Raw genomic sequence first — 144,179 nt, 5'->3', positions numbered from 1 at the left:
TATGTAGAATAAGGAGGATAATGTAAGCAAATTCCGCCTTCTTCATCTGGTAGTGGAGAAAGCATAAAGATCAGCTTACACCTATTGTCATTGCTTCCAACGAGTGTCTGAGCGCCTCATTCACTTCGAAACTAGAGACAATTTGTGTTGCTTTGTTGGCATCTTCCAAGAAAAAACTGAACTGTCTATGAGCTGCGTCCATATGTTTCATAAGATAATGCACCCATCGAAATCACCAGTAACTTAGTACAAAGTTTATATCGAGAAGCGAAAACAAATTCGCAAATTGATAAATTGATTTTTGAGGAAAGAAAATGGTGCAGTAACGCTCTCACATCTCAGTGGACACGTGAACCGCGCCTTATCGGAAGGAAATGAAGGAGGGAGTGAAAGACGAAAGACAAAGATGTGCCGTAGTGGAGGGCTCCCGATTAATTTCGACGACTTGGGGATCTTTAACGTGCATTGACATCGCACAGCACACGGGCGCCTTTGCGCTTCACCGCCATCAAAATGCGGCCGCCGCGTTCGAACCCGGGGAGCCCGGCTCAGTAGCCGAGCGCCCTAACCACAGATCCAGCGGCGGGTTGTAGCAAAAGAGCAGCATAGCTTCTTGACCGTATGTTGCCGCCGGCTGAAAACCTTGAGGGTAGCCCTATTTTGCGTCCTTTTTAGTCGATTCCAATTTTCATAGAAAGACAAATCATTCATAGAGTCTGCGATAACAAAGGTATTTTTCTAGTGGAATTGAACAACTACTCTAGACGGACACCCGCCTTTGGAGAATGCCATTCTAACTTAACTTCGCCTGTATTTCTGCCGCTGTCGACTGCATCCCTATTCCTGCTGAACGCTCGGGGCAACCGTGTAGTATAGAATGCGGCTTTAACTGTTCGTTAACTATTCTTCCACTGCTTAGACTGATGCTCTGTTGCGGAATTCAGCAACTTACAGGCACAATGGCATGCATCCCCGCGAAAGACCGCTGGGTGCAAATGCAGAATAACTATCATCTTAATGACTGCTTCTAGCATGTTGCATCGCTAATACGTAGCATGGTAAAAACTGCAACATTAATGCTGTGGCATTATAATTTTGGAATCTCTAAAGACTTATTGAAATATCTAAATAACGCTAGAGAAAAAAAAATATGAATCATGTAAGCGTGATATTGGGTGCGTACGGCGGCCGGTAGAGCTGAGCTTTCAAATAACAATGAAAAAAAAAAACAATTTTTGAACCAGCGTTACAGCAAGTTGAAGAATACAAAAGAAACAAATTATCATAAGGAGTGGCAGTGCTCAGAAATCGTCACTGGTTGCCGTAATTATTTTTAAAGTAGTGTCGTCACAAGTAACGTCACGCATAAAAAATTGGATTCACCTTTCTCTACGGCTCACCAGCGCACCACGAACCAAGCCATCGAAAAAGAATTTGTTTGATCTATTTTACGTAGCAGTTTATTTCTGTCTAAGATTCTGAATTTAAATTGCGTGAATTATGACCCGGAGTGTTAAATTGAATAAAGATTTCTCCCTTTTTACCGTTTAACTGTGATTTTAATTTAGATTAAGCTTTTTGGGTAGGTAGATTGTGCAGGAAACTTGTGCATGTCCTTAAATGCTTGGCATGTGCATTTTTTCGACAGGAATTTGTTTACGACCGCAATTTTTTACATATCATAAGTGTGCATGGCAACGGCCAATATATACCCAAACCCCCACGGGGTCGGTAGTTCTTTTAAATCATTCATTGTTAAAAACACAGCCCAAAGGTGTTCTGCGGAAGTCTTAACTGCTAGGTGTGAGCCCAGGACAAATTCTAAATGCAGGAGTTTGCTACGCCTTGGAAGATAAGACCTTTCCCATCAATATATACATGACAATGTCTTAAAATACTCCACACTGGGGTGACAATTTTTCACAAAACGCACCCCTTTAGTTATCTAAGGGCCATGGCGAAGGAGCTTCACGCCACCCACCGCGCAACCTCTGCTCTGAACCGCAAAGACGAAGCAGCCACGTACTCGTGAGGAGTGTATCGTCCTTGAGTGGGACAAGAATGAACAGCCAGGTTGCCAAAAAACAGTGAACCCCCTCATTTATTGTTCGGTGTTATTTATACCCGAAGGTGGAAGGCGGTTAGTGCACGCAGAGGGCGAGGAAAACACGTGGCACTGGACAGTACTGTAATGATCGGAGGCCTAGCCAGCGGAGAATGGCGAGCCAGTCAGGCGCCGTCAGGTAAACGGCCGAAAGCGCTGCTGTTCGGAGGAGACGAAAGAGACACTGCCTGGGGGCGGCTTCTGGCGACGGTGTTGGCGTGGACAAAGGCTCTAATCCCCTTCGCCGGCGATGCTGAATGCGGCTCTGTTGCCGGACTGCGCTCCTGGGGACTGGCAGCGGAAACAGGCGAGCCAATCGGGCGCCATCAGGCCACTTTGGCCGAAGTGCTGCTGCTCGGGGAAGACAAAAGAGACACTGCGTGGGGCAGCTACTGGCAACGGCGTCGGCGTACACAAAGGCGTCTATAATCCCCTTCGCCGGGGAGGCTGAGTGCGGCGCTTCTCCCGGACTGCCGTGGACCGACGGACGAGACCCAGTGGAGACGACGGCGGGGCGACGGCGCCGCCAACTCAGTGCCCGCGTGCGCCCTGAGGAGCCGACAAAGCGGAGAGGCGACACGGCTGATTTGTCCCTCCCACCGAACTGAAGAGGTCACCGGTGAGCGGTCAGCGCTCGCGTCCCCATCAATCAAGGTCATCACACAGCAGCAACGACCTTTGGGCCTGGTCGGCCCGCGGAAAACCAACAGTTCGCGACTGAGAGACGCCAAGTTCCTCCTTGCCTGTGTGTCTGTGCGGTGTGCGTGGCCACGTGAGGAGGGCGGAGCCTAGGAAGACGCTGGCGGCCCATTGGACGCTCAACCAGACATCAGATTCCCTAGCCGGGTGCCTGGGGAATGTGAACTGCATTTAAGTAGCAATCTGTGGGGTGCCAGGGATCCTCCCCCATTTTCTGACTTTGGTCTCCTTGCTACTGTACATGATGTAAAATAAACCTTCAAGCTTGCTATTCCTCCCGAAGGCTTCTCTCCGTAGTCTGCTTGCTTCGCCCTAATGCGGTGAAGACCCTGGTCCCGATCCCCGAGCACATCAGTACCCAGATAACTTGCAGACCACGATCTGGTATGATACATCCTCCGGCTCAACTGTTCAGCACCAAACTCGACATCGTTGGCTTGTCTGCCGGAATCGCTGGTAGTAACGCAGACGCTCCGGTGGCCGCATTTGTTGTGTCGTCCTTCGCGGTGGTTGGACCGATGGCCGCTGAGTTATTTAAGCCGGATTGCCCGTTGCCAATGCCTCTTTATGCTGCAACGAGAGCGTCGGTGTTGTCGGTGTAGGCACAGTGACTGTTGTCTCCAGCCCTTGTGACGAACTGATATTACACCGTTCCTTTGCCAAAAGGTGCCGCCGGTTGCGCCGAAGAGCAGCACCGTTTTCTGTGCGCACATAAAAGGCTCGTGGCCGGACCGGTCCAATCACGTTTTCTTTCCGTGCCCAGGACTTTCCATTCAAACGCACCAAGTCGTTGCTGAGGCGAGGTACAGCGCACTCCTTGCGACTTATCCGGCTGCGTGTCTTCACCTGTATCACCGGCATGGGATTGAAGTCCGGCACTGGTGTGCGCAGCCGCCTCCCTTGCAGCAGCTCGCCTGGAGACCGGCCATCTTCGGTGGGACTGGCCCTGTAATTCAACATGTCCATCCAGAAACACTCATTTGCCGCTTTCGAGAGAGAGAGAGAGACTCTTTAATGAAATGCAGAGAATTTAGCCGGCGTTTAAAAATCGCTGGCATGCTACTCTGCGTAGGAAGGGGAATTTGGGAGAAAAAGAGCAGCGTGGAAGAGGTAAAAGAAAAAAAAACGAAGATAAAATGCGGCCATGAAATGGGTACTAAGGATGCAATGGCGAGTTTTGATATAACCTATGGAATGATGGAGCGCATAGTCCGACAAATGGGCTGACGAAGTTCACTGCATGAAGAATGCATGAAGGTAACGTGCAAGTGAATTTAGAGCTTATCTAGATGTCCAATGGCTTGTAAATATGAAAAAAGAAAGTTCATTGCAAGTCTCTGTTGCCTGAAGCAGGCTAAGGGACCTAAAACTTTGTCCATTGTTAGGGGCACTGGGCAGAGCTTCTGCATGCAATGTTCATAGTACGCACGCTCGTTAGCATACGCAGGGCACACAAGTAGGATATGTTCCACAGTTTCTATCGCGGCACAATTGTCACAATGCGGACTGTTCGTTTGTCCAAAACGGTATCGCAAGCGGTTTGTATATGCAGAATTCAGACGAAGTCGGTGATAAAGTGTTTCCAGTTGTCGAGGACTTCTGGGTGAGAGTCTTGATCTAAGATGTGGGTCGATTGAGTGAAGAAATTGGTACTGATGTGTCGGCAAACTCCAAAGCCGATACGTTTCTTCGTAGGCAAAACTTTTAGCCATTTGGGACGCATCCAATTTCGTGAAAAAAGTTCGAATGTATCTCCGATGTTGATGGCCCTTTCGAGCCGCTTCATCTGCTTTTTCATTAGCCAGAATGCCACAGTGAGCAGGTACCCACTGAAATGTTATGCAGTGGCCTGCGGCAATAGCTAAATGATGTATATACCCGATGTCGAGGGAAACTGGCTGGTGATTCGTTTTCTTCAGCAGGTTGGCCAGGATCTGCAGCGATGCTTTTGAATCGGTGAAGATAACCCAACGGCCGGCGGTTCGGCGCAGGATGTAAGAAACAGCTTCCTTAATGCCGTGAAGCTCAGCTGTCGTAGAGGATGCCCTCCGCTGCAGCCGGTAAGAAAGGGCATGGTCTGTTGAGGGCACATAAAGGCCACAAGAAGAGGTTTCTTTAGTAGTTGAACCATCGGTGAAGATATGGATGTGCTGCATATATTCCTCCGATAAGTAGGCGAGAGTAGTTTGCAGAAGCGCTGCCTGTGGCATGAGGCTCTTTGCATTCACACCTGGAACAGACTTCTTCACCTTTAGAGGAGAGAGTGTCCATGGAGGAAAGGCCAGAGGTAGTAGCTTCTCTGGCTGATTAATAGTAGGAAGGGGCAGGAGCTGTACTGCCTGGCCAAAGCTAGAGTTGCTGTGAGTTAGATGGACGCGGTGTAGGAAGTGCTTCTTCCCTTGCAGGACATGGCGGAGATGGGTACGCATAGTTTCCTGGGCGGCAATCACCTCTAGTGGGAGACATCCTGCCTCCGCTACTGTTCCTGACGCAGAGGAACCTTTTGGGAGGCCAAGACATATTCGCAGGCAGTTGTTCCGTGCGGCATTGAGGGTCTTATTGCTTGATGTAGATAATCTTTGAAGCACTGGTAGACAGTAGCGCAAGGTTCCTTCCACGTAGGCTTTTTCAAGCAGAAGCATTGATCGGCAGTTGCTACCCCACCTTGTTCCCGCCATGAACCTGAACACTTGCGATGCTGCAGTAATCCTCTGGCGGAGTTTTTTGATCTGAGGTGACCATGACAGATTGTAGTCGATTACAACACCCAGGAATCGCTGAGATCGTACATATGGCAGCGATCGTCCACCTAGGAGCAGCGGATATCGGGTCATCGTTTTTCTTGTAAACGCCATTGCAACACTCTTTTCTGGCGATAGACGAAGACCTCTGGAAGCCAGGTACATCGAAACGTGCAATAGCGCTCTCTGTAGACGTTGCTGGGTGATATAGCGCGAGCATGATGCGGTCCAGATGCAGATATCATCAGCATAAATTGTTATGCGGACCCCTCGCGGAAGGTTTCTTGTTATGTGAATAAGGACAATATTGAACAAGAGAGGGCTGAGCACCGCTCCCTGCGGTACGCCCCTCTCCACTGCGTGAAAGCGAGTTGGACCGTCTGGAGTGGTCATAAAAATTTGCCGTTCTTTTAAATAATGCCCAATCCACTTGTATAGCCTTCCTCCAAGGCCAAGACTGCCAAAGGCTGCGAGAATTGCATGGTGAAAGACAGAGTCAAAGGCGGCCTTGATGTCTAGGAAAACGGCTGTCGGGATGTACCCAGCATGAAGGTACTCCTCAAGTGATGAGACGAGGGCGATGATATTGTCAGTCGCCGACCTGTTTTGACGGAACCCGTTCATTTCTTGGGGGAACTCATTTCGGCTTTCTAGGAACCAAATTATGCGCTTGGAGATCATGCGCTCCATGAGCTTACCTACGCAGCTCAGTAGGGCAATGGGCCGGAATGATGCGTAGCTTGTTGGCTGCTTACAGGGCTTCAAAACGGGCACAATTTTTGCCAGCTTCCATTCCGTGGGGACCTCACCAGCCATCCAGGAAGAATTGTAATACTCCAGGAGTCGAAGACGGGAGGTGTGGGGTAGCTTAGCAATGGCGTCATAGGTCACCTCATCATGACCCGGAGACGTGTGTCTGTTTGTCTCCGCGATAGCTGTGGATAGTTCTTCCATTGTGAAAGGCAGGTCTAACGCTGGCACTGCCGCCTTTGGGATGCCTGTTTGACCATCTGCAGAGAGTGTCGAATGCCCTGACCCTGTCGACAGTAGCCTGCAGTATTCTTCTGAGACTTCTTTTATAGATTTTTGTTCGTGAAGGGAGAGTGCAGCGAAGGGGTGGAGTTGTTGAAGTGGCGTGCGCATACCTCTAACTATCCGCCAAATGTTGGTTACTGGTTGGCGCACATCCAGCGTAGAACAAAAGTCACGCCACTTTTACCGACTCAGTTTATCCATGTAGCGTCGAATGTGACGTTGTGCCCGTCGGCATGCACGTAGGTCATCGAGGCTTTTTGTGCGCAGAGCTTTCCTTTCAGCTCGCCTGCGTATAGCGCAAAGCCTTTGGAATGTGTCATCATTTGAAGGTAGGTTATCATTTTTAGCTGTAATTTGTGTACTCGCTCTCAGGCAATACGCCATTGTCGATGCTAATTCCTCATTTCGAGTTGCCGCAGTAACTCCTTTGCTTACAGCGTCCTTGTATGCGTCCCAGTCTGTAGATTTTATAAGCAATTTGTTTGGGTTCCTCAGCGCATGGAAAGCCGATATGAGGATTGGGTAATGGTCGCTTCCGCGTGTCTCCAAATCAGTGCACCAGCCAAAGTTGTGGGCGAATGAACTTGTGACAAATGTCACGTCGATGCTGCTGGTAGTCGTCGCGCCTCGGAGGTAGGTGATGCTGCCGTCATTTAATGGCTGAACTGAATGCTTGGAGAGAAGTTTTGCAAGCTTGGCACCTCGGGCACATGTATGTGAGCTGCCCCAAATTTCATTATGAGCATTGAAGTCTCCGCAAATAATATGCGGAGAGGGCGTCTTTGATATCAAATTTTCAAGTCTCAAAGCATCAAATGGCGTGCCTGGCTCAAGATATACTCCAATCAGAGTGTACTGTTGTCCGGCAATAACTGTGACAGCGCACACGTATTCATTGTCGCTGTGAGGCGGGACATCAACCGGCGAGGCCGGGATATCCTTGCGAAAGCCTATCAGCAATCTGCTGACGTTATCTGGTCGTTGTGAATGATGGAAATAGTATCCTTGGAGTCGGAAAGTTTCCTCGACGCGTGATTCACAGATGACTATGAAGGGGAAGCGGTACGCTCGCACGAGCTGTCGGAAATCTGAGAGTTTAGAGCGTAGCCCGCGAGCGTTCCACTGGAAAATGGTGCATGTACGAAAGATGTTGTTGATTGTCAGCTGCGGTGAAGTTCTCGCTGTGGAAGCCATGATTACTGAAGTGTGGTATTACGCCCCTGTGGAGCGTAGGAGACCGACACCAACGGCTCCATTGCAAGGACAGCTTCTACTTCTGGGAGTCCTCCTGACGAGGGGTTTGCACGGATAAGAGCTTTGATGGCTGCAAACAGCATCGGAATCAATAGGCATGTGACATCTTGTTCAGAGCTTCCGGTTTGCTGTCTGCCGCTGATCTTCCTGCCATGTTGTGGCGCCTTAGGCTCAGAGCGAGCGCCGCTGTTTGTCGAGTCTTGTGCAGTGCGTTGCAGCAGCTTTGATGAAGGAGAAGAACCAACAGACTTCGCACGCTTCTTTTTTACCGCATCTGCGTAGGTCTTGTCAGCTGCTCTGCCACGCTGTGTTGACTGCTTCTCGGAAAGAGCTGCCGTAGGCGTGAAAACCACGTCGGGGTTAGGTGGTGGTTCATGGCGCTTAGGGGGTTTCCCTTGTGTTTGCTCTGCCGTGCGAGCAACTGTGGCTGCTTTCTTTTTATAACACCCTCCATAGGAAGCAGGGTGTGGGCCACCGCAGTTAGCGCATTTAGGTTGCGCTCTCGAAGTGCATTCTTTGTGCGAGTGGGGGCCAGCACAGACTTTCCAGCGCACGGGGCCGTTACAGTGTCTTGATATGTGGCCATGCCTCTGACATTTATAGCATTGAGTTGCTGCTCCGACGTATTCAGTTACAGGGTAACTACAGAACCCAAGCGTTACTCGTTTTGGTAGCGGCGCATCTTTTGCGAATTCCAATATAACTGCGCGACGGCGTACCTCTTTGATCTTTCCACCATCCTCAGGAGTGTAGGCTGTTAGCCTCCTCGCTGACAGGACACCTTGGTCGCGTAGATATTCGTGCAGGTCTTCGTCTGTGTAGGTGACAGGTACATCTTGTATTTTGCCATAGCTTGCCATGTAAGAGTATGGGACTCGGGCCTCTACAGCCACTCCAGCCAGCTTAGTTACCGTGAGCAGACGGTTGGCGGCGGGCAGCGTCGATACTGTAACCATCAGGCTCCCATCCTTGTGAATGCGATGGCTGAGGACTTTTTCTTGAGCCGATGCTACAACCGCCGAAGCCACAATGTTGGGGTTGGCTTTCCATAGGCTTCCTCCTTCCTCGGTGGGCCTAAAGACGACAGGAACACCGGTAGCTCTCTTTTTCTTGTACGATACAACTGTGAATGATGCTTGATCCATGTCCTCTGGATGGTCGGTCAGAGGCTCGTTGCTGGCTTGGTCGTCGCGCAGTCTCTTGTTTGCCGGGCCCTGGTCTGTAGCCGCAACTACAGGGGCCGCTGGACCCGCCGCTGCCGTTGCTGCCATCAGTGCAGCATGGAGTTCAGCTGGTGGTGATGTTCCGTGTCGGCGTTGATACGGCGCACAGCGCCGAGGAGGTCGCTTGACGTGCTTTTGCTGGCGGCCAGGTACCCCCAGGTCGTCGCACGTCGAGGACACACTCCAAAAAAACTGGTAAACCTTTGAAGCGAGAAAATAAAGCCGAAAATTACGGACCGGTGTCAGACAGCCGGCCCACTAATCCCGAATTTGCAGTTGTTATGTTCGAGCCATACGATGACCGCCGCTTTCGATTTCATCAGAATCCGCTTCACGATTTGCACACCCTTTTCTGCAAGCCCGTTAGGTTGGGAATATTCCTGGCTAAATTTAACATGCTTGCAATCATAAAGCCGTGCAAAAAGAAAAAACTCGTCAATGCTGAACTGTGGGAAAAATTAACATGCAGAAAACGAAAGTAATGTTCAACAGTCTAGCAAGAGAGCAGCAGTTCGCAATGGGTGGCGTGGTGCTAGAAGTAGTAAGGGATTATGCCTATGTAAGGCAGGTAGTGACAGCTGCTCTGGATCATGAGAGGGAAATAATTAGAAAAATAAGAATGGGGCGGAGAGCATATGGCAGGTTCTCTCAGATCATGGATGGCAGTTTACCCATATCCCCAAGAGAAAAGTTTACAACCGCTGTATCTTACCGGTATTCACCTATGGAGCAGAAACGGGGACGCTAACAAAGAGGGTTCAGCTTAAGCTAAGGACAACGCAGCGAGCTAATAAAGGAAAATTATTGGTGTAACGTTAAGAGATCGGAAGCGGGCGGAGTGGATGAGGGAACAAACGCGGGTTAATGACATCCTATATGAAATCAAGAGGAAGAAGTGGGCTTGGGCAAGGCATGTAATGCGAAGGGAAGATAACCGCTGGTAGCTAATATATCTGTGGCATTCGGTTTGCAGCCTTCGGGCTGCGGCCGTGTATCTGTATTTTTCAGCCAGCGTCCGTTCCGGCGGACGCGGTTGTTGCGACGCGCGTCTTTGCTCTGTCCTCTTATCTTTCAACTCTCTTCTATCTGCACGTGGCAGCGGTGGTGGCTCGGCTTGAGCCAGTTGGCAGGCCCGTGCACTTTCCTTTTCATCCTTCTCTCAGTCGCAACCAACCAACCAACCCTAAGGGTAACTGAGTGGATACCAAGAGAAGGCAAGCATAGCAGGGGGCGGCAGAAAGTTAGGTGGGCGGATAAGATCAAGAGGGTGCCGGGGATACGGTGGCCGCAACTGGCGAAGGGCAGGGTTAATTGGAGAGGCCTTTGCCCTGCAGTGGGCGTAGTCAGGCTGATGATGAATCTCGATCACCGAACTGGCTGTCATGTCGGGCAGCAACTTAACACTTCTAACTTTGAAATCACGGTAGCGCAGTCTTCCTCGCTTTCTTCTCGTGTGAACACGAAGTTGTTGAAAACGTCCAAGCCTTCCTCACCCGCAACGCTGAGCAGCAGGGCCGTCTTTGACGCCTCTGATTTTGGTTTGTCATCGCATGCCATGGCTCGAAGAAAAAATTCGTACTTCCGACGAAATAGCTTCCAATTCCGTCCTCCGTCCGTTGTCAAACGCACGGGTTCCGACTGCCTTACTTGCTCCATTGCATCCCACTTCTGGCGCCATGTATCGTCCTTGAGTGGAACGACAAAAGTGAACAGCCAGGTTGTCAAGAAACAGTGAACGCCCTGATCTATTGATCGGAGTTATTTATACCCGAAGGTGGAAAGGGGTCAGTGCACGCAGATGGCATGGGAAAAGCACGTGGCAATGCATAGCACCCAGATGATTTGCAGGCCACGATTTACGATCTGATATGATACAAGGAGTGCTCCAGCTGGTGCTGTGACGGTAAGGTAAATTAAGTCCATAGCGGGTAATCTCAATGTAACGGCTTTTCGTGTAATGTGATCTTTCTGACGGTGTCAGTCCGACTATATTGATACATGCATTCGAAGAAGAGACAGAAGTAGCGCATGCGCTAGAAGAGGAAGAAGTTAGTTGGCTCTCTCGCGCGCGCTCGAACCACTAGGAGACCGCCGCAGGTTTTTCGTCTCTGCGCGGGTGTTCTTTTTGGCGTTGCACGCTACAGTTTGGTGGAGGTGCTGGGTACGCTTCCCGACCTGCAAACTCCGTACAGCGTCACTACGGACCTCACACCGGTTCACCAGCGACCCAGCCGCCGTCTCCGCGGAGAGTCGCCTGAATTTGGGCCCCTTCCCCCGCCAACAAGGACGACGCAGCCTCGACCGCCGAGTCCAACTGACATGGCCACTGACACCAGGACCCAGCCGCCGATCCAGCCTCTACCGTCGAGTCCAACTGCCATGGCCGCTGACACCAGGCCCCTGGCGCCGATCCTTTGCCACCCACCGCGAACACCGCCATCTTTTCACGGTGACGTGTTCGAAGACGCTGAGGACTGGCTGGAGACGTTCGAGCGGGTCGCACGCTACAATGGCTGGTGCGACGAGCGCAAGCTGAATAACGTCTACTTTGCCCTGGAAGAGTCTGCTCGGACGTGGTTTGAAAACCACGAGGCTACACTTCCCACCTGGGAGACGTTTTGCCGGAGTCTCCTGGCTACGTTCCCCAACGCTGACCGCCGGGAGAAGGCCGAAGCTGCGCTGCACTCCCGAAATCAGCGCACGAACGAAAGCGTGCGCATGTACACCGAAGACATGACCCGTCTTTTCAAGCGCGCCGACCCCAACATGACAGAGGAGAAGAAGCTGCGCCATCTCATGCGTGGGGTTAAGCAGGAGCTGTTCGCGGGCCTCGTGCGCAGCCCACCCCGCACGGTGGCGGAATTTCTAACCGAGGCGACCACGATGGAGACGACGCTGCAACAACGGGCCCGCCAGTACAACCGGGACATCAACTGCATGGTGCCCGAAGGCTTTTCGTCGTGTCTCGGCGGCAGTGCAGACACCTTGCGTGAACTAATTCGCTCCGTTGTCCGGGAGGAACTGCAACGGATCCATCTGCCTCAGGTTGCACCTGCGCCGCTGGCAGCGCTGTCCGAAGTTGTCAGGGACGAGGTGCGACAGGCTGCGCAGGCACCTCCTGTCCCCGAAGCGCCATCCCGGTTCGATGACGGACCCACGTACGCATCTGTTGTACGTCGCACGACAGGCTACGGTCCCATTACCCCAACGCCTGGCGTGAGCAACATCGGCACATGTCACGCAAGCGTGCCTGGCTACGGTGTGACCCCGTCGACCTCCGTGAGTAACATCGCCACGTATACTGCAACCGCATCTGCTACAGCTGGGCCACGCCCTCGCAAGTCGGATTTGTGGCGTACACCGGACCGCAGGCCTCTTTGCTACCACTGTGGGGAGCCTGGTCACCTCTACCGCGCCTGTCCGTACCGCCAAGTGGGCCTTCGCGGTTTCCATCCCGACGCACCCTGCCCTCAGAACGGCGAACGACCGCATGAGATTGCACAGCATCTCTGGGCACGCCAGAACCCTGCCTACTCTGGAAGGCGCGAGTCCCGTTCCCCTTCGCCTCTCCGTTATCGCTCTTCCAGCCCTGGCCGCCAGAGTAGCTCTGCTGGCCGTCGCTCGCCGAGTCCGCGTCGGGAAATCTAACACCAGCGACCTCTGGAGGCAAGGTCGCTGACGTCGGGACGTGTCAAGATCCTCCATCGCGGAACCCTCGAGCCGACGATACCCGGACAGAGAGAGGCAGCGACAGTATCAGATACGCTGCATCCAATTTGCGTGTGACAATTGATGGCACTGACATTACCGCGCTGCTCGATACCGGTGCTGATTACTCTGTTATGAGCCGTGCCTTCGCTGGAGAACTTAAGAAGGTTCTGACACCGTGGACGGGGATCCCCATTCGCACTGCTGGTGGCCACCTAATTTCCCCTGTGGGCAAGTGCGCGGCTAGAGTTGGGATTAGTGGTTTTACGTACGTTGGTGAATTTGTCGTACTCCCCGAGTGTTCCAGAGACTTGATTCTGGGGATCGACTTCCTGCAGTCGAACGGCGCTGTGATTGACTTTCAGGAGGCACGTGTCACGTTCTCGACCAAACAGGCCGTGGCGCGCTTTGACTCCCGCGATCCCTGCAGCAACGCTCTGCGCATTGTCGAGAACGACGTCACGGTGCCGCCGCGGTGCAGGGTTCTGGTGCTCGTGCGGAACGACCTCTTTCATGACTACGAGGGCCTAGCGGACAGCCATAGTCCACTGCTGCTTAAGCGGGGACTTGCCGTTGCAAGAGGTCTCGTCCAACTACGTGACGGCCGCACCCACGTCCTCCTGACTAACTTTGCCAACGAATATCAGCACCTGGCCAAAGGCATGGCTATTGCCTTCCTCCACGACGTTGCTGAGGTTCCAGGTTTGTGCACCGTGGGAGGACCCTCTCCGGAGTATGCTGGCCCACATCACGTTCTTCAGTCAGTCAGAATAAATCCTGCCTTGCCGTCGGTTCAGAGGGATCTTCTGTCGGCCCTCTTGGCAGAATTTGCGGACTGTTTCGCTACGTGCTCGAAGGTCGGCCGAACTCCACTCGCCAAGCATCGTATCATCACTGACGAGACTACGCGACCCGTCTGCCAGCGCCCATATCGTGTTTCCCCGGTGGAGAGAGAAGCCATTCAGAATCAGGTTGCCGAGATGCTTGCAGACGATGTCATCCAGCCGTCCACTAGTCCGTGGGCATCGCCTGTGGTTCTTGTCAAAAAAGAAGGACAATACTCTGCGTTTCTGCGTGGACTACAGGAAACTTAACAGCGTGACCAAAAAGGACGTTTACCCGCTGCCCAGGATAGATGACGCGCTCGACCGATTGCGGAACGCCAGATACTTCTCGTCATTGGATCTTAAAAGCGGGTACTGGCAAATCGAAGTGGACGAGAGAGACCGGGAGAAGACGGCTTTCGTGACGCCTGACGGCCTCTATGAGTTTAAAGTGCTCCCATTTGGTCTGTGCTCAGCACCGGTACTTTCCAACGCATGATGGACACTGTCCTCTCCGGCTTGAAATGGCAGTCCTGCCTGGTGTACCTGGACGATGTCGTTATATTTTCGCCCACCTTTGACCAACACTTGGAGCGGTTGCGCATTGTGCTACAAGCGCTCAAATCCGCGCAACTCACCATCAAAGCCGAGAAATGCCATTTTGGCTTTGAGGAACTTCGCTTTCTTGGTCACGTTGTCAGCGCACAAGGTGTTCGCCCGGACCCTGACAAGACTGCTGCCGTCTCAGGTTTTCCACGCCCAACTGACAAGAAGGCCGTTCGCCGGTTTTTAGGCCTGTGCTCCTATTATAGGCGCTTTATTCAAGATTTCTCGAAAATCGCGGAACCGCTGAACGCGCTGACCCGTGACGACACGCCCTTCCTGTGGGGGACCGACGAAGAGGCTGCATTTGTCGAGCTTCGCAGCCGTCTGCAAGGCACTCCGATACTCGGCCATTTCGACGAGCATGCTGCCACGGACATCCACACTGACGCCAGCAATGTTGGCCTTGGTGCAGTACTGATCCAGTGGCAAGACCGTGCAGAACGGGTCATCAGTTATGCTAGTCGGACACTTACGCGCTCCGAGACCAATTATTCTACGACGGAGAAAGAATGTCTTGCAGTGATATGGGCCATCTGCAAGTTCCGACCGTACCTCTACGGACGACCCTTCCGTGTGGTAAGCGACCACCACTCCTTATGCTGGCTGGCGAGCCTCAAAGACCCCTCAGGACGCTTGGATAGATGGAGCTTACGCTTGCAAGAATACGACTTAACAGTAGTTTACAAGTCTGGCCGCAAGCATCAGGATGCGGATTGTCTGTCGCGTGCGCCTATCCCAATCAATACCGAAGAAACCACCGATGATTTTCCTTTCCTGGGCTCTGTTAGTACCACCCAAATGGCGCAGCTTCAGAGGGCGGACACGGAGTTGGCGCCGCTCATCGATTACCTCGAAGGCAGTGAAGCTCCCATTCCGCGTGTTTTTCTTCGAGGGCTTCACACCTTCACTTTACGGTCTGGTGTTCTCTACAAGCGCAACTTTGCCAACAGCGAAGAAGTGTTCCTACTTGTCGTACCATCACAGCTGCGGTCTGAGATCTTGAGTGCCTGTCATGATGCACCATCCGCCGGCCACCTTGGAGTCAGCCGTACACTCGCGCGGATTAGACAAAAGTATTATTGGCCCAGGTTACTCCCATCGGTGCGGGCCTACGTCAAAACATGCCGTGAATGCCAACGTCGGAAGACTCCTCCATTGAAACCGGCAGGATTTCTTCACCCCGTCGATCCACCGAAGACCCCTTTCCATCAAGTGGGCATGGACCTCCTTGGCCCATTTCCGAAGTCTTCGTCTGGAAAGCGTTGGATAGTCGTTGCGACTGACTACCTCACACGGTACGCTGAGACCACGTCTCTTGCCAAAGGCACTGCTGCTGAAGTGGCGCAGTTCTTCGTCCACAACATTGTCTTGCGTCATGGAGCACCCGCCGTTGTTGTTACTGACCGGGGAACTGCTTTCACGGCCCGCTTAACCCAGTCCGTGATGACTCTGACGCACACGAGCCACCGACGTGCTACGGCGTATCACCCGCAGACAAACGGGTTGGTAGAGCGACTCAACCGCACACTAGCCGACATGCTATCAATGTACGTTGACGTCGAGCATCGAACTTGGGACGCCATTCTGCCGTACGTAACGTTTGCGTACAACACCGCCCTGCAGGAAACAACCCGACTGACCCCCTTTCAGCTTGTCTTCGGTCGCCAGGTGACCACTCCGTTGGATGCTATGTTGCCCGTCGACCCTTACTGCGACTCTGACGCTGACATCGACGTAGATACCTTCGTTCAGCGTGCTGAGGAAGCGCGTCAACTGGCCCGCCTGCGCATCCACCGTCAACAGGAGGCTGACGCCACTAAGTACAACTGTGGACGCCGTTTCGTCAGTTATGCTCCCGGCGACCTTGTGTGGATTTGGATACCTGTTCGTCGCCGCGGGCTCTCTGAAAAGCTGCTGCGCCGATACTTCGGCCCTTACGAAGTAGTGCGCCGTATCAGTGATGTGACTTATGCAGTAGCTCCCGCCCCGACAGCTTGTTCATCGCGCCGGTCGCACCGAACTGAAGTCGTACACGTTGTTCGCATGAAGCCTTACCACGACCGGCTACCTGACTGAACTGCGGTCCACTGCAGCTGTGTTCTACCCTTTTGCTGACTTTTCACTCCCAGCCGCATCGTGTCGATGCTGCAGAAGAGGGGGCAGTGATACATGCATTCGAAGAAGAGACAGAAGTAGCGCATGCGCTAGAAGAGGAAGAAGTTAGTTGGCTCTCTCGCGCGCGCTCGAACCACTAGGAGACCGCCGCAGGTTTTTCGTCTCTGCGCGGGTGTTCTTTTTGGCGTTGCACGCTACAATATCAAGTCGACGAGGGCTGCGTCACCGCCGGAAGCGGTCTTGCTGGAGCCAGGGTGAAAAAAAAAAAAATGCCCGTGGACCTATTTACGTATTACATTTACCTATTATTATTAACCAATTTACATGGTTAGCAATGCGATAGCATTAAAAGCTGGTGGCGTGTTTACTGAAAGTGACGTAACTTCTGGCTGGGGACGTCACTTCTGTCCAGTGGAAATGTTCCCGTCTTGTGAAGTCAGTTTCCTCCAGCGAATAGGAATGCTGCTGTAGAAGCAGCACTGGTCTCGCGCAGCACCGGTGGCAGCGGCCGTCCATGAAGACAACACCTAGCAGCATCCTGCCTGGGCTCCCTCCTCGCGCTGGACCCTCGCGTATGTTCCTGCTGGCTCAAGGCAGCGCATTGAACCGCGACACTACTGCCACTAAATCAGTCCATGTTTTCCTCATCACGGCCTCATACTTGTTGACGCGACTCTCCCCTATGGTGACGTCAGTTCCTTCCAGCCAATTGGAATGCTGCCGTCTGGTGAAGTCGGTTCCCTCCAGCCAATGGGAATGCTCCCGTCTGGTGACGCCACTTCCCTCCAGCCAATGGAAACGCTATGGTCTTGTGAAGTCACTTCTCTGCAGCCAGTGAGAATCTTCATCATCATCAACCTTAATACGCCTACTGCAGGGCAAAGGCCTCTCCAATGTCAGTGGAAATGCTCCCGTCTTGTCACGTCGGTTCCCTGTAGCCAATGGAAATGCTCCCTTCTGACGACTTCACTTACCTCCAGCCAATGGGCATGATCCCGTCTTGTGACGTCACCTCCTTCCAGCCAATAGCAATGTTCCGGTCAGGTGATTTCAGTTCGACCTCAAAATAGGATAATTTTTTTACCAGCGAAGCATTTTAAAACTCGCGGGCGATCGTATACGATGTGACGCTGAAAATGGGCGTTCGCAGTATTGTTTGTACATTTCATTTTTACATTGCCGCCTTCACATTGCGTCTTTGAACTTGACTTCGCCTCCGTTTTCGTTCCGCTTCTGCGTGAGCTTCTGGTGGGTGAAGGTTTTTCTGACCGCTCACCCACCGGCGGATATGTTGGTGAGCTCCATTTACTTTTAACGCTAACGCTCCTGTTTTGTAGAAAATCCGGCTTCGTCGTTGGTGTCCTCGTCGGCACCACTTTTTCGCCCAGGCCCACGCCGTTGGGTGGGTGGGTGGCGCTTCTGGAAGGTGGCGATTTCTCACCCCGAGGCTTCAGCCCACCACCGTTTCGCAGGGAATGTCGCAAAGCAGTGGCGTCCCTTCCGGCCGTAAAGTTCTTCATAAACGTCTTCATGGACAACATACATACAGTATTTCTCAAAAATATGCAGCCCATCACCGCGAAGCGGCTGCTTGAGCCGATGGTGGCGCCCGTCTCCCACGCGCACTTGGCACCTGGGTATGGAGCGTGAGGGTGAAAGACTTCCGCGCTCTTGGGCGGGCGAGGAAGTCTGAGTCGCGCTGGCTGGACGACAGTAAGTGCGGCGTTCGCGTTATTTCTTCGTTCGCAGCGCCTGTGCGGGGGCGCTTGCATTGGTGCACAGTGGAGACTGACCTTCGGGCCGCGCTTCCAAGCGGGCGCGCGCGGTGCGAGTGGCGAATCTGTTCCGGGCGCTCAAAGATAAGCCGTGGCTTCGACCTCGTGCTAGTGCCGACTATGCCTGAAGAAACTACGAAGATCGAGAATATTCCACGCGTGCTTCGCCAGCGAAAAAAACGAACCAGGGTTCAAGCCCACTTAGCAAATGTCAGCCGTCCATGCGCTGCACTCGATTTCTTTCAGGCTCCTTTTCTGTGGTTTGCGTCAGTTGTCGTGAACTTTTCATATCTTAGCTTCCCGCAGTAATCCTTTCCAACTTACTCTGGTGCTTTAGAAGAACTTCTTGTTGGGCAAGTTGGTGCATTGCTTGAAGGAACCTAGTTGCGCTATAAAAAAGACAAACACAGGAAAAAGCCAAGAGACAGACAGAGCGCATTGCACTCTGGTGCATGCCCATGTGCACTGCACGCAATACAATCAGTTACTGCCGGCAGCCCGCTGAAACCAATGAGTGCGAAACTCCTTATTTTCACATATCCAATAAACAGTGGCCACACTCCGTTAACGTAGTTGGGAACTCTCGTGCCATTTTTGCCGCGAAGATGAATGAGAACCTTGGAAGGAAAAGCGTGGGCGTAAGGCACAAGCGGAGACTGGTTGCCACGGGAACCGCCTGGAAGGCAGTTACTCCGGAAGAAGGGGGAGAAGGATGGTTACCGTAGAAGGAGAGAGGGTAGTGGGGCGAGAGGGGATGAATGTAGCACGGTCCTGCTGCTAAACCAACACCCTCTTGTCAAAATTCTTCAGAGGGTGTTGGCTAAACGCGCCGCCTGAGGAGAAGGTCACTGGTGACGCCGAGCGCCTATATAGCGGCGGACTGGACAGGACCGCTAGTCGAACAGGGAGTATGCGTAATAAACATAAAAGAGCGCTCTGGAGCAATACAGATATATGAAGTCACTCTCGTATTCTCTACCTCAACATATCGTAAAATATACCATCGTGCGAGTTTTCTTCTCCGTCTCTCTCCTAATGTAGTTTTTGCATTTGGAGGCTGCTTACTTAGAATCTCGGGGCGCGTAATTCACGCTAATGAGATATTTGCGAATACAGGACCTATCTGCCCAACGAACGTTGTGGAAAGCGGGCGCTCAGAGTGCACACGCAGTATTGTCGCCTCTGCATGCAGAACAGCGCCGATAACAAGAGGCGATGATTATAAGTTTACAGCTTCGTGACTATTGCGCAGAATACGGTATACAGCCGCGTTTGGGCCGTGCGTGTAAATGCTGTTCCCCCCAAAATGGCACCCGGGCAACTGAAAGAAAGCAGGCATACAGCGCTGACATTGTGTATGATTTTCCTCGTCAAGCACATTCCGCATGGAGCAACAAACAACGCACTCTTCATAATATGATGAAGATGCCATATTTCCTGAGTTCCTTCATCAGCGAGCGGAAAACAGGGCCAGATGAGAGCCTCCTCTCACCTACGGCCGTGGGTCCCACGAGCGAAGCACCGATTCGAACCGTCAGCCAAACCGTGATTATGGTCCAACGACAAATCCCACCACTATACGCATATGCCTTCGCTTTAATTCTAAGTGAGAACAACTTGAGGTGACGCGACCTTCGGCAATAAAGGGATCTACCAGTCTGGTAAATTTATTGGAAGCAGTTCTGGCTGGACGTCGCACATAATCCATAATTTCAATGGGCTCTCTCCGTAAAGGGTCCCCCAGACCAACGCGGAATCGTTTTAAAACAAGGGTGGCCGCACAAACAGTATACACATGCATAATGTCGCCTACACTGTATATCGCTAAAAATGAGTAGAAAAATTACGCTTTCTTGCAAGAACAGCACCCCGTTAAAATCCCGAAAAAAAAAGTGCGGCCTCCACGCACGTGTCTACACACGCTTTACTCAAGGTTTGGTGCTGCTGGCAGTAATGTTCTTTCTCTTTTTTTGGGGGCGGGGGTTAACATATTCCAATGCTCTGCCGCAATTCATTTCCGCAAGAAGAGCGGAAAAATATATGCGCATAGCTGGCTCCTAACCTTCGTTGCACTGTTTAAGGAAAGTGATCTTCACTCTAGAAAATAGTAGTTCGACCGCTAGAGGTCTGCCAAAGGTCGAAATGGATATTTTTCAACCTTCCTGCCACTGTTCTCGTGATAGTATGGTAACGCTACGGAATCCCCAGTCAAGCGGACTAGCAGTTTCGGCGACAGCCAAGCATGCTCTGTTGCCGTCTTTCCAATCGCGACGGAAAGGTTACGTGGCACTGGTATGCTCCCGTCTGCTAAAAAGCAAAGCAGTCGAGCGCGACTGAACGTGAGCTTCAAACCGAGATAAAACAGTGCAGTCTTAAAACTAAAAAACACGAAAACAAAAGAGTCGCTGCGGCCTCAGCTGCAGCACGCGCTATCAACTCTGCTATCAGGCCTCCCGCCTGTTCCCGCCCGGCGGACGAGAATTAGCGAGACTAGGCCTAAGCCTACCTGGCCGAGACAAGGCGGCGGTTCGCCGTTACAGCGGTGTTCGGATGTCATTTCGTTAATTACTTGTGACGTAGTTCGAAACTGGCATTAATTATTGGACTAATGCGCCCTTTATGCATCTCGTCGTAATGTGACCCCAGCCCCTGTTTGTCATTTCTGTCAAGTTATGGCTTGAAAAATTCTGAAGCTCCAGCTACCACCGGCGCCTGACAACGTCGTGTTCGTGTGAGCTGTTCGCCTGACCGTCGCCATTCACGGTGGATATTCTGTTCTGCGGCGGAAGAAAGAACTCTTGCCAACGTGCCAGTGCCGGCTTGTCTTCGAAGTGCGGTGTTGTTGGCGTGATATCTTCAATGTGTGAACACGATCGGTTTGCGTGAACTAAGCCTTCCCCAAAGCTTCAACCTCAGCAGCAAGAGTGGTAAGTGCGATGGCATCTGGTCAGTTCTGTAATTGGCATTGCTGAATACGCGAGTCTTGCAACAATCGAGAATTTTATTAGCGTAGAAAGTGCTTTTAGTGCTCACGCGAAGAACCCGTAACGACCTATATTTACTCCGTGAGATTTGTTGCCCAAATCGCAGAAGCACTGGTGAAAGAAAGTGACAGATACAGTCATATGCCGCTGAGGGTGGTCGCGTGGCTGTGGCCGATGTAGAAGTGAAACTCAGGCCTTGATGCGATCACCGCTCGCCTCTTCTAGAAAGCACGGATGGAAGTAAGCGCCGTAGTTCTTCACTCAGCGAGTACTGCAGGTTTTCAATTTAGAAGCACTGTTCTTGCCGGTGTTAACACCGGGAAGGTTAAGGATGTTTCAAGCGAATGAGTGGCGCGACGCCGCGAAAACTTTCGTACTTCTCGGAACATCGTCACATTGGCCCCTGTAGCTGTCGCGGCCGCTCGAAACACGTTTTTCTGCTTCGGGGACAGAAATCGCAAGCGTTTTCGCTTGCATGCATGTGAAACAGGCTTTAACTGTGTGAAGAAGTCATTTTGTTATCCGGTACTGAGGGAGAAAAGGTTGTGTTTTCGAAAGCCATTTTCATCCACATCGAAGAAGCCTTCAATTTTAAGTTCAACCACCGGCGCTCGCTTGAGTCGCATCTGCATGCGTTCTGTTACTCACTCTTGCATATCGCTCGCAATAGCGCGCATATGTTGAGAAGCAGGGTCTTTGTTTCGCCGAGACTTGAGCGTACTGATGTTACTGCTGACTACCTGCCTAAATCTGATGTTTCATTCTAAGTGCACGCCACTGAGCACGCATCGCAATTATCATCCAATAATTAGTATGCGCACGCAGAGAGCCTTCGCGACGTTGTCCCAGTTAAGTCCTTGTCGTGAAATTTCCAAGAGTTTGGCGATTGCACACATGACCGTATCCTATGTCGCGCAAGGTGGCATTGAATCGTCGCGTTAGAAAAGATTTTTGGACTCGTAATTTTTTTTTATTCCTTTTGAGTTCGGTCGCCTCAAGAAGCAGAACTGCATTCATGCATGTTATCGTAGATGCGATGGACTGCCAACGCTGTTGGGAATCATAAGATTACAGAGAAGCTTAGTGGCGTTTATCTTCACCCTCGGCATTCCTATTCATCGCTGCCAACGTGCGGCCTTTGCGTTGTCATTCTGCCACGCCTTTCATGCACCCGCCAGAAGAAACCAGGAGGCTGGCAAGGTATCGCAGTTCTTCGCAGGTGATTACGCTTTTTTCGGGACTGTTCGCGAAGGTGTAGAGCCTTTGTCAAAAATGCACACCCCAACGGGTTTGCTTCCTTGCCACGCAGTATGGATCGCTCGTGCAATCCAAATCTTTCTTGGGCAAGGAGGAATCTCGCCTTCGTCTACCCGAATTTCTGGTTTTCCTGGAATGCCAGGGGGTCCACTACTCGGCTTAGAAGCGCACCTTTCCTGCTGGATATTCATCGGCGTCGGCTGTACAGTATAACGAAACATGAGGGTTCGCTGTCGTTTAGGCCAAACTGCACCAAATTTTTTCTGCTTTCATGTTCACTTAAGCTCTTCAGTAAAAATGGCGCTGCAGGATAGTGCGGACCGTGGGGTGATGGTCCAGCGTCTAGCTAAGCTCCCGCGTATTGGTCAGTCTTCCTGCGATATTGAACCGCGTTTGAGTACTTTAGATTAGGCCTCGAGCAATCATCTTCGGACTGTGTACAACATTGTGTTCGGCGCGTGCATTCGGCGTCGCGACCATGCAGTGGCATGCGCTTGGTTGGTTCGCTTTTCGGGAAAGGAAATGGCGCAGTGCTTTTCTCACATCTCGGTGGACACCCGAACCGTGCCGTAAGGTATGCGGGTCGTATGCAGTCCAAGTGAACGGACTTAAAGGGCCCGTGCCCACCCCAGCGCAGCAGACACTCTCTACCTCTCTTTGAGCGAGCCTCCTCTCCTTTCATTCCCTCCTCGAAATTCTTCTCTCCCGCTCCTCGTCGAGTAGGCTCGGCAAGGCAAAATCACCCCTTCCTTCTCCGGTGTAAGCCGGAGGCGTGGTGTCTGTGGAGTGCGTCACAGGGCGACGTCATGGCCCCGCCTTCAATAGAATTCTTTTCTTGGTTTTTGCATTTTCTCCGCACACTGAACGATCGAGAGGCGCGATCGGCTCGACCACCTAGACTTGTTAGCGAGCGCATCCTTTCATACATCTGTTTGTCATTCCCAGTTAACGAGCCAACTTTTCATTTTCTTTTAGGCATCCCCACCGTTTCACGAGCGGAGGGGCGAAAGTCGGTTGTGTTCGAAACACACGGCGAAGCGCGGACCCGGCAACCGCCCGTTTGCTTTTCTCCATGCGTGTTTGTGTTCTGTGTGTTTGTGTCTTTTCTCCGCTCCAAAGTATATGTCATTCATTGGAGTCAAGACGTACGCAAGACGCACGAAAGATAAGCGGTGTGTGTGCGGAGCGGTGAAGTGGGCGAGCGAGGGAAAGGCTCTGCTGCACTACTAATTAAAACCTTGTTTTGGGGGGCTCGCATAGAAGAAAAGAAACTGAGAAGGGAGCGCGCACGCAGAGCGTCTCGTGACGTGATCACGGCGGGGGGGAGGGGGGGGGGCGAACGAACTCCCTCAGTTTTACTATTTTTTTACTTTTTATGGCTAGGGTTCAAGGCTGTCGCCGCACGCTCCCTCCGCAGTTTTTTTTTTTTTTTTGTTCCTTCATGCGGGTTTGTAGGCATGAGCCAGAACAGAAGGCGCTGCGGAAAGCCTTGTGCAGACGACGCGACGCCAAGGCTACGCCCAACCTTCTCCCGTCAGTCAGAACGATGCACCAATGGAGTGCCTTTAGCGAAAGTAGCCCCCCTTGACGTCAGCGGGGTGCAGAGTAGTGGGCCGGGCCCGTTTTTGAAGGAAGGAAAGAACGAACGGGCTTTGATTTGAATTTTCGCAGCTTTTCGGGGCGCGCATGGTTCTAGTATTTTTGCAGAGGTTATCTTCGATGCCTCATCTATGCAGTTGGCTTGTTTTTCAAAAATGTCCGGACCCTGGGCAGTGGCCCTTTAAGGATGTTTCAGGCCGCTCTGAATGGGCCACAAGCAGTCCGGCGGATACTGCCGCTCGCTTGCGCCGAGGATAGAGGGCGAGAAATCGATGCCGCTCGCCCTCGGGTGGTCAGCGGTAACCAGTGAACACCAGTGTTGTCGGTAACGCGTTACAAGTAACGGCGTTACCGGTAACGCGTTACTTTTTTCGGTAACTTAGTAACGTACTCGTTGCCATTTCGGACCTGTAACGGGCAACGTACTTCCGTTAACATTTTTCAGTAACGTGACGTGTCACGTTACTAGTTACTTTTTATTTCAATTGTTCCCCTCCGCCTCTTTTTCAAAAAAAAAACGCCGAAAATGATGGTGCAAATAAACAAAATCTACCGGTGCTCTCGACGACCCTTGTTGCGGCTCGCATGCATGCCAGAAAACACCTGCCCTTGACGACGCACTCAACTAAAAAAGAAAGCACGAACACGCAGTCACCCACTTGTATTCACCCCCAAACCACCCACACACACAACTCTCTAAAGAGTGGACGCATGCCAAGCCACCAATGAACCATTTGGAGAAATCTTTAAGTGAGTTTCTGCGTAAGCTTATTTTTCAACCAAAATGTATCGTTCCCAGGCGACACTCTCGCATTCTTGGTGGAAGCAGTTCCCTCTTGTGAGCAAACTCATGAATGTCGCCAGTTCACTTCAAGTTGGCCCCAAGAGAGCCATAGAAAGAGTACAATGATACAGCACAGAAAAGGGGATTGCAGTCAACCATTTGTTTCTATCTGCAACTGCGGCTAAGTTTTGCGAGCGAAGCTGACCTTGAACACCTTGACGCAAACACTCAGCATTTTTGCAATAATTATGCAGGTTCAAGTAAAAAAAATTGTTTATGTGCGCAAATATATTTTTCTGAACTATGACATTTAAGCATTTCGTTATTGCTACACAATTTCCGCGTAATTACGTAAGCAGAAGCACACCAGAATTACTGTAAATTTGTTCAGTTCAGCTATGTTTTCTTTGTGAAGTTGGAATTATATGAAGTATGAGCTTTATAAAATTGTTATCTTGAGTTCTTACAGCGAGGAACCACTGATTAAAATTTATGGCCATGGAGTAACGGCAAAGTAACGTGCGATCCTTTTTTCGGTAACGGTAACGGAAATGCGTTACCTTTTTTTGTAGGTAACGTAGGGCGGTAACGCGTTCTTTTTTTGTTAGTGTAACGAGTAACGCATTTAGTTACTTTTTTTCGGTAACGCCTACAACACTGGTGAACACCTATAGTGCGGCGTTCGCTTTGCCCGCTGCGTCCATGTCTTGCGCCCACCGCGCTACGGCGCTTTGCGCGAGTGAACACAGTGGCCAGGGCGATGCTGCCCGGCGCTGTAATGATTTCTAGCGGCCGTGAACATCCACGTAGCCGCTGCAGCACAGATCATCGGAGCGCTATTTCATTACCTTCTCATTTTTGCATTCCGGGCTCATTCACATGGCTCGTCTACTTTTATACACTTTTTTGTTTTTCAAAAGAACGGAAAGGAAAAATTTAACGTCCATTGCCTCGCTAACAGGGACGCGTTCATCACCTCGCATCTCGTGGCCGTGGCCTTTACGCGATTCCGACTTAGCGGTTAATGTTAAGGGTGATAACTTTCACGTTACCGTGCACCCTAATGAGGACAGTATCCACTTGTGCCTCGACAGTGTGTACATTGAAGTTGGCACTAAAGGCATGAGACAGCATTGTCGACGTCATCAAAAGAGGCCGATGCTGTGGCGCCATATGCTCTGTGTCGCTCCGCTCCCGCGTAACATGGACATGACTTCACATAAAGGCAGACTACAAGCCCGTGTTCGCACGCTTGAGAGGCAATATGGATCTAAACAGGGCGTCTACTACGCAGACATCACAGGGCCGTCGGCCGCGGGATTCTGCACGGCTGTCGTAGTCCCCCGGGGAGTGAATGTCGATGGCCTATCGTTTAGGGCCCCGAATTCAACGCGAGCGGAGGAAATAGCAATAGCTCTCGCTGCCACCGATCCAAAATCGAGAACGGTTAGCACAGACATTCGCCGGGCCTGTGAACGCTACCTTGCAGTGGAAATATCACCTCTTGCCTCCCAAATTGTAAGACGGGCTCTCGCCGATCCAACTCGTTCAAATGTAATCTGGGCTCCTGGCCACCAGGGTCTACGAGGCATTGAGGCCGCTGATGCGGCCGCCCGAGCGATCACACACCGGGCTCCTCATTCTAGCTCTCCTGGCTGAGTAGCTCATAAACCGCTTCTGCGGTCCCGCGAGATCTTAATTCATTACTGCGACAGCCACCGTCTCTACCCAACACCTGCCAAGGGGCTGAGCAAAGCGGAGGAGCGAACTCCACGGCACCTGCAGTGCAGACAGGAACTCTTCTCTGTTCTGCCATCGCCAAACACTTTGATCCGTACATAGATGGGCGCTGCCCGCACTGTGGGGAGATATACGATAGCTTTGGCATGGTGTGGCCATGTGCTCAGAATCCTCACCTTCCCCCACACCCACCTGAGAGGCATGGGAGACTGCCCTGCGTTTAGACGTGTCAAACTGCTCAGAGTGGAAAGCCTAACACACTACGCTATGGCGTCGTACACTTTTTTGCTAAGGATCCGTCGGATAAGGTGTGTGAGATCTCGGCAGTCTTTTATAACAAAAGCTTAACGGCGCCGGAGCCTCGAGAGGAGTAGCAGGCGGTTAGCAACGGCGTGCCTAGACAACGGATATGCGTCTGGAAACAGGTGGTCGCAGCGCCGAGCTCCGCGCTTGGCCGCGGAGTAGCGCCGCAGGATCGCTAGTCTTATTGCATCTAAGCGTGTACTAGTTACTCTGGTTGACCATGATGACGTCATAGTATAGTAATGACAATACATTGGAGTAAACAATGTCCACATGTAATGCATCATTGTAAAGATGAAGTTTTGCCTAATTAACATTAATTATACAATTTAATTGCAACAATTAATGAGTTGATATGTTTCTATAGCAGTGGATAACTACAAGTGCTAAACACGATGTGACCTTCTGCTTGACTTTGAAAATTTTAGCAAAATGTAAGAATAACAATGGGTGAATGGATGACGTCATATACCCTATAACAGAGTGCAAGTCACGTGACCTAGCATAACGTCACTCTGCGCGTTGAAAAGGTGCCTACCGGGACTGATCTCGCCGCAGACGGCGCTGACGTGGAAGGGAACGAAGACGCAGCCTCTTCGACGAGCTCCCGTGCTGGTAGTTGTCCGGAACGTTCTCAGCGTTACTGACGCCAAGCCGCTTCTAGTTACTCGATACACTAGAGCTTTCACTCTCTAACTAGGTTGAGCAGTAGTTAAACCACAGCTAATTTACTTTTTTCACTCCCACCTTCCCCTACGGTGTGGTTGAGGTGTCCATCGAGGCGTGAGACAATGACCGCGGCTTTCACTTCCTGATAACCAGTCATTAGCCTGGAGCTGCATAGGCATGATGCCACTCGCGGTCACTGAATTTCTGTTCGCAGCGCAGTAGCCCTGGCTTCAACTGTCTTGCGTTCTCATCCTGTGAAGTTCATTGCTCGAGTATCGTTTCATAAGAAGTAGTTCGAAGAAGTGCGTTTGGGCGCTGCATCAACCGCACCGTATGGTTTGTTTTCCGTGACCCCAGGTGGTCGAAATTTCCGGAGCCCTCCACTACGGCGTCTCTCATAGCCTTAGTCGCTTTGGGACCTCAAACCCCATAAACCGTTGTTGTTAATGTTTCGTGCTCCTTCAGTCATGTGGCTCACGCACTGTGCGGTACGAATAGGAAAACTTTTTTGAAATTGTACATGGTTGCAGTTTGTATTGTCGTAATCGTGTATTAGGAGTCCGAGTATTCTACACGCTGTCACCTTTGGTACCTGTCTGCCGAATAGGGTGAGTTGTAACAGGGCGGTGGTTTTGTTTTGGTATTGCATTCGATTCATCAGGAGGAATTCCGACTATTCTGCTGACGGTTTGAATCCGGTTACGTGGAAGTGATCCACTGTGGTGTGTATGCTTTCCTGGAGGGTCGTTTCAACGTCCCCTGGACATCCGGATTCGTTCCACAAGGTAACGGCGTAGAATGTGGGATGACGGTTTCAGATCGTGGATAGAGCTCTCAGGCATATATTAATGAGGGTTGGAGATATAATGGATCCTTGAGGTGGTCCACGGGTAATGTTGACTGGGGAGGAGAGAGAGACGGCGCTGCCTTGAAAAGGGCTACCCTACCTTGTGGGAATCTGGCTTTCCGCCGTCGCCTTTGCGCGGCTGTGCCGGCCTACCGCGTCGTTTCTCCTCTTTCCCTTGCTCCCGCCTCAGGCGGTGGAGAGGCGGCTGGGTGACTAATCACTGTCATTTAGCCACAGCTCCGCCCCGGCTCCCCAAGGGCCTTTGCCATTGGCGCCTTTTGGCGGGAATCCGGGACCCGTTTTGGGCGGCCGCGCGCCGCGGGACCGTCCGAGCGGGGCCCAGAGAGAGAGATCCCTCCGAGACAGCGTAAGGTGCGTACGTTACTGTTTGTCCGTGCCGGCTTTGCCGCTCGGACCAGTGCTTACTCGAGCTCGCCCGCACGTGTCCTCTGACCTGCAGCGGCTCGAGCCTGTCCAGCGGGGTCCAGCGACCTCTGACAGGCGTACCTTGCGTTGTTTGCCCACTCTCTCTCGCAACCGGCCCAACGGCCGACACGAGAGAGAGATCACAGCACTGCCGCGGGGACATTCTCCTGCAGCGGCGTGTTAGCGGCGCGCATTACTCTGGTCGCTTCGTGCGCGCAGCGGAGCCTTGCTCCTCGCGCGCCCCCGGGACGGGGTGACGATTGAGTGTGTGTGTACTGCTGAAGGACGACGTGAATAAACGTCTCCTTTGTGAACTTGGAGGCTTATTTCTTTGCGGCGAATCGCTCTCCTCCCAGCGGAGGTTGAGTGCGCCGTAGCGGTGCCCCAGGGTGTGTGTGGTGACGGCTGATCGGGGCCCTTGGCTCGCGCGAAGCTCGAACCCGCGGTGGGTGGTGGCCTGTGTCCACTTAGAAACCCACAACCTTTGAGAAAACTGCGTATGTAATTGTACATGTTGGGGCCGCATCGTGTGTCTTGAACGGACTTGAGTATGAGATCATGTGTAACATTATCGAGGGTCTTTTTTATGCCTGTTGCGAAAAGTGCCTGTGTCTGTGCTGTCTTTGGCTGCAGAAGCGTGCTTTGTAGTATGAGAAATACGTCCTGCGTGCCAGCATTATAGCGGTATGAGCTTGTGCGGAAAATGTTTCGTGTTTCCTAGGTGTTCTCCTTGCCTCTTTTGCGACTGAGAAATGTACGCCATGTTTTCGCAGCTAAAGTTTTCATTTGGGAGAAGGCGTTCAAGCATGCTCTGGCGTGTTAAATTTCGTTGCGTTCGTTGGCTGAGTCAAGTTTCTTTGCAGTGTCAGTCAGGCGGTGAAGTCTGTTCAGTCTTTTCAAAGCACGTTAACGGGATCTCTGTTTTGTTCATATCAGATTCTAGCATTGACGGTATGTGTTGGATATGTTGTTGATATTGTGGAGCTGCGTAAATGGTAGTAGTAGTGTGTGGTTGTAACATCGAAGAAGGAGTGCTTGGCTTACCAGTCGGCGTAGCTGTGTCAGTTTTTCTAGATGCTAGGCTGCGCACAGGGCCTTTACTCGAGGCACATCTTTGCAGGATGTCAGCAGCATTTGCCGATGCCATTGGCTACGACAGTGGTGCGTTAGGCTGCTTGTCCTGTGCTTCTGAGACTGCGGCGTTTTCGCTGTTTGCGATGGCTATTCTAGATGGTAATCGGGTGGCGTTGCGTTGCTGGATGTGCTGCAATAAAGTGGAGTCTGGTGCTGGTTGCGCATTTTGATGCGTTGTATATAGATTCATTCAGTCTGCTTATGGTTTTTATGGATCGTTGGCTCTATGATCTCCGGGGCAGTGCAGGCAGAGGAGAAAGTACTGGGTCTTCAGAGTGGCCGAGTTAGATAAGTGAGACGTCACGAGAAAGAATATCGTTCAGGCGTGCTACCGGCATCATCATCATCATCAGCCTGACTACGCCCACTTCAGGACAAATGCCTCTGCTATGTCTCTACAGTTAACCCTGTCCTTTGCCAGCTGCGGCCACCGTATCCCCGCTAACTTATTTATCTGATCCGCCCACCTAACTTACTGCGTCCACTGCTACGCTTGCCGTCTCTTAGAATCCGCTCCGTTACCTTTAAGGACCAGCGATTATCTTCCATTTGCGTAACATGCCCTGCCCAAGCCCATTTCTTCCTCTCGATTTCGACTAGGATGTTATTAACCCGCATTTATCCCCTCACCCTCTTTGCCCACTTCCGGCCTCTTAACGTTACACTATAATTATTCTTTCCGTAGCTCACTGCGTTGTCATTAACTTGAACTGAACCCTTTTCGCTAGCCTCCGCGTTTCTGCCCCGTAGGTGAGTGCCGGTAAGATACAAGTGTTGTATACTTTTCTTTTGAGGGATATTTGTAAACTGCCATTCATGACCACAGAGAACCTGCCATATGCGCTCTGTCCCATTCTTATTCTTCTAGTTATTTCGCTCTCACGATCCCGATCTGCGGTTACTACCTGCCCTAAGTAGACGTATTCCCTTACTACTTCCAGCACCTCGCCACCAATTTCAAACCGCTGTTCCCTTACTAGAGTGTTGAAGATTCCTTTGGCTTTCTCGTTGTAATTTTTAGACCCAATTCGGGATACCGGCATGGATGTGGAAAAAAACAGAGGTGCCCAAATCTATATCTTCCCAATCGGAAGTTGAGGATAGCTTTGAATAGTTCGTACAAAGCAGGTTTTGAGACAGAAATGAGCTAGGCGAGCCTGAAGGCAGTCAGGAAGATGCGCCAACGGCAGAGGACAATCATCCAGCTTATATAATCGACATAATCTAACATAATCAAGTTAATAAGGGAGTAATTACTCATTGACGTCCACCCGAGCGCAGCCGTACGGCTACAAAGGAAAGCTATACAGCTTTCTCAGAAACTTCGTAGTTAAAGAAAAATTCGTCCTGGTCCGGGGTACGAACCCAGGACCACCGCTACACCGGAGCAGTCGCTCTACCAATTGAGCTAACCAGGACGGCAAGCTTGGACCTCTATGAGTAATTACTCCCTTATTACAAATCTACTCCACCTTGGGGGATTCTCCGAAACATTTGGTCATAATCAAGTTAAATTTGAGTAACTTCGTTCTGTTTCATTACCCTTACAAATTACTTCCTCGGTATTTTATGCTGCCGCTTCCAATCGCTTTTACGAGTGAAAGTTCCCATCTAGTTGTTCATCTTGCCTCATTCATACATTATTTTGTTTGTTTGTTGTTCTTTAACGTGCACGGGGCTTTAGCATCTCGCTCCCATCACCGCAACGCCACCTTGAGTCTCAAGGTGATGGTGCTTGGTGCCACCACGGACCCTTAGCCCCCTTATACGGAAGCTGTCATCCGCACCGTGGCGATAGTTTTTAAGGTGAATGTTAGAAACCATGAACGGCGGCGGTTGGAGCCATAGTCAAGTTCCGGCCGACGGGCTCCCCGTCTGTTTACGAGTCAGGGGCTCCGGGACCTTTCTGTAAATAAGAATGGGCAACACAGGCGACATTTCAGGAACCGTCAGCATACCTATATCGCATGAGTTCCTCTTCCTCCAAAAAGCCTGATGAATTCCTGAAAAGCAACTGCACCGTAGAAGGCTCCACTAGAAATCGACCGCACTGTGACTACTTTCCTCGTTTCCTGATATTTTTTAATTATTTATTGCAAGTACCTACAGCGCCCATGAGGCATTATGGGGGGATATTACTACATACAATAACACATGCACAGAAGATATTGGGAAAGATGTCAGCAAGGAGAACACAGCATACTAAGAGAAGACTAAAGGAGTTCACAAGTAGTATGAATGGTAACACATCGGCAAAGCGCTGGTAAACGCATGAGACCTGGAAGAAATACATCAGGTTATCATTTCAACAGCACTTTGGAAACCAGGTGAACAAACCACATCAATCGGAAGCTTATTCCAGTCCAGAATTGGGGTAGGAAAAACGAATACTTAAATACATTAATGCGGCATTGATAACTCTTCATCTTTTTCGTGTTGTCTAGTCTCTCTGAAATGTAATACGGCTGCTTTAGTGTTTTTATCAATACCGGTGCAATCATTGTAAATGCGGTTATTCTCACTCCCTAGTAGATAACGACAAAGTTCCTGCAGTGTCTGTTTTTGTTATTGCTAGAACCCTTGAGAGAATGATAGGAAAAAATTACAAAGCAAAAACACTTTCATCCGATGACCTTCTGGTTGAAGTTTCGCAGGAAGATCACTCTGACATCCTCTCAAGCAAAAGCAGTCACCCCTCAAACGGAATCTAAACACTGTACAAGGTGGTATATCAGAATGCGGTCTGATCTCCTGAAATGCTTCAAGGTGCGATTGCCCTTCGCCGCATCACTATGAGGCGAAACGAGGAAGAGGCGTCCGATATCGCCTTAACGGTGCCGTCTACCAGATACTGTGAAATCGGAATCATCCACTGTAAAATCTGTCCCTATATCCCAAACCCGAGAAGATTTTTCAACTACGAAGAGTACGGACACGGATCCAAAACATGCCGTGGAAATCTCATCAATGCGAAGAGCGGTGCCCATGAGCGCCTGACTGATAACTGCAGTGCCGGTCAAGCAGAATGTCCCAACTGTCACAGGACACACGCTGCGCATTCACGAAAACGTCAGGCGTTCCAGAAAGAGAAAAAAAAAGTAATCCAGATAAAGGTTACAGAAAAGAACGTTTTCTGAAGCCCGGACGAAGCTCTAGCTTCTCTCCGGAAGATCCTACGCTGACGCAGCGTGCAGAGGCGGGCGCCGTCTGGGCACGCAATACACCATCGCCAACATTCCCTGTCCCAGAGGTCAACTTTTCACAGAGCTCTGAGAAAATACAGGCACGCGAGAGAGAGTCTCTCCCTCTTGACGAATCCACATCTGCTTCCGCGTCTCCAGTGGAGGTAATACCAGGCTTCTCAGCGTCGGAGACGCTGAAGGAGTCCCCCAAATAGAGGCGGATTTTCCAAGACCGTCTCAAACCGAAGACATCTGTCAATTTAGCAGGATAATAAATGCGGCTATATGTGAATAACTCCGGCTAGTTTTCGCGTCCTCGCTTACAACTATGGCTGTCGAAAGCATTATGCACTGGAACTGCCGAGGGCTACAAAGAAGCTGGTTGGCATCGAAATACTCGCGCAGTATCAACCAAACATAGTTTGCCTTCGCGCAGTATCAACCAAACATAGTTTGCCTACGGTAAACTCAACGAAACTTTCTGGAGAAATATGTAGTGTACCGGAAGGACTGGCAAGGAAGTACCTCCTCATCAGGTGTCGTTGCTGTTGTTTTTCAGAATTCAATTGCCTCTCAGATTTAGAGGCAGTGGCAATACGAGCACTAACATGTAGTAGAGTAATAACCGTATGTTGCCTATACATACCACCACATCATCAACTTTCCATTGACTAACTTGAAAAACTCATTTACCAGCTTCCGGAGCCGTTCCTGTTGGTCGGCGATATTCACGCACACCACCCATTGTGGGGAGGTATTAGAACCGATTCTCGAGTTGCGCTAGTCGAAAAATTCATATTGTTATCTGGGTCATGCATATCCTATAGAAGAGAACCAACATGCTTTAATGCAGCACACAGCTAACGCGCTGCGATAGACCTTGCTATTGGCAGCTACTGTGAGGGCTGTTGTAGATAATCTCTATAGAAGTGACTTCTTTCCCATATCTCTAAAATGCACATAAAATATAAACCCGAAGGTAAATAATCCTAGTAAGTTTAAAGAACGGATTGCTGATCGAAAGATGCCCCATTGTCATCTTCATCAATTTCATAACTAGGTATAGATGAATTTCAATTCTTGGTCGCACTGCGTATTATAGGCGCTGCACAGAAATCCATCTCAAAGACACCAGTTGAAATACAAAGCAAACGTAGAGCAGGGCAGAATGCACACTGCAGAAGAGCTCGTGAGAACGAAAATAATTCGTTGTAAAAGTTTCGCTATAATTCTACGGTTGGCAACTTGAACTTTAAGCGAGCTAAAGCAAATGCAAGCGTACTCGATGTATCCAAGCGGGAAAGTTAGCAGTCGCTTCTCTCCTGTGTAAATTCTTACGCAGATACGCATAAAGTGTACTGTACACTAAAAGCACTTCGAGGGCATAGTGCACGTACATTACCTCTTGTTATCACTGCTGGCGGTACATTTCGGCACCAAGCAGATGCACTAGGCAAACACTTCTAGCTCAGTGCATTATGCAGAAAAAATCAGGGGGCACTTTGGCTCACTAAAGTGCTGCAAGGCGAAAGCGTTTCCTGGCCACTGTTTGTTTTAGAGCGCAGCTCTTTGGCGTCCGTTCCTGGGTTTCGCGTCGTCGTCGGCGTCGGCGTCGGCCTCGTAAGCAGCTCCGCCCCCAATGTCACGCTTTTCAATTGGTCGAAATGCTCGTGACGTCACAGTGCGCGAATTTCAAATGGGGCCAATTGTAACCATGCAACCAATCAAAGGGATCGTATAGTGATGCTGCAACTAAGTTGGACTGAGTTTAGTTAATTGCTTAATTAATCAATTAGCCTAATTAATATAGAGGAGAATGAAGAGGTCAGAAGAAAAGAAAAGAAAGACGCGCGCCGCAGCGACAACAGCGTCCGCGGAAGGAGACGCTGCTGAAAAAAAAACAGATAAGTACGAAGCCGCGCTCTCTCCACCACCACGCACTTTCCCACTCAGTAAGACGTTGCTCGTTTCATATACGTTGTGTCGAACATCCTAGACAGTTCCAACAATTGACAGGTTAATGACAGAACACGATGGATAGAAATACAATAATATAAATATGAAATAGCCTAATTAACCTTTCTAGTTAGACCGCATAAATCAATAAAACCGAGAACGAAATTGGTCGAGTTGGGGAATCGAACCAGGGTCTCCGGAGTGCGATACGAGCACGCTAGCCACTCCGTAATGCCAGCTGAATGGTTTGGAATGAACAAAGGCGCGTCTAGCTAATACGGCGTCTTCGTTCACTCCCATCTTCCCCCTTTCCCTTACGGCGAGGTGCAGGTGTCCACCCAGATATGCGAGAGAGATACATTTCCTTTCCTCAAAAAATAAATTTACCGTCCAGCAAGGCGTACAGCCGAATTGGCGATGGCGTTCTGTGGACTCCCTGGCAGCGTTGCAAGACGCTGTCGCGTTCCACTCTTACAGGCGAAGCTTAACATGTTAACCACACATCAGTAACACACGCAGACAGCCAATGGACGCGTCATTCGCTGGCAGCACTTGATTCATCATTCACAACCACATTCTTAACGTACGCTCCCTTGCCGCACATGCCAAGGACGTACACCACGATCACATTCTGCGCCATTCCTCTGTACTTTGCTTTGCTGAAACCTGGATGGATCCCGAAGAGCCTCTCGAAATCATAGATTTCCTATACTGCTGTGGTGCTCGCAGAGACCACAACAGAGCGGTGGGAGTCGCTATCTACTTGCGCACAGGTCTCTCTGCAATACCAGTCGAAATGTTTGGCACGTCACATGAAGTTGCCGAACTGTGCGCCGCAAAGTTGCCCAACGGCTTGCTGGTAGTAGCTGCCTACTTCGCCCCTACCGCACTCACGAAAGACGTCGTGCACTTCCTGCAACTCGCATTAACCGTCCATCGATCCACACCGATGTTAGTAGTGGGGGACTTTAATGTTGACATAAAGACAAACAGCAATTTCCTAACACTTATGCGGGAGAACATCCCGTTCCTCTCGCTCGTAACGCGTCCCACGGCTGTGACAACCTCGCGAGGCACTTCTATAGATCTCGTCTTTGAGAATCAAGCATTGGTGTACCAATTCGAACATATATCACTCTATTTCTCCGACCACAAAGCTTCCTTCATGACTGTCAAGAACTGTTAGTGGAATCTTTGTTAAAGGAATACGTGTGAAAAATAAAAAAAAAACTCTGTGATAGCGCATACATGTGTTGCTCGATTTCTTTGCCTCAATCTATCGAAAAGGTGAAACAGCTTATTTGCTGCGCTCAAATTTCGCATTAGGAAGTAACGTAATCGTCGGTAATTTTTTTATTTACTTTTTTATTTTTCATATCTTGTTTTTTATTTATTTTTTGCTCCTATTCTTAATTTTATTGTTTTTTATTTTTATTTTCACATCTTATTTTTAGTTTTTATTTTCCTTTCCTTGACTTTACTCCTTTTATTTTATTTATAAAGCCCATGCATTCACTAGATGCGCCTTTATTAATGCTGGAACCTTGAGCCTATTAAGCAGTGACGCCGAAAGGCGGACGAATCTGCCGACGCGTCTGTCGACATTCCTGCCGACGCGTCTGTCGACACGGCTGCCGACGCGTCTGCTAACAACAGTATGGGGCATTAAAGGCTTTCGCCTTAATAGCCGAGCGTTCGTTATATCTGTCGCAGTTATACGTGTAAATCAAACGTGTGTTGAATCGGTAAAAATGAAAAGGCTCGTAGGTTGGACAAGTCCAGATCTTGCAGAGATCGTCCTTCGATTAATATTTTCGCTTCCTACGCTGAAAAGCAGATTTTAAGGATTGCTAATTAACAAAAAGAAAGCAAAGTTAGCATTTAAGAGGATTTTTGGGAAGGGGTACGCAAGGGAAAATAAAGTGTAGGGAGTTTCGCGAAAATCAGTGTCGAAGAAGTCAATCTCACGCACGATGCTTCATAAACGGCAAGAAATACGTGTACCACGGTAATAAAAGCCAGGTCGCACCGGTCATGTGAAAGTCAGCATAATGAAGCGGTGATTTCTTTTCTCAAAATTAATTTCCGATGCATTAAAAAAAAAGGTTTACGAAATTGGTGTATTCGTTGATATGGTTAGGCCGTCCGTTAATCTGGTCACGGGATAATGGTTAGGTAGTGAAGTTGCTGATTAAGTATAGTCAGATCGCTTTCAATGTTACAGAAAGCATAGAAACTTGTATGGCAGAGGTGCGTTCAAGATGTGTTGTGGGTTACATGAAATAATGCTTTCTTGTCACTCTTTTGAAGCTGCACTCTTTTTTTTTGTTTCCTGTAGCCCCACTGTAATGCCTTTGGCGCTATGGGTTTCTGGAAAAAAAAACCCTAGATGCCCTACAGGTGCGTCAACGTAGACGTGCTGGACCAAAACTGCTGAAGCGAGCATAACGCATTAAAAGGACTTACCGAGCGCTAAAACTTGTATTGGGAAATTGAAAGCAAGTTCCGGCATTGGCGTCGTGGCATTCGTTGGTCGCTCCGTTCGCACAGAGAACAACCGTGGATGTTTAAATCGCGACGAAAAGGAATATAAATAGGCACCCTACGTCACGTAGAAAGCACAAACAACGTATACTAGTGCACGGAGTCAGAAACTAGCCAGCTGATGTCCACGGACGTAATGCAAAATATGCTACGTTTTATGCGCAACAGGAGCTCTGTTATTGGTAAGCGCAACATGCGTTGATGAGGAATTCTATGAATGGCATCTTCTATTAATTTCCTGAACATGGTCGTCTTAGTAAATTACAAACGCTACTGAAGTTTCTTTCTCAGTCTCCAGCCAGCAGTAGGAAGTTCTTTTCTCAATTTTTCAATTTCTGTTGTTTGCAGTCTATTAACCAATGAGTTTTATTTCATCATCAGGTGTCAGTGTGGTGCTAGGTTCGGAGACATTCTCGCAGAAAAAGACGTTGCCTGCTACAAAGAGTAACTGAAAGTACAAAGCGTCACTACGAGCTATGCGTGCTTAACAAAGCACCCTCCGTTACAGCTGTACTGTCTGAATCGGGAAATAGTAGAACTTGAAGACTTACAGTTGACGTATTACTGCCCTGCAGCCTTGGGCAGCGGGAAATGCTTTGGTATACTAATCAAGACAACGACAATATGCAGCGCATACTTCTATTTATTTGTGCACATGCCAAGAGGGAAACACTATTACACGAATGCAGGCACTGTTGCTTCTTCCGTTGCTGGGTTCATAGGGTCTTCCAGCAGCTGCTCGAGGGCTTGCATACCAAAAAGAATGGACCGCCAGATTGCGCGCAAAGAGGGAAACTATAAACATTTGAAAAAGTCCTAATTTGTAAAGAAAAAACTTTATTCCGTTATTCCAAACCCCAAACCTAACTTTGACACTGAAATGAAAGTATAGGTTGCAGCAAGACAAAGCACGTTTCATTTATTGCCCCTTCAGTCCTTCGAACACTTTGCCTCAGACAGGATCCCCGTCAGAAAATCGACAAAAGAGAAGAAAAGCAGCTCGGAATGTTGCAACGGTAGCTGTGTGCACCGCGCTGGAAACTGCGGTTTCACCCTGCTGAAAAAAATCTATGATGCAATAACCTCATAGAGGCTTCCTCATAAAATATTACACAATTCGTATAATATTCTGTGACATCTTTTTGATGATTGCACGACTTTACAGAAATGTATGACATTTGTATGATAATTTTCTATGATTTGTATGATAATTCTATGATATTTGTGTGACGAACTCTATGAGCTTATTGCATCGTACAACTTTTTTCAGCAGGGCAAATCATCAGTGGCCAACGCTTCCATAACTGGCGAAATGCTGGACACCAATCAAAGTTTGTGTTTAGATGTGGTGACAGGCCAACCATTGGCCATTCTAAGGAAGGCCAAGCATGGGCAACAATTGGAAATGCCTTGACCATCATAAGGCCTTCACTCTAACACCACGTTAAATCCAAGCAGTTTCTTTGATTGCAGGCCAATCATCTTGGTCAATTAGTATTTTAGCTTTTTCCTAGAACCATTTTTTTCACTAACTGCAGCTGCTTCTAGATCCCTGGACCCTTCTGTGAGATTTATTAACTGTACACATTAATTTTGGGGCCACCACTTGCCAAACACCTCAAATATATACAATCCCTTCTAGAAGATCTCAGTCTCAAAAAACACCAATATCACCACATGACCGGATGGTGTGAAATGCAGCAGTAAGCAGCTGACAGCATTGCTGCAAAAAGACTTCTGTAAAGAATGGTGCAAAGTACTATTTGAGCCAAGCACCTAAAGAATTACACATATTTGTAAATTTGCCAAAGGCTACACGCATGTCTTTTTTTTTTTTTTGCTTCGCATTTACAGCACATTTGAATTATGGTGAGGCACCGTAAATTCAAGGACTGTTAGATCACTTAGTTAAATCACTTAATTTCACAAAAGCCACGATGACGGTAACGCTACCAAGGCATTCAAAAATCTTACCCGAGTATAAACACTGCTAATGAGTTATCTCGGAAATGTCGTTCAAATGCAATATAAATATTATTTTACGGAAAATACCGCTTCTCTTGCTTGACAAACCGAAAAAGTAGCCGTAAACTCGCGTGTCAGCATACAAGCCGAGAGTATCTGTCAGAAGTGCTGGTAAAAATTTTTTTACTTATTTTACAGGCCTAAGATACAGGACTTAGGCAGGAGTGGACAATACAAATCAACAAATTCAGAAACAGCAAACAATTAGATACAGGACGTTGAATGATAAATCAGAACAAAGACACAAGATACTGTTTACAACATGAATGCATTTTGATGGGGGGAGGCACAAGGGCGCAGAGGAATCACGAAACCGTTGTACAGTTGACCGTATCGGCGGATAACAATTACAATCGCAAATAGTGCGCAAGGAAAGGAATTTTTAAATGCGTTAGTCCTGCACGAAAAATCTAGGACTCTTTTGGTGTGATAGAGCGCGTAGGCGGCGGCGCAGGCTGCCGAGATTTCGGCTTCTACCCGACGCGCTGCCACAGCTAGCTCGTTCAAGTCGCCTCAGTGACTTCTTCCGCAAATAGAGAGCAAACGTGGGGTGGCTCTGTCGGACAATCCTTTCCACTCGATCCGCATTCGAAGCTCCGGGATCGGCGTAGACGTATTGCTCCTGCATCGCCCTGACGTTCTGGACCAGTTCCAACTCCCTCTGCATCCGCAGCATCCGCACACGAGCGGACCGGATCGCGGATGGTCCGGGCGCGTCAGCGCTGTCCGCGTGCCACGTAACGTGAACGTCCCTGCTCTGAGCGACCTTGAGCCGGCGGCGTGCACTTTTCTGGGCCCGGACCGCGGACCGAATTAAAAAGGCCAGAGCCTTTTTCAGTCCGAGGGCTTGTCGGCGGACCGGGATTGTTTTTGCTTCTAGGTGCGCTCGTCTGGCTAGCTATCCTGAATGAAGTCGGCTTTGCTCCTTGCTGGCGCCTTTCGTTTTGGCGCGCTTTTCGCCGCATTTGCAGCTCGAGTGCAGCATTGTGTGTCCTCCTTTTCGTATTTCTCTCACTGCGTCGTACTGTGTATTTGAGCGTGTGCGTAAATACCCGCTTAGCTTTGTTGTTTCTGCTTATTTGAGTGAATATGGAGAGAAGGAGCTCTGTGAGCCAGTATCTGGTAAAACTGCTCTGGACTAAGCCGCAGCAAGCGTTTGTACTCTCCGGGTCGCATTCAAGTAGGTCCTCGTACAGCAGGTCCTGCATGGCCAAACACTGTTTTTCCAACCTTGACTTTGTCCAACATAACCGTTTCAGACGCGAAAGCTTCCTTCTCGCCCTCAGACGCTTTAATGGCGACAACCAGTGCGGCGAGACGACGTTCTCGTTCGGCGTTCATGTTTAAACTCTCGGCAGCTGAGTTTTCGAAGCCACGCTAACAGCGCAAGCCCGCTGTGGGCGAGAGTATGCGCGGATTGTCCGCTGCGTTCGTGTGAATGCCCGACGTTCAGACCGACTCCCGGATGCACGTGTCACGATAACCGCGCTGACGCGCGCGTACCATCCGCGATTCGGTCCGCACGTCTGGACCCACCTTCATGGAGATACGATCACGTGGTGGGTACACCAGTAATGGCAAGGCTTTGGGTTCGGTTCAGCTACGGTTTCGGGTGAAAATTCGGGTTCTGTTCCTGTTTCGGGTTCAGGTTCGGTTCCGGTTCGACGCTATGCTTTAGACAGTCAAAGTGCCCCTGAATTATTTGCTGTCCTTTTCGCCAAAGGTAGCTTCATATTCGCTACTGAGAGCATAATTAGCATTCGACTCGAAGAATTTTTTCTACTGCTAATTGCAACGAAAAATTTAGCGGCAACAACGCGGCACATAAGAGAGCGCGAAGAGTGAAAGAACATCTGGCGAGCGCGGCGCCTTGGCTTTCATGCTCATTGATGGCAAAATCACCGAGGTCCTTATCTGTGGGAATGAATGAACACCGTCCTGACGTACTTCCATCTCTTGGGGACACAGCTGGAACACCTTGGTTACTCTACTGTTGACTCCGTAAATGCATCTCTCAGTCAGACCGCTATCTCATATGCGGATCTGTCCCGCAAATAATGTCACAACTTCGGCTTCAGTGCCCATGGGGATTCTAGAGCACGTCAGAATTAAGCGCTCACCGTCAAAAACGTGACCGCTTTCCACAAACCAGCGCGAATTTCATCGCAAGCCAGGAACAGCAATACATTTTCAAAGCGACCAGTTATATGCATGGACACATCCACAGACCACGTACGGACCTTTGCAAATACATCATCTTGCCCAGTGTAGCAATATATTTATGATGACGATGATCACGTCCACGTTCACACCCCTTTTCAACGGGCTGTCACGTTGTTGTGAGCCGCCAGACATCACAGTGCCCCCTTACGCTGAGTTTGCTCGCGAATAGAGGGCAGCGCGAGATGAGCGAAGAGGACAGCAGTTCCTAGAATTTTCCTTCCCTCGGTGTGTTGTCGCACTCGGCACATCACTCACGTGACCTTTTCTCCCGTGCTCCGGTCCGTCGTGTGGACACTGACGTTCTAGAAGACCGTGGTTACCGCTCCAAACAGTGCACATCTCGGAGATACGGTCACGTGGTGGGTACACCAATAATGGAAAGGCTTCATCGCTCTTAGGCGTTTTTCAATGCCAAATTAAAATTATATATTTTTGTTTCCTCCGATATGGCACTGCTCCACTCTTACATCATGGTACTTTTTTTTCGAATATAATCTCATGACACGTGTTTCAGTCAGTAATTAATATACTGTCTCTTTAATGAGCACAGACCTCGATGTTTCATAAATGCTGCACTTACCTCCCAGTATCCAGCGACCTAGTACCAAGCACCCATTGCCAGTAACCCTGCGTTATTCCCAACACTGCTTCGTTATCAGATATGGCAGCTGGTGACTGAGTTCCAGTTCCTCTGGGAATGGGTATTCTAGCCAATATCGACGAGCAGTGCCAGAAAGGAGACAAATGCAAAACAAACCTGTTCATTTTGGCGAAAATGGTGGAGCGAGAGCTGACACGCTGCATGAGACACATTCACTCAAGGCGCAACGCTGACACAGTGCACATAGTGAGAATTTTGTAGTCCTCCAATCTCCGAGATTAGACATGAAGGCATGCTGATGTCCTGCTGCATCCCAGTCTCCATGGGTCACACATGAAGTATTGCTGATGTCCTGCTCCATAAGGTCGGTGGTCATGTCTTCTTGCAGATGATGTTAAACTAGTCGCGAAACCTATGCCGGGTTTTCTATCAGTGACCTCACCACATTGCATACCTTGAGAGCCATCCCTAAGCTCATACCCATGACATTTGTTAGGTAGTCCTCAGTAAACATAAACAAACCTTCCCTGTCAGTTAGCTGTGCAGTGAATTCTTCGACGCATCCTGTGCAGCTTGGAATTTCCGCGATGTAGGGAATAGCCTCCGGAACCGTCCAGCCACGAGGGCTTTCAGACCAGCAACGCCAGATGCTCCAGCAGGTTTTCCACTTTCTCTTCGTCAACCATGTTCCACTGAGGATCATAGTCAGCAGTCGTGTTGTCCGGGATCCAGGCAGCAGGCGGGGTAGGGGTCCTGAAGCCAGTGTACTCCTGCGTAGAGTAAATATGCCGACTCTAGATCGAGAGCTCCACATTCTTGGAACAGCTGTCGCAGCCTTTATGGCAACACATCTTAGCCAAATTGTAGTGGCAATGTATTCTAGACACAATGAACAAATATTAATATGCAGACCAAATACAGCGCGTACTCAGTAGTGTTCTCCAAATTATAGTACCAGTATAATGTAAGCACTTTGAACAAATTTTACTGCACACAAAATGCTGAGCGTACTCAGCAGCGTTCTGCCCCACCGAGGTGGCTCAGTGGTTACGGCGCTCAGCTGCTGGCCCGAATGACACGGGTTCGATCCCGGCCGCGGCGGCTGAATTTCGATGGAGGCGAAATTCTAGAGGCCTGTGTGCTGTGCGATGTCAGTGCACGCTAAAGAACCCCAGGTGGTCGCAATTTCCGGAGCCCTTCACTACGGCATCCCCCATAGCCTGAGTCGCTTTGGGACGTTGAACCCCATAAAACCAAATCATAAACCAATCAGCAGCGTCCTGCTCCGTTGATGTGATCACGTTATCTAACTATTTCCGTGATAGCAGGACTGCGACGCTTTTAGGTCCTCAAATAGGTAAAAAATATTCTCCTTAATAATACTTAACTGGGAACGCGGGCAGAAAATTTTTTACTGGGGAGGAGCGGAGAATTAATTTTTACGTAGGCATGGTGCCTGCGTGACTGTTTTTGCCGCTGCCCGTCGCGTACCCTTGACGCCGTCACTGATTTTCAACGCTTGTTGAGCCTCGTTTTGAGCAAGCATCGCAGGAGTTAACTAACACGACTTCCCCTCAGCGCTTTGCCACCCTTCTTCCTGGAGCACAGCCAGTAATTTTTTCTAGGGCTATCTGTTGTTTTTTTTTTTTTTTCAATACATAATGACATGACCATCGACCCGCAAGCGCTAGATTGATTTGTGATTTTGTGACTTGTGATTTTTTTTTCCTTTCAAGAACGCTTGCAACATCGAATGGCGATTCATTCCCGCCACCTGCATAGAGGCGATTACAAACCCCGCCAGCCCAGGAGAAATAAGCCGGGTGCCGCTTCCAAACCTGTCTTCCAGCTTAAAATAAATAGAATTTGCACATGGCATGCTTACACGGAGAAAAATTTGGGATTTACCTTTCTCAGCTCGAGCAGAATACGCCAACGCTTTTTCGAGGTGGTGATCCTGCTAAAACAATAGCCGCGAGAGGCGTCAATCGTCGAAAGCACGTTGTGGGCATTTAAAGCACTGCATCCAGCGCAAAACTGTCGCAAAAGTAGGCCCTCGCAGCATACATGTATATTTAGCCGGGGTATGTTGCGTATTTAGCGAATGGAACATATGTGATCGTGCACGGTGGCCAAAGAGTTGCGAAGTCATCTGACCAATGGTCGTCCTATTTAGTTTCATTAGCATGGTATGCAAACCATTTCCTATCAAGGAAGTAGGCTGCTAGCCAAGTGTGATGGACATTGAGAGGATTCCGAGACGTGTCCAATGATAAATGATCGGCCACTGCAGTGTCCCCTGCGGAAGAGGAATCAACGCTGGTTCACGGGGCTTTCGCTTGTGCCCCACTAATGGATGAAATAGCATGCACTTCTTTCCATCTGTTCTTCCGAAGCGTACAACTAGTCGAATATTCTTGAGAAATTGGAAGGCCCAGCATCAGGTTTGAAGTGCTCTCGTTTCAATGATGTTTTCCGAGGGTCCTCAACAGTGTGAGACTTGTCCTGCAGCCGACGTTGACGAAATGGTCCGAGCAAAGGAAGTCGTGTTCGGAAAGTGTCTTATGTCGATCGAGATAGCTGTGCCGCACTCACCCATGCCCTCTAGAGATTGCTATCCTTTCGAAAGGGTATCACAGCTCGTCAGCGCCACACACGATGTGTTACACGGTGGAGGCACACTCTAATTAACTTTTGCAACAATTTTTATCCGAGCAAATACCCCCTGCGTCCTGTTTCGCCGGTCACAAAACTACATATTGCAATGCAGCAGATTGAAGTGGCCAGCTACCATATAGTACACCAGGTGACTGTGCTATCCGTGCTTCCGCTACTTGAAGGACGCATCGATGCAGCTGCAGCAGGGGCGCGCCGTAGGTGGCACCGGGCTAACCGCGTGCTGTGAAAAAGTGTGACGTCATGGCTGCTGTGTCAAGCCCCCCTAATGAACTTGCGCAGGTCACGACTGTACGCAAAAGCTGCGTTGGATGACTGAAGGTGCTGGACGCGTTCTCCAAGTGCGGCTTCGGACGGCACAGAGCTCACCGTCGCCGAGGACAGGCACACGGTGAGCAGCTCACTCATTTCAGCCCGCGCGAGAATGCCGCACCCACAGCTATACGGTCTGTAGACGAAGCACGAGCACGTACAGTCGGACGAGTAAAAGCAGGACAGCGTAGAGTGAAATTTTAGTGCGAAACACCGACTAAAAAATTTGGCTGTGGCTTAGCTAAGGTTAAGCCTGGATATCTCAAAGCGAAAAGCTCTCGCTGCTTTTCAGCCAACTCCCAAGCTACCACTTCTGGATCGGTGTTGATGATGATGACGATGTCCTCAGGCTTAATGGCACATACCCATGGCGGGGGATTGGCCAGGGTGTTTCTGCGCCGTCTGACTGTTGCTTTTTCTTCTCCTTCTATGGCGAGTGTCTGCGCCTGTTCTATGGGGAAGCGCGCCTTATGTACCCCTCCTTACAAATGCGCACTGCGCACGGATGTGGCGAAGGGTCAAACGCTAAACAGAGCGTATTTCTCTTTGACCAAAAATGCCCTACATGAGGCACACACCCTGCCCACGGTTTCACTCAACTTTGTACCAAAATCTATGTCCAACCATAATTGACCAAGCCAAACACGATGGCGACCTCCAAATTTGAATTGAGGCATTTCCAAAGTATGACCCGGGCCACACCCGAAATTTGACCTTAGCCTATTGGGACCAAAGAATACTTGGTATAGGCAAAAACTAGAGCTTTCGCACTAGTAGGTTTAACCAAGTTAAAACCCTGACATCTTTTCTTGGATGCGTTTAGTATGCGCTCCCCGTACTGTCACACTTGTGTTGTAACCATATGTTTATGAACTTTCACAAGGCAACCATTTTTTGTGTATTAATGATGGACCAATCAAGCTCTTCAGTGTGATTTTTGCAATGGAATGACTAATTTTCACAAAACTACCTGGGGCAGAGAGACGACGACAGAACGAGCGTTTTCTCTCAAGTGCTACTTATAGTATACAAGCCACGAAGCTATCCAAACTTGCATTACTGGAAAGACGCGCCGACGCAGCTGCAGTAGGGGCTCGCCGTTGCTCGCACCGCGCTAACCATGTGCTCTGGAAAAGTGTGACATCAGGGCTGCTGTTTGAAGCCCCCGTGACGAATTTGCGCAGGACACGACTGTTTACGAGCGCGGCGTTGGATGCCTGGAGGTGCTGGACGTGTTCTCCACGTAGCTCCAAGTGCAGCTTCGGATGGCAGAGCTCACCGAAGACAAGCACACGGTGAGCACATCATTCATTTCAGGCCGCGCAAGAATGCAGCACAGTTTACTGAATGGTCTGTAGACGAAGCACAAACTCTGACAGTGGGGAGATTAGCAACAGGACTGCGGAAAGCGCAGTTTTTTTATATGTCTATAGTATGTGCTCCTCATGCATACAGCGACAGCGGTGTTGCAGCCGTGATATTTATGAAGTATCACAAGGAAACCTGTTTTTGGTATACTGAGAGAGCAATCATGCTTGTGTGTGATTCTTGAAGTGAAGCGATAACCTTGACAGGAAGGCCTGAAGCAGAGAGACGACAAACAGAACGAGCGATTACTTTCAACCGTTTTATTTTTTTGGCGGGAAAAGCTTTTCTAGGAATGGCGGAGGGTGGGCACACACAGTTATGCCTGTGCTGTCTTGGTGAGCTTGACGGATAGGCTGCTCACATAGTCATCCGTCAGTGCATGTCAGCAGGACACGCACGAAGGTATACGTCGTCCAGAAAGCGTAACCCCCCCCCCCCCCCAAGAGGCCATTCACAACCAACAGGCTCATCTCCACCGTCACGTACACCATATACCACTCACCAAGGAGTCGAAGAATTCCACACCAAACGCAGTTACGCAGGAACAAGCAACCTGTACATTAAAGGGGTCATTTATGATCTCCCAACAAATCGTGGCGTTCTAGCCACGACCGTTGTTATGCATACTTAAAAAAAGAAGCAGGGCTCTACGTGGGCATTTTAGCTAAAAATTGCAATTTGAAGTTGACTCTAAGCCCCTCCCCCGACAGCGCCGCCGTCTGGTGGAAAACCGATGCAAAATCACCTTGACACATTACAGTTAAGCCGCCGAGATCGGCAGTAGACAGAAAAGGGAAGGACACGGACCTGTGTTGCCTTTGTCCCCCTGCCGTCACTCCCCCCCCCCCCCCCCCCCTTTACCCTCAGCACTCCTATCCCGAACAGCGAGCCACCCACTCCCCTACGCTCGTTACGAGGAGTGCGCAGTTCACTCGTTCAGTTGAGAGAAAGCACGTGAGCGTTGGTTCACGGCGTCATGAATCGCGAGCGCGTTAGTCTTACCTGACTACCACACGGTACAGCACAAGTTTTAAAAATTCAATTACAAATTACTCGTTGCATCAAATGACCTCATTCCCAGTTGTTCCGAGAGTCATAGCGAACAAAATGAGTCTGAAAAACGCAGTCATAACCCATTTAAATGTTATTCGGTGACAGCACCCACACATCACACAGCCATCCTCACTCCTTAAACCTTACCAGTTATCAACAGTACACCGACACAAACCTAAACACACCCGCAAGAATCGGCACGTGTTACATGCGGGCCCTCGGTGACCTTGCTTACATATGCAAGCCCGCACGTCTTGGTTAAGCCACAGGGTGTCTTAGCAGATTATCTCGGCAGCAACCTCCCCATCTTTATCACTACCCATACATTCAAAACCAAAATATTTCTTCCCCACTCTTCTCTTCCGTGATATGTCAGTGCACATTAAAGAACCCCAGGTGGTCGAAATTTCCGGAGCCCTTCACTACGGCGTCCCTCATAGCCTGAGTCGCTTTGGCACGTTAAACTCCAATAACCCAAAGCACTCAACTCCTCTAAGAGCGAGACAAACTTGGCTCTCATCTTGCGCCAGAACCAGCTCCCTGGGCGAGTAGGATTGAGCAAGCTTTACACACCCCCAGCAAACGAGTCAAGAAGATTATTCAATTTGATCTACAAAAGACACAAAGTGAACAAGGAAGGGGAAGGGGGCTTCTGTTCACCTGGGCCATACGAAGTCTTCTTGCCGAAACGCTGGCAAGCACCCTGAGGCTTTCCTCTTCCTTGTTCTCTTTGTGATTGCGAGAACCGTCTCGCTACCTTGATCTACAAAAAGGGCACTGACATCAACCGAACTCTACAAGACATATGCACTGCGAAAACAATTCTATCGATTGGGACGGAATCACTTGTCCTGGGCCCCCTCGGCCTAATCCGAACCTCGACAAGGACAACACCCTTGATGAAGTCGAACGATCACTGATTACCATACGCCGCCCAACAGCCCCCGGACCAGACCACATGACACACAAGGTCCTCCGCAACCTTGACGACACCTCACTTTAGGAACTGATGGAGCGCTGCCCTCCACCTGGAAACATGCACACATCACTTTTATTCCCAAACCCAGCAAGGCAGTCATCCTCCGAAACCTTTGCCAGCTGTCTCCCTCATCAGTTGCGTGAAAAAACTGTTTGAACATGTTTTCCAGCCAGCACTATACCATCCGTCCCCATCCAGGTCAGGTATGTTGGTGAGTTGTTTAGCCAGGAACTGCACCTTGTGGAGTGTTCTGGATTGGGAGGGTTAATAAAGGTGACACTCCACAAGGTGCAGTTCTCTGCTCCCTCCTACTGAAAATAGCGTTAGCCCACTATCATACCTGACCTCCGCGCGGCACTATACACCTACGACACCACTTCATGGACGACAAAAGGCTCCATAGGAGAGGCATAAAATACTTTACAATATACAATTGATATTATCACTTCGAAACTGACCTTTATGGGCCTTAAGTGTTTTCCATTCAAATGATCACTCCACGTGATCAGACAACTTCCTCGGGTTCTACGCATACACTGCGACACACCCCTGGCCAACAGACTCGGAATCCTTGGCCTATATATATACAAGACACTTTGGGTGCCACCCTCATATAGAACTCCTAGACAAGGAAACCGAAATTAACGGCAGGCTTAATTCGCAGATTTGCTATATGCAATCACGGCCTGTCGAAGAGGGGAACCCTTAACATGACAGACGCCCGAATCACCAGCCGATTGAGTTATCACCTTTCCTACCACTTTCTCATCAAAACACAACAAGATAAAGCTGATGTCCTTATCATAAATGCGACCGCCTGAGCACTCCGCCTGCAACTGTCAGTTTGGTACGTTCCTTATTAGATTATGGGTTCACTGTACGGTTGGGCAGGTCTGTCATGCCGTAAAAATTGGATCGAGTACAAAACTGAGGCCTAGCGCTCTCATGTGGCGCATACAGAACAACTCCCATAGTCAACCTCTGTGCAGAAATAAATGAAACCTCCCTTGAATACAGAAGAATCGCTACCAAGACATATATACTATCCAGTTGTGGCGAAATGTCGTTTACACGTTTTGGCGGGCTAGTTGGTTAAGCATCTTGAATAAACAGCGCGAACGAAGACGAGCACAAAAGACAAGAAAATGGACGACACAGCGCTGTGTCGTCCATTTTCTTGTCTTTTGTGCTCGTCTTCGTTCGCGCTGTTTATTCAAAATGTCGTTGTTGAATATTATTTACCCACAAACCGCAAGCTACCTGGCCACTGGTATTGCGATTCGAAGAGATATGCCAGAATCTCAATATACAGGACACATTACCTGACAAATAGATTCACAACAGCGCTACGGAACGAGGACAGAAGGAACACGAAAAACACAGGACGGGCGCTGTCCTGACATTTGTGCAGCTGCAGGAAAAATAGTAAACGAGAATCTCACGAACAGTATTATTTACACAGGCCCCCTAATGGTACTGACATCTCTTCACTCTAGAAGTGCAATCACTCCGTCACTGGATGACACCATTCACAACATAGCAAAAGACAAAATTATGCTGGGTCCCCAGTCATGTCAGAATGAAAGGCAACGACAGAGCAGATTTGTGCGCTGCTGAAGCTTGTGGGAAGACAAAATAAACAATGTATACCATTTAAGGATTGCACGAATTTAGTACAACGTAAATTAAGAAAAAAAAAGGGCATTCGCCTTGGAAAAACGAAGTAAATAGCAAACTGCGCTTGGTAAAGATAGCTTTAGGGTGAATGGAAGTCATGTGTGCAGCAGGAACGTTTCAAGCAAGTGGTTCTCTGTCATCTCCGAATAGGCCACACACACCTTACGGACCAATTCCTGCTAACAAAACAAGACAACAAGGATAGCTGCTGAGGTGTCCAACCCCCTTTAAAGGTTTTAATATTAGCCATTTCTAGAAATTCTTTCCTATGTGATCACTAGGTCGCACTAACGTTTTAGGCCCCCTACACCACCGATGATTCTTCACTTTTCTATAAAATTCAGCGGAAAAATTTTCGTAACACCGTATGCTTGGCGCATGATGGCCTTAGTTGCCTGTGCGCCATAAAACACTACACACACACCAACCGCCCGATGCATCCCGAGGTCTTATGGCAACATCAGACAAACCGTTGCATCTCCCCCTCCGTCCCAAAGCAGAAGAAGCCCCAGCTTGTTCATCCTCAACACGTACAGCGCGCCAAATTACAAAAGTGCTAAACAACCGCGCGAAGAACCCGAGGAGATTTTAACGCAAGAAACGTAAGCTGGGGTTACACGCAAAAGTGCAGAAAAGAATCGCAACACTGGACATTAATGCAAAATGAGGCCCTAACCCGTTAACGATACACAACAGCGCGCAGCTAAACACCAACCCAATCCCACGATCACCAAAAACATCGCACAGTGTTTGTGAACCAACACGCAGACCTCCCTAGGCAGCGACGACTACAACATTCAAACAACTTCCGCACTGAAGTCAATCTCTCCCTCTGTAAAAAGGACACTAAAAATCACAGACTGGGATAAATTCAGGAATCTCCGGAAGAAATCCACTACTGAGATAGAGAACCTTGCAAACTGGGTGAATGCACTCACATAGGACGTCGGAAGTGCCACATCCCGAGTAATCGGGAAACGAAAATCGTGGACAGTAGACTTGTCCACATGTGGGAAACACACTCCAGTATGCAAAAAAGATGGCTGAAAAACAAACACGGCCTCTTAAACTAAGGATAGCAGCCTTAGGAAAAAGATTGAAGCACACGCAGTACACCTAACCCGTCAACAGTGGGACCAGATTTGCAACTGCATGGAAGCAAATCTGGATTTGCTTCCATGCGGTTGCAAATCTGGGACTGAAAAACACGTGGAAGCTTCTACGTTGCCTCTTAGAAGCATAAAACACTAAAGACTCCCAACAACGTAACGTAAATCGCAGCGCCAAGAAATTAAATGTGGAAGACAGCGCTTTGATCCAAAACTTAAAAGACGGGTATCTCACAACCACAGCTAGAAGCCTACCCCTCAAATACTCAAGCCCTCTGAACCCCGTGTTTGACGAAGACATATCGACAAGGGAAGTGAGAGTAGGTATGCACAAGCTGCGCACCATGTCGGCGCCGGGCGCGGATAAAATCACCAACAAAACATTACTGAACCTGGACGAAAATTTGGTTCAAGCCGTAACCAAGCTTTTCGATGAACACTGGAGAGGGGCACCCCCTCCCGGAATGGACCTACGCTAAGGTCACCTTTATTCTAAAACCAGGTAAACCAGTTCAATTGGCAAGCCTCCGTTCCATGTCGGTCACCTCGTGCCTAGGAAAACTGTACGAACACGCTATCCTCGGCCGTTTCCAAACCCACATGCAAAAACACGGCCTCTTCCCCCATGCGAGGCTGGGATTTAGAAGCAAACTGTACACGACGCAGGACGTGATGCTTCAAATCTCAGAAGTAGGGGTGTGAGAATATCAAATTTTTCGAATACGAATCGAATACGAATAATCAAGGACAGACACATTTAACCACTACAAAACATTTATTTGAGCACCCAAGAACATCACAGTTCAACTATCAGTGATGAAATGAGCACGAAAGGTGCGTGTGGCTGCACAAAAAGTATCAGTCTCGAGCACTGTTCTTAGAAGAGTGAAAATATCAGAGAAGGTGGCTAGGACACAGCATTGATCAAGGCTAGCTTGCCATAAGCACAAAAGCGCGTTGCTGGGATGAACATAAAAGGTTGTCGGCTGCTCTACTTGGTCAGGCAGAAGTAGTTCCCTTCTAGCTGAAACAACTTCTCCAGCTACAGAAAATGCCCTCTCAATTGGCACTGAACGGGCTCGTATTGAGAGGTATTTCGTGCACTGCTCTGACTATACCAGCTTCGCAGGTATAGCCACAAAAAAGTTCACCAGTGCAGTCAGCTACTGCATGGCCCAACTGTAGTGCCTAGAACCCAACGTTACGCATTGCTCTGGGCGCCGCCATGTTGTTATGTCTCTGTCGACAGGACTTGCGGACCGAAATGAACGCCGGTGCTCGCAGTAGAATATTCGGCTAGATACGAATATTCGCGTCGTGTCGAATAATCGAAACAACACGAATATGTGGATTTCGAATCGAACACGATTAATAAAAAAATAATATTTGAATTATATTCGAAAATTTCGAATATTCGCACACCCCTACTCAGAAGAAATTCTACACCTGAGACACGGCAGACGCACGAAACCAAACTAAACGCACTATCTTACTGAGGTGTAGGGGCTAGAACACACGCGTATTTAACCGCCTTTATGAGTAACAGGACGGCGGAGATATGGTTTGGGTCCACACAATCCCCCTCGTTATCTCTAGAAAGCAGGGGCACATCTCAAGGCTGAGTTTTATCTCCACTACTCTTCGACACCACTCCTACGCAGACGACCACGGCAAAATGCCGGCGAAATGGAGGAAAGCCGCCAAGCAGAAGCGGTACGGACTGCGTGGCCTGTATAGGCCTTGCACACTCGCTGACCGAATCCTGCTGCTCCACCCGACTGCGGGCCGTCACAAAAAGGGAAAACCCTCTATACAAGTGACGGTCGACGGCCTCCCAGTATCGGAGGTACAGAAACTCCGCATCTGGGAACGTTTGTCCAAACACACGGTCATGACACATCAAAGCATCAGGCTAATCAAAAAAATACCAAACAAGCATTCGTGATTAGCAGAATGGTATACTCACTGCCCTATATTCTACCTCACAAAGATAGAAGAGGAAAGAGTTGTGGGTTTCTAAGTGGACACAGGCCACCACCCACCGCGGGTTCGAGCTTCGCGCGAGCCAAGGGCCCCGATCAGCCGTCACCACACACACACTGGGACACCGATGCGGCGCACTCAACCTCCGCTGGGAGGAGAGCGATTCGCCGCAAAGAAATAGGCCTCCAAGTTCACAAAGGAGACGTTTATTCACGTCTTCCTTCAGCAGGTACACAAACACTCAATAGTCACCCCGTCCCGGGGGCGCGCGAGGAGCAAGGCTCCGCTGCGCGCACGAAGCGACTCGAGTAATGCGCGCCGCTAGCACGCCGCTGCAGGAGAATGTCCCCGCGGCAGTGCTGTGATCTCCCTCTCGTGTCGACCGTTGGGCCGGTTGCGAGAGAGAGTGGGCAATCAACGCAAGGTACGCCTGTCTGAGGTCGCTGGACCCCGCTGGACAGGCTCGAGCCGCTGCAGGTCAGAGGACACGTGCGGGCGAGCTCGAATAAGCACTGGTCCGAGCGGCAAAGGCCGGCAGGGACAAACAGTAACGTACGCACCTTTCGCTGTCTCGGAGGGATCTCTCTCTCGGCCCCGCTCGGACGGTCGCGCGGCGCGCGGCCGCCCAAAGCGGTTCCCGAATTCCCGCCAAAAGGCGCCAATGGCAAAGGCCCTTGGGGAGCCGGGGCGGAGCTGTGGCTAAATGACAGTGATTAGGTACCCAGCCGCCTCTCCACCGCCTGAGGCGGGAGCAAGGGAAAGAGGAGAAACAACGCGGGAGGCCGGCACAGCCGCGCAAAGGCGACGGCGGAAAGCCAGGATTCCCACATCGTAAACGTGCTAATAAGACAGGGAGAGACGATCTCGCCTATGCTATTAACCGCATGTTTACAGGAGGTATTCCGGGGCCCGGAATGTGAACAGATGGGGATAAGATTTAGCGGAGAATACCTTAGTAATCTGCGATTCGCTGATGATATTGCCTTGCTAAGTCGATCAGGGTATGAACTGCAAAGTATGATCAATGAGTTATACTCAATCGTCTAGGAAGAAAATATGGCTGTTTAGGGCAGGTAGTGACAGCTGATCATGATCATGAGAGGGAACTAACTAGAAGAATAAGAATGAGGTGAAGCGCATATGGCAGTTTACCAATACCCCTCAAGAGAGAAGTCTACAACCAATGTATCTTATCGGTACTCACCTATGGGGCAGAAGCGTGGAGGGTAACAAAGAGGGTTCAGCTTAAAGACAACGCAGCGAGCTATGCAAAGAAAAATAATAGGCGTGACGTTAACAAATCGGAAGCGGGAGAGGGAACAAACGCGGGTTAATGACATTTTAGTCGAAATCAAGAGGCAGAAATGGGCATGTAATGCGAAGGCAAGATAACCGCTGGCCCTGATGGGTAACGGAGTGGATTCTAAGAGAAGGCAAGCTCAGCAGGGGGTTGCAGAAAGTTAAGTGGGAGGATGAGATCAAGAAATGTGTAGTAATACGGTGGCCGCAGCTGGGAAAGGACAGGGTAAATTGGAGAGACATGGGAGCGGCCTTTGTCCTGCAGTGGGCGTAGTCAGGCTGTTGCTGATGACAAATCGGGCCTAAATCCTCCTCAAGGGACTTCAACCAACAGGCTCCTCCGCATGTGGGTCCGTAACACTCTACAAGAACTGTCTGAAGCCCGTTGTACTGCTGGCTATCCTCCACAAACACAGGCAGATACATCCCAAGCCCCCCCCCCCCCCCCCCCTCTGGACAACACCCTCAGCAAATCACGGAAAACCTAATCGTCCACCCAACCAACAACCGGGAAAGAGCTGATTTCACTTCATTTTTTGCTTGAAAGTAAAGTTGTTACTAACACCATGCTACAAATGCTTTTCCCGCCTGAAGAATAAGTAATGGAAACCGAGTGCTCGTTCTGTCAAAGGTAACGTTTACATTTCGAAAATGCTATAGCAACTGGCCGGAATAATCGGGTGAGTGTAAGTGTCAGCTCCGAACTGAATTCTCGAAAACTGCACAAGTGTGCTTTCGGTGAAGAGTGAGTGTTATGAAAAGTACGAGAGACTGATGTTATATTCCGAGGGTTGCCTTGCGTGAGCAATTCGAAGTCGAAGGCAGGATGAACGTTATAATTGTAATAAAAAAAGAAAAAGAAATGAGCACAGTTTTTGCATTGACTGCTGCGCAGACATACAGGCCGGAATGTATTGCGAAACCTCCCCCGGTCTGGTTCCGGTCCTAGGCCCGAGCTAAATGATGCAAGTGCTCTCAGCAGGTGTGTGGACGACCGTACGCAGAAAATGTTTCAGAAGGCTAGGCCATTAGGGTGTGTCCCCGAAGACAGTACAGGATTTCTTAAAAATAAAAGTAATGAGTTAGAACACTTTTTTTCGGCTTAGAATTGTCAGCTGAGTATTACATCAGAATGCAGCTAACACATTCTAAATAGCAGGCTGATTAACAAATACTCATTAGCTGTCTTTTTAACTATTACTAGTAGGCTGCTTAGTTATTGAGACCCCTGTAGCCTATCGTAATTTCTACATCAGTTTTTATAATTTCGAAAATACGCTTACCCTCGACGGTGTGGGCCAACAAATCTTGGCTATTTCGACGAGTTACATGGCTACATCGAGGCAAAATGCACGCTCTTTCAAGAAGCTTGGAGGCACAGCAAACTCCCTAGTGCATGTAAGACGTCGAAACAGACAACGTTTGTTGTGCCACAGCGCTGAGGGTAGCCGTTATTATTGTAAAAACTTTGGATGCTACTGTGGGCTGCAGGCCTCTTAAAGGTGCAGTGAAGCGAAATCTGAACTCGTCTTTTTGCCGCGGGAACTCAATCTACACGTTTCTCGCATTCTTAGAAACTGCGATTTATTGCCCTGTGTGGTCGATTTCCCTAATTAAATCAAATTAACGTCCGGCTCCCACCTTTTATTTTTGTTTTGAATTCTCCCCGTACGGTGGGCGGAGTCGACCAACGCGCCACCCAGTGCCGTGGCGGCTTGCCGCTGTGCCATCGGCGGAGTAATACGTATGCTTCGTCTCACAAGATGTTTGCAGCACTACGGAAGGCAGAGCACTCTCGTCCAATCAGGGCTGCAGGAACACAAAAAATAGTCCCTCGAATATTTGAGCAGTGTAGGACTATTAATCAAACAATGAGCACAGCAATTGAAAGCATAATGTGGACTAAGCCGCCGCGGTGGCTCAGTGGCTATGGTGCTCGGCTGCTGGCCCGAAAGACGTGGGTTCGATCCCGGCCGCGGCGGCTGAATTTCTTTGGAGGAGAAATTCGAGGCCCGTGTACTGTGCTATGTCAGTGCACGTTAAAGAACCCCAGGTGGTCGAAATTTCCGAAGCCCTCCACTACGGCATCTCTCATAGCCTTAGTCACTTTGGGACGTTAAACCCCATAAACCAAACCAAACCATAATGTGGACTGGTAGATTTAGGTGGTATAGAGTGCTTCAATCACTGGTGAAATTAACAAAGCCCGTACGAACACAGCTCTGCGGAGGCTTGCTGCGAGGTAGTGATGCATCGCCATTTTCCAACATGGCGCCGGCCGAGTCGGTTGTGTCGTCAGTGTGCCCTACACCGACAGTGCGCTGTTTTTCTAAGCAGACCATCGCAGTTGGCTTCTTGAAGTGCTTCGTGTCGAGAACGGGGCAGTTCAAGTACGAATGCGTTCACCAAGAGGAGGGCAAAACTCACTCAGGTGAGCGAGCGAACGCTTTACCAGTCGACAACGCAGACGTTGAAGGCGGGCCGAATGTTGTCCCTGAAGAAGCCGGCTGCGTTACAGCGATGGACAACGCGCCATATCATTCTGTGAAGCAGGATAAAGTGCGGCGGAGGACTAGCCTCAAAAAAAGACATAGACTTGGCTGCCTGGAAAACGGGTCGCGTGGAGTAGCGACATGGTGAAGGCCGAGCTCATGAAGCTTGGCAACAACGTGAACGCAGGTGGGGACCGATACCGTGTGGACTGCAGCGCCGAAGCTGCTGGCCGTCTCGATGTGCGCCTGCCACCCTACCACTGCCAATCGAACCCGATAGAGTTTGTTTGGAGCGATGTCAAGGGCTTCGTCGCCAGTCAAAACAAGACGCTTAAGCTCTAAGACGTGGAGCCTCTGGTTTGGCAAGGCATCATGCAAGTGACTACTGAGAAATGGAAGAATTACATGCAGCATGCTATTAGTGAGGAAGATGGGATGAGGAAACTGGACCATGTCATTGACGATGCTGTTGACCAAGGACCATCTGTTGTTGTCAACCTGGACGACGACACAAACCAGCAGAGTTGAGTGGAGTTGTGATGAGCCCCATTAATGTGCTAACGTACGCGCGAAAGTCGGAGTACCCTCGCAGTGTCTCTCATGAGATATTGCAGACACCGTAGCAGACGGCTCCGGATTAATTTTGACCGCTTGTGCGTTGACTTTAACGCAGCGCATGGGGTTTTGCATTTCGCCAACATCGACATTCGGCTGCCCCGGCCTGCATTTGCTTAATAGTGTAGTGGCCATGCTGGAATAAATAAATTCATTTAAACATAGCAGGAACATTGAAAATAACTGTGACGTGACAACAGAGGAAATGATACAAACAGGTGGCGACAGAAAAAAAAGAAAAAGTGGGGCCAGTGCGTCTGGAACGGGCGTCTGCCTGTACAAAAATAAACAGACATCCAGCGCCCCCTGCTAGATGTAGAAAGAAGCTAATTAGCAGTACGCCTTCTTTTATATGGAACGAGCCACCTGATGTCCAGCCAGGTGGATCGAGCAACAGGCGCGTAGGAACACACTAATGTAGTGCGCGCCATCCTGATTGGACGAGAGAGCTCTACCTTTCGTAGTGCTGCAAACATGTAGTGAGACGGAGTATAGTAGCAAATAGTCCGCGCGTATTTTGCGACTATATTATCTGCGAATGAAACTATTTATTCGCGGAAACCAAAAAGACAAAATAAAGCGAAAGCAAAGCTTCCACGGGACTGGCTGAAGGCACTCCACACATTGGTCGACTACGCCCACCGTACGGGGGAGAAGTAAAAAAATAATGGCGGGAGCCGGACGTTAATTCGATTGAATTAGAGAAATCGGCCACACAAGGCAATAAGTCGCAGCTTCTAACAATGCTCGGAACGTGTTCAGATTTTTCTTCACTGCACCTTTAATAATCAAGGTTCGTAACAGTTCAGTTTAGAAGATAGCTATTGAATATTGGTTTATCGTCTTGCTAGATAGCACGTAGTAGCTGCATTCTGATGTACTACACCGCCGACAGTGCGAAAAAAGTGCTTTTTGAACACAGAAAGCCTATTTTAGAAGAAAAAAAGATGTGTAAAGTCTGAAGTTGAACACTCACTATATACATCCTTCGCGGTCGCGTTTTGCTAGTTTCCCGGCAGCTGCGCACCACTGCCTGCAGGCTTCTCTAGAGCGAAGGAGATGCTATGGAGGTTAAAACATGCAGAAAGTGCAAAATCGAAGCGGCGGAATGTCGGCGCGAGAAAAACGGGTTTCCACGGGCCAAACCAAAGATACGGTGTACGCGAGACGACTGCGCTGCATGAGTAAATTCAGCGGGGAACTACTGATTGCGACCGCAGGACGTTGATTGGCACGGTGCTGGAGGTGCCGTGGAGGACAGCTGCGAGCGTACATCGACCGGACATCCGGAAACGCGACGTACGCGTCTGGTTTTTTGTTCCTGGATAATTGTTTTAGCATCCTCTCATATCCTGATGTCCCGTAAAAAAAAAAAAAGAAAACGTCTGCCTAGTGTCTTTCTGATGTGTGCTCGCTGCGGTCTATTCTGGTATTTGCAGCGGCATGCCTATTAGTATAACGATATAAAATGATCATCATAAAAGGAAATTGTTTACAGTGGCTGCGGTCCTCATCGACTCTCTCTGCACTTTCCCCATGTTTGTGACATGCAATATTGCTGTAGCACCGCGTGAACTGCACAATGTAAAACTACGTAGCGCATTCAAGACGGAGGCCAGTAATTAGAGAAGACTCGCTAAGTGTTAACGGTTCCACTTACCGGATTCTCGCAGACTTGTGGCAAGTGGCCATCAATTCGGCAGTTGCAACGGACTGTGATGAGCCATTCGCACAAGGAGAGTAAATTCCAATGATTGTCTGCAGCCTGCACCTTACGTTGCTCAGTTGTAGCAAGGCGATATGGACCAGCTGGCAAAGCAATAACTAGAGCTAGTGAATTTTACGTTGTGCAGTGCGCGCGCTAATACAGCAACAATACAAGACACGAAGATGTTGACAGTGCAGAGAGAGACAATGAGGAGTGCAGCCGCTGTATTGTGCGTACTTTCGTGAATGTGCTAGATATTATGATACGAAAGGGCACGCTGCTGCAGGTGCCTGAAAGACTGCAGCAAGCACACACTGGGCAGAAATACGAATCACACTGCGTACGCCCTTTTTCTCTTTTTTTTTTATGGGACATCAGGATATGAGTGCATTAAAAAAAAACCGTACGTAGCGTTTTCGGATGCATTTCAGTATCAACATGCTGCTGCAGGTACCGTAGAAGTCCGCAATAGCAACCAAACACCGGCCAGACATCCGAAAGGCATCACGTACCCTTCTTTTTTTGTTTGCTGGACGTTTTGTTTGTCATGAACGTTCATGGAACAAAACGTCCAGTAAAAAAAAAAAAAAGAGCGTGTGTACGTGGTGTCTCTCGGACGTCTCGTCAGTGTGTGGTTGCTGCGGACTTCTGCGGTGCCTGCAGCAGCGTGCGCACTCCTCCCTCGAATTCGGAACGATGGGAAAGAAAAAAAGAAGCTTCCTCCCCCGGGGAAACCTCCGCAGGAGCAACGGGCATCCGCCCTCTGGATACCCGGGGGACAGCGAGAAGAAGAGCTGTGCGAAAAAGCACAGATCCTCCCCTTGTCCTCCACACACGGCGGCCGAGCTGTGACGCTGGTGGGATCACCAGCCGCAGTTTTTTCGACAGCGATCCGCTGTGCCTGCGCTGGGAATCGAACCAAGGTCGGTGGGGATATTCGCCCAAGCATTGCCAACTGGCGCGCTAACCACTCGGCTACCGTGCGGCCCTGTTTCTTGTCGGCGTCCGCGAATGCTGATAGAAGGGAAGCGAAGAAGACCGAAAGCGAGCATGCGCGGGGGATGCGGTTATGTCGCCATCGGGCGTGGAGCGGCCGCACTAGGGCGGAAGTGCGATAGCGCGTGGGGCACCAGCCCCGTCATGGTGGTTCGTCCGTGCAGATAAAAGAAAGGTCGGAATGCCAAAGCCGAAACTTGAAACACGATCGGTGCGATTGTTCGGCGGTGAAAAAGGTAGCCGCGCGGCGAGGCAAGATGGCCGGGAACCTTTTGAACGGGTACGGCTTTGTTGTAGGTTGTTATGCCGGGAAACCCGCCCGGATTCCAATTCTGCAGGTCGCAAACTTTCTGCTGTGAAAGTCCCTTTGACAAGCCCTGGTGCTGCGCCGCAAGGCAACGCGCCCTAACGCTCCCTTGACAAGCCACGATGCTGCGCCGTAAGTCAGCGGTGTCTAAGGAGAAGCATCGGCGAGCAACGTGCCTGGACCTGTCGCAAGAGGCCAGACAGCGAGGCGCCAGATTCCTTCTCTCGCGGACGCCACCGCACGCGGCAAAATTTGAAGCGGTTGGCCCGCGCGATCGCTGATTGGTCCTATCGGACTGCCGTCGAGTGCTGCCTTTGGATTGGCCAGTTCTGAGGGGCCACCGTTCCTCAGGCTATACAAGCCCCAAAGCTACAACTGGGAGAGTGACCGAGTGACCGACCCACCGTGGTCGAGTGCTGTGACGCGTTGGTGTTTCGCTGATCGTCGCTGTGCGAGAACAGTCGCGTTGTGTAGCTCTCGGCCCCCGTGCCGATGTTGTACTATGTTATGCCCTGTACATAATGTATAAAGCGTTTTCTTAGTCTCACCGACGCCTGACTCGGAGTCTTCGCTACCGCCAAGAGAGCTGGCAGCGCTCAGTCACTAAACGGGTGGCGAGCGCGACGGGACCACCTTTATGGCACAACATTGGTGATAGCGGTGGGATGCGCCAAAGTCACAACAAGGTGTAGAAGCGCAAGCCAAAAACTTGTGGGATGCTTTAGCGTACGTATACAGTAGCACGCAAAAGCGTTGGAGGGTTGTTACATTTGGGATCCCTGGTGCCCCGTATCGGTGAGATTGACAGGTCGGGAAGGGACCTGTCGGTAATGGCGCGCGCAAAGGAGCGTTGTTTCTGTGAGCGAAACGTATGTAACCTCCTGGTAATTAATGATTCGTGAATGGCAGACATTTTCCGGCATGTGCGTGGCCTACCGCACAGAGATGCTGCCGTACTAATAATGGCAGTGTCACGTGCATTGAATGAGGAATGCGTCATCGGAGTTGTAACGACCATATGTAATCTCCACCCTCGCAGGCAGTGGCACGGATGGGAGGAGCGGAGATTTCAGTCCCAGGCCGAGGACATTGGTCGTGGTGGGGCCACTACCCAGCGTGGAGTGCTCTTTCACACCTGCACGAAGGGACAGCAGGATATAAGTTACTGCAAGAAACACAAGGTTACAACGGCAGTGCCATCGCGAGAGACCACTTCAAATTCGCAGGAGTTCGTAGGATGTCAGGTGCTAGACAGAGTGTGATGCGTTTCATTTATCCATTATACACTGTTCACTTTCCATTTGAGACACTAGACTGTGTAACTGGTCTCTTTCGTTCAGTATGCACTGTTCATTTTCCATTTCAGGTACTAGACAGTGTAATGGATATCATGTATTCGGTATGCACTCTTTATTTTCCATTTCAGACACTAGGCTGTGTAACTGGTCTCTTTCGTTCAGTATACACTGTTCATTTTCCATTTCAGACACTAGACTGTGGAACTGGTCTCTTTCGTTCAGTACACACTGTTCATTTTCCATTTCAGACACTAGACTGTGGAACTGGTCTCTTTCGTTCAGTATACACTGTTCATTTTCCATTTCAGACACTAGACTGTGGAACTGGTCTCTTTCGTTCAGTATACACTGTTCATTTTTCATTTCAGACACTAGACTGTGGAACAGGTCTCTTTCGTTCAGTATACACTGTTCATTTTTCATTTCAGACACTAGACTGTGGAACTGGTCTCTTTCGTTCAGTATACACTGTTCATTTTTCATTTCAGACACTAGACTGTGGAACTGGTCTCTTTCGTTCAGTATACACTGTTCATTTTCCATTTCAGACACTAGACTGTGGAACAGGTCTCTTTCGTTCAGTATACACTGTTCATTTTTCATTTCAGACACTAGACTGTGGAACAGGTCTCTTTCGTTCAGTATACACTGTTCATTTTTCATTTCAGACACTAGACTGTGGAACTGGTCTCTTTCGTTCAGTATACACTGTTCATTTTTCATTTCAGACACTAGACTGTGGAACAGGTCTCTTTCGTTCAGTATACACTGTTCATTTTTCATTTCAGACACTAGACTGTGGAACAGGTCTCTTTCGTTCAGTATACACTGTTCATTTTCCATTTCAGACACTAGACTGTGGAACAGGTCTCTTTCGTTCAGTATACACTGTTCATTTTCCATTTCAGACACTAGACTGTGGAACAGGTCTCTTTCGTTCAGTATACACTGTTCATTTTCCATTTCAGACACTAGACTGTGGAACAGGTCTCTTTCGTTCAGTATACACTGTTCATTTTCCATTTCAGACACTAGACTGTGTAACTGGTCTCTTTCGTTCAGTATGCACTGTTCATTTTCCATTTCAGACACTAGACAGTGTAATGGATATCATGTGTTCGGTATACACTTTTTATTTTGCATTTCAGACACTAGACTGTGTAACTGGTCTCTTTCGTTCAGTATACGTTGTTCATTTTCCATTTCAGACACTAGACGATGTGATGTGTCCCATATATTCAGTACACACTGTTCATTTTCCATTTCAGACACTGGACAGTGTAACTGGTCTCCCTCGTTCAGTATACACTGTTCATTTTCCATTTCAGACACTAGACTGTGTACCTGGTCTCCCTCGTTCAGTATACACTGTTCATTTTTCATTTGAGGTACTAGACAGTGTGATGGGTTTCATGTATTCAGTATACACTGTTCATTTTCCTTTTCAGACACTAGACAGTGTAACTGGTCTCCCTCGTTCAGTATACACTGTTCATTTTCCATTTCAGACACTAGACTGTGTACCTGGTCTCCCTCGTTCAGTATACACTGTTCATTTTCCATTTCAGACACTAGACTGTGTACCTGGTCTCCCTCGTTCAGTATACACTGTTCATTTTCCTTTTCAGACACTAGACGATGTGATGTGTCCCATATATTCAGTACACACTGTTCACTTTCCATATCAGACACTGGACAGTGTAACTGGTCTCTTTCGACCAATTTGCCCTTTTCCTGTTTTGTTGCCTCTTTGGGTTAGTGCAACACGATTACGTGTGAGCGTTCATTTCTCGCGATATTTTTTCCGCTTCGGTCGGGCTGCAAGGGCCAGAAATCTGTATTATATTTAATAAACAGTACACAGTGCTTCAACGCTTTGGCTGAATGTGTACAGCGATGTACTCCGTGCCATGTTGGTCCCATCAACGCTTACATGGCACCAATGGAGTTTCAGGTTGCGGCTTTCGCATTCCCAACTCTCTTTCATCTGCACGGACGAAATACCATGACGGGGCTGGTGCCCCACGCGGTATCGCACTTCCATACTAGTGCGGCCGCTCCACGTTCGACGCCTAGCATGTTTCTGCTGGCACGCCCGATCTCGAGATAACCGCATCCCCCCCCCCCCCCCCCGCATGCTCAGTTTCGGCCTGCTTCGCTTCCCTTCTATCAGCACTCGCCGACGCCGTCAAAAGCCAGAGCCGCACGGTAGCCGAGTGGTTAGCGCGCCGGTTGGCAATGCTTGGGCGAATATCCCCACCGACGTTGGTTCGATTCCCAGCGCCGGCACAGCAGATCGCTGTAGAAAAAAAACGGTGCCTGGTGGTCCCACCAGCGTCACAGCTCGGCCGCCGTGTGTGGAGGACAAGGGGAGGATCTGTGCTTAAAAGCACAGCTCTTCTTCTCGCTGTCCCCCGGGTATCCAGAGGGCGGATGCCCGTTGCTCCAGCGCAGGTGTTCCCGTGGGAGGACGGTTCTTTTTTTTTTCCTCATCATTCCGCATTCGCGGGAGGAGTGCGCACGCTGCTGCAGGCACCGCAGAAGTCCACAGCAACCACACACTGATGAGACGTCCGAGAGACACTACGTACACACGCTCTTTTTTTTTACTGGACGTTTCGTTCCATGAACGTTCATGATAAACAAAACGTCCAATAAAAAAAAAAGTGTTCGTGGTGCCTTTCGGATTTCTTATCAGTGTTTGGTTGCTATTGCGGACTTCTACGGTACCTGCAGCAGCATGCTGGTTGATACTGAAAGCTAACACACCGATGCCGAATAAAATATTGCAGAGGACACTTGAGCTCCACCTTGAAGGTGGCGCGATAGCATACCGGGTTTTTTTTTTTTTTTTGAGAGGTTCAAAATTTTTAAAGAAAGGTAAATTCCTTTAGATTTATTTTAACCCTGGGGCTATACCGAGGGCTACGGCGGACAGCAGGTAAGAGGCAAGCTACTTTAATTAGTTCGCTGATTAACTGAATACGCTAATTAACTTTTATTTTAGGGGATATGTTGTATTAGCAGAATTGTAGATCGTCTTCCAAACAGTCCAGCCAAGAAAAAAGATTTTCATGCAAAAATTTTTTGCGCGCGTAACGAAGCGAGAAAAAGTCACCCTGGTAGGCAGCTTCACACTGTAACACAGCGCCTGTGACGTAGCTCGCTCCGCCCTGCACTTTGTGTCAATGGCCGCATTTGTTTTTCCAGTCCCGGACTACTTGCTGGCAGGTCTCGGCTTCCGCTCGGACAGGAAAAGCGTCATGGTCACATGACCTACTTGCCATAGGCTGCTTTCGAACACGGCGCCAGAGCCGGGCTCCCCCTCGGTTACCGTACAAGGACGCTGTCATCTGCTAGCAGACGATGCAAGCCACGGCCACTACGACGCCGAAGCAACGCCGAAGCAACGCCGTGCGCTCGATCATGATACTGAGTCGATTTAAAGACTGTACTGTCAGCTTAGCGTAGGTGCATTACAGAACTCAGCTTCGGAGGTGTGCTCGCCGCTACTGCTTGCGGCGAAGTTCGCACAAAGTAGCCCAACTCGTTGCGGAAAGGCGGATAGACGAAAGCCTCCGCAAAAATGTTGACAACAAGCTCTATAGCTGCTCCAGTATACGAGTGGTTCACCTGCGATGCTTTCAGGTAAGCGTACAGACAGCATGTGGCAAAACAAGCGAACAAGAACCTCTTGACGACACGAGCAAACAATACGCGCTCGCAGCTCCGAACGCGCGTCCGTGTGCGGTGGATTTCAAGAAAATAAACGAAGATGCAAGAACAAAAAGTCTTGCGATGGCTCAGAGAGGAGCTACGGAGCTCATGTGAAGGTTTAACGCATGATATCGACCTCCAGGGACACGAAAAGCACTCAAAATACACACGGAGTCTAACTTAATATGGCTGCCAGCGCGGCGCGCAGCTATCGTCTGCTGCCTTCTCAGCAGCCCCAAGCAGCCCGCGGACTGCCGTAGGCTAAAAACGAACGCGTTGCTATGGCGATGCAAGCAGGTGGGCGGAGCTTTCGGGCTGCCCGAGAAAAACAAATACCGGACTCGAGTCCGCAAGTAGTCCCGGACAGTCCGGGACTGAAAAACAAATGCGCCCAATGCGTTTTTGTTCCAGCGCGGCATTCCGAGAGGCCGCGGAGCGAAGCGAGATAAGCAGCGATAGCGCAGGGCGCAGTGAACTACGTCAGAGGCGCTCCCGCCGCTGCGTTACGGTGTGAAGATGCCTACCAGGCTGAATTTTTCGCGCCTCTTAACGAGCGTGTAAAATTTTTAATTGAAATTGTTTTTTCTCGGTTCGACTGTTCAGAGGACGAACTCCAATTCTGCGAATACAACATAGCCCCTAAAACAAAAATTAGAAATGTTAATTAACATATTTAGTTACTCAGCGAACTAATTAAAGCAGTTTTCCTCTTGCCTGGCGCCCGCCGTAGCCTCCAGTATAGCCCCAGTGCTAAAATCAATCTAAAGCAATTTACCTTTTTTTTTAAATTTTGGGCCTTCTAAAAAAAACACCCGGTATAGTTGGTTAGGCTTTCCATTCTGGTCAGTTTGGCACCTTTGAACAGATTTTGCATTTTTTTTAAATTGTTTCAACTGCTTAATCGATTAATACTGATAGTAATAATAGTGAGTTTATGCTGCACGACGCGCTGAATCCTATGACACCATCCGGAACATTCCGCGGCAAACGGCTGGCATGACACAATTTCTTTTTTTTTATGCAACCCCCAATTATTGCCGGCACGAGGTGCTGTCGGGTAGATGCCCTCCTCTAGCTTAGAGCATATTCTTAAAAACTGTGCAGAGTCTTAGGTGAAATACCCTTATTCACAATCTGCAAGAATGGCGGCCACTCCTCCGAAGACAAGATTGAGCGATGATGATGATGAGAGGGAAACGTACCAAACGGTTTGCGGTTGCAACTAACCCCGCTCTTAATGCCGACGAGAAGCCTGAGTGGAGAGGTATTCTACGCAACCGTTCAGTATGCATAGCAGACCTACTTATACGGCACAGTCAACGAAAAACAATCGAATTGGAGCATACCCGTCGCTAACCGGATCTCACGGCGACAGAAATAATTAAGGAAAAGAAATTCGAAGAACGAAAGTACTTAGGAAACCCAGGCAGGCTGGTGTCACAACAGTGCCCCGTTCCCTGCCTCCTACTAGAAACACGTCAGCCCTGAGAAGAACTGCGCGACTATTAATAGCGAGTCTTCCATTAGATCTGATAACATGGTGAACGTATCCAGCCTGGCACTCAAATCATCGGAATGAGTTCCTCTCTACGTGTCTAACCTTCTACCCCATGACGGGAGAAATTTAGTCAGTTCCAATTATACCAGGATCCAGATAAGTTCGCATGGAACTTACGCCTGCGTGAGTGTTTCCAAAACCGCGAAACAGACCGTGAAATGAACGTACCAGGGACACCCGGCAAATCATGGATTCCAGCCAAACACAGAGGTAAACATTTACATATGTATACATCACTGGTATTCAATAGCATTTCCTATCATCATATTCAAAATCTAAACCAAAAGCAGCCCACAACAACCCCTTAAGTCATCAAGCCTGTGGACCAAGGCGACGCTATCGTTGTTAAGGACAAGACCGATTACTTAAAGGAAGGTTTCTGACAATTCCAAAATAAACACTTTTACACCGAACTCACTGGCGACCCCATAGGAGACTTCGAAGTCGAAGTTAACAATCAGATAACATCTCTCCTTCAAAAACAAAAGATGTCCCAGGATATGTTTAAAGCAATGACACCGGCCAGACCAGTCCCCGCACGGTTCTACCTCCTCTCGAAAATTCACAAACCAAACCGTCCCGACCGTCCCATTGTCTCAAGTAACAGCGAAAGAAGCTCCGAGGAATATGCACTCGTCCCACTATGACCAGCGCCGCAGAACACGTGCGATGGCACTCCATCGAGCGTACGGCTCCGAGCCAGACGCCGTTTGGGTGGACGCTACCTGCACGGATGATGAAGCGACAGCGGGTGTGGTGGCCTCCTCACACTACCTCTCCCTCCAGACACTTCCCCAGAGGCTGCAGAGGAAGCAGCCACTGCGCTTGATATCACCCGCACGGAAGCCCGGTACATTTTAAGTGACTCGAAAACTGCGCTTCTAAATTTTGCTCGATACCGAGTCCCTGCTTTTGGCATACTGGACTCGCCCGATGCACCCCCACCCCGCCAAATGGAGCTGATATGGGTGCCTGCGTACTCCGGGAATCCCGGATACGAGGCCGCCAACCATTTAGCCCGAGGTTCTTTAGACCGGGCTCAGGTGGTCTCGGATCGGGGATTCACGGAGAATAAGCGCATGCACTCGTTCAGCGTGCTGACGTAGGCCTACAGGGCCTCACGCCAGTTCTGCCCCCTCCCCACCCCTCCCTAGATAACAAACAAGCAACACTCTGGTACAGACTACACACTCTCTCCCTTCACTCCTTCCCTATGCTCAGAACCCTTCGCCTCTGCCCGGCGGACCCTCCCCCGTGGGACCTAGAGAACCTCAAGACATGGGAGGACTGGGAGACCCGGCTGGGCTGCCAGTGTTATTGACCTTAGGATCATAACACTTGAGTGCAGTGGTGTCGTGCGGGGACCCTGGGGCGTGCCCCGAATTTCTCTTACAATAAAGTTTTTAGAGCGCAGCTCTTTGGCGTCCGTTCCTGGGTTTCGCGTCGTCGTCGGCGTTCTCGTTGTCGTCGGCCTCGTAACCAGCTCCGCCCCCCTTTCATCCGCAGCTGGGGTTGACTCACTATCGGCGTCAGCGGCATCAGTCAGTCGCTGCTATCTCTTCCCTCCTCCCTTTATCGTGTTGTCCGCTTGCTGCGCGCGCTTCTGCCCCCATCGTTTGCCGCTGGGTGTACACGCCGCCCCCCTCCCCACTCTTCCTGCGAGTCTCCGGTTGTCAAAGCGCCGGCTCGAACTTAATTCCTTTCTTCGCTCCTCCTCCAATGCAACCCCCGTGCGGTGGCAATCAGAGAGCCAGATCGGTGGCGGCGGATCTGTATATGTGCACCGCCCGAGCCGAAATTGCCGCTGCCGTTCGCCCTGTGCGGTGGCAATCAGAGAGCCAGATCGGTGGCGGCGGATCTGTATATGTGCACCGCCCGAGCCGAAATTGCCGCTGCCGTTCGCCACTGCGAAATTATCTGCCAGTTCTTTCTGAGCCATGAGCGAGACGACCGACGGAAGTCCTCCGTCTGCTAAAAAAAAAATTCTGTGATAGCGCATACATGTGTTGCTCGATTTCTTTGCCTCAATCTATCGAAAAGGTGAAACAGCTTATTTGCTGCGCTCAAATTTCGCATTAGGAAGTAACGTAATCGTCGGTAATTTTTTTCTTTTTTCATTTATCCCCCCCCCCCCCCCCACTTGTCCGTGTTCGTTCTTCGTTCGTCCTGTCCACCCTTGCGCCTTGTACCAATTGGGATATTCGTAAACCGCCATTCATAATCTGAGAAAACCTGCCATAAGCGCTCCACCCCATTCTTATTCTTCTAGTTATTATCCACTCATGACCCGTTCTACACTGACTGTCTAACTCATTGATCATGCTTTTCACTTCATCTCCTGGGTGACTTAGGAAGGCAGTGACATCTGTGGATCGGATACTACTTGCATACACTCCACTCAAGGTTACCGCTTCTCAGTCGCAAGCTCCCAAATGCAAAATGCAGTTAGTGTGAACGTCTCTAAAACAGCTTATCTCTTTCCACAATCATTTGAAAAAAGTTTAACTCTTCCACTACTGTTGCACTCGCTCGCTGGTTCCGTATGGCTCATCTTTTAAATGTTCGATGCCTTACTTGACACTGAGTTCGCCTGGAATGACCGCCTGATTTATGTATGCTAATGACTTACGATTCTCGAATTTTAACTTCCTGCTCACAGAACCGTATTCTGAGCCATTTTTGGTCTCATACATCCTCATCATCAACCTGACTACGCCTACTGCAAGGCAAAGGCCTCTGCCATGTCCCTCAAATTAACCCTGTCTTATCCCCAACTGTTCCCAAATCAGGCATCGGAATACCTCGTGCAAACAGGCGGTGAATAGCATTTGCGGAATCGTGTCTCCCTGCCTCACACACTTCCTTATTGGAATTTTATTGCTGACCTTATAGAGGAATGCGGTAGCTGTGCTGTTGTTATAGATATCTTCCAATATTTTCCCATAACACTCTTCTACACCCTTAATCCACAATTGCTGCACGACAGCTGAGATTTCCACTCAGTCAAACGCTTTCTCGTAATCAATTAACGCGATATACCAGATGTCCCAGCTAAATGTAACCAAGCTTTTAAAAAACACACGGTGGCCTAGCCGTCTGAAACCAAATGAGGGTTGTTTATAGTCGCGTGACCTAGTCTGCAGTATTTTTTCGTTCTTCAAGGTTGACGAATTAGTTAAGCTTAATTAACTAACTTTTTAATTATTGACTTGAGGAACACGGTGTCAATGGAGAAGTTCTAGATCGCTTTGAGAAACAGCTTACTGAGACATTTGCAGCAAAGTAATATTTACGTAAAGCAGTTTTTTTACCAGCCTTTAACCATAACCCGCACAATAAGGAAAAGCTTCCACATGACAACTGTGCCACTTCAACGTCCCAAGACGCGCCTTAAAGAATAAAATCCATTTTTTCTGAATTCCTCTCCTCGATGAGACTTTGGGAGCACATTGGGGCAGAGAAGTGAGCGAGCAGCTGGTCACGTGACAACTTTCTTTTAATGCCAATAAATGAATCTACGTAAATCGTAACTTGACAGAAACAGCACTACTAGCGGTTTTTCGAGGTGATCTAAAACTTTTGTATTGACACTTTCTTCTTGAAGTCAATAATTAAAAAGTTAGCTAATTAAACTTATCTAATTAATTAACTTTGAAGGGCGAAGAAATACTCAAGACTAGGCCACGCGACTTATGAACAACTCTCAGTTGGTTTCACTAGACTATGACACTTCGCCTTTTTTAAAAGTTTGGTTACATTTAGCTGGGACACCCGGTATATATAGGGTTTAGTTATATTCTGCTCATTTCTCTATCACCTGATCAATAGTATGAATATGGTCTGTGTGAAGTGTTCTTTTCAAAAGCCTGCTTGATCATTCAGTTGACTGAAATCTAAGGTTATACCTACTATTAGCGATTGCTTCAGTAAATACCTTATAGGCAACGGACAGTAAACTGACCAGCCTGTAATTTTTCAAGTCCTTGACGTCTCCTTTTCTATGAATTAATGTTCGCGTTCTTTCAAGCTTCTGTTTTGACGCTACCCTATTCTTCTTGCCATTGTTGGGAGTTTTCGTACCATGTGCCACTGCACACACACTAATGCATTTCTATACATTACCGACTTCCCTAAAAATGTAACATCTTCAATAGGACTCTTTGCAGACGACGTTCCATCACTCCAGGCAAAGCTAATACCTAGCTCTAATTGGTGTTCGCAATGGCAAATGACGCTTAACGCGGCTATGTGTAATGTAATGCACATTTGCGTCGCAGAAATTCATGCTACGTTTCCTATTTTATTTCTTTTTCTATTCTGACACCCCTAACATCTTACAAACATCTCGGCGTCATTCTAACCGCATGCTTGGACATCTGAAATTTAATTTTCATTTAGCACCGGCACCTGTCAAGCTTCTTGTGTACAAGTCACGTGTCCGCGCTAAATTCGAATATGCTAACTCTGTTATGCTAATAGGGTCAGGACAACCATAGACTTACATCAACCAAATTGTTGGTTTGGTTTATTGGGGTTTGACGTCCCAAAGCGACTCAGGCTATGAGGGGCTCCGGAGATCTCGATCACCTGGGGTTCTTTAATGTGCTGTGACATCGCACTGTACACGCGCCTCTAGAATTTCGCCTTCATCGAAATTCGAACCCGCGTCTTTCGGGTCAGCAGTCGAGCGCCGTAACCACTGAGCCACCGCGGCGGGGCCAATCAACCAAATGATCAGGCAGGCTTTCGTAAAGGATACTGGACGGTAGACCATATTCACGCTCTCAATCAGGTGATAGAGAAATGCGCAGAATATAACCAGCCCCTATATATAGCGTTCATCGATTACGAGAAAGCATTCGACTCGGTAGAAAACTCAGCTGTCATTCATGCATTGCGGATTAAGGGTGTAGAAGAGTTTTATGTGAAAACATTGGAAGATAATTATAACGATTGCACATCTACCATAGTCCTCCATAAAGTCAGCAATAAAATTCCAATACGGAAGGGTGTCCGGCAGGGAGACATGATCTCGCCTTTGCTATTCACTGCCTGTTTACAGGAGGTATTCTGGGGCCTGAAGTGGGAGCAGTTGGGGATAAGAGTTAATGGAGAATACCTAAGTAATTTATGATTATTTGAATTAATTGGAGAGGCCTTTTCCCTGCAGTGGCCGTAGTCAGGCTGATGATGTTATTGATGACCTGGAAGCAGTACAGAGCCGAGCTGCCCGTCTTATCACCCGTAACTATGACGGGCTGTCGAGGGTCAATGAAATAAAAAAAATAATTGTCCCTAACCCCTCTTTTCCTTAGCAGGGCAGTATCACTCATGTGTCTGTTTCTTCAAAATTTACAGGATGAATTGAATTCTTCGAGATGCACTGACGACGCACATATGGTTCACCCCACATTGATCGGTCATGCAAAGTTGGCGTTCCCCGGTGCTGTACAACAATATGCATTAATTCTTTCATTCCAAATGCATCGTCGGCGTGGAACCACCTTCCACCACAAGTTTTACTCGGAAATGAGATTGAAGAGTTCAAGAGGAAGATGTCAGTATATGATTGCTTACCATAGTCATTTTTGAATTTTTCTATTCTGCGTTTCATTTGGTTGTACCCATGCATTCTGTTACATTATAGCCTTCTATAACGTGCCCATCTGAGTGTTCAACATTTGCACAAATGGCGTTATTATATTTCTCATATCAATTTGCCTCCTTGTGTGAATTTTTTCCTCTTGGCATATGTATTCATTCTCGTGCTTCGGTTTATCGACTGACATATTTCCGCCAGTTCATCATCAGCCTGACTACACCCACTGCAGGGCAAAGGCCTCTGCCATGTCTCTCCAATTAACCCTGTCGTTTGTCAGTTGGCGCCACTGTATCCCCGCAAACTTCTTAATCTCCCAGGACAGCAGCTTGGGCATGTTGGTTATTCATTCTTGATGGAGTCAGCGCTTGTCTCTTGTCCCGATGTTTTGCGCTGTTCCATCAAGAATTCTTAATCTCATCCGCCCACCTAACTTTCTGCCGTCCCCTGCTACGTTTGCTTTCTGTTGGAATCCACTCCGTTACCCTTAAGAACCAGCGGTTATCTTGCCTTCGCATTACATGCCCTGCCCAAGCCCATTTCTTCCTCTTGATTATCTTTCATTGTGTCACAGTAGTGGTTTTTTTTTTTTTTGCTGTATGCGTTATGCCCTCCTGTAACCAATGAATTTTTTGTGTCTATGTATCGCTCAAATCAATAATGCCCTGTGGGCCATGGGAGTATCGGAACTGAATAAAAAAATATACGCCGCCCGTTTCTATCGTAATTGAGCTAGTAAGGCTTTCGATTGAAAGGTTCCTCGCGCTAAGCTTGCCGGCTTAGCGCATTAATCTGCGAAAGCTGATTGGAATTAGCGGATTTGTGCTCAAGTGCACACTCGGCCTTCTGCCGCTCGCGGATTTCCCAGCACACTTCACGGACTCAAGGGCCAGCTTACACGAAAAAACTGCCTAGTTTCCAGTGTTACCTTTTCCGCAGCATAAAAACATTCGTTTTTGAGGAACGGAAATGCCGCTCTAACTTCCTGACGTCTCGATAGACACCCGAACCTCGCCGAAATAGAAGTAATAAAGGAGGGAAGAAACGTGTACTCTGGTAAGACAATACGTCTACCTAGGTCACGTAGTGACCGCTATTCCGGATCATGGAAGGGAAGACAAATTTTTATCTCCTGGCTTGTTATATCTATTCTCAGAACAAATCCCATCAAATTCTGGTGTATCCTCTACCCTATAGACATAAATCTAATTGGCTCGATTAGATTTATTAGATTAGATTAGACGTTTAATATCTACCCCATCATTGCACACGGGAAGTATTCCTGATGATCGTACGATAGCCCACATTGTTCCCATCTTCAAAACAGGTGATTGCGCATGCCCAGCTATCATATAATATCCCCTACTAGCATAAATTCTAAACTTCTAGGGAACATTATAGCATCAAACTCAATGTCCCACCTAGATTCAATTAACCTCTTTTATCCGCATCAGTATAGCTTCAGAAAATCGCTTTCACGTGAAACACAGCTGGCCGTGTTCACCGAACACATACTTAAGGACATGGACCATAACCTCCAGACAGATGCAATCTTTTTAGACTTTTTCAAAGGCATTCGAATGCGTATCTCATCATCGTCTGTTTGCGAAACTTTCGTGCCTCGGGATTCCTACCAATCTAATTATGCTGGCTTGAACATTTTTTTAAAAGAGCGCTCGAAGTTCAAATCCGCAAATGACATCTACAGGTTTTCCCACTGAATTTAATCCTAGTGCCAGCAGAAATAATCTGAGCGCCGACAGATATAATCTGCCTGCTATGTAATTTAATCTCAGTGTCATGCACTTAATATAAGCGCCAGCGTATTTAATCCAAGCGCCAACTCGAACAAATCCAGCGCCAACCAATTTAATCCCAGTGCCAACGCAAATAATACAAGCGCCAGCTGTTTTAATCCAGGTGCCAACCAATTTAATCCGCATGCGAATAAATGCGAACAGAGAATAAATAAAGCGAAGTTAAGGTAATTTCTGAGACCATGCAAGCCTGTGAGTCACATTCTCATGCACTATTTCGTTTTCTTCGCATACCTTGCAACATCAAAGAGCCATTAGCAGCTGTTAAACCTCAGTATTTTATGCAACTCTTGAGGCTTGTGACTGTCGTGTATTAATTAGTTGGGTAAGCACTGCTGATTATGGGTTGTCTTATGCGCTGAATCTGCATGCTAGTTACAATTCCGGCCTTTATACTGTTTTCATGCAACCGGTGCAGAATTTTTTCGGGAGGCTGTGATAAAGATTCAACACCACTAGCATAAACAAAGGTAGCAGTGTAATGCAGAGTTCTTCTAGGTGGGACGAGTCACAGAACCGGAGGAACGGTTCTTCACTTCAAGGTTTATTTAGTTTTAGAACGGAAAGTGAGAGAAGCTACACCGGAGCTTACAGCCTAGGTCAAGAATAGCTACTGGCGGCTGCCTTATAGCGGTGTTAACAATCTAGGTTTATACAAGCACAGAAGGGGTCGTCTTTGAAATGCAGTTTTATTTTCTGTAGGACATTAGGTGGCGCAAAGTGTGATATCACATTTTACATGTCATCTTCACGCAAAGCTGCTGGTGTAAAAGAAAAGTTATGGCGGTCGAAAGCAGCGCATTCTACTCGCTGTACTTGCTGCATACAGTGTGGAGCAGCGTCGAGCAATAAACTGCGCCGATGCTCTCTTTTAGTCAGTCCGGGCGGAGTGGTGAGCGCCAAGTCTCTCCGCTCGCTGAGGAAAGCTTTGACTTCAGACTTGAACTTCGAAAACACTTCCTCTATAGGGTTAAAAAATGGGCTGTAAGGAGGCAACCTCTTGATTGAGTGCAGCTGACTGGCCAGGATTGCCTGTTCCGCTTGGCTGTGAGCGGGAGCATTATCAAAAATAAAAACGGCTTCTGAACCAGGCTCTTCACTTTCGACACGGGCTGATATATCGCTCAAAAATTCGTTAAACACGACCCAGTGAACCTTGTCGACAGCCGTCCAATGTATGACACCATTTGCTGACATACAGGCGATAATGTTAAGGTTTGCGCCTCTGGTGCCAGTCGTCGTCTGCACCGCAGGTTGCCCCTTAATCGCACGGCCGAAGCTCCTTGAACACCATATGTTATAGTTGGTCTCATCAACGTAAAACCTGCACAAGCGGGGTCCTTCACACTGCAGCCACTGCGCATATGTTTTGCGGGTGCGTTTCACGTCATCTCTGTTGCGGTCGATCGGCCTCTGAGTCACCAACTTCATAGAGTAGCCGTGCGCATCCAGTAGGCGATCGATGCTACTTGTGCTGATGGCAATTCCGGGCAATTCTTCTTCCGCCGCCTGCTTTATTTGCTTTAGAGTGAAAGCAGGGTTGTTGTCCATAATAATTTTGAGAGCCGCTACAACCTCATTTCCGAATTTCTTCGACGTTCCGCCTTTCTTCAACACCTCTCTATCGGTAGCTGCAATTGATCTTGCTGTCTTTAAATTGATGCCCAGCGTGTCTGCCATTTTTTTTCACATCTCCTCCGCGCCTTGACACATCGAGAATTCTGGCCCTGTCATGTTCAGAGACTTTGCTGTTCTTTCTTCTTGGTGCATCTGGGAGCTTGAATGGCGGTCCTCGTTTTCGGTGTCCAATTAGGACCTAAGAGCACGGCTCATCGGCTTCCATGGAAGAAAATACTGCGCGTTAATGTCCATGCGAGATGTAAGAAAAGTGGTACACTATCACCTGCTTATAGTATACGAGTGCGTACCACCACCGTCCGGCTCTACTCCGTTGTGCAAATGTAGCCACAATGCGGCACACACAAAGCCGTCTGCTTTGAAACTTCCTTTTCTTCTGTGTTTTTAACAATGCTTTTTTACGTGCCTGAGAAATAAATCTTATTTCTTGAAAAAGAAAGTTCACAGATTTCTATAACGAGTGCACATATCTATGTCTTTTTCTGTTGTCCTAGCATATTTTGCAAAAGCAGACGACAATCCACAAGAAATGGAGGCGCAAAACTTGCCTTTTGCTTTGGAACTTTCCATCATTGGCTGTGTACCTTTTTTTCACACGAAACTACGTAGGGCTAATCTAAAGTATGGTTTATTAACACTTTCTTTGACTATCTGACAAAATAATCGCATCTTTTATTGAAGACAGTGGATTCAATGTTACATTATAAACAGTGTGTGCATTTGTGCCCTCCTCCGTTCTATGGTCGTAATAAAGAGCCAGTAAGCCATAGCACTGAGCCCCTGTGCAGCTTTTTAATGCTGATATTGTGCGCTTTAAACGGCGCTTTCAAACACTTGTATCAAAGTAGTGTTGGTTATAATATTGATGAAAGCTATGCAATATGTGGACACTTCGCTTAGGCATCGCATGGTTTGAAAAATTACCTAATCTTTATTCCTGGTATTCGTGTTCTATGCTTTGGAGTCTTCTACAGCATTCGTTTTTCGAGTGTGGATTAAAGCAGCTGGCGCACGTATTATTTGCGTTGGCATTGGGATTAAATTGGTTGGCGCTCGCATTGTTTGAATTGGCGCTTGGATTAAATACGCTGGCGCGAGGATTAAATGTTTTGCACTCAGATTAAATTCATGGCACGCAGATTATATCAGTCAGCGCGTAGATTATTTCCACTGGCACTAGGATCAAATTCAGTAAGAAAACCTGTAGTCACCCTTACGAGATGTCACATCACGTGTCCCTCAAGGGGCCGGCCTATCACCATTACTTTTCTTAATATACATTAACGACCTACCCTCTAACATTCAATGCAAATTACGAGTCTTCGCGCATGATTCGCCATTTATAATGCAATAAATATCCCGACTGATAACCTTGTTTTGCAACAGGACCTTGACGTTATTGCATCATGGTGCGAAAAATGGCGAGCGCCATTACATCTATCTGAATGCACATCATTTTCCTTCACTCACAAACCCACCATATCGCATGTGCACACTAACAGTATCTCATCAGTGCCGATCACCGCTGCAATATCTTATAATCACCTAGGTGTACATCTCGCACCATCATTTTCATGGGTCACCCACATTACAACTATTTGCTCCGATACTTCACTCACACTTGGCTGCCAGAGAAGTAATCTGAAATCTGCATCCCCTAACATAAAACAGCTGGCGTACGAAACATTTGTACGGCCAAAATTATAGTGTGCATCATCCATCTGGCACCCATGGCAATCATATCTCACCGTCGATTTGGAATCGATTCAAAATCGTGCAGCTCGGTTCATTACTTCATGTTACTCAAGAGAAACCGGCGTCACCGCCCTCAAGCAGTCCCTCCGAGTCACGCCCTGTCGTTTCCCGCCTATGATTACTCAATACATTTGTCATAGCACGAGAACACGACACACACTATTAACCACGTCACTACGAACGTCCTTACGGCTCAGTCACGGAAACCCGATAGCACGCATAGGGTGCCCGCACGAATGCTTACAACAACCCATTCTTTGCCAACGCGAGAACACTCGAATTCACAGCCTAACGACATCGTTTCATGCACTGATCACAAAACATTCCGGGAGAAAATAAAAATTCATCTCATACAGATCCTGGTCGCATAAGCGCACTTTGCAGCAAATATTGTTTAATCTGTCTTTCAAGAGTGGTGTATCACCTGTTGTCGAATCCTGTCATGGTTGGAGCCCTTGCCATGTGAGTGTGCACGTTTGATTTCCTGTTTGTTATGCATGTTCACATCGCCTTACGCCGTTTCAACAATACGTCCCCCCTTATGTAATGCCTTCAGGCGTTTAAGAAAACAATAAATGAAATGAATTAACTGAAAGAATAAGAATGGGGTGGACCGCATATGACAGGCTCTCTCAGATATCATGAACGGTAGTTTACCAATATCCCTCAAGAGAAAAGTATACAACGGATGTATATTACAGGTACTCACCTATGAGGCAGAAACATGGAGGCTAACGAAAAGGGTTCAGCTTAAGCTAAGGACGACGAATCGAGCTATGGAAAGAAAAATCATAGGTGTAACGTTAAGAGATCGGAAGCGGGCGGAGTGGGTGAAAGAACAAACGCTGGTTAAGGACATCCCAGTCGAAATCAAGAGGAGAAAATGGCCTTCGGCACGGCATGTAATACGAAAGCAAAATAACCGGTTGTCGTTAAAGGGCAACTGCATTGGTTTCAGAAATCGATGAGCTTAAATGGGTCGGATGTGTGAAACTTGCAGGTAAAGCATGCGTAGTCCTTTTGGGCTAGCATTTGAAATGGTGAAGTAATCGCCGATTAAAATCGCGACGGCCTTCGGGCTTCTCCGCAGAGCACAACGCCAAGGGGGGGGGGGGGGGGGGGGGGGCATGATGACGTCATCGAAGGTATCGGTACATTTTCAATGCATACACGCCCAATTTGAAGGAAAAACCAACGTCGCCAAAGGCAATGCCCTCCGAACGTTGTTAGGCAGCATTCAACAAGGAACGCTAGTGTGTGGCTGACGGCAGCGGTAACTTGAAATCATACCTTCTGTGACGTCACGCTAAACTTCCCCGCACTCCTTTGGTGCTTTGAGGAGAAGCGCAAAATTCAATCATCGATTACGTGACCATTTTAAATGCTAGTGCAAAAAAACTTGGCATGCTTTACCTACAGCCTATATAGATTTGAATCCTTGAACATCGCGAAATTCTCAAAAAGTGGTGCAGCTGCCCTTTAAGCTTACGTTACGTTATATGGGGTTTTATGGCGCATAAGCAACTATGGCTATCATGCGCCAAACACAAGGTTAGATGATGTTATGTCAAGTGTACAGAGGTTACATTATAATAGATTTAAAACATTGGCTTTCTTTAGAAACTTACAAACAAGTGAAAACTCGACAAGTGTTTGCTCGCCTAAAAGCAATGCGGGATGAAATGGAATGTGTTCATTGTAAAATGCCGTAAAAAACTTTTTTCTAAGTACTTCGAGATGCGAACAAGAAATTAAAATGTGATTTACTGTGAGCTCCTCACCACACATTTCACACAGAGGTCCGTCTTTTTTTGTTAATAAGAAGTTATGGGTGATGTGTGTGTGACCTATGCGTAAACGACATAAAATTACTTCGATAAAACGCTCTTTATGGCGGCATGATTTCCATTCTTTTAAAACGGGCTTTACAGTATGCAGCTTGTTGTTTCCTTCATTTTCCCAAGAGGCTTGCCATTTGGCTCTTAGTTTGCTACGTACTAACTTCATGTAATCCCTAGGAGGCAAAATCACATGTTTTATTTCCATGGTTCCGGCTTGTGCGGCACACATGTCAGCTCTCTCATTATCCCTAATGCCAACGTGACTGGGAACCCAGCAGAATTTTATAACATGTTTTTGTGTTGTGATCTTTACTATGTTGTGTATGATGCTTCCTATCAGTGACTCTGTGGCATTTTTGGATTTTAATGCTGTAAGAACGCTCAGTGAATCTGTATAAATGATGCTGTTTTTGATGTTTTCATTTGTTATTTTCTGTACCGCAACACAAATGGCATAACACTCAGCGGTGAAAACTGTAGCACAAGACGGCAGTCGTACTGCATTTTTATTTTCTCCTTGTATTACTGCGCTTCCTACATGAGCATGAGTTTTTGACCCGTCAGTATAAAATGACGTGTAATTTCTGTATTTTTCTTGTAGTGCTGGATATTCTTGTATTATATGGTCGTGTGGTGTACAGGTTTTCCTGAGGCGTGATAGTGTGACGTCACACACTGTGGGGAGAGTGTACCACGGTGGTAGCGCTTCGTGTCTTGGGGCAATATTTTTGATTTCGTTTAGTATGTTCAGAGTTTGACATTTTTCTTCGAAGCGCAAGAGCAACGGCTTAATCGCATGGGGCTTGTTGTTGAAGAGTATTCGGGATGGGCATTTCGTGACAATTGGGTAACAGAGATGTTTGGGCTGAGAAAGGATTTTGAGGATGTATGTACAAGTTAGTGCTGTTCTTCGATCTTCTGAGGAAGGTTCATTAGTTTCCACATACAGACTTGCTATTGGTGAAGTTCTGTAAGCACCAGAAGACAACCTTAAACCAAAATTGTGGACAGGATCCAGTCGTTTTATGTAGGACGGTCTTGCTGAGCCATATACTATGGACCCATAGTCTAACTTAGAGCGAACCAGAGAACGATATATATGTAACAGGGAAGCTCTATCAGACCCCCAGCGTTTTCTTGATAGTATTTTCAGCACATTGAGGGCCAGGGAAGCTTTTTTCTTTAAGCTGTTTATATGTGGCAAGAAAGTGCGCTTTTTATCGAAAGTTATCCCTAGGAATTTATGCTCTTGTTTGACAGGTAGTGGGGTTTGGTTTAAATATAGTGTGGGGTCGGCCTGTCGGCCTCGTCTCAAAGAGAACAGAACCGCTACTGTTTTCTGAGGGGAAAATCTAAATCCGTTTCTATCTGCCCAGGTAGCCAGTTTATTTATTGTTATTTGTATTTGCCGCTCACAGGTAGGTATGCTGGAAGACGTGCATGCTATTTGGAGGTCGTCTACGTAAACTGAGTACATTATCGATTTTGGGATTACTTTTCCTATGGAGTTCATTTTTATGACTGTGAGGACTCTGAGGAGATTGCAGGTCTTATTTTCAACAAACACCAAAGTACAAACAATAAACGAGGCGGCTTTTAACGGAAAGGAAACCAATTACAATATGAGCGAGAAGAAAGGAAAGGAACAAGAGAACAACGCAACAATACACGGGAAAAACACACGGGGGAACAGAACAAAGTGCTTATGATAAATGCAGGAAAAAGAGTCAGAGGAAAGTTCACACTACTTGTCTTATTCGAGCAACGAGCGGAGAGGACTGGCTGGGTGTCGGGCAGTCAAGGAGTCTCTTGGCGTTCCAACGTCGATGAAACGCTACCGCAGCGTCAGCGTTCGTGGGCACCCGGCACGGTTCCCAGGTCTGGTATCCCGGAAAAGGTCACGTAGGCGCCCGAAGCGGCCTATGTAGAGCAGCTGACGGATGGACGGAGAAGAGTGGCGCCTGGGCCTGGTGGTTGAGGCTCTCGACGATGGATGTCCAGGTCTGGTGGCCCGGACGTCTGCGGCTAAGGCCCAAGCCCGGAACTCGGGGAGCCAGCAGAACTCGTCCACGTCCGTCGTCCACCGCGCTCTTCTCTTCTCTGCCACGTAATCCTGTTCGACCTGTCCCGGCGTACCCCTCAGCACGCGCTCCTCGTGCTTTGTCTTCTTCTCCTCACGAACGCCGCTGGGTGGCGCTATCTCCTTACAGAAGGCCCCCTCTTCGGAAGTTTTTTCCAAGGGAAAGAACTCAACTTCAGGAGAGCGACACCAGACGCGTTCGACGATCGCAACACAGAACACCGCACCACAGCGCGCACACTACACACCACACACAATACGACGGTCATCAATGTTCGAAGCGTTCACAGACCTTCGCACACACAGCACAGAGAGCACATGGAAAGTCAATGTAAAGCGTCCATAGAGAGCGAAGAAACACGGAAAGCATAAAAAGTAGATAGCCGACACTCAAAAACAAACATGAACAAACAAAAACAATTCCAACAAGAACAGGTGTGGGCTACATTCTTCCATATTCCATTGTTCACATCAAACCACTTCACCGTCGCGAGAACTTTTCCGGCTAGTACTTCCGTTTTCCTTTGTGAAACCGTTTTCTCCACACCGACCTCGGTTTCCACCATGATTTTACATGTTCCCGTCCTATGATGTTATTCACTCTGTTCTCCCTTGCCTTCGACACAGTCTGCTGACACATGTCGCACGATCTGACATAACTCTTAATGTCAGCCTGTACACCGGGCCAGTAAAACTCACTGAGCACCCTAGCTATTGTTTGCCGTATTCCATGATGACCGGATAATGCACTCTTATGCGCCAACTTAAGAACTTGCGTGCGTAAGCCCTTCGGTACCACCGCTTGCTCAACGACCTGGCCGGGACACACTTGGTATGTCCGGAAGAGAACACCGTCATCAGTATCAAAGGAGTGGGCGGTCTGTCCCTTGCCATGAAATATTTGCCCCAACTTCCTGCGACACACCTCTAAGGTCGGGTCTTCTTCCTGTTTCAAGCGAAACTCCGGCCGTGACAAGTGGAGTGTGTTCAGAGTGGGGCTTTTACTATTCACTGAAACCTTTGCTGTCATCGTGAGGGAAGGAACATCGACCGAACTCGTCATGGCAAGGGAAACTGCCTGATCAGTTAGAACTGGCGGGTCAACCGGGAATGGAGGTTTAGCCCCGGGGACATTGCCTATTATAATGTCGTATAAGGGTGTAGACAAGCAGCGCGCGATGGCCTTACCCGAGAAGTATGGAGAAGAAATCACCACCTCCGCTTCCGGAACTTCTACACGGGTCCCATTGGCCAAGAATAATGTAGCCTTTTTCCCTGTTAGTGCCGCTGGCGGTACAAGAGATTCACGCACAACAATACCGGTGCTGCCCGTATCCCGTAATACCGAACCATGCTGGCCGAACACCTCACCGTGCGCCACGGGCATAGCAGTTTCCACCGGGTTGGAAGGACAGACCATCTCCCCCAACTGGCCCTCTACGCGCGTTACCTCTGCAGGGTTATCGGGATGTGAGTACCGAGGTGTCATGCAACAGGAGGACTCCTCACGGTCTCCTGGCCTCTTAGCTTTGCACGACTGGGCATCATGTCCTACCTCGCGGCACCAGGTGCAATACAATTGCTTCGGCTTTGTCCGACAATCCGACGCCTTGTGCCCAGTCTTCTCGCAAAGAAAACATCGAAGGCGGGATTGTGCACGTGAAACCTCGTCCTTGGCTTTAACTATCGTGTGCTCACCCTCCTCTTTAAAGAACAACAAGTTATTTTGCCGCTGTGCCTCGAGAAAATGATCGGCAGCCTCCGCCAGCTTAGAAACTGTCTTGCCCTCCCGCTCACGTAAGAAAAGGGCTAAACGAGAATGACAGTTGTTCAGAAATTGTTCGCTCACGACCATCTCGCGAACCACCTCAAAAGTGCGGCCTTCTCCCCGCATCTCGACCCAACGGTCAAAGAAGCTAAATAACCTGGCAGCATATTGCGAGGCCGTTTCTCCATCCTGGGGCTTGCTCTGGCGAAACTTCTCTCGGTACCCTTCCGCGGTGAACCTAAACCTCTGAAGCAAGGCAAGCTTCGCTTCATCATAATCCACGGAATCCTCAGGCGAGAGCCGACCGAAGACCCTAAGTGCTTCGCCGCCAAGGCACAAGCTCAACGCCGTTGCCCACTTTTCTTTTGGCCAACCCTGCCCCGTGGCCACATGCTCAAATCTCTTTAAGTAGGCATCGAGGTCATCCCGCGCTTCATTGAACTGTGGTATGAGGCTGTGCGGGTTAATGGAACTGGTCGATGAGACGCTACGCTCTCCACGGTCACTCAGAGGATTTGCGCCACCCTCCAAGAGCCTTATTTGTAGCTGCAAGTTCCGCGCCTCTAACTCCAAGCGTTCCTTCGCAGCCTCTCGCTCCGTCTCTAAATTCCGTGCTTCTAAATCCAATTTCTGCTTCGCAGCTTCACGCTCCGCCTCTAAATTCCGTGCCTCTAATTCCAATTTCTGCTTCGCAGCTTCACGCTCCGCCTCTAAATTCCGTGCCTCTAATTCCAATTTCTGCTTCGCAGCTTCACGCTCAGCGGCTCTCTCTTCCCGTGCCTTACGAAGCTCGTCCTCCACCCACGCTCGTAACTCCGCGCCGCACAAGCCCATGCGCTCGCCTAAAGCAACCAAATCTGAAGCGCTCATATTGTTCCTAAATTAACACAACAGGCGAATAGATAAAAACCGACCTCGTCCTGTCCTGTCGTAGTGGACGCCAAATTTGTGAGGACTCTGAGGAGATTGCAGGTCTTATTTTCAACAAACACCAAAGTACAAACAATAAACGAGGCGGCTTTTAACGGAAAGGAAACCAATTACAATATGAGCGAGAAGAAAGGAAAGGAACAAGAGAACAACGCAACAATACACGGGAAAAACACACGGGGGAACAGAACAAAGTGCTTATGATAAATGCAGGAAAAAGAGTCAAAGAGGAAAGTTCACACTACTTGTCTTATTCGAGCAACGAGCGGAGAGGACTGGCTGGGTGTCAGGCAGTCAAGGAGTCTCTTGGCGTTCCAACGTCGATGAAACGCTACCGCAGCGTCAGCGTTCGTGGGCACCCGGCACGGTTCCCAGGTCTGGTATCCCGGAAAAGGTCACGTAGGCGCCCGAAGCGGCCTATGTAGAGCAGCTGACGGATGGACGGAGAAGAGTGGCGCCTGGGCCTGGTGGTTGAGGCTCTCGACGATGGATGTCCAGGTCTGGTGGCCCGGACGTCTGCGGCTAAGGCCCAAGCCCGGAACTCGGGGAGCCAGCAGAACTCGTCCACGTCCGTCGTCCACCGCGCTCTTCTCTTCTCTGCCACGTAATCCTGTTCGACCTGTCCCGGCGTACCCCTCAGCACGCGCTCCTCGTGCTTTGTCTTCTTCTCCTCACGAACGCCGCTGGGTGGCGCTATCTCCTTACAATGACAAATAAGGTCGTGCTGAGGATGCACCCTTGGGGCACTCCAGTTTCTTGGATAAAAGTCTTGGAGAAGGTTGCGCCTAGGCGGACTCTGAACGTTCGATTGGTCAGGAAGTCGCTCAAACAGCTCAGCATCCTGCCGCGGATACCTAGGTCCGCTAGGTCACGGAGGATACCGAACCTCCACGTGGTATCGTAAGCCTTCTCCAGATCAAAGAAGACTCCGATACAGTGTTGGCTGTGGATGAACGCTTCCCGGACTGTGTTCTCAAAGCGTACAAGGTGATCGGTTGTGGAACATGTCTTTTTAAAACCGCACTGGTGTATATCTAAAAGTTGCTGGGACTGAAGTATGAAGGTTAGTCTGATGTTTAGAATGCTTTCGAATGATTTTGCTATACAGCTAGTTAGTGCTATTGGCCTGTAACTGGTGGGACTAGTTTGTGGTTTGCCAGGTTTTAGAAAGGGTACTATGATTGCTTCTTTCCATGCTTGGGGGATTTCTCCACTCATCCATATTTTATTGAAAAATTTTAGGAGAGCCTCTATGGCAGCCTTAGAGAGGTGAGCAAGCATGGCATAATGTATATTGTCTGGGCCTGGTGCTGTCATTTTACCGGATGTTAGTACTGTGTTTAGTTCCTGCATAGTAATAAGCTGATTGTAGTCTTCATGTATGCATGTTCCAAAGGACAGGCTTTGTTTTTCTACTATTGTTTTGTGCTTTTGAAATGTGTGTGTGTAGTTGGATGCGCTTGAAACTGTGGAAAAATGCTCACCCAATATGTTGGCCTGCTCTTCTAATGTTGTTTGAGTACCGGGTGTTGTTAGCATTGGAAATGTGAACGGAGTAAAATTTCCTGTGAATTTCCGCACCTGCTCCCACATTTTCTTTGATGATATTGAGCTGTTTATGGAGGATATGTACTCTTGCCATGATGCCCTTTCTGCGCTGCGTCTAATGTATCGTGCTTTGGCTCTAGCCCTTTTGAAGATGAGCAAGTTTCCTGCAGTGGGATATCTGCGAAGGTTGCCCCAAGCCTTGTTTTGCTGCTTTTTAGCCATTGAGCATTCATTGACCACCAAACTTTATGTGTTTTTCGTGAAATTTCAGATGTTTGTGGGATGGCTTCTATTGCTGCAGATATTAAGCATGTGACAAATTTTTCATTTAGTTCTTCTATAGTAAGGGTTTCGGCATATTCTTTTTCTAGTGTGGCCTTCGTTCTGAAAAGTGCCCAATCGGCGAGGTGAATTTTCCATCGCCGTGGCTTCGTAGGGAGGACGAATGTAGCTGATGTTAGTTTTAAAACCGTAGGTAAGTGATCATTTCCCCGGGAGTCATCTAAAACATCCCAAATAAAATCATTAAAAACAGATGGTGATGCAAATGCTAAATCGAGGCAGGTCATTTTTCCAGAGCTGGGGCAGCAGTACCTGGCTTTTCCCGTATTCATTAAACATATGTTATTCGAAAGAATAAAATCCTCGATGAGCTGACCCCTGGAATCAGTATGCTCACTTCCCCAGAATGAGGAGTGTGCGTTAAAATCCCCTATTATTACATATGGCTCTGGCAACTGTTCCAGAAGTTCTTCTATGTCATGCATGGCTATTGTGTTGTGTGGTGGTATGTACACAGAGCATATTGTTATTGTTTTATGGCTAATGATCTTTACTGCGACCGCTTCTAAGTTCGTCTTTAATGATACCTCTCTTGCAGGGACATCGCTTTGCGTTATGATAGCGACGCCTCCTGAGAGTCGGCTAGCTTGTACTCGGTCTTTCCGGAAAATATTATATTTTTTTAAGATGTTTGTGTGCTGTGGCCCAAGGTTCGTTTCTTGCAGGCACACAGCTGTAGGTGCCATTGTTTTGAGCGTATCGGTTATGTCTGTGTAGTTTCTGTGTAGACCTCTACAGTTCCATTGTATTAGATACGCCAAGTTGGGGATTGGGGAAAGTTACTTATTCTCAGGGGCAGTGATTCGTGGTTTCCCTTTTTTCTCTAGGGAGTCTCGCCGCCGCTGCAGCGGTGGCGAACCAGGAGTTGTATCCATCGCCACTTTCGTGGCGCCGGATTTCCGCGGAGAATCCGCGGATACGTGTGTTTTAGATGTCAGCGGACTTTCGCTGACATCCATCTCCTCCACGGTGGACGTGGAGGATGTTTCTTGTTTGCGATGGCCCGTGGCCTTCGCATTCGTCTTTTTTGTTGGCAATAGTGAATCATGCTCTGCTCCAGGGGCAGAGTCTCTTGGGTCAGCAGTTGCCTTCTTAGAGGGGTGGGGCAACAGGTCCAGTTCAGCAGAGCTGTTCTGGGTGTCTGTCGCCGAGGATGCCGCTGCTGAAAGTGGGGCCTGAGGGCCTCCGGCGAGGATCGCGTGGTCTTCCCGCGAAATTTTCAGCCCTGTGGACTGTGTCACCGACTTCTGTGGTGGGTACTTGGCTGTCGTCCCCAGGTCCTTCGGATCGACCTGTGTGCCGACAGAAACTGAAGGCGGCGGCGGTCCCCGCGTCACCGCTTCAGAGTATGTCCCTTTCTGTTGGAAAGAGACGCGTTTTTTTGCTTCAAGGTAGGACAGGTTTTCTGTGGTCTTCAAAGTTATGATTTGTTTTTCTGTTTTCCAGACTGGGCACGACCTGGAGTACGCGCCATGTGCGCCATTGCAGTTGATGCACTTTGGTGTGCGTTCGCATCTTTCTTCTGTATGTGCGTCTTCTGCGCATGTGACACAAGTGGGTTTGCCTCGGCAGGCCAACATGCTGTGTCCAAAGCGCTGGCACTTGAAACATCGTCTCGGATTCGGTATGTATGGGCGGACTTTACAATGGAGGTATGCGGCATGGATGGAGTCAGGCAGAGTTGTGCTATTGAAAGTTAGTACAATATGTTTGGTCTTGATTTCAGCATTGTTTCTCCGGATGGTTATTCGTCGGGCTGCTATTACTCCCTGTTCGGCTAGTTCTTCCATTTCCGCATCGGTACTCTGTAGGAGTTCATATTCAGATATGACGACCTTTGAGTGGTTCAGGGTGCGGTACGGGGTTACCTGTATGCTCATTTCTCCAAGATTCTGTAATGACATCAGTTTGGTGCTCTGTTCTTTTGTGTTTATTTCTACAAGGAGGTCTCCAGTTCGTTGCTTTTTTGCTTTGTAGTCTTTGCCTACACAACTTTTTTAGGGTGTTGGCGATGACAAATGCAGATAGGTTGGCTACCGGTACATTAGTGTTTGAGTGCAGCATAAAAAACTTCGCAAACGTTTCTGGCTTCTGTGGACTCAGTTTCTTCACATCGGTGCGACCCCTTTTCGGGGGTCGATCAGATTTTTTTGCAGATTTTTCCATACGGCATGTATAAACTAAGGGTTCCTGATACTTTGTCGCCTCTGATTCACCCTTATACACAGAGGAAGGTCCCGGGACTCCCCGCCTGGTAGACAGACGAGGAGCCCATCGGCCGAGGATTGACCACTTCCGCCACCGTTCAAGGTTTCTTCCCTCCACCTTTCAACCTATCGCCACGGTACGGATGACAGCTTCGGTATGGGGACTAAGGGTCCGTGGTGGCGCCAAGCACCAACACCTCGTTACACAAGGTGCCCTTGCGGGTGATTCCATGAGAAGGCAAACGTAGCAGGGGGCGGCAGAAAGTTAGGTGGGCGGATGAGATTAAGAAGCTTGCGGGGATACGGTGGCCGCAACTGGCAAAGGACATCGTAGATGAAATCAAGAGGAATAAATGGGGCCTAAGCGGAGCCGCGGTGGCTCAGTGGCCCTCCCTTGCCTGGCGCATACTGCAATTTAGCTGCCGATGCGAAGATCCAGCTTCACGCAACCTGATTTGGGCATACGGTCACCAGGGACTCCAGGGAAACGAACAGGCCGATCAGGCCGCTCGCGCACTCTCTCCCCGGGCTATCTCCCTGTCCTTGGAAGCCTACTCCGAATCAGACAATCTGGCCCTTACATTCAAACAAATCACCGATTACTACAAGGAGGAGCACCGGCACTACCCGACCCCTTATAAGAGACTGGACGCGCTGACGAGCGCCTCCTCATCAAAACTCTAACACTGTACTGTGCCCGGCGGGGCTTAAGTATTTCAACACATCCTTTGACGGCGCGTGCCAGCTCTGTGGGGAGGTGGTTGACACCTCCCGCATGGTTTGGGAGTGCCCATCTATTCCCCCCCCCCCCCCCCCCCCCGCCTCAACCCCACCAGAGAGGACTGGGAGGCGGTCCTGTTCGGCTGTCAAGACCTCAAGACCCAAAAAAGGTCTCGGTTCAACGGACGAGGATGGCGTTGCTTGCCAATGCGATTACGGAATAGGGGCTTCACCTAGTATTGTGAGGGGAAGGTGCCAATAGGGCCCTACCCCAATCACATCTCTGTAATTGTTTAATTGTTGATAAATGTTTTTCGCCACCGCCACGACGGCCCCTCTTCCTTTCTTCTACCAAATTCTTCACCATAGTACTCGCGACGGCGATCCAACTCATCGCTCAATCATATGGGTCCCCGGCCACCAAGGCATGCCATGTAACGAAGCCGCCCATGAGGTAGCCCGCGCACTCACTCACCGGGCACCAGGCATTCCTTCGGAGGACCTTAACCCAGATCACAGCCCTCTTATTTCTTCTCAAGACTTTGCTGAGCACTAACGTGCCGCACGCCGGCGCTACCCGGTTCCTATGAAGGGACTGGGTAAAGCTGGCGAACGAACTCTCCTCAGGCTCTTTACAAACATTAAAAACACCCTGCTGTGTCCGGCGGTTCTCAAGCACTTTAATCCTTTTTGGAAGGCCGCTGCTCATTTTGTGAGGAGGTGGCCGACACCTTCCACATGGTTTTGGCATGCATGAAAAATCCTTCTCTCCCCCCCATTACCCCTTCCCCTACCCGCGAGGACTGGGGGGCGGCCCTGCCCGGCTGCCAGGAACTATCCGCCCAACAGGGCCTGGTTCGGAGGACGTGCGCAGTGGTCATGACCAACGAGATCCCGGAATGAGGGAGTCCGCCAAGTATTGCAAGGGGGCGAGAACCACTAGGGGCCTCTCAGGGGCAAGCACCTCTCTGTAAATATTGTAAGGGAAGACTTCACGTAAGACGTTTATTCTAGCCCTTTCGCCAGAGACGTCTTCCAATCGAACAGCCTCAAGCGATGACGATGGGAATCATCAGGTGAAAGAGAATGAAGTCGCAGCCAGAGAGGCGACGACGACGAAGGCGAATAAATTGCTTACAATATAGCCGAATAAATGCTTTTCACCACCACCACCCCCTTTCTTTTTTCACTCCCTCCTTTATCCCTTTCCCTACGGCGCGGTTAGGGTGTCCACCGAGATATGTGCGACAATTACTGCGTCATTTCCTTTCCTCAAAACCAATTTTCATTTTCAGGGAATGTAATGCGAAGGCAAGATAACCACTGATCTTTCAGGGTAACGGAGCGGATTCCAAGAGAAGGCAAACGTAGTAGGGGGGGAGGGGGGGGGGGGGGGGGCATAAAGTTGGGTGAGAGGATGAGATTAAGAAGATTGCGGGGATACGGGTGCCGCAGCTGGCAAAAAGAAAGGGTTATTAGATAGAGAGACACGGGAGAGGTCTTTGCCCAGCAGTTGGCGTAGTCAGGCTGATGATGATCAGGAGGAAGTACGTTGCTACAAAAAACTGAATCGATTCGTTCTAAACCCCCTCTACACACTTAACAGAACGCACGTGCCTCTAAAGTGAGTATTAGGAAACGCTTAATTTCATGCTTAACTAATTAAACAGAATTTTAAAGATACACTGAGGAGCGCCACACGACGGGAAACAATATGTCTTTGGTTGCACCCAAATCCGATTCACCACTTTTTTTAATCACTGGTTCAAGTTACGTGAAACACCCTGTACAGCAAGCTTTCCAAAATGTAAATAGACGAGGAGGGAGAGTATAGCCTAGGATGTGATCATAGATGTATTATTCTGCATATGCGTGCCCTGATCAAAAGAGAAATGTATAAAACACAAAAAAACGAAAGCAAAATTCAACGTCCAACAAATAGCGCTAATAGCAGCAGGCGTTGAGAAAGCATAAGATTAACGCCCCATGGAAAAGTGGGATTGTAATTAGAACTACTCAGCAGTATGGAAATGGAACAAGCAAAGTTACAAACTGCTGGGAAGGAAACCACGAGGCTGACGCAATAAGGAATTTAAGGAGGTCATTTAACAACTACGGGTGGCTTCAGGGAGAGGAAGGAATAGACCGAAAATGGGAATCTTATCGATGATAGAAACTGCTTGTATAGGTCCTCGTCCAGAGTAAAATAAAGTAATCCCCTGATCGCGCAGCTAAAGGTGGGCCAAGGAAATTTTCGAACCATATAAGTTGTTTGGGTAAAAAAAAAGCGAAGCGCAAGAGGAGGGTGCACGCTGCTGCAGGTACCGCAGAAGCCCGCAGCAACCACACAGACTTTTCTTTTTATACTGGACGTTTTGTTTCATCAACGTTTATGAAACAAAACGTCCAGTAAAAAAAAAAAGCGTGCGTGGTATCTTTCGGATGTCTTGTCCACGTGTCCTTGCTGTGGCCTTCCTCGGTACCTACAGCAGTGTGCCGATCGATATAGAAATATAAAGGTACAGTCGGGGACAAAAGTCTCCGGATCACGTGTTCCTCAAACAAAGCTTATAGCTCTACTATCAGACAGCAGCTGGAGACCGCACTTGTGGAGATGAAAGAACAAAAATTTAACTTTTGCCTCCACAAGGGTGGTCCCCAGCCGCCAACTATTAGCAAAGCTATCGGCTTCGTTAGAGGAACACGTGGTCCGGAGACTTTTGTCCCCGACTGTACCTTCATTAAACAAAGTTATAAGTCGGAGTCCCTCCTGTCTTCATGTTCACGATATGGGCTATGCCTTAGTTAATGTCTCCGAAGGTTTTAATCGCCTGAGGTTCTTTAACGTGCACTGACATCGCACAGCACATGGGCCTCTAGCATGTCGCCTCCGTGGAAACGTGATCGCAGCGGGATCGAACCAGCGTCTTTTGGGCCCAGCGGCCACAGCGCCGGCTTTCGTCATGTTGATGTCTTGTAATTTTGCAGTAGAAGCGTGTGAACTAAACAGTGCAGAACGAATTGGTGGTAAGTGCTGCTTCGCTAGCCAGTTAAAAATTACTGTGGGCACTTCGTTTTCGCAGTTTGTACGTGTCTTCGTCTATGGTCCCCAAAGCGACAAAGCGAATAATTTGTTCCAGTGAACCATGCCGGCAGCCGCCGAACAACGTGCAAAACCCGACCGAAAAGGCGGGGAGAACACGATACCAGGAACCACCCTGATGGCCACCATTGGACGCTAGGGCCTAACCTTCTTGTAAGCTTTCCGCGTATAATGAGGCCATTACGTTCATTCACTTCATAAGCGGTTACAAGCCACATTATTTTTTTTAGCCTCCAGCAGCAAGGAATTCTTGTTCCGCGGAATCAATGCAAGGATGAGCCTGATTGTAAGGGAAAACGTTTCCGTGGGGCCGTCGCTATCTCCAAACGATTCTGCAATGTATCTGCGCGTCGTCAACAGTCCGCGCGAAATCCGCGTTCCTTTCCCCCCCTCTCTGATTATGATGTTCATCCTGTCTCACAAAAGTAACTGCTCGGGCGCTGTCACCCTCGAAAGAGAAGCTAGGCCTCTTTCTCCTCACATCATGGCGCCTTGTGTTTCGCAATACACTCCAGAATGCGTGTGGTGCGGAGAGATAGCCACCCTCTACCACTCCACATTGGGCTGTCGGGCGAGAGCCCAAAATTACAAACCCGTCAGTCGAGCAGCGGGAGGAGCTTCTGTCCAGCTCCGACCCGCAAGATCAGCTTGCGCTGGTTGAGCGGGCCGAGGAGGCAGCAAGAACCAATGGGACCCTGTACCTAGGAACACCACCTGCTGCTCAAGACCCCAACCCCTAAACCCCGTCCCATTTTGCGGAATGAAGTTTATACTACTACTCCATAATGCTCACAGTTGAGCAGTCATAGAAAATGCAGTTCGAAATTCCCACTGACGAGCATGATTGGTCCGTTCATATACCGAACATCATTGCCTTGAGATATATTATAAACACCCTGGCTACAACACAACTGTGGGAGTGTGGGGAGCGCAGGTACTTTGTGCAGCCAAGTCAAGTTTGCAATTTCCACAATCCTGCTGCTTCTACAGACCATCTCGTTGACGCTGCGGCATTGTCGCACGGAATGCAATAAGTGACGTGCTCACCGTGTGCCGGTCCTCGGAGACGGTGAGCTCTGCCGTCCAAAGATTCTCGTGTACGTAGAAAACGTGTCCTGCACCTCCAGTCATCCAACCACGTGTCTGCCTACAGTCGTGACCTGCGCAAATTCGTTATGGGGGTTTGAAACTGTAGCCCATTGTCAACTTTCGTCACGGTTAGCCCGGTGCCTGCTACGGTTCTCTTCAGGTATTTTCTTTGTTCTTTTCTGTTTCTGGAATTTTTTTCTCTTTTTATACATGCGATCAATTAGCATGCCACTATAGGGACCTTAGAAGACAGGAGTAGTGCGATGTTTAGGGAAATCCCCCACGGTGAAGTAAATTTATAATAAGGAAGTAATTACTAAATAGCAGCCATACGGCGTCACTGCTGAATTGCAGTGACCCCTGACATCGCACCCAATTACTCAATCATTCTCAGCATTTTCGCAGCGTATCCGTGACTCACGCATCATTCCAATGTGTCATCACTAATTTCACTTGCAACTAGTTCAGCAGGCCCCGGGGTTCCAAATACTCACACAGCACCCAGTCGTCCGCGTAGTTCATGTATATGTAGTTTCGCACACGGATCCTCGCCTTTTTTTTTTCCTTGATGTGTCACCTCCTTGCTTTTGCACTGCGCGTATATCTTCTACTATAGCGCGCTTGCAGCAGTGCACAGGTGCCAAACAACATGTAAAGCAAGACTGCAAGCATGACCAGTCCTCCAAATATACCAAACGCAACTGATCTTTTATAATTCATGAACATCATGGCCACAATACAACTGTGACAGTAAGGGGAGTTCATATACTCTAGACATCCAAAAAAAGTTCGCTTTCCTTAGTCCTGCTCCTGCGGACTATGCATTTAGATGGTTCCGCAGCATTTTAGCTTTGGCTGAATTGCGCGATGTGCTCACCGTGTGCAGGTTCTCGGAGACGGTGAGCTCTGCCGCCCAAGGCTTCAGGCGCAGCAACGTGGACAACTTCTCCTGTTCCTCCGGTCATCCAGCCCCGCGCTCGGGTACAGCACGGACCTGCACAAATTTGTTACCAGGGGGGGGAGTAAGGGAATTAAGGGCAAGATAAGAAAAGATCCAGGCAACCCCTGGATCAGCTTCAGCTTTTATAAGGTGACAGTGCTACATGCTGTGCTCAGTTTAACGTCCCCAAACTGCTCATGAGCTATGAAAGACACCGCAGTGAAGATCTTCACAATAATCTGGACCACCCGACGTTTTAACGCGCCCGGACAGTGCACAGCCCATGGCTGCTGTTGCATTTTGCCTTAGCCCTGTGGTAAGGGTGTTCGGCTACTGAGCCGGAGGACTGGGGTTCAATGCCGAAGAATGCCACTGTCTTCACACTAGAACAGCTTATGAAGGGAATATTGGAAGCCATCATATTGCTGAATTATTGTAATGAAAATCATGATGGCGGATGGAAAAGCATGGTGGAGGGTAGAGCAGCACGACATCGGGAGAGCGCCCAGGGCTACTTAGTCGGCCAGCTGTGCCGATCCCAGCCAGGCACGCTAGGTGGATTTTGAGAGAAGTATAGGTATTGGGAAGGCGATAAGACAATGGAAGTGGCATTGTCCTAGGCCGGCGTATGGAAGGGGGCAGTTTCTATAGGACGAGTCGGAACGCGCCCGAAAAAACTACAACGGGACTCCGGAGAGCAGTGGGCCCAAATTAATTTTTCGGGGGATGGGGATGCGAGTAACGGAGGGGATGAGGTCGAGAGAAGGAAGTGTGTGCAAGCGAGAGTAGCACATGTTCCGTGATTTGCTTATTTTAGAGGAGGGCTTCGCCCTCCGAGGGTGCACTTGACTAGAGGATCGCAGGTGTCCTCCATAACCACCGCAATAAAATTGCAGTTCGGAAGGATGTCAGACAGGGAGGCACTATATTTCCAATGCTATTCACCGCCTAGTTGCTGGAGGTATTCGGAGACCTAGATTGGGAACGGTTGGGGATAACAGTTGCGAGCATCTAGTCTACCCTTCGACCGCCCTAGGCGGCGCATATCCTGCCGAACTCTCTCAAGTGGGAAGCAGCATCCACATCGTCACGTGGGCGACCCTCCTTTCCCCCTCGTGTATTCGGTGGCCGCACGGGCAGCCCACCACGGGGAGAGAGTTGAAGGAGCCATGAGACAACGCGTGACGGGATGGACGGGATGGACGGAGCCATGAGACAAACGCGGCTTTTCCAGGTGACATCGAGCTTTCCCCGTGCCCGTTTCCTGCTGCCTGCGCTACCGAGGGCGGTTATCGTATTTTGGAATCACCCCAAATAAACTATTTGCCTGCGGGCTATACCTCGGTGTGTTGGTCCTGTCGACCTCCACAGTGTAATCGGGGCTAGCGGAGTGGCTTGGTCCTGAGTGCTCGCTGTGTCGTCCTTAACATAAGCAGAACCCTTTTCGTTAGCCTCCTCGTTTCTGCCGCGTATGTGACTACTGGTGGGATACAGCTGCTGTACAGTTATCTCTTCAGGTATAATAATGGGTGGAAAATGATCCATTCCGCGTGGGTTGTCCAGAAGATCTCATTTAACATCATTAAAAGGTGATGGTGAACTAAACGATAAATCTAAACTGCTAATTTTTGCAGTTTTTAGGGAGCAGTACATGGGCTTTCCTGAATTCAGTAGGCACACATTACTGCACAGAATAAAATCTTCTAAAATGCGACCTCTGGGATTAGTTTCTCCACTTCCCCAGAAAGAGGAGTTCTCCGACTAACAGATATGGCTCTGGTAGCTTTTCTAGAAGTGTTTCTAAGCATCTGAGGTTGAGGTTTCCATTAGCGACCTCAAGGTCGGATACCGGCTTCAAAAAAATCAAAAATAAATAGAACAAATTTGAGTAGGCAAATAAAAATCTATCGACCGAGAATCATGTGAGAAGCTTGGTAACAACTAGTTACGGCACCTTAGATATGTGGTGTACTGTGATCGAAGGAGACCGTTTTGATCCAGAGGCAAGTCATTTTGCTCGTTTCGATGAGTGGCGCTCCAGCTTGGCCTAAATGCCGAAAATGGCCGCAAAAGCAACAAGCCATACAACCTCTAATGTTGCGTACCACTTTTTGCACCCGACATTGCATACACTATCCAAAGTATACGCAAGAAGAAAAGCCGGTGTTCTGGCATGAGAGCTCGGAGCGTTTATGTATGGCTTCTATGTCGACAGCAACTAATACCGCTTTTTAAGGTCGCTTTTGAGGGATATTTGATGATACGTGTTATATTACCGGTTTGATAAAAAACACAATCATGAGCAAACATACAAATTTTGCAGGACACACGCGACAGGAATAACGCTCATTAAGGCACGACAGAACCAAGTTGTATTCATTTATATGTATTTGTAAGCGGCTTCGTTGTATATTTGGCTGTTATTTTTTATTATTTATCACAAATGTCCACTTTCTTTAAATTACACTCGTGAAAACAGGTAGGCCACAACGGCGCATAGGTTGGAATGCGCGTTTTTTACATCGGCTCGCCCGTCAAAGTCCACCTGAGCGAAACCTCTCGCTTCTCTGCAAGGCATCTGAAGCCCCTGCAAAACGCCTGAAGAAAAGTGTAGTGTGCTGCCGATCCTTACGAAAACAGCTCGCCAACCTAACTTATGTCCTATGATAGAAGGAAAGGGAAAGAAAAGAATGATGACGAAGCCATGCCCACGAGAATCGCAAACTAAAAACAGGACTGGTGCCGGAGAAATTAAAAAGGAGAGGACAACTGCGCGCCTATGCACTCCATAACGCCTCTTTGTAATCGATTCGATTCACTAACTGTGAATGAAAAGAATAAATTGAGTGAATAGATTTGTGCGACACCGACCACGAATTTTTCACCATGATCAGCCCAATGCAAAATGTGGCGAAAAAAACACGTGGTAGGTGAACTATTCGTGATGTAGCATCTGGAATATATTTGTTCAGCGTCTAAATAATAGTTCCCAACGCAGATGGTCCGGGAAAAAGTGACGGTGCTTACGAAGCAACCGAATCAGTCAAAGCTTATGCATTCGACGTGTATGTCAGTCGCATGGTATTGGCTAGACCGTCCCTTCATTCCTTCTTTATTCATTTGAGTTGTTTTCCCACTAGCCTATTTTAGCACAACGCTATACTATGTATTCATCAAACATGGCACGGCGTTTCACCCTCATCGTGGTTCGGAATTATATATAGTCGTACCTCGCTAGTACGGACTTCGTTATGTATATACGTGGAGAATTTTCGCAAGGACCTAACTTTCTCAGTGTGTTTACGTCTTCTTTGCATGAAAACAAACTATGGGCAATGGAATAACAAAGCTAAGAACCTCACAGCGGCGTTCATAACGCTGTACTTATCCGCCGCATCAGCACCCGCCGCAGAGGTATCAAGGAGGATGACCTCTGTCGGCTCACGCAAGCTTTCCTCATTAGCAGGATAGTCTACTCCTACCCCTACTATCACCTCCGCCGGAAGGACGAGGAAGCTGTGAACAGCATTATACGTTCAGCGTACAAAGCGGCACTGGGGCTACCTCAGTACGCCAGCACACAGCACCTCCTCCAACTCGGCATCTACAACACGCTCACAGAACTCATAGAGGCACACAAGACCGCCCAAATCCACCGCCTCTCCCGCACTAAACACGGGCGGCTCATACTTGACCGTCTCAACATCAACCCCATAGGCGACGTCCACCCCACGACGCCCATTCCGATAGGGGTCTATAGCCGCCTAGTTATAAAACCAATCCCCAAAAACATGCTACCTGGCCGCCATGATACGCGCCGTCAGCTGAAAGCCCAAGCACTAGATGCCACATACCTTGCCGACGAACACGCAATATACGTAGATGCTGCACGGCAAAGTGCAAACACATACGTGGCTTGTGCAACCACGCCACAATCTACTCTCGTCACCGCCGCCACAGTAGTAGCTCACTCTCCGACAGCGGCAGAAGAAACCGCCATCGCGCTGGCCATCGCTGACCCACGTACCCGCACAGTCCTCAGCGACTCCAAAAGAGCAATACAAAATTACTCGGCAGGTGTTATCTGCCACCCCGCTGCACGCATCCTTCGCGGCTGCACTCCCGACCATAAGACCAACCTGGTCTGGGCACCCGCCCACGCGGGAAACTCTGGAAACGAAGGGGTCGATCGACCGACTAGCCCGAGGACTAACCAACCGGGCGGCCGGCCCCAAGGACCCAGACGCTCTTGCCGAGGCTCCCCAGACCTTTGCCGAAATTACCAACCTCCACAGATAGATGAGACGCCAGTTCCCGCCTCCACACCCCGACTTGAATCGAGCGCAAGCCACCTTGCTCCGCAGGTTGCAGACACACTCCATCCTTAGCCATTCTAGGCTTTCACTCATCACAGACGGGGAATACGACCCCGTCTGCCAAAATTGTTACCAGGGAGAAATCGCCACCCAGGCGCACATCCTCTGGGGTTGCGCTCGAAATCCGCCCCCTAGAACATTACTGCCAGCTCCCTCCGAGGAAGGATGGAACCAACTCCTCAGAAGGCCAGACAAGAGCATCCAACTGGCACTCATTTCGTGGGCCCAGGAAGTCGCCCCCACCTGGGGGCCACACCAAGCCCACCTGCCCTAAATCCCGCCACTCTATGGCAATAAAGTTCAATAACACTTTTTGCTGGGCGAGTTGGTTCATTTTGCTTGAGTGGATGCTTGTAGCGCGACAAAAACAGTCAAGGGACAGAAGACGAACGGGACAAGCGCTAACGGGACAGGAACGGGAGCGCTTGTCCCGTTCGTTGGTTGGTTGGTTTATGGGGTTCAACGTCCCAAAGCGACTAAGGCTATGAGAGACGCCGTAGTGGAGGGCTCCGGAAATTTCGACCACCTGGGGTTCTTTAACGTGCACTGACGTCGCACAGTACACGGGCCTCGAATTTCTCCTCCAAAGAAGTTCAACCGCCGCGGCCGGGATCGAACCCGCGTCTTTCGGGCCAGCAGCCGAGCACCATAGCCACTGAGCCACCGCGGCGGCTGCTTGTCCCGTTCGTCTTCTGTCCCTTGTCTGTTTTTTGTCGCGCTACAAGCATCCACTCAAGCTATGGCAATAAAGTTGTTTCTCTCTCTCTCTCTCTCTCTCTCCTGCGTTTCAGTAAGCATTTCGACCAATGCAAAGCAGTAACCTCGTCTTTGTCGCAGCGCACGAGTAAATTTTTTTTTCTCTCGATCCCCTACTCTTAATTTTCCGGAGGCTGACGTGATTTGTGGCCGATGAATTTCCTCACCAGGGAGGGAGCTTGCTAGATAGAGGCAGAACGGTACTGGAGACCAAGAACTTAGGTTTACGTACAACCAATATAAAATATTCGAAAAAAAAAACAATAGCTGTCACGTGGTTGGACCAAATGAGCAATCCGTTCGCTGCTGTCTCCCGTGCGGCGGTTCTTCCAAAAGCAAAAGGGAGAGAATGAACGCCTACAGCTTCCTTGCCTTCGGCTAGGCAGGAAACTACGACCACGCCTTTGCCCTCTACTACATGCAGAACTCGGGAGAAGCGCTCAGTAATTTCTTCGAAAAGCGAGACAGCACTTGCCTCCAAGTCATAAGTATCAACAGAGCAGCATGGCTGTCTAAGCGTCTCTCAGGTTACTCGCACGGTCCACGGATCCGGAGCCCTCAAAGCACCCCGCTGCAGCCCGGCCGCGGCTCTGAAACCTTTAACGGCTCGTCAAGGAGACCTGAGCTGATCTGCTGATAACTTCACGCCTACTTGTGGGTTGCCCCTCCACTGTTCTGTTCTCCAGTCACCGCCCTAACAAGCGGAGGGCAGGCAAGAATGCACAAGGCGCGGGTATTCAAAGGCAGCAAGCTGTTACGTCGTCTCGTGGCCTGCTAAAGCGGCGTACAGCGCATTCCGTAGGTCGACGTGTCCACGCAGAAAATTTACAGCAATGGTGAACAAACCTCAGAATACAGGCTGATGGGCTCGTTACTTGGGTCAACTGAGAATGCCGTTGGCACACTTTTGAAGTCAACAAGGTGGTACGAATGCGCGCGGCGATGATCTCGTGGCACTGAGCTCGTGGCTACGTAAACTCAGCACCTGTTTGTGCCCCGGCCACGGTCACATCTAGTATAGGGAGGTATACGGGGACACCGGAAACGAGCAGGGCGCGAACACTCGTCCAGGGAGTTGAACTCTGACGCCACCAACGCTAAAAACAACCTGCGGCATTCCTCGGAGGAAAAAGGAACGCAACCACTCGCCTAGACCAAGCTGCACAACTTCGTTTTTTTTTTTTGTTTATTTACAATATTGTAAGCTTATCTTGTGATGTTGCACTTCGACTCACTGATGCACATCGACGGTGTCAGTACACTAGCTACCACTCTTTCTGAACAGCCAGAACATCCTACATCTCAACCAAGCAAGCTGTTCATGAATATGTAGAAAATTCTTTGGAAGCTGTCTAGTGAAGGCGATGCGAAGCCAGTCTAAAGCCTTACAATGGCCAGCATGAAGTTCGGAAGAATGGAACTGAATGTCCCCAGTGCCGCCGGATGCCCACCGGCGATACAATGGGCACAAGATTCCCCTGGCCTGGTGCTCGGCTTCTTTGGGGTGAAATACTTGGGAAATGGGTCTTTGACCCCACCTTGTGCAACGAAAAACCTTGTGCCGTGTCGCTCTTTGACCTCTTATGGCCTTGCGCCATAAGAATTCATCGTCATCATCAAGAATGGAACTGAATGCTTCTATGAAGAGCAAGAGTGGCGAGTACACATGCGAATTTAGTGCGCTTATGAAGAAAACAAAAAACACTTGGATTAAATCTAGCCATCGAAGAGTGCTGCCATGGCTTGGGTCTCCACAGAAAACGCTTCAGTATCTTTGGGACAATGGTGACCGAGAGAACGCCCTTCACGTAGCTCAGCTTTGTCTGCATTGAATAATAATGCTCTCCTCGGTATGCACAGAGGCAAACTCTCGTCACCAACTTCTTTTCGTAATAAATTGGCTTGTTTTTCCCGGATATTCGTTTCTATGAATAATCAACTTTATGGACACATTCACGGGGACATTATCATCACTATCAGCATCAGCCTGACTGCGCCCACTGCAGGGAAAAGGCCTCTCCCATGTCTCTCCAATTAACCCTGTACTTTGCCCGCTGCAGCCATCGTATGCCCGCCCACCTAACTTTATGCCGCCCCCTGCTACGTTTGTCTTCTCCTGGAATACACTCCGTTACCCTTAAGGACCAGCGGTTATCTTGCCTTCGCATTACATGCCCTCCCAAGCCCACTTCTTCCTCTTCATTGCAACTAGGATATCATTAACGTCCGTTTTTTCTCTCACCCACTCCGCCCGCTTCCAATCTCTTAACGTCACACCTATCATTTCTCTTTCCCTAGCTCGCTGCGTTGTCCTTAACTTAAGCTGAACTCTCTTTGTTAGCCTCCACGTTTCTGCCCCATAGGTGAGTACCGGTAAGATACACCTGTTATATACATTTCTCTTGAGGGATAACGGCAAACTGCCATTCATGATCTGAGAGAACGTGCCATATGCGCTCCACCCCATTCTTATTCTTCTAGTTATTTCCCTCTCATGATCTGGATCAGCGGCCACTACCTGCCCTAAGTAGAGCCATTCTCTTACCACTTCCAGCACCTCGCTACCAATTGCGAACTGCTGTTCCCTTGCCAGACTGTTGAACATTATTTTGGTTTTCTGCATGTTAATTTTAAGACCTACCGTTCTGCTTTGCAGCTCATCTCTTGAGAGACTGAGCAAGGCAATGTCATCAGTGAATCCCAGATTACTCAGGTATTCTCCATTAACTCTTCTCCCCAACTGTTCTCATTCCAGTCCCCGGAATACCTCCTGTAAGCAGGCAGTGAAGAGCATTGGCGAAATCGTATCTCCCTGCCTGACACCTTTCCTTATTAGAATTTCATTGCTGACCTTATGGAGAACTATGGTAGGTGTGCAATCGTTATAAATATCTTCCAATATTTTCACACAACACTTTTCTACACCCTGATTCTGCAATGCCTGCATGATTACTGAGGTTTCTACTGAGTCGAATACTTTCTCCTAATCAATGAAGGCTATATATAGGGTTGATTATATTCTGCGCATTTATCTATCACCTGACTGATTGCGTGAATATGGTCTATTGTCGAGTATCCTTTACGAAAGCCTGCCTGATCATTTGGTTGATTGAAGACTAAGGTTGTCCTGACCCTATTAGCGATTACCTTAGTAAATACCTTGCAGGCAACCGACAATAAGCAGATCGGTCTGTAATTCTTTAAGTCCCTGACGTCTCCTTTCTTATTAATTAAGATAATGTTAGCGTTTTTCCAAGCTCTAGGTACGCTCGAAGTCACAAGGCATTGCGTATACTGGGTGGCTAGTTTTTCGAGCACAATCTCTCCTCCATCCTTCAACAAATCTGCTGTTATCTGATCCTCACCAGATGCTTTTCCTCTTGGCATTGCTCCTAAGGCTTTCTACTTCCTCCTTTGTTACTGATGGGATGTCCCATTGGTGTGCTCTACTGCCTCTCTCAGTAACATTCTGATTGCAATCGCTACTGTATAGATTTGTGAAGAACTGTTTGGCTACTTTAACTATCTTATCCATATTGCTAATGACATTGCCCTCTTTGTCTCTTATCGCATAAATCTGGTTTTTACCTATGCCTAGAATTTCTCTTCACTGCTTTTAGGCTACCTCCGCTCTTCAGAGCATGCTCGATTTTCTCCATGTTAAACTTCCTGATGTCGGCTACCTTGCGCTTATTATTAACTTCGACAGCTCTATTAGTTCTATTCTATCTATGGAGTTAGACGTCCTCATGCTTTGCCGTTTCTTAATCAGATCTTTAGTCTCATGAGATAGCTTCCCAGAATTACGAGCCAGAACAAGGGAGAGGCCCCTCATCCATCGCTCACGGTGCCGGAGGCTGGCCTTCTTCGGCACATCCAAATGAATGCAGCTATCACCCCGTCTCGCCTCTTTCTCTATCGCTATCGATCAGACCCTTCCTGTCCCAACTGCCCCTGTATCTATGTGGACCTGGCTCATTGCCCTTCTATTGCCCGGCTGCTCAGCAGTCGGGTTCCTACCCCCCACCTTCTTTATCCATCACCACCTGGCTCGACTGGCTTGGCGCTGAAGGGGAGGCAGAACAGCGACTCCTGGTCGCCCAGGCGGTCGACATGCTCGGCCTGTAAATTTTGGCCGAATAAAGGTCTTGTATTACTACTACTACTACTAGGTTATGCGGGTGGAGATAAGAGTTCATTATATTTATATTTACTATTTATATGTATGGAACGAGAATACACGGAAATATTGTTCACGACTCGAAGGGAAGCACTCCGATTATACCTGAAAACCTGCGATTCTCTTGCTTTTTCGTTCTTTTTTTTTGTTAAATGAACGGCTGTATGTGTTAAAAGCTGCCGTAATTACGTCCCCCTGCTAATGTAGTCTGTGTAAATAATGCTATTTGTGAGGTTCTTGTTTAGTATTCTTTCAGTGGCTGCACAGATGGCGTAACATTCGGCAGTGAAGATGGAAGCACATTGCGGAAGCCTTACAATTTCATTCAAATTCCCTTGTGCCACTGTGCTTCCAACGTAAACATCTGTTTCTGAGCCATCTGTACAAAAAGCTCTGAAAGTACTGTACTTTTCCCCGAGCGCAAGAAGTTCTTCTATTACATGTTGCTTTGTGGTTTGTTTTTTTACGGAACTCTGCAAGAGTGAAATCACAGATTGCACGAAAATTGTACCAAGGGCCGCAGTGGATCTCGTCTTCGATCAATGCCAGGTAATGTGTCTTCTACGAAGATGTTTTGGCACATCTCTTCAAAACGCAAAAGCATGTGGCCTGGTAGTTTGCGGTTTATTGTTAAAAAGTATTCTAGAAGGGCACATTGTAACTATTTGGTGACAGACGTGTTTAGGTTGTGAACGAATTTCTAGAATATATGAACACGTAAGCATGGTTCTTCTGTCTGTAAATGATGGTTGGTTAGTTCCTACATCAAGACTATTTATGGGCAACTACCTGTAGGCGCCAGTGGAAAGTTATGTAATGGATCCACTCGTTTATGATACGATGGTCTCGCTGACCATGCAATATACATCCATAAACCAGGACAGAGCGTCCACAGAGTGGTATATTGCTAAAAGACATGTCCTATCTGCCCCCCAGTGTTTTCGTGAAGGTACTTTGTGTATTCTCAAGGATCGGAAGGCTTTCTTATTCAGCGCGTTTATGAGAGGCTGGCAAGGGAGCTTTATGTCATACGTTATGCCTAGAAATTTATGTTGATCTTTTACGGGTAGCTCAGTTTCGTTCAGGTGTAGGGTGGAATCTGCCTTTAAGCCTCGTTTCAGAGAGAAAAAAAATGGGCACTGTTTTCTCTAAAGAAAAGCGGAAACCATTTCTGTCTGTCCATGTTGTCAGTTTATTTCACTTGTTGGCACATTGGACGATGTGCAGCCCATCTGAAGAACGTCTACATAGAGTGAATACATAATGCACCTTGCAATTATTTTAATAACAGAGTTCTCCTTTACAACAAAAAGTGTTACGCTTAAAATACGCCCCTGTGGTAATCCATTTTACTTAATGAAATTCCTCGAAAGGGTTGAGCCTAGGCGTACATGGAATGAACGGTTAGATAAGAAGTCTTTTAGGCAGGTCAACATTATGCCTCGGATGCCAAGCTCGGCAAGGTCTTGAATAATTCCGAACCTCTAGGTTGTGTCGTATGCCTTCTCTAAATCAAAAGAGACTGCAGTGTTGTTTGTGTACAAGAGCTTCCCGGACAGCATTTCAAGACGAACTAGGTGATCTGGAGTGGAGCATCCCTTTTTAAAACCACACTGACGGATGTCAAGAAGTTCGGAGGATAGAAGGACAAAAGTTTATCTCATATTCAGGACACTTTCAAAGTATTTTGAGAGGCAACCGGTAAGGGCTATGGGTCTATAATTGTTAGGAGAGGTTGGTGGCTTTCCTGGTTTAAGAAACTGCACAATAATAGTTTTTCTCCAGGCTTCGGGTACTTTCCCCAATGCCCAAAATTTGTTATAAAAAAGTCTTCAAAGTGTATCTACGACATATCTGGAGAGATAGGCTAGCATTTGATAATGTACCGTCTTTGTCAAAAGTAACCAGGCTGCATGGTTTGCTTCTAGCTTGTATAGTGGAGCCCATGGGGCTTTCCTAAAGATCAAAAGAGGTTGGAAGGTAAGAAGACACCCAGTCCTTACCTTTAACGACCATTACAGCTTCAGGGAAGCCGTAAGGGCTCCACTGCACGAGCTAGAAGCAAACCATCCAGCCTGGTTACTTTTGACAAAGACGGTACTTCATATGGGTCGGGTGCAGCCTTTTTATCAGTGGAAATTAGTTCATGGATTTCTTGAAGCGTGATTGAACTATTGCAAGGTTCATTTGTGCTGCCACTTGTTGTCAGTGTGTTTTTCAGCTGTGTTTTTGTATTTTAGGACTGTTTCTGTGTACTGTGACGAACTGGAAACTGCAGAAAAGTATTCACCCGAAATGCTTTCCTGTTCTATATCTGTCTGTACAGCAGGGGCTGTCAGAAGGCGAACTGTGAATGGGGAATAGCTGCCATTTATCTTTAGAGCTTTCTCCCATATGTGTTTTAATGTTGTTGAGCTGTTTATGACGACACATAATTTTGCCGAGAAGTTTTTGCGGCACTGTGACGGATACATCGGTCTTTCGCTCTCGCCTTCTTAACAGACCCGTGTACTGTGCGATGTCAGTGCACGTTAAAGAACCCCAGGTGGTCCCAATTTCCGGAGCCCTCCACTACGGCGTCTCTCATAGCCTCAGTCGCTTTGGGACGTTAAACCCCATAAAAAAAAACCAAACCAAAGTTTGTTCAATTATCCTGCGTTGCATACCTACGGGAAAATCCCCAAGCATTCTTTTCTATCTTTTTAGCTTCCCTACGTTCTTGTATGCAATACTTTTTTACTCTGTTTTACTACTCCAGAGGACTGAGGGATGACTAGGCGCGCAGCGGTAATAGTACACGTCGTGAAAAGTTCGTTAAGGTTGTCTAAAACTGAGGTTGTCGGTAACTATTTTTTTCTAGGCTGGCCTTTTCTCGGAACAGTGCCCTGTAGACGAGATGCAGCTTCCAACGTCATGATTTTGATGGAGTGACTTCTAGTGAAGATGTTGATTAGTATAGGCAGATGATCACTTCCATGTGGGTTATCTAGGTCATCAAATTTTATATCTAAAAATAGATGGCGAACTAAAAGATAAATCTATACAGCTCATTTGTCCTGAGCTAGGAGAACAACAGGTTGGTTTTCCAGTGTTTAATAGATAGAGGTCATTACACAGTATAACATCCTCAATGAATTGTCCTCTAGTGTCAGTTTTGTCAGTACCCTGAAAGCTGGAGTGCGCGTTAAAATCTCCAGATATTAGATATGGCTCTGGGTGCTGCTCCAAAAGGTCTTTTAATTCATGATTGCTTAGATTAACATGTCGCTCCAGGTACACGCAGCATACCGTAAATGTTTTAAATGTTTGTAGGATGGCTGCCACAGTTTCTAATCTAGTTTTAAGCTTGTGTTCGCGAAATGCAACTCCATTTTTAACGATGATGGGAACGCCATCCGAATGTCTGCTAACCTGCTCTCGGTTGCGGCGGAAGATATTATAGTTTTTTTAGAATGTTTTCGTGCTTAGAGCGTAAGTTTGTACCTCGATCGCATGGCATTTGGAGAACGTTGGGACAGAGTAAAAGAAATAGAAAAGCGACAAGCTAGAACACACCAGGTTCTGGCACGCATCGTAGTTTCTTTTGTATAGTGGACACCGTAGCGTAAAAGCCCATCGGCATTTCACTTTTCAAACGAAGCGCAGCCGTTTTAACGAAACGCTGGGCCGCGGTTTCGTTTTCTGTACGGAACCAACACGGAGGACTTGGTTCTCGGAGCGGCGAGAGTTGGCGCTGCGTATTTCGCATATCGCTATTAGGCATGCACATGAGTACGTCGGATGGCTGCCCTCACGATTTACGCACAGATGTGGTTCAAGTGTACAGTTATCAGAATCATGTTCGTGTGAAGCATGCTTCGCGCAAGTCAGTTGGCTTCGGCAGCTCTGAGAGCTGTCGCCATACCGTTGGCACTGAAAGCAACGTCGTGGGTTTGGTATGTACTGCCCGAAGTGAAGTTTCATACAGCCGATTTCTACGGATTCTGGGAGTATATGCTTGATGCGAAAGTCAGGATGATGTGTTTCGTAGCTATTTCTTGGTCGCCTCTCCTCATTTTTATTCTCTACACGTTAGTCACGTTTTGTTCCTCTAGTCCTTCAAGAAGTACTTCTGTTACATGCCTAAGGCCGTCGTCTGCGTTAACTCCTCGCACTGTGTTCAAGGATCGGGGTGGGTTGAGTGTCACAGGTGTGTCTCCAAAAGAGGTGAGTTCTGCTTACTTTTCGTGCTGGTGGTTGTACAGGATTACTAGTAGGAGGTCACCGTTTGCTGGTTTTTTTTATCTTATAGCCCTGGCCTATGCTATCTGTGAAAGTTCTGGTGACAAGAAATGGTGTAATGCATCTAGCCGTTCTTCTCTGCGTGTTCATAGTGCACTTCGTGGAACCGTTCTAAGCTGTTTTGGTTATTTGGGAAGAATTTTGCTGTCTCGGCGCGCCCTCTTTTGCAGCGGAGATCGGCGTTAAAAAATGAGAAGCCATAAAAAAGTTTTGGTGTTCAACAAAGGCGCCAGCCGCCCACCGCGGAGCCCAACATGGGGACTGGACAGGAGCCCTTAAAAAGCCCTACGCACGCCAACTGCGCACCACCACTGTAACCTAATATGGCGCGAAACAGGGTCGTCCGCCACACAATGTTAGCCCTCGCCGCCGGGAAAAAAGGAAAAACCAAGAAGAGAGTAGAAGATAGGACAGTTCTAAGAAAGAAGATCAGAACGGCAAGCGACAGCAGATCGCAAACGGCCAACTACAAATCGCCCCCCCCCCCCCCCCCCCCCCCTCCGAAGGGGAGATCGCACGACAGTGACCCTTCCGGTTTACGGCAACGTCTTAAGCGTGGGAAACGCTCGGGAGGTCATAATTGAATGTGTTCTAGGAAGGCGCCGGATAGACCCGTGTAGAACTCAACTCCGGGGTCAGTTTAGTTTGTTTTCTTTTTAATTTTAAGAGAGAGTGTAGTGTGCCCTATCAAAGTTGTAGGGCGGGACGCGCGCTTCGGAGAGCCAATCGCTTTTGTGGAGATCGCTCTGTGCATCGTATTTTGGAACTGATTTGATTGCTTTTTTTTAATGTGTTTTGAGGAAGAGTTAATGATACGATCAACATGGAAAGGGGCAGCACGCAACAAGGAATCAATCGTGTTGAGGCCGGCTGCTACTGGATGCTTCCTGTATTTGAGACGGACTTCGAGGTTTTAAGCCGAGCCCTGAAGAAAACAAAATTAGTTTGAGAATTGGTTCTAAGGAAAGGAAATGATGCAGTAACTGCATCACACATCTTGGTGGACAACCCGAAAAGCGCCGCAAAGGAAGGAATAAAGGTAGGAGTGGAACGGAAGTAGCCTAAAAGCAGTGAAGAAAAAACTACTCATAGGTAGATACTAGATGTATGCGCTAAGAGACAAAGAGGGAAATGTCATTAGCAATATATATCTTTTAACCACTCAAAATGCCCTTCTGAAACTTGCATTTGTGACTATTTTAGATCTGACGAAGATGTATCTCGGAGTGCTTTTATAGCTGCATCCATGAATTTTAAACATGTATGTACGTAAGCTGCATTTGTTCAATGCTCTGTAACAATTTCTTGTACAATTTGCTTTTGCCTCCCTGCTTGGACCAAAAAGGTCTCCAGTATCATGTAAATAAAATAAATAAAAATATGGATAAGATAGTTAAAGTAGCCAGAAACAATACTAGCCACGAACATAACCTTCGCAAATGTGGCGCTACATCCAAGCCTTCTTAATAAGACACAATCAACGGCCCAGATCCAACTCGGCACTATACCGTCACCTCCGTTCTCCCTCCCCAACCGGGGCACTCCACAAGGAGCTCTTCTCTCCCCCCTCTTATTTAATGTAACTCTAGCCCCGCTGGCCAAACAACTGACCAACATACCTGACCTCCACTCGGCAATATACGCCGACATCAACGACTGAAGGCTCCACAGGAGAGGCGCAAGACACCTTACAATTGGCAGTTGATATCATCACCTCGAACCTGACCAATATGGGCCTTATGTGCTCCCCGCTCAAATCGGAACTGCTGATGATCAGACCACTTCCCCGGGATCCACGCATGCACCTCCGAATGTACGACGACCACATACCGCTGGTCCCCTGGAGTTGGTCAATAGACTCCTTGGACTCCAACGTCCATGACTCCATAGGTCCTTGGACTGCACATACAGGACGCTTTGGATGCAACCTTCCCTGTACAACTCCTAGAGAAGCGAACCAAACAAATCGAGGGTCTTGTCCACAGTGTAGCCACATGCAACCATGGACTGTCGGAGAGGGAAACCTTTAATATGACAGACGCCCTCATCACCAGACACGACTTTTCACGTTCCTTACCGCTTTCTCACAAGACAAAGCTGATGCTTTTATTAGAAAGGCAATAATCTCAACGCTCCGCCTACCACAGTCGCTTAGCACAAACCACTACTCTCAACGGGCACCTACAAAACTATCTCGGAACTCCACGAAGCCAAACGAGACAACCAGATACTTCAACTAACCCGCACAGAAACCGGCCAACATCTCTTACGGCATCTTCGCCAGGCTCCAATCTACCTGCTCACCTGCCCCCAACTATCAAATCATTGCACCTGACATCCAGGGTCCAATGCGCATCAAACCTCTACCCAGAAATATGAGCCCCGAGCTACACGGGGCCAGACGCCAGGCACGAGCCTAGTATTACAACAAGCACTACAGAGGCAGACCCGACATGTATGTAAACGCGGCACAACGCACCCTACCGGGCTATTATGCCGCTGTCCCCGCCTACTATCGAGGATAGCACCATCGGGGCCGCAGCCACTTTCCCCACGGAGGCTGAAGGCGCGGCCATGGGCTTGGTGCTTATACACTATGCACAAGATCCCAACATCACGGATATCTCCACCGTCTCCAAAGCTGTGTACCGTCACTCAGCAAAGCGTTATCACGTCAATCGCCCGACGCATTCTCGCATCAGGACATACGCTTACCCAAGAGATAACCCTCACGTGGGTTCCTGGGTAAGTATCGATCCCCGGTAACCAGCGTGTTCATACGCTGACTCGAGAACTATCCTTCAGGCCCCAAGAAGATGGGACACCCAAACCCACGCAGGAATCCTCTCGGGCTCTTCTCACATAAAAAAACCACTTATTACAAAAACAGGCGCTTACCCTCCCACCACCTCACCGTACACGAAATTCAAAATACAGTCCAGTCTCGCGGCAACTGCAGACATTCATCGCCACCACCCCACCTTGACCTCCCTACTCTGCTCAACATGAGGGGCGGCCAAGGCACCCTCATACACAACCTGTGGGGGACGTTTTATGGGGGTTTAACGTCCCAAAGCGCCTCAGGCTATGAGGGACGCCGTAGTGGAGGGCTCCGGAAATTTCGACCACCTGGGGTTCTTTAACGCGCACTGACATCGCACAGTACACGGTGTGGGAATGCCCCCAACCGATGGCAGGTCCCCCATACCCAACCGGTCCGCCTCCTCATGGAATGACATTCTGCTAGTTGCTCAACCAGCTAGCCAATCATGGCAAGTGTACAGAGTTCTCAGTGAAGCACAGACGCCTGGACTCTTGGTCAAGAACAAAGGATCCTTTTTGTTAAAATAAAGCTGTCCCTCCCACATCCCCACACGTGTCAAAGGCGATATGCTGGCCACGCCCAGGTAGCACGGAAAATTAGAACAATCTTATGAAAAATTTATGCAAGTTCAGTAACATTGTTACATTGAAACGTTGCATTAACTGTTAGAAATTAATATTTAAGTTTATATGTTACACATAAAAATTAGTTTAACACTGAACATAAATATTATTCCAATCCTGGCTTTCAACTCTTGTTATAATGTTAAAAATGAACAAATGATGGTAAACGCTGCAGCATAAACATATATTTAACGTTCCAAGTCAGCAATGTCTCCTTATTGTTTATTAAACATTATTATATTTGAATCATAACTATAAAACACTGCAAATATATTTCTAGCACCGAGTCCCAGAACACTCTCCACTAATTTTACAGTAAACATGTTTTTCAACTAGCAGTGCTTCGCGCAACTAAATCTCTTAGATTGTGCCCGCCATAGGTAACATGCTCAAGCAGATTATTTTGTTAAACTGCTTATTATCCTTTCGCTACTACCACTCATGGGACACCTCTCAGTAATGGGCGTGTAAGCTTGACTCCACTGCATGCTTTCGGAGGTAAGTACATTCTAGTCGCATGTTGTGCTCTACTGTGGAGACGAAGTGTCGCCTTCGTTGCTGGTCCTTGCAAAGCGTTGATTAAATTGTCACAATGGTGGGCCTGCATACTAGTGCAGGGTTGCTTCATTATTTTCGACAATATTACATTTACGTTGTTATAATGTTTAATTAATGTTAGAAAAAGTTTACTAGGATGTTCATCTGTAACGTAAAGAAATTATTAAAAAAGGTCATTAAGAAAACTTAATTAACGTTTGACCAAAAGAAAAATGTCACATTGGTCTAATGCTTCGGTGCTACCTGGCAGGCAGAGAGAACTGAGGGTGATTTTTAGGACGCCATAGGTAATGACGATCAAGTGCCTCGGTACTGGTCCGTCTACTGCCGAAGCATTAAAAAAAACTGACTTTGCGGTAAAGAGAAAACGTCACGGTCATTCACCAGAACTGACAAGCCCCTGCACACCAGAAAACGTAGTAAAGTTTGCAACGTGGCTCAGCATAGAGTTACGTAACGGTTACAAAATGCAGGCAGGTCTGTAAATGTGACTTCCAAAGCAAACCATTTCTTGGGTGAATTAACTTTTGCCTGGGATCATCGAAAGAAAGTCGACATAGCAGCGACAGTGACTCGTGTACCATACAGTCGTGGGGATCCCACGCTGTTCGAGCGAAACTCTGAACACTGTTGCCACAGACGCCATGAACGGACACCATGGCGCTCACTATGTCTTGAAATACTCAAGTTATAGGCGGAGCTCCAATCACAAAGCAGCGGTCGCCCGGCGGTGTCGGAAAGTTATACACGCAGCTGGTACTAGAAAGTGCATGGTCTTCTGCAGTGTCCATCACGACACATTCAAGCGGTGTCTATCTAACAAAAGGTAAAAACAGGGCTAATTTAACACACAGCACACAGAAAGGCGGACAGGACGGGCGCTGTCGTTCGGAGCCCGTCCCGTCCCGTCAGTCTTTCTGTGTGGTGTGTGTTAAAGGTGCACCGAAGAGTAATCGAAGCTAGTCTCTTTAGCGCGGGAACTCGATTTACACGTTCCGAGCATTCATGGAAACTTCGAATTATTGTCCTGTGCGACCGATTTCCGTAATTTAAATCGGATTAAACGTCCCGGCTCCCACCTTTTTTTGAACTCGCCGCAGACGGTAGGAGGAGTCAACTAACGCGTGAAGTGCCTTTCAGGCGGTCGTGTGGCGGCTTCGCTTTCGCTTGTATTTTGTTTTTTAGGTTGCCGTGAATAAATTACTCCAGCCAGAGGCTACATAGCCGCAAATTAGGCCCACAGAAATAAAAATACGCGCGGACTCTTTGCTTTCGCCGACCGGTACGTATCATTCCGCCGATGGCAGAGCGGCAAGCCGCCACGGAACTGGTTGAAATATCGGTTGACTCCTCCTACCGTCTGCGGCGAGTTCAAAAAAAGGCGGGAGACGGAAGTTTAATTCGATTTAAATTGAGGAAATCGGTGGCACAGGACTATAATTTGAAATTTCTAAGAATTCCTAGAACGTGTACATCGAGTTCCCGCGGTAAAAAGACGAGTTCAGATTACTATTCAGTGTACGTTTAAATTACAGCTATATTTACTTTTTCCTAGACAACGCTCCACCAACTAACCTTGCGACCGCGTAGCGCATACCGCTGCATGGTCGACGTCGAATGCAGGCGCTGAACTGCATGCTGAGCACGATAATACGTAGTCTGGCGATTTGCAGGCGATCACTTCGGGCCTAATTCACCTAAAATAAAGTACTCTAACGCTGTGCAATGCCTCAAGAAGGCTGAGTACAGCACACATCAGCACAGCTAGTCATTAGGTTTCTCAACACTGTACCGCCATTTTTATTATTGGCTGGCGAGTAAACGAACCTTACACCAGTAAAAAGTTGTTGGTGCCTTTCGGCCTAAGCGACACTGAACCTTCATGTTGCGCTGGACTATGCAACCGCTGTAGGAAAACAGCCAAAAAAAGTTTGTTTATATGTCATGTACTGGGGCTGTCTATAGCACTCTGGGAAGTCCCGGACAGGTGAGCAACAACAGTTCGCCTCACAGCCGACAGATTTGGACCGCCAAAGCGAGCCACGGTGCATGGCCCGGATTCGAACTAAGCAGGCTGTACTACATACCGAGTTTTTCACTTAAGAAGACCTGCGAGTTTTGAAAATGGGCTTTTTGAGCTACACGAGCGCTTTTTCAGCACAGCATTGTCCGCAGTGTAGCGCATCAGAATACAGTCAAGAACTACTAACTAGTAGGATGGTAACTGATATAAAATAGTAAACTTTTAATTATTACTGTTAGTCTCCTTATTTACTGATAGGCATGTGGCCCAGCGCAAATAATATGAATATCAGTTTTTAGAATTGAAACGCAGCTGCTCTTCGCGCTATGGCCCAACATATTTTGGCTATTTGGACGAGCACTGCAGGGGTTGCTTCGCCTGCAAGCTTTTCGAGAGCGCGTGTATTTTGACGCGACGTAGGCAAAATTGTTGGCACCGAAAGTAAATGCTTTTGGTTTAGTTTATTGGGGTTTAACGTCCCGAAGAACTATGAGGGACGCCTTAGTGAAGGGCTCCGGAAATTTCGACCACCTGGGGTTCTTTCACGTGCACTGACATCGCACAGCACACGGACCTCTAGAATTTTGCCTTCATCGAAATTCGGCCTCCGCGGCCGGGATCGAACCCGCGTCTTTCGGGTCAGCAGCCGAGCGCCGTAACCACTGAGCCACCGTGGCGGGGCGAAAGTAAATGCGTTTTCGAAATTCTAAAAACTGGCATGATATTACTCACGAAGGATTTCACGCATCTCACTAAATAAAACTGAGCAACAACTGCAAAGTTTAGTTAACCAGCCTACAAGTTGGCATGTTTTAGCAGTACTCTGATGAGCTATACCGCTGACAATGCTATGCAGATAAAAAGCACTCTTCTAACTGAAAAAGCCCATATTAAAAAATTGCTGAACATCTTAGGTGAAACATATATGGTGTTTTTGGCAAAGCCCGTATACATACTTCTCTGCGAACAGTTTCTAACATTGCGAAATCAAGTGAAAAAAAAAATGGCAGTGGCTTAGCTCTGGTTAAGCCTGGATATACAAGCGAAAAGCTGCAGTTATGCTTTGCTTGACGTCATGGCTGTCGCAGTTCGTGCACAATGCACTGGGAGCACCACGATAACGGTGTAGGCAAGCGCGTTATATAGCCCTCCTTGCGCATACGTAGTAACTGTGGTAAACACGCGGCTGCAGCGAAAGGTCAGACGGTGTCGAGGAGGCGAGCGCGCAGTAGTAGCGGCGGTGAGGAGGCGGCGCACATGCGCAGTAGCGCGCGGCTGCGCCGAACGGTCAGGCGGCGGAGTCGGCGCGGCGGCGGCTGCGGCCACCTGCGCCGCGCGTGACGTCGCTCGGTTTCGCGCATGCGCAGCTGCGGCAAATCTTGGCTCCGACGGCTCACGCTAAGCGCGGCTGTAGTGCGGGTAGTGAAGCTTTTCGCTTCAAAACTGCGATATTTCGCCAGCCTTCTAATCACGTCTGGCGCGCATACGCGAGTCCTGGCGAAAGACGATTGCTAAGGCCGCGCGTCGGCGGTGATGAACCTGAATGGTGACTGTAAAGATAATCGCAACAAACCGCTATGTAGATAGGCGAACAAATCCCGATAGCACTGGAACTTGGCAGCGCATCGTGTCTGCGACAGCTTGGCATGAATCTGGTCCTACTTCTTGTTGTGGCCGATCAAAAGGTATCAAAAATAAAAGAACGCGACTAGTTAATGAAGATCTGTGCGATACGATCATGTATGCCGGAGCCGAATAGTTAGGAATTTCACGCCAAGGGCTTTTTTGCGACAACGTTGCGAAGGCTTTCTGCTTCTGCGTACACATTGTGGCTAATTACAGGGCCGCGTACTCTGTTGTGCGAACGCAGAGCGGCACATCAAGCTGAGGCAGGCAGCCGGCAGCACAATGCCCTCCACGCAGTTCAACAAAATGCCCACCCCCCTCCACACAGTGCCAACAAAATGCCCTCGACATAGTTCATAGTAGCGCAACTTGAGTGGGCTGAACTCTCGGCGAAACTTCGGGCCCCCTCGTCAATATATGCGTGCCAGTGCAATCGATGCAAAAGACGGAGCATTCGGGCCGATGCTAGCCAATCTCGTGCCTTTCTATCACCTAGAAAATGAAGGCTTCTAAGGTGTTACGAAGTGGAACGGCTCTTTCATTCTTTAGAGAACAGCGTTTTACCGTTTCTCGTGCACCTTGACATCCTCTCATCCATTTCCCCTAGTGCAGGGTATCGATCCGGTGTCCTCTTCCAGCTAACCTCCCCACAGTTCCTTTTCTCTCCTAAAGGAGAATGCTTAAACCCACTGGTACGAAAGTTCCATCCCTGCGGTACCGGGAAAAACAGTGCTTCTAATTCCTTAATCTGCAGTAATCGCTGAGCGACAACTTCGGTGCTTACTTCCCTCCCAGCTTTCTAGAAGAGACGCTCGTCTCAGGGCGTGCCTTTGACTTCTAGATCAGCGATCACCTCTCAGCTACACATCACTGCGTGCTGCCTATCGTTGCTTGCAGCTGTGCCCTAACTTCTAGACCAACAACAGACACGCGATCACCCCTCAGCTACACATGATCGCATGTTGCCTATCCCTGCTTACAGCTAGCTGTGCTTCTGCGACTGGCGCCAGAAATCACTCCGGATAAAAGTTGTTACGCTATCTTCGTAAGTGCGTTCAGCGCATTTTCTACGCTAACAGAAGCTCGAGTATTGCAAAACTCGCGAATCCAGCAGTGCGAGTAGCAGAACGGACCGATTGTAATCGCACTTACCGTTCTTGCTGCCGCGGATGAAGCTTTGGGAAGGCATCGTCCATGCAAGCCGAGTTCCCCCTTTGAAGGGGCGACGCCGAAAACACCGCACTTCGTTGACAGGCTGGCAGCAGTGGTACCTTTGCAGAAGTTCGTTGTTTCGTGATTGAAGAGGTTATCCGCCGTGTTTAGCGATGGAAAGGCGAACAGGTGGCACAAACACGACGTTGTCAGGCGCCGCGGTAATAGCTGGGTTCTTCAATTCTGGTCCGACTCTAACTTGACAATAGTTTCAAGGCCCCAATTAATGCAGGGCTTCAGGAGACATCACAGTTCGACGAGCGAGGCAGGAAGGGTTTCATTAGTTCACTCAGTCAAGGTCAGTTTCCAACAACGTCACCAATAATTAAGATAATTACACCCGAGCACCACTGAAAGGGCGCGGCCATGCTGCCGCCTCATCGCTACTGCCCGGTAGACTTAGGCCTAATCTCGCGAATTCTCGCCCGCCGTGCCGAGAACAAGCGGGTGTGACCTTATCTTTTGCCTTACTTCGCACGTGTTCCATCTGAGGCTACAGCAAAAACCTTTGTTTCTTTTTTTTTTAGGCGGCGATCGCATTGTTTCACCTAAGTTTTAGGCTCTCGCCCTACCGCGCTCGACTGACTTTTTTCAGGCCGCTTCATGCAAGTGCAACGTCACCTATTCACCCCGATAGGAGAGACGGCAACGGAATAAGGCAGGTTATCGATGAAACCGCGCTCACTTGAACGGGCGCCTTGGAACGTTACCATTATATCACTAGAGCATAAACAGTGAAGGAAAGCACATTGCGAATATTGTGGATATTGCGAATGTTGCGAATGTTGCGAATATTGCACATTGCGGGGTCAGTGCCAGAGCACCCCTCCCCCCCCCCCCCCCCCGAAATTTTCTGTGTGCCGCATCTCCTCTCTCTCACACACCTTTCGGCCTTTTTATTTCGCCGATGCTATTTACACACCGCATCGATATATTAAAATGTAAAAGCAAAAATAAGAAGAGTGTCGGTTTATTCCTGAAAAGATCGATGTAGTATGTACTACGTTGTCGTGGCTCTAGAATAGGAAGCGGAACTTATTGCTGAGAAGAATCACACCTCTTCGCTACCGCACGAAGTATGGCACTCCTTTTAACAGTAGGCACAGTTCACCCGATTAAACATACCTTTTCACGTCAGCCTACTTTTTCATCCTTTTCGTTGTCCTCAAATGATCATAAACTATTACGAAAATAAAAAGTGCTTTTTTTAAGCGCCTCTGCGGCCGGGCGCAGGTTTACATGCATGAAGTATAAATTTTGACAAATACCATTCGTTCGCAGTTGCTGACTTTGCTATTGAGCAGAAGCTCTTGTGTTGTTGTAAATCACATGAAAATAGTTGAAACTGCCGCGACTTTTCGTTTTTTACGTATGTTCTCTGCGAATCAAGTTCACGCAATCCTGTGTGCACAAGTATTTTATGTAGAGATTAGAGTGAACGAAACGACGGACCCTTCGGCTTTATGAAAGCAATTAAAAGTATTTTAACTCTATGGACTACGATACTGTTTGGGCGCAGGCTTTCTTTTACTTTTCTACCGGCGGCGAATGACACCCTCGAAAAATATTTCTGGCTACCTCTTGCCACGGCCTTGGACTGTACGCTTCCCATGCTTTTGAGGGAGCTATAACCAGACCTGCTGGAGACAGATCCTCCGCGCAATCCCAAATTATGTGATCCAGCGTTGCTAGTTCACCGCAACGCTGGCAGTAAGGATTTACTAGATCAGAAATATATTCGCACTGATCCATGAATTTGGCAGCGACCGTGTCTGCAGTCGCCTCCCCGTGGTGGCTTGATCTCGGCTCAGCGACGTATTCGGGGGAGGCAGACTCGCCCCTAAGATCTCTGTAATAACTCGCAATGGCCTGGCAGCTGTCCAGCGTCTCAATTCGCAAGGTCCCCGCGTCGGAGTCTTCCTCACCAGCACGGCTGACAAAACCTCGAGCGTACTGGTGAGCGGCCCCTTCATGAGCCGGGACCCAAACCAGGCCAATAACTTTCCTGCCTTTTGGCATCGTGGTACTCGGTGGCGGAGATTCGCCCTCGCGCAATGTTGCGGAGGACCGTCTTGTAATCGCAAAGAATGGTGCTGGCGCCTTCCTGAGTAATTCCTAGCGTTGTAGTATCCTCTTCAGCCATCCCAACTCTGCTCGCGTAACTGCCGAGGCTACTACCTTGCGGGAAATGCTCCCAGCGGAGACTCCACGGTGCTTCCATCCCCCGAGTATTTTTCTCTAAGGAGCTGCGCCTTGGCCCTCTCCGTCCATCGTGACGACCCACCAGCACATTCTTACCCGATGGGCACTGAACCTCCCATGGACGTCCTGCAGACATCCTAAACATCCGCAAGACATCCATGGGACTTCCAATGCCCTTTGGGTAGGGAGCGCTCCGACTCTAATGCATTGACGGATTTCTACCGGCAAAACTACCCGGTCGAGGTAGTTTCCGTCCCTAATATCCTGAGACGAGTCCCGCCTACGTCGTCCGAAGCCTCTGTTCATGCGACGTCAGCTCAGTTACTACATGGTACTGTGCACCCGCGGTGCCGCAGTGGAGGTCTCCGGAATAATTTCGACCACCTGAGGATTTTTAACATGCAATAACATCGCAGAATACGGGCGCCTTCCGCATTTCGCCTCCATTGAGACGCGGCCGCCGCGGTCGGGTTCGCACCCAGGTACTGCGGCACAGTAGCCGAGCGCCTAACAATTGAGTCACCGCGGCGGGTGCAAAGCAGTCACCGACAAAGGCGTTCCAAACAGCGGACACGTAAACCGCGCTAAGCCTTCCCGCGCATGTGCAGCCCCTCGGCACTTTGTAGCAGCATGTATCAGATTTAATATAAAGGCGCAAGTTTGCGCAATCGCCGCAGCATTCCCACCACTGACTTTTTTGTTTGCCACTACAAGTAAATCGTTATATTTAGCTCTGATTTTCTAGATATATTTTTTTTTAAGTTACGACTGCCACCACGGTAACAACGCAGTGACATCACGTCCACAACTGGGCGCCTCGATGGGGATACGAGTCACCCTAGTCCAGGACCAGCAAAATAACAGTTGCCGATATTGGTGACAGAAATAAATAACATTGTTTCAGTGATAAACCACTCTAGTGGTTTAAACTGGCTGTGTATGTGATTTCAGCGCTGGTGACAGTCTTCACTCCTCTAATTTAAGTCAATGTGCGAGGGTTTCCACAAAAGCCGCGGCAGAGTTTCGTGAGACGTACTCGCCGTCTGCTATCCCAGTGTTGCCATACTATTCCCACGAAACTCTGCCCAAAGCCGCTTACCAAGCGGAAAGAAACGTTCCTATGCCCAAAACATAGAATTTTAAAATGTTTTGCTACGTTTCTCAGCAGCACAGCTGGGCTTACGTTTATGTTCGCGAGGAGCTTTCGGTTGCCGCAAAGAAACCATGGCCAATTTCAGCGCAGCAGACTGCGCGTGGCAGCTTATGCAATCGTTCGCCGTGGTTCGCCGTGGTTCGCCGTGGTTACTCGTTCGCCGTGCGACCACTCAACTTCTGGCCTGCGGATGCCCGATGGCAAATCTCAGCTCAGACTGAGCGAATTAACAGTGGCACTCGCTCGTGCATTCAAATTAGTGGGCATTTTTTCTTACTGAGATACACGTAATTCAGACGCGGCCAATTCGTCAGTTCGAATGAACCAAAAGCTCGATTCTGGCGAGTTCGAATTTTCGATATTCTAATTTGAGTTCAGCTAATGCAAACAAGGAAAATATTGGATGAAAGTACTGTGAGCATTGAGCTCCACTTACTAACAACCAATTTTGCTTCTTGAAATCAACCAAGCTGTACACTTTACATATGCAGCTAATGCCTGTTGCTTAAAAGCTTATAAGCTCAAAAGTCATCCAGCAAAATGAAAACGGAAAAAGAACAATTCACAAGGTCACTTCAAAAGGGGTGCTGAAGTGGAGACAGTACAGGTGTTCAGAGTTAAACATTCATGTTTATTGAATAAAATAAAGAAATAAAACAAAAACAAGTCAGTGATAATGGAGTTGTTTCGGCTTTGTCTCCTGATCAGTGACACGACGCACAAAGATGGCGTCGTGCGGTTTTTTATGAATCTCGCCCTGTTCGCAGAGGAATGAATAACCAACAGCGAGCCATCATGGCTAAAGGCCAGGGATGCAATGCTCGATGGGTACTTGTGGAACTGACAGAGACGCTTCTTGTTGAAGCCGTCCCAGATGTTCACGTGGCCGTCACTGTCTCCCGCCGCAAATGTGTTGTACAAGTTGTGGAATGCGTTCACAGTTGCGTTCACAGGGTAGATGAGCTCGATGCCATTGCTGTCTTTGGCACGGTGACACTTGAAGGCGTACTTCTTCTGCACTTCGGGGTTTGGATCCAAGTATTCAATAGCCACGCGCCCTGTGTAGAACCATACAATCAGCAACTTGATGCAACAAGTGAAGCCAGGACAGACAAGAGGGTCAACCACTGGAAGTACAGTGAGAAGTGCCCTTCCTGTTGTGTTCATTATTCTGACTGCTCTAAGTTCTCTCTCCAGTGGATAGACAACTTGGTCGAAATGAAACAGCCTAATACATCTTGCCACCAGAAAACAAAGTTAGGCAAGTTGATTACTAAGAGGCTTATTATACTTAGCTAGTACAAGCTAAGCGCCCTAATCCAATGTTTACACAAAAACTCAGTGGCTTAGGCACTTAGCTGACGAGCACCACACCACGGTTTCAATGCTCATATGCATTTAGCTAGGGACAAAAACCTGATGGAGCATTTAAGCCCCGCCTTCAGGGTATGATGTGATAGCGTAAATGGTCCCTTCAGTGGCCTAGGGTTTTCTTGGCATATCACTTCACAGCCATGGAAACTATTCGTTCCTTCGCCATCATGTAAAGCTTAACCTACACTTAAGAATTCCTGCGCCATCATGTAACGCTTAACCTGAACTTAAGAATTACTTCGCCATCACGTAACGCTTAACCCACACTTAAGGATACAGTGCAATAGCATTACTGATACCTCTCGCACAAGTAGTCCTTCTCTGTCGCCTAGGTTCTACCTACATGCCCGAGTATGCAATATTGGCCATTCCCTACTTTACATTTATTGAACGGAGGAAGTCCTCCTACCGATCCTGGCACAGTGGAGGAGCAGTTAAGTGATGTGCCACTGCCACAGAAGGTGGCTATGTTTGGAACAGCGGCTGTTTCAAACACAGCCACTGGTGGGGTTTCTGAGATCCAGGTTGCGATAACGTCACAAGGTCACGTGACTTAGTGACAGGAGGGCCACCGGATTTTTTTCTCTTAATGCCGACTACACTGACAGCAGCATTTATGCATTTTAACAATATTTTGTTAAAATGCATGAATGCCAGTACACATTACAAAACTGCCGGTGGTCAAAAGTAACCTGGACCCCGCAGAAGGGCATCCTTCAATGTCCTCTGTCTAGCTTTGGAGCATTAATTGGCAAGTATTATGTACTTTCCCACGACTTTTCTTTGAATAACAAATAAGGAGATCTGGTGCAAAGCCCACAGTTTGCATTTGTAACGCCTTGATGGATGCACAGTCTTTTTTTCTACTGTGTCAAGCTACAAATTTGCAAAGGACGTCGCCCGACAGTGAAGCAAGAGCATTACGTTTTGCCCCAAAAATAATTCATTAGTACAAGAAAATGATAGCAGACTGCCAATAAATTTCGACCACCTGGGGTTCTTTAACGTGCACTGACATCGCACAGTACATGGGCCTCTAGAATTTCGCCTCCATCGAAATTCGACCGCCGTGGCCGGGATCGAATCCGCATCTTTCGGGTCAGCAGCCGAGCGCCATGACAACTGATTCACCGCGGCAGCAAAAAAAAAAAAAAAAGAGGTGCCGTTTTGGAGCTCTCGGGAATAATTTCGACCACCTGGGGATCTTTAACGTGCTCTGAAATCGCACAGCATATGGGCGCATTTTTGCATTTCGCCTCCATCAAAACGCGGCCGCCGTGCGGCTGGATTTGAACCCGGATACTCGGCTCAGCGCCGAGCACGCTCACCACTCATCCAGGACTTTAATTCTGCTATTCAAATGCGCCTCGTGAGGGCAGTAGTAAACGTTCATCGTGTAGTCAAATTAATTTTAACAACTTTTAATATTACCCTCTCGGGGCACTAATTAACGAGTGTTTCTATTTCGTAGTCGCTGCCGAAGCACCCAGCTCGACTGTAGGAAGCTAGCTCAGCCTGCTTTTCTTTAATGCGTTAGCATTAAAACAGTGCTGCGAACAAAAACCTGTCTGTCGGCTTGTGCACGGTGTCAGTGAAAAAGGAGAGTAGGCGGCGCACGCAGCGCGCTACAATTTAGCTGCAATGCAGCCTCGCATGATGTCGGTCGGCTCACGCGGCTCTTCCGTGGCGTTCGGCGCTCGGGCACCGACGGACACGTGTCGCGCGTCCAAAGAGTCCCGTAGTGTTTTGCGCGCAAAACTAATGCTACTGCGTTACTGTTACACGAATCCCATTGATCGCACTTCGTTCATTTTAATTAGGTGGAATTACAATGAAACATGGGATACATTCCAGTAGTGGTTTGGTTTATGGGGATTTAACGTCCCAAAGCGACTCAGGCTATGAGAGACGCCGTAGTGAAGGGCTCCGGAAATTTCGACCACCGGGGTTCTTTAACGTGCACTGACATCGCACAGTACACGAGTCTATAGAATTTCTCCCACAAAGAAATTCAACCGCCGCGGCCGGGATCGAACCGGCGTCTTTCGGGGCAGCAGCCGAGCGCCATAACCACTGAGCCACCGCGGCGGCTCGAGTAGTGCAGCAGGGGGCACGGGGATCAGTGGAGGAAAAGGGAGAGGGGGCCTAGATGCGCATTAGCCCAGGGCCCCCACTTTTCTTAATCCGGCCCTGCCCGGTGTTCACCAACGAGTATCAAGATCTGACAGCTCTAAGGAGTGCTTGAATTTGCTCTTGACCTACTCCCGCGGGGCTCTAACAGCGCATCGAGAACATGGAGCTTACCAGTCCGCGGGTGACGATGTATGTAGGAATCCAGAGGATGGGCACCGTCATGAGGATCTCAATCTACACCTGCAGGGTGGGCGGGCTCGCCGAGAACACCAGCAGGTCCACCGCGGTGGCCACCAGGGCACCGATCACGCCTGCGTCATTCACGGCACCATGAAGGATAATTTTACCCGGCTCCCCACGAGTAAGCCTGGAGTGTTATTGCGATGGCAATAAAAGTGTCATCGGGGAAAAAAAAATTGTGCCATCGGTCATAAAATTATACCGCTGGCCGCAGGAAAACGACGTCACCAGAGCGAATAATTCCCGTTGGCTGGGGGAAATGACGTCACCAGACCTGGTCATTCTCGTTAGCTGGTGGTAAGAGACCTCACCAGACCGGGTCATTGGCTGAAGGAAGGTGACGTCACCACACCTGATAATTCCCATTGGCTGGAGGGCAGGGACATCACTAGACCGGAAGTGACGTCACATCCCTAAATATATCAACAGCTTGGTTTGGTTTATTGGGGTTTAACGTCCCAAAGCAACTCAGGCTATGAGGGACGCCGTAGTGAAGGGCTCCGGAAATTTCGACCACCTGGGGTTCTTTAACGTGCACTGACATCGCACAGCACACGGGCCTCTGGTATTTAGCCTCCATCGAAATTCAATCCCCGCGGCCGGAATCGAACAAGCGTCTTGGGTCAGCAGCCGAACACCATAACCGCTGAGCCACCGCGGCGGCCCTCAACAGCTTCTAATGCTATCGAATTAAAAGTCAATGTAATTAGGTGTTCCTGTGCATTTTTTGCCTTCGTGACAACATCTGACTGTGCGAGTATATAAACGGAAGTGCGGGGTGTCGAGTGCTATCACTTCACCGTAACGGACCACCCACATTACTTTTGCGGCGAATACTGCAAACTTATTATTCTATACCTCAAAGTCTTGCTAATGATTTCGCCGTTAGATTATTTCGCACGCACTAAATTTCGCAAACCGAAAATGCAGGTCTCTATAAGGCAGGTCTCTCTACAAGAGGAAGGAGCGCACAGAAGGGCACGTAAACCCCAAGTACATGGACTGTAGTAAGTGCCCGTGGTGTCCATGGACACCACGGGCTGTGGTGTCCATGCGTTACCGTTTTAATGTAGAGTTGTCAACCGAGTACCGTGATCTAAGGGTATACCTCCATTCTTAATCAACTTAAACGTTGGAATTTATTTCTCAGCAGGCTACAATAGGAAAGAAATGGTCGAAGTACTGTGGCCATCGCGTATACGTGCACAGCGCTCTCGCCATCTATTTAGAGCTGAGGAATGCCGGTAAGGTTTCTTTGAAGTTGAGCCTGTGGATGATGAGCTTTATAATGTATACTTTCAACCAACGTTTGGGGATGGAACTAGGCCGTTAATTCTGCCCAGAAATTCTCCCCTACAAAAGTAGGATTTTCATGGGCCTGCCTATGGGTAAGAACTATCCTGCCTATGGGTGAGAACTATTCAGCAGCCTATAAACTTCTCTCTGGAGCACCGGCCAATGGCAATTACCCGTGCATTTACGGAAGAGCTATAACAAACCGCCGTCCTGAAGATCGCTAGCCTAACCACCAGCGTCCATCCTGCACCCCGATTAGAAAGGTTATAAAGCTGGGCAAGTTGGTCAATTCACTGTGATATACAACGAGACAAGCCAGGAATAGAAAGGAAAAAAAAAGGACCATATGGTACTTCCGCTGTGACGTTTCCTATTCACTGCACCTGTGGTTTATCGCACCGCATCTCATATGAACGGCGGTCCTTGCGCAAGATTTCATCAACGTTGATAAACCCAGCTGCACATTACCCGTCACGGACGGTTTCCCCAAGGCGGGACCGAGAGTTGAAAGCGGTTTGAATGCGTGCGCACTTCGTAGTCCAGCTCCAGATTTAGGTCAATTACGGCCGCTCAGTGCAGATCGACCTGAGTTATACCCCCGTGACGTACAGTGCTTCCAGCCCGAATGCAAATATGGCAAGAGGTTGAAAACAAGAGCAAGAAGTGGGCTTGGGCAGGGCATGTAATGCGAAGGGAAGACAACCGCTGGTCCTTAAGGGTAACGGAGTGGATTCCAAGAGAAGGCAAACGTAGCAGGGGGCGGCAGAAAGTTAGGTGGGTCGGTGAGATAAAAAAGTTTGCGGGAATATGGTGGCCGCGGCTAGCGCAGGACAGGGTTATTGGAGAGACATGGGAGAGGCTTTTGCCCTGCAGTGGGCGTAGTCAGGCTGATGATGATGATGGTGGTGATGCTGTACACTTAGAGCAACGCCCAGTTAGTCCAGATCCGAGAAAGATGGCTGCTAGGGAAAGCGACCAGTCTTGTAGATGGCGACGTGGACTGCTGGCTCGTGCGGCATGGAACCATGAGTTGGTTGGACGGCCTCAAACAAAATGGCACACACCCACTACGGGGGAGTGGCCAAGGCACAGAAAAAAAATGAGCGCAGCCGCGAGCATGGCTTCTCGTCTTCCTCTTCTTAATGCAGAAGTAGGGGGCCAATCTACAGAAAAACAGCAATCTTTGTTTGGCTCTAACCACCTCTTTAATTTACGACAGTAGGATTTTTTTTCCTCTGCGCAAACATCATTGGGGCCGCATTTGGTCGAGGCATTATGTCGCGACAGAAAACTTATTCCACTGCAGCGAAAACGATCACGGATGCGGCAAGCGCGAGCTTTCGTCTTCACGGTCTGTCCTCCTTGGTGTTCGGTCCACAATCTGGAATGGGTCGAAGATGCAGGACCGTAACTTGGTGAGCGTGAAAAATTAACGTGATTTTTAGCCCCTCGCATAGCTGCCGTGATTAAACAGGACAAAAGAAGAGACGCGTTTCGACCCCTTTCCCAAACGTGAACCCCAGAGATCTCCGCGAACTCCACCGAACGAGCGGGGCTGACTTCTCGACATCTGCAACCATCGAAATACCAGACCCCTTACAGCGGCGCTTAGCTACAACCAGTCGCTGTGCGATCTTATTGCGGAAGTTCCCGCGCATTTTCTTTTCTCAGGAGTCTAACCTTACATTCGATTAGCTATCCCAAAACGAGTGGGGTTCTTTAACGTGCACTGACATTACCGCAGGTGGTCGAAATTTCCGGAGCCCTTCACTACGGCGTCCCTAATAGCCTGAGTCGCTTTGGGACGTTAAACGCCATAAACCAAACCAAACCAAAACGAGTGGTTCCGCAGCGGCTCCAAAAGTGGTCCCTCAAAGAAGCTCCCTGCGGAATACCATACACAGCAGCTACCCTAGAGCGTCAAACGAATTCCCCAGTATCGCTTCAGAGCATCCCACGTGTCCCGTAGTGGGTCCCTAATTTTAACGCGATAGCTTTAAGGCTCCCGTTCCCCAGATAATTCGCCGCCGTCGTCGGCGTTATGAGCGAAGAATCCCAAGAGAAGCAGCCTAGGTGGGCCGACTAGGTCACGTGACCGTGTGTCGTCATCCCAATCTGCCCACCGGATTATGAGCAGGCGGACCACAGTGGTAGGTGGCAGTTAAATTAATGATAGTTTGCGAGGGGTTGCTCGGGAAGAGCAACCTGGGTCGCACAAGACCCACCGGTGGCAGCACCTGCCATGGCAGGGCAGTGAAATAAAAGGTAGTGGAAACGTAGTAACGGCTGCTGTTGCAGCCTTTTTTTAACCCTTACTACCTGTGTACTATGTTCCTACGACCTTGTTCCTACCTCAAAAGAAAAGTAAGTAGTAACAAGGTAGAGACTTCTGCTGTTACTACGTTTTTTGGCAGTCATTACACTTGTACTACCTCATTATAACCCTGGTAGTATCCATTACTACGTTGATCTGGAAATAGATGATAGGAATATGCACACGTATGTACACTAACATTCCTGGTGACATTGCTACTCAGTGCCCCATGTTTTTATATAATGAAAAGGGTTTCCTGAATGGCAGCAAATCTAACAATCTAGCAAATGTTACTGCAGGTAGTTACTGTTGCTACCTCTCCAGAGGTAGTAAATGTTACTACCTTCCAGTTACTACGCACAGTTACTACATAGGTAGTCATATATGTGACGGTTGTTGCTAGCCCAAAATGTAGTAACCTCAACTACCTTTTTTTTTTTAGAGTGTGGCGCATCGCTTAACCGTTGCACCACTGCACCAGGAGTGGTGAAAATCCAGAGTGACCAATTCCGCATATACGGGCATTCACTCATTAACGCTGTCGCATCATACCCTTAAAGGGATACTGAGGCGGTTTTCGAATCGGCTAACCTTCTAGGGTTTTGAAGTAGTGTCATTGCTGATCACGTCTGTGAAATTATTTTTTCGATTTTGGCTAAAACAGTGGCGCAATCACCAATTAAAACGCGATGTTTAAATTTCCCGCGCCCCGCGCGAGCGCAGGAGAGGGGAACAGCGGAGAGGGAAACCTCGTCCATGTCGGCCTGCGTGACGTCATGTTGAGGAGCCGGGGATGCTTCGGCGCACCCGAGCGCGCTTTCAGCGCGCGTTGTTTCTCGTGCTGCATGCGTTGTTCCTCGTACTACGTGCGTTGCGACGTACAAAGCGTGTCAGCCGACCTTGAGAATCAGATTCAACAGGTGCTACTCTGCGTTCGTGTCCACAAACAACTACGACCGCGACTGTGTCGTCTTCCACTGTTTTCCGCAAGACCACAAGCTCGCAGCGCAACCGCTCGCTGCTGTGACGAAGAGTTCAAGCCGACTAAAGCAGGCTTACTCTGCTCGAAACACTTTCGTAAGAGCGGCTACAGGCAGAGCTTGTCCTAGTGTGATCTCTGGAGATTTCTGTCGAAAAGGCGCGGCTGAACCATGACACAGTTCCATCGATTTCCTCGCGCATAAGAGGCGTGTCACCATTCTGAAGAAGCGCCTCTTTTAAAAGTAGAAACATGCTCACTTAGCCCCTGAAGAAACCTTATAGAGGCTTAAGCATGTGTCGCTCTCCTCAGCTTAGGTGCGGCCAGACCACCTGAGACGTGCTCAGCAAGGCTCGGTTAGTGATTTTATACTCGGTTCGACGTGTCCAAGCAAGCAAGCAAGCAAGCAAGCAAGCAAGCAAGCAGAGCAAATCACAATAAAGCAAAGCAAGCAAGCATCGAAGCTCTTCATATGCGGCATCTCGTTTAATCCTAGCTAAGCGATTAAAATGAAAGCGTTCGACGTTGATTTCGGATGCAAATTTATGAGAGAAATGAATGCCAACCGAGTTTTTGCAAAAAAACACCGCAACCTTACTCGGTTTCTTCATCAAGTTGTGGCAGCGGTCGAGTTGCAGCTAGCTTGGCTTTTAAACACACATATAGTTGGCAACTACTTCACTGAACCTAAACTGCAAATCTAGGAAGGGCGAACGTTTCCGAGGCAGCGATTAATATTTTCTGGCATCTGCTGAACGCGCCAGGAGTGAAGCGTATTTGTGCGCGTATTTGGCTTGGTTTCCAGCGCACCATGATTGCGTCACTATCTTGTGGTCGCATGCCTCGCAGTGCTTGGCCACTGCGCTTCGCTAATTTTGACACCAACTTTGTGCTCCTTCATCGTTCACTTGAAATACTTTCTTGCCCCAACCTGCAACGCCGGGTACTGAGAACAGGATTTACACAGTGCTTTGGGCCTTTTCTTTAGGATGACGCTCTTCCGGGCGAGCCAGGAGGCGTCCGGTGGTGGTAATTGACTTGAGTATTGTTCGCACCCCTTCCTTTCCGAGAGAGAGAGAGAGAGAGAGAGAGATAACTTTTATTTTTCAGCTCAAGTCCGAGCCTTCTTATCTGCCCGTTTGGTGGGCGTTATTTATCGGCGGTGGCGGAGTGGGGCCACGTGTCCCTTGGATGCGTCGGATGTGGGCGGCGAGGAGCGGCCAGAGGGTGGGCTGCAGAGAGGTTGGTGGAGCGGTCCATCGGGCCCACGTGAGGTGAAAGGGGGGAGGCAAGGTATGCGAGGAAGGTATGGTGGGAGAGTTAGTGGCGCGGGGGCATAACCAATATGTATGAATGTTTGAGGGGTGCTCTCCGCACACGAGACAGGCGGGTTTGCCCGGTTTATGAAGGATGTAGTGGGAATACAGTTCGCAGGGAAGGGAGTTAGTCTGTGCCTGTCGAATTAGAGTGGCGTCAGCACGGCAAAGGAAATGGGAGGGTGACGGAAGGGTTCGTCGCATGTGGCGCAAATTGCGAAGGTGTTCGCGGCGGTCCTGTCGGTGTGTAGCGCGGTCTGCCTTGGGATTATAATGGGCTGGCCAGGCAGTCGGAGGGCCCGGTGGTATTTTTTCACGGGCCAGAGCATGAGCAAGCTCATTCTCCGGTATACCTTGATGACCAGGAATCCAGTCAAGGCGGACATGGAGCGTAGGGTGGGCTGTTAGGTATTGCAGCAAAGTGTCTAGGATATGGGGAGGGAGTTTTTGAGATTCGAATGAGCGTATGGCAGCCTGAGAGTCTGCACGTATGGTGATGGTGGAGGAAAGGTGGTCGTGAAGCGTAATCGCCTCTGCTATGGCCAGCGTTTCTGCGTCGGTTGAGGAGGGCACTCCTGTGTGGAGATGCGTGGAAGTGCTTCGAGGGCCGACTACTGCAGTAACTACTTGGTGCTCGAGGATATGGGCATCGGTATAGTAAGTGTCGTGGCCCAGTGCGGGTAAATGGTTCGCCAGTGCTTCACGCCGCCCGGGATTTATCGTTGGAGACATGTGGCGTGGAATGGGTTTTACAGTAAGACGCGGGAGGCTTTTCCACGGGGGAGCAGATGGTTGAAGCGAGGGTAGTTGGGAAATGGTGTGTCCGAAAAGGCTGAGGAGGTCTCTGCCCTGCTCGGAGGTAGAGAGACGGTGTATCTGGGCTCGGTGGTGTGCTGCTGCGCGTTCTTCGAGGGAGTTGAAAATGGCGGCGTCTGCGATCAGAGCATTTGCGGCGTAGATGGGAACTCCCATGGCTAATCGAGTGAAGCGACGCAGAGACGCTTCCAGTTTGCTTACTTGAGAGGATGTGAGGCGTTGATAGGGGTAGGCGTACATGACCCTCGAATAAACGAGTGCTTCTATAACTCGACGGAGTTCGTGTTCTCTGAGTCCATGCTTTTGACGAGATATACGGGACAGCATGTGGCGAATTTGGTTCAGTTGTTGCAGGAGTTGGCTAAGCCACACGTTGCACTTGCCATCTGGTTGAAAAGTGAAGCCAAGGATCTTGATGTGGCTCCGTCGGGGAATAGGGGTTTGCGCGAGAGAGAGTTGAATGAGTTCGCGGTAGGAAGAAGCGGTTTTTTGAGGAGCGTTAGAAACCACGATGTATTCCGACTTTTCGGCGGAACAACTCATACCTATGCGGCGTGCATGCTCCTGAACGACGTCGAGGCCTTGCTGCAAAGTGGATTCTAGTTCCCCGGCGTTTCCTGTATCATCCGCATATATAGCGTGGCGTAGGCAGGAATTTCAGCGAGTTTTCGGGGCAGTTCTTTCATTGCCAAGTTGAAAAGCATAGGTGAAAGAAGGGATCCCTGTGGTGTACCTGCGGTGAGGGGAAAGGGGGCGGAAGGTGTGCCGTCGGGGCCAATGATTCGGAGGGTCCTGTCTGTAAGAAAGTCTTTGATGTAGTTGAACATGCGGACCCCAGGCCGAGTGTCTGCCAGGTTGGTGAGAATTGCGGAGTGGGCGACATTATCAAAAGCCTTTTTGATATCCACGCCGGTCAAAACTCGAAGCTGTGCGCTGCTTGGGAAGGCGTACAAATCCTCATAGATTTGCCGTCCAATGTCTTGTGTGCATACGTGGGCGCGGAATCCGACCATAGTGGGAGCAAGACAGCGATTGGTATGCAGGTGCCATTCGAGGTGGGTAAGGGCCATCTTCTCCATCAGCTTCCCTAGGCAAGAAGTCATGGATATAGGTCGGAGGTTAGTGATGAGCGCAGAGGATTTTCCTGGTTTCGGAATCATAATTACGTGTGCCTCTTTCCACGCAGCGGGAATTTTCCCGGAGCGCCAAACAGTATTAATGATCTGAATAAGTTCGTCTAGTTTTGAATCGGGGAGGTTACGGAGTATACCATAGGTAATTTTATCTGGGCCGGGTGATGTGTTTCGCTTAAGGGAGCGTAGAGCAGCCTGAAGTTCGGCGAATGTGAAGTCAGAATTCATTCCTTGCTCGTCTGCTTCTTCTTCGGTGTAAGGGTATGACGGGGAGCTGGCAGGAGAAGTAGAGGATGGGTAAAATTGATTTCGGATTTGCTCAGCCAGCTCTTCTTGTGAGACGGAGAGGGCCAACTGTAGCTTTTGAAGTGTGTTACGAGGTTTACCCTGTCCAAGTAGAGTGCGCATAATGTGCCAGACTTTTGGAGTGTGGAGTCTCTCGACCATGTCATCGCAGAGCTGAAGCCAGTTGTTCGTGGCTAGTTGGTCAGCGTATTCTTGGGCTGCTTGCGTTAGTTCAGCAACTTTTCTTTTCAGTGCGTGGCTAGATCTACAGTTGCGCCAAGCTTTTATGGCCCGGCGACGTTGTTTCCATCGCCCAAGTAGGTGTGTGTCAATGTATGGATAGTCGGGAGATCGGTGGATATGTTTGGTGTGTTGGGAGACGGTCTCCATAATGGCGCTACACCATTTTTCGGGGTCCTCGAGTGAGACTGATAAGGAGTCGAGGGCCGGCCGAGCCTTTGGCCAGTCTACGAGCATAGTGGGAGGTAGATGTGTTCCGGGTGGTCTGGAGGGTCGCTGGGACGTGAGCGTTATCTGAAGAATACAGTGATCACTCCCCATCGTGTCACCCGTATTACTCCAAGAAGCGCGGAGATCGCTGCGAATCCATGCAAGGTCGGGGTTTGTGTCGGATTGTGCTCCACATCCTAGACGTGTAGGCATGAACGTGTCATTCAGGAGGGTGAGGTGATGAATACTGGCGAAGCGGTCGAGTTTTCGTCCGGAGGCTGAAGTACGGTCGTATCCCCATGCAGGGTGTGGGCAGTTGAAGTCACCAAGAAGGACGAAAGTAGTAGGGACATTAGAGGCAGGGAGGGCCGTATGCAAAGGTGGGATGCTGGTTTTAGAGTCGGAGGGAGTCCAGTAGCAGTTTGAAATCATGATACGGTGACCCTGATAGGTGGAGTGTGTCAGGACATGCTCTTTCGTCCCGGAGTTGAGGTGGGATGTATCTTCCTGAATGGTGGGTATCGTGCGCCGTATGTATGTAACCGTCAAAATCGGCGGAGGAGGGGGCGTTTGATGTCCTTTTCTCTTCATGACTATACTTGGCTGAGTAAAATGGTCGTAACCTGGAAGAGAAAAGGCACCGTGCGTTTCTTGCAGTGCGATGACGTCTGGGTTAACGCCAGTAATCCGCATGTGTTGCAAGAGGGCATTTTTCTTGCGACGAAAACCGCGGCAGTTCCACTGCCAAATAATTAGAGGGTTTTGGGGTGGAGATGTGTGTCGCATGATATCACTCATCATGCGGGTCTTCCTCCATGGTGTCGAGGTTAGGCACAGGAGGGGCGCTTGCGCGCTTTCGAGGGGGAGCATTGGAGTCTGTGTCGGGAGAGCATGGGGCAGAGGACGCGAGGGAGAGGAGATGGTGCTCTAGTTGCTCGACGCGAGCCGTCAGTTGTAAGGCCAATAGGACGGGAGCAAGGGATTGCTGTATGAGAGCAATAGCGTTGTCGGTAGGGAGGGGTGAAAGTGGAGTAGGTGTGGAGGGACGTGAGTAAAACCGGTGTTGGAAGGACGGGGGAGGGGGTGCGATGGATGTGGGAGATGGACCGCTCACCTGGTGACTTGGTGGAGTCTGTGACTGCATCACGGAAGCTTGCGGTTTAGTAGAGGAGGTGGAGGTGCTGGTTGCCGCACCAGAAGTGGTGGACGGTGGCCGCTTGGCAGAGGGCTTGGTTCGAGATTGACTTCTTTGCGCGGTCTCGTGCCCCGGGCTGTTGCTGCTGCTCTTGCTGCTGCTGTTGCTGCTGCAGGAGAGCTGAAGGGCCTCGTAGCGGTTCGAGGTAGGCAGGGGCGGCCAGATGGTCGCGTCGGCTTTAGGGGGTGGAGGGGCGGCGCGGGCGCGATGGCGTCGTTGGGCGCGGTGCCACTTTAGGACTGCAGCGTCGGCGTCTTTCCTTGCGGGGCACTCAGGATGAGACGGTGTGTGGTCTCCCTTGCAGTTCCAGCAGTGTGGTTCACATTCATGTGGGGTAGTCGTTGGGTCTTGGTCAGGAGGAAACGGTTGGCTGCAAATCGAGCACCGAACAAGGCTAGGCTTGTTAGGACAGACGTCGGCACGGTGCCCTATGGCGTGACAATGCGTGCATTGTTTGCTGTGGGGCTTTTGCGGGTAGACGCGGTACACTCCGCTGTAGAAGACGGCATAGCGTGGTAGACGGGGCCCTTCGACGGTGAGCAGAAGTGTGTTGGTACGACCGAGACGGCGGGCGCTTAGTAGTCGGGTGCCGTCAACACGAAGGTTAGCGGCAAAGTCGTCTTCGGTAAAGTCCATGGTGATGCCGTGTATAACACCACGGGCGTTAAGGGGGTCGTTAGCTACGTACGAGGTGACTTCGTACTGGGTGTTGTTCAGTGAAACTTGCTTGAGTTGGAGCAGCTTGTCAGCAGCGGCTGGGCGGTGGGTATCGATGGCCAGGATGTTTTGCGAGGTGCGGAGTTTGATGTAGGTATTGTCACGTTCAGTCTTGGTTAGGCAGGCGGAATCCATGACGGACCGACAGAGCACAGGGAATAAAGTGTTGCCGAGGTTGAGGTGGTTCGCAAATTTCATGACGATCGTGGCTGCGGTGGCTTGCCGGGGCGCCGCGGGAGCACAGTGCTTGTGATTCAGCGCCTGGGCTGCTGACTGGCTAGGCGAGCTCCCCGCCGTTCCGGCTGCGAGCATGCTGGCGAGCGCGGGGGGCGTTGCCCCGGCGGTGCAGATGTAGGCTTGGCTTAGCGCGCCCGGCGTGGGCGGCCAGCCAGATGCTGATGTGCCAGAAAACGGCGCAGAACGCTTGGAATTTGGATTACCAGGCGTACAGGCGATGAAGTAGCACTCCTATAGACCGGTTGGTGGCGATCCGAGGTCAGGAACCTGGACGTAGACGTGATTTTGCTGGAGCTCGGTGTGCGCACAGCCGATCACGGTGGCGCTGGTGGCGCCCTCCCTCCTTTCCGAGAATACGAGCCGATGTTGTGCTGTATCGCGTCTTTGACGCTGGCGTATGCTTGTGCTAGGCATAGAATTTTTTGCTTGTGTCTTTTTTGGTTTCAGGCGATACGTGGAATGAGCAAACTGTAGTATCCTTTTCTTCGGTGGTCAGTAAAAAAAAATAGTCGCCGTATTCGCTGTTACAACGACACGGAAAGCTGCGATCTGCCCCCAACGCAGCGCCAGATCCGCATCGGCAGCTTCTCCAGTCCTCAAAGTGACGTCACGACCTCTCTTGACCAATCACGGGCGGCGGCGCGCCGCGCGGCGTGCCCCGCGGCACAGGCCGCATATTTCGGCTAAAAAAGGCAATTCGCGCTTGTTTTTGCCTTATTTGGATGCGATATTCCAGCATACAGTATGGAAAACTATAGGATGCCGCTGCCAGCCCGATTTTCAGAAAAAGTGCTTCAGTCTCCCTTTAAGGCGGACTTTAAGCGTGTCCCTTCAAATTTTTTAAAACGTTCCGTTTTGTCCATTGCCTTTCCGCGGGTTTCCAACCCACAGAAACGCGGGTACGGCGGAGCGGACGGCGGTGGCCCCAGCGCCGAAAATTCTCCGTGGAACTCCGTAGTCCAGAATTCGGGCACCTCGCTCGTGCAGCAGCGCCAGCAACAGCTGCAGCAGCAACAGCTACCGCAGCAGCAGCAGAAAGGCCCGTCGTCGTCGAGTGGTGTCCAATCGGGCGGCGGCGGTCCGTTGCCGGTGGAGGTGGAAGAGGAACGCCCACAGCAGGTGGTGGAGGGCGTGTCCAGCCGGCTGCTTCCTCTGCTCATGGCTGCTGGCCTGGTAGGCGGAGCAGCACTTGGGTTCGCCATCCGCGCCACAGACAACCCCTGGACCAGCCGACAGATCATGTACGTCGGCTTCCCCGGTGAGCGATAATTCGACGCTATCTAATGTTTACCACCAACTGCACTATCAAATGCTTATCACCAGCAGCACCATCAAGTGCTGCTGGCCAGCCGAATTATTTCATTTCATTTATTTGGACACGCTTGCAACCAAATCGAGGGGGCCCAGGTTATAGCTGCTATTTCGCATTGCAGTGAGGAAACCCTAGACCCTCTTACATATGAAATGCTGTGCTATGGAAAGTGGCATGATCAAGTACCATTGGCAGCGTCATTGTCGAATGCTGTTCACCGCGCAAATGACTGATCCTATTACCACTTTTAAATGTTACTGACAGCGACGCCAGAAATCTTTGGCGTTAAATTCCACGTAAGCAGCCCAAATGCTCCCTAGCTAAGGTGTGGTCAGGCTCCGCAATCACACAGAACATTTCACTCATTATCAAGGATCTAGCCATGCCAGATTGGATCGTGTTTACATACCGTCACCACTTGCTCCTAACTGTGAGGACTATGTGGTGGAGCCAGTTTCCTTTAGTGACCACAGTTTGGTTATGGTATCACTAGGTAGAAAGAAAAGGAAGAAGGTTGAATGGGGCTTGTGGAAACTCAACGCGGATTTGTTGAATGATGACGCGTTTGTTTTGGGCACGAAGGAAGAATTACACGCACTTTTAACATCAGACGGAAGGACCATAACTGAACGATGGGAAACCTTTAAACAAAAGGTTAAAATGAAAGCAATAGAAAGAGGGGGCGAGTTGAAGCGTAATGCGCAGAAGGAAGAGAAAAGCCTCAGACAGGAGCTAGAAGCGCTGCTTCAAGTAGAAGCCCAACTCGCCGGCGGGTTCGGACAGGAAATACTAGCAATAAAAAGAAAGATTGAGAAACTAGACGAAAATAAGTATAGAGGAGCAATAATACGTGCACGGGGAGAAAACCTACTGGTGGGTGAGGCTCCAACTAAGAGTGCCTTATCAGACGAAAAAGCATATGCTAGAGCTAAAGAGATATTAGAGATAGATTACAAGGGGAAAACAACGCACGACCAAGCTGGTATTAAAGGTGCACTGAAGAGGAATCTTAACTTGTCTTTTTGCCGCGGGAACTCGATCTACACGTTCCTAGCATTCTTGGAAACTGCGACTTATTGCCCTGTATGGCCAATTTCCCAAATTAAATCGAATTAACGGCCGGCTCCCGCCCTTTTTTTGAATTCTGCCTCGTACGGTGGGCGGAGTCGACCAACGCGTGGAGTGCCTTTCACCCAGTCTCGTGGCGGCTTGCCGCTCTGCCATCGGCGGAGTAATACGTAGTAGTCCGTAGTAGCAAATAGTCCGCGCGTATTTTTATTTCTGCGGGCTTATTTTGCGGTTATATTATCTGCGAATGAAACTATTTATTCACGGAAACCTAAAACACAAAATAAAGCGAAACCAAAGCCTCCACGGAGCTGGCTGAAAGGAACTTCACGCGTTGGTCGACTCCGCCCATCGTACGAGGCAGAATTAAAAAAAAAGGGCGGGAGCCGGACGTTAATTCGATTTAATTAGGGAAATCGGCCATACAGGGCAATAAGTTGCAGTTTCTAAGAATGCTAGGAACGTGTAGATCGAGTTCCCGCGGTAAAAAGACGAGTTCAGAATCCTCTTCAGTGCACCTTTAAGAACGCCTTTGAGGATTACTACACGGAACTGTTCGGCCACAGATTGCCCGATAAACCGGGGATTGGAGAAGGTTTTTTCACAGTAATGCCTAGGCTGGACGTTGATACTACAACGGCACTCGAAAGAGATATCACCGTTGGTGAAGTCGAAAGAGCCATCGACGAACTAAACCTTGGAAAATCGCCAGGTCCAGATGGACTGAGTGCCGCTTTTTACAAAGAGTTTAAACCTGGTGTCGCTGTGGCCTTGCATGGGGTATTCGTGGAGTCGTTCGAGTGTGGATTATTGCCGCCCTCTTTTACGCGCGCTCACACAGTTTTGACTCCGGAAAGCAAAGAGGAAGTGAAACTTCGCACGGTCACTGGATACAGATCAATCACACTAACAAACGTAGACTACAAGGTGCTGATGAAAGTGTTGGCGAGACGACTCCAGGCTGTAATCCAGGATTTAATCGGCCCCCATCAAACATTTTGTATTAAAAACAGGACGATACACACGAACATCCATGTGGCCAGGAGTGTTTTAGAACTTTGTGATAGCGAATCCCTGCAGGTAGCCATGCTGCAGATCGATCTCGCTAAGGCATTTGACAGGGTTCCACATGACATCCTCTTTGATTTGTTGGACTATGTTGGTGTTGGTAAAGTTATACGTGATGGTGTAAAAATGGCTTACAGAAACTGCACCACAAATCTTGTCATAAATGGTGAACTGTCACGCCGTATAGATGTACGCTCATCTGTACGCCAAGGTTGTCCATTGTCGCCGCTGTTGTTCTCACTGTTCCTTGAACCACTCTGCCAGAAAATTTTGCAGAATGAAGAAATACGCGGTTTTGGCTTCCACACGTGTGAAGTTCGTGTGCTTGCTTACGCGGATGACGTTGCCTTTTTTGCATCGGACAGGGAAAGCATTACGGCTGTACTGAAAACAACACAAGATTTTTGTGCCCAGAGTGGGAGCATGTTAAACATAGATAAGTGCATTGGTTTGTGGCATGGCGCATGGGACATGACTCCAGATGTATTTGAAAATGTTCACTGGTCCACTACACCGAGCACATATCTTGGGGTGCCTCTTGACTGCTATCGTGAAAGCGATTCGGTCTGGAGCAAGAAGGACTGTGAAATGAGAGAGATGACATCTAAATGGCGTGGGCGCGACCTTTCAGTGTTCGCGCGTGCCACGGTATGCAATGTTTTTCTAGCAGCAAAGGTAATGTACATCTTGCAGGTGTTGTACTGTACACGGGTTAATATACAGAAGTTCCATCGCATCTTTGCGACATTTATATGGCAGTCCAGTTGGGAGAGAACCTCCCGAACGAATCTTTTTCGGCGAGTCGCCGAGGGGGGTCTCTCCCTCACTCACTTGTTTTTAAGACAAGTGGTCATGCGCTTCATGTTTCTCCGCGAAAGAAGAAACCCTTTCCTCCGGTGTTTTGTTCAGTTTATGTTGCCAAATGCACTCCCAGACTTTGTAATCTCCTCTGCCGGAGGTGGTCGCTACAGTGTGTCCCGTTACCTCCGTGAGGTTGTCGCATCTTATCGATTCCTTGTCACCCGCTTTTTCCAGAGAATATTTGACAACTGTGAAGAAAAGGCAGCTTAAGAACGACTTATTACACGTCCTTTTTCCCGCTCCCTTGTATCGGTCGGCCTTTGGGGCCTCACCGGGACAAAATGTGTTAAAGAGGGTAAGAAGAATGTGGGTAACGCCTTCAGCAAAAACTTTCTTCTTTCAGCTGCACACAGGTACCTTACCTGTTAAAAGCTGGTTACATGAAAGAGACATGTACGTCCCGTGGGGCACCCATTGCCTTCTGTGTAGGAAGGAGGAAACAATTGACCATGTTTTTGTCGACTGTAATAATGCAATCTTCTTTTGGGACGTGTTGCAGCGAACCATAAAGAAAGATTTGCCGCTCACTCCGCACGGCATTATGTTTCTGCCTGTCGAAGACGATGGAGCTCCATATGACACCATTTTTCTACTTGGCTTGCATGCAGTGTGGCGTAGTGCCATGGCATATCGCCATTGCGATCCTGGAGCCAGATCTGTGTATCAATATTTTGTTGAGAGTGTCCTGAAAATTTACGATGTGTTAAAAGACCGAGGTTTTGACGAAGAAATTGTATCCCTTTTCCAGAATCTATCCCAACTGAAGAAGTTGGAATGGTCGCTGGAAGCGAGGAGTGCTGTAGCCATGTAAATAGCCATGTAAATAGTCACATATGTTGTAATTCACTGTATTCCCACGCCTTTGAAGGCAGTAAAGAAAAAAAAGTTTCGTGGCAGAGTTGTCTAAGGCGTCGCTTTGGGACGACTAGGAACTTCGGCGGCGTCGGTTCGAATCCACCTCGATACTTGTTCTTTTTTGCAGCATTTCACGTACGTAGGTTGAAATCCACCTCGCGAAGTTTTTTTTTTAATTAGGAATTTGTAGTTGACGCCAACTGATATCATTTTTTGCTCACAATATCTTCAATACCGCAAAGGCGCTCCGCCTTGTATTTTGCGACGGTACGCGGAGACACTCCCGTATCCTCGCTAACAACATTCACAATATCCCGGACGGATTTCTGCGGGAAACGGGCTCTATTCCGAGCATACACGTTTAAAATGACTTGCTTCGCGTGTCTGGACATCTTCGAAGTGCGAATCTTCGAAAAAAGCCGCTCCGGAGAGGTGGTCGAGGTCAATGCGTTGGACGCCATTTTCTGAAAACGAGATGCGCAGCACGGAGAGCACAGCTGGCAGGGTTGCGGGTAGGCGAAAACGCGACACGAACAAAAACGACAAACGAAACATATAAATCTACTGATTCCGATCTTTTCCCTCTAAAAGAAAGCTGTTCTTTACCAAATTGATGTCAAACGTAATATATATTAAGCTTGCAGACAAAGCAATTATTATTTCCGCTCGTCACGAGCATGCACTATTTTTTATCGCGGATGCAGGGAGCGTAAACAAGAGCTGTAGCTTTGACAGCGCTGCACCTTGATGTATGAAACGGAGTATAGTGGTCTCGCTAAGTCCGCGCAGCCGCTGGTTCGGCTCCCAGTGATGGATATTGATTCAATTTCTTTTTATCTTTTTCATGGTTTGACCTCTAACTCAGCTGAAGGTCAAATTTGCACGGTCCCCGATTGAAGCCCAAGGTCCCGTAGTGGAGCTTTCGCTTCAAAAAATGGGGGTTTGTGGCCTGTGGGTTGCGTGCTCTCCTTGCAATCTGGTTGAATTCCCCGCACCTTCGAGGGGAAATGTCTTTTCTTTGCCGATGACGTCATTGGCGGAATTCTTAACAGCTTTTCCTGGAAGCCGACAACGACGCAGGGTTCCGTTGTTAATGGGCCACACCTTTGGCCTTAAAAAAAAGGCATTGGCGGACGACGCCCCTGTGCCTACTTGCCACGCTCCATTTTCGGCAGCATTGCCTCGCAGCAAAAGAAATTACGAATGCGTATACACGCATCATGAGCCGGCCAGTCACAGCAGCGCCGTTGCATCAGGAAATCCGAATTCCAGACGCCCCGCCGATATGACGACATCGCATATCGTGATTCTCCTGAATACGTTGTGGTGACACTGCAGGCTGGCGGTACATTGTCCATTATCTTGATAACATTCCTTAAAAAATAACAATAAGCTAGATTCGGATGCGGCGCAGAGTCCCCCTTTCTTTACCCTCTTAGTTTCATTTACTGTTCTCGTGCTTGTTGTTGCTGCTGCTGCCTATCCCAAGTCTAATTTCGCTGCTGTGAAAAGACCCGCCTTGGTGGCTCAGTGGCAAGCTCATATGGCTGCTAAGCCCGAAGGCTCGGGATCAGATTCCGGCCATGGAGGTCCCCTTTCGCCAGAGGCGAAACGCAAAAGACGCTCGCGTGCTATGAGATGACAGCGCAAGTTAAAGAACTCCAGTTGATCGAAATAAACCTAGAGCCCTTCAGTAACCCGCCTCTCTTTCAAGTGCTTGACTCAAGCCTGCCCTAACGGCGCGGCCGGTTCATGTGACCACCGGGAGGGATAAACTTAGTGTACATTTTATTTACCGTTGAAAGACCGATTATCATGCTGGGAAAATAAATCGCAACGCTGCTCTCGATGTTGCATTGCATTTTGGTACTTTTTTTTTACCTTCAGCTTTAGTTCAAGCATAGTCCTTCAAGGACTACGGTCACACCCATGCTATCGCCAGGATCTGACAGCCGTCGCACCGTACGATAAAGATACATCCAGCTGCCGTGCGTGTCAAGCCACCTCGGGCAGAAGACCTGCAAAAAGAACCAAGAGTTCTCATGTCGCTTCCAAACGAAGTCTCAACTCTCATCCTCGGTCTACTAAACTGGCACTACAGGAGCTTGTGAACGACGGCCCTTGGATGCGCAGAGCACGCTTCGCGATCAACGACCTGACGACCGTCTTCACGACCGTAATGATGCAACTCCGATCTGAAGCCATCACAGAGCTGGACGTCAGCCATTACGTCCTCGCCAATTCCCAAAGACTCGCAAAAGGAATCATGCTGTGCAAGAATCTCGTCGTCTTGCAATGCGTTCACAACCGCCTACTACCCGCGACTCTGTTTCGAATCGTCCGAGACAACCTGCCGAGACTAGAGAGCCTGTACTGGTCAGTGCTAGAGGAACCGCTTGATGGATTCCCTCCGCCCCCCCGATGGCGATGGAGGACTGGAGTACGTGCGAATGTTCAGCCGTGCCTGTGACTCTAACGCGCATGTACATTGAGGTCATCTCCGAACCCGCTAGCATCGCGTTTGTTGAAACCGCACTGCAACATTGTCACGGACTCCGGTTCCTCCATTTCCATGAGCGAAAGGGCTCGGTCTCTGACGTCGCATGCGGGATTCTCGCCGCCTTCAGAGTTGGAACGCGCGGCAACTACCACGAGATTACGTGCACTAGCGAGTACCCGCCCAGCTACGGAATGCCAGCTGCGTACCTTTCCGCGGTGAAAGGGAATCTTTTAGCAGACTTCGGCGAGTGCGTCGAGGTATACGGGAACGTCATGCTGAAACTGAGCGACGGACGTAGCTTCAAGTGCGTCACTCTCTCTCGCCGAACTGGATTCAACCACCGACATCAAGAGCCACAAGCAGCTGACGGCCTTCATTGCAGAACTCGGGAAGGAAACGATTTCTCGCCTTCTCAGGGCAGCGCGCAGTTGGACATGCCGCCATGTGAAGGCCGTTACGCTCATGTCGCTGTTCAACACAGGGCGCATGTTTAGCCGCGATAACGTCCAGAACCAGGCTGCCCTGTGCAACTTCATCAGATCATGCGTTGCCCTGACGGAGCTGAACCTCTCGAAGTTTCATTTCAGCCAGGACTTCGACTGCTGTTCCGTGATCGCCACTGGAGGCCTCGACAATCTCCGCTCCCTGGCTCTAGTTTACTGTGCACTTTGCAATCCAAGACGCCTGCAGTTGCTCAGCCGAGCGTCGTTCAGGCTGCGTGAGCTGGACGTCCGTTATTCTGGCCTCAACCGACAAGACTGCGACGTCTGCCTACTTGAGAACCTGCAACGACGCCTCGCTCGCTTCCCTCCGCCTTCTGCGGCACCTGACGCGTCTGACACTGCAGTGTGCGAACTTGATCACACCCGTACGCTGGACTTCTTGGTCGGCTGCGCCTCGCTCCAAGAACTGCGACTCCGGAACATGGGCATGTGGCGGACCGGCTGCCACCAGGACATGTCGCCAATCGCCCACCTCTGGACACAGCTGCGCACACTGGTGCTGCAGAGTGTCTGCAGCCTCATAGCCTTCGCCTTCATTAGCGAGGTTCCCGCGGCTCCTAAGCTCACACGCCTGTGCTTGCGAATGGTCTCCAAAAGGGGTTCCGCGAAAGACCTGAAAAGCAAGCTCACGCTTGCCTGCCCAGTCCTCCGCATAGTGCGCTGGACTCCACGATTTCAAGAAAGTATAACTTACTTTACGCACCGTTACAACGAGGAGACAGCATTTCTCCGGTGGATTTTACCTGGTTGTGTTCCTGCTGAGACTGCATCGGGGCAGCCAAGCAGTACGACATCAAGTAACACGACCGCCTATGGCGTGACGTGGAATGC

General features: G+C 49.1%; 2 protein-coding genes and 1 pseudogene across 3 annotated transcripts; all 3 read right to left on the bottom strand.

Moving 5' to 3' along the window:
* Positions 1-2,941: 2,941 nt before the first annotated feature.
* LOC149331171 (uncharacterized) lies at positions 2,942-10,712 on the bottom strand (annotated as a pseudogene).
* Positions 10,713-42,752: 32,040 nt separating this feature from the next.
* LOC149331170 (uncharacterized) lies at positions 42,753-117,711 on the bottom strand. 2 transcript variants are annotated; one of them, XM_089556358.1, is made up of 4 exons: positions 117,282-117,711; positions 94,820-94,936; positions 93,901-94,013; positions 42,753-43,128 (listed from the first exon to the last, which is right to left on the bottom strand). In XM_089556358.1, exons 1-4 carry the CDS (start codon positions 117,316-117,318, stop codon positions 42,988-42,990), a joined length of 408 nt encoding a protein of 135 aa, XP_089412484.1. In that variant the 5' UTR covers positions 117,319-117,711; the 3' UTR covers positions 42,753-42,987. The 2 variants fall into 2 exon arrangements, with proteins under 2 accessions (XP_089412484.1, XP_089412485.1); XM_089556359.1 differs by lacking the exon at positions 42,753-43,128 and adding an exon at positions 61,964-62,067.
* A 3,595-nt stretch (positions 117,712-121,306) lies between these two features.
* On the bottom strand, positions 121,307-136,191 carry LOC149331169 (uncharacterized). Its single transcript, XM_089556357.1, has 3 exons — positions 134,147-136,191; positions 124,375-124,514; positions 121,307-121,754 (listed from the first exon to the last, which is right to left on the bottom strand). The coding sequence occupies exons 1-2, from the start codon at positions 135,254-135,256 to the stop codon at positions 124,509-124,511; spliced, it is 1,116 nt and encodes a 371-aa protein (XP_089412483.1). The 5' UTR covers positions 135,257-136,191; the 3' UTR covers positions 121,307-121,754; positions 124,375-124,508.
* Between the last annotated feature and the right edge of the window lie 7,988 nt (positions 136,192-144,179).

This window comes from Amblyomma mixtum, chromosome 8, assembly GCF_055824585.1.
Source record: "Amblyomma mixtum isolate Tamu chromosome 8, ASM5582458v1, whole genome shotgun sequence".
Lineage (NCBI taxonomy): Eukaryota > Metazoa > Arthropoda > Arachnida > Ixodida > Ixodidae > Amblyomma > Amblyomma mixtum.
The sequence above is the reverse complement of the archived record's forward strand: the minus strand, read 5'-3'. Positions and strand labels throughout refer to the sequence as shown.

Coding starts and splice junctions, on each gene's coding strand:
- LOC149331169 (XM_089556357.1), bottom strand. CDS start 135,256: ATGCTCGCAGCCGGAACGGCGGGGAGCTCGCCTAGCCAGTCAGCAGCC.
- LOC149331170 (XM_089556358.1), bottom strand. CDS start 117,318: ATGCCTTCCCAAAGCTTCATCCGCGGCAGCAAGAACG. Junction 94,014..94,819: donor TCTCCGAGAACCTGCACACG/GTGAGCACATCG, acceptor GAATTTGCGCAG/GTCACGACTGTAGGCAGACA. Junction 43,129..93,900: donor TCTCCGAGGACCGGCACACG/GTGAGCACGTCA, acceptor TACTCTACGCAG/GAGTACACTGGCTTCAGGAC.